The sequence below is a fragment of the Melospiza melodia genome, unplaced genomic scaffold, assembly GCF_035770615.1.
Source record: "Melospiza melodia melodia isolate bMelMel2 unplaced genomic scaffold, bMelMel2.pri scaffold_32, whole genome shotgun sequence".
Taxonomy (NCBI): domain Eukaryota; kingdom Metazoa; phylum Chordata; class Aves; order Passeriformes; family Passerellidae; genus Melospiza; species Melospiza melodia.
In genome coordinates, this window is record NW_026948638.1 from 5,291,307 (window position 1) to 5,428,419 (window position 137,113).

General features: G+C 50.5%; 3 protein-coding genes across 3 annotated transcripts; 2 read left to right on the plus strand and 1 right to left on the minus strand.

The window, feature by feature from the left end:
* Positions 1–26,749: 26,749 nt before the first annotated feature.
* Positions 26,750–90,652, minus strand: LOC134434110 (serine/threonine-protein kinase pim-1-like). The gene is made up of 7 exons (XM_063182804.1): positions 90,614–90,652; positions 29,411–29,503; positions 29,237–29,287; positions 28,666–29,032; positions 27,875–28,051; positions 27,088–27,640; positions 26,750–26,770 (listed from the first exon to the last, which is right to left on the minus strand). Exons 1-6 carry the CDS (start codon positions 90,650–90,652, stop codon positions 27,534–27,536), a joined length of 834 nt encoding a protein of 277 aa, XP_063038874.1. The 3' UTR covers positions 26,750–26,770; positions 27,088–27,533.
* Positions 90,653–101,797: 11,145 nt separating this feature from the next.
* On the plus strand, positions 101,798–102,109 carry LOC134434175 (olfactory receptor 14I1-like; the record flags this gene model as incomplete). Its single annotated transcript, XM_063182856.1, has 1 exon — positions 101,798–102,109. A coding segment is annotated over one exon (312 nt), but the record flags the coding sequence as incomplete, so codon positions are not given.
* A 27,969-nt stretch (positions 102,110–130,078) lies between these two features.
* Positions 130,079–134,756, plus strand: LOC134434112 (olfactory receptor 14J1-like; the record flags this gene model as incomplete). Its single annotated transcript, XM_063182805.1, has 2 exons — positions 130,079–130,540; positions 134,739–134,756. Coding segments are annotated over 2 exons (480 nt in total), but the record flags the coding sequence as incomplete, so codon positions are not given.
* Positions 134,757–137,113: the final 2,357 nt, after the last annotated feature.

Below are 137,113 nucleotides of genomic sequence, written 5' to 3' on the forward strand. Positions count from 1 at the left end.
ACAGGTGAGTGCTGCCCCTCAGGAGTCAAAGACCAGCCAGACTTGTCTGTTCTGGGAGCTTTTGTCTGGGAGAAATTCTTGAAAACACAGAAATTTGGAGGTGGAATACTAATTTTGGCCATGGATGCCAGGAAAAGATGGACAGTTCTTTTCCATAAGAAAGAAAGTGCAGAGCCTCAGAGTTTCAGGGGCAGATGGGGGTGACCTTCCACATTCCAAGGTCAGCCAGACCTGTCAGGTGAACCCTGGGAGGCCAAGGCAGCCACACCTATTTCATGTTGCCTTGGTTCCACAGGGCCCTGCAGTGTCACAGTGGCTCCTTGCTTCTATGAGGCCTTGCAGTGCCGCAATGATTCTCTTGCTTCCATGATGCCCTGAGGTGTCATAATAGCTCCTTGGTTACACAAGTCCTTAAGGATCCTAATGGTCTCCATGGCTCCACAAGCACAAGGTCCCACAGTGCCATAATGGACTTTGGTTTCCATGAAGCCTTACTGTGTCCAATGGCCCCTTGGTTCCATTGGGGTCCAGTAGTGCAACAATGATTCCCTTGGTTCCACAACTTCCCATAGTGTCACAATGGCCCCTTCCTTCCATAAGGCCCTGCAGGGTCACAATGGTCTCCATGATTCCACGGGGCCTTGCAATGCCACAGTGCTCTCCATGGATCCATGGTGCCCTCCAGGATCACAATGGCCCTTTGGCTCCACGAGGCCCTGAAATGCAGCAATGGCCTCTTGGTTCCACAAAGCCCTTCTGCTTCACACTGGCCCCTTGGGACCATGCAGCCCAACAGACCCACAAAGATATCCTTGGTTCCACAAGGCCCCACCGTGTCACCGTGGCCCCTGGGATCCACGCTACCCTGCAGGGTCACAATGTTCCTCTTGGTGCCTTAAGGGCCTACAGTGTAACAGGTTCCACAAGGGCCTGCAGTGTCACCATGGTCCATTGTTTCCACAATGCTCCGCAGTGTCACAATGGTCTCCATAGGAAGGAAACAAGTGAGCCCCAGTGGTGCAGGGGCAGTCACCAGAGAAGCAGTCACCAGAGGTCAAGCCTAGCCAGACTTGTGTCATCCTGATTTTTTAAGATTTTCTAAGCCTTCTGATGTTGACATTCTTGTAGTGAACTTTCGCACACACTTTCTGTAAATAACTCATTGTTATTTATGGAGGAGGAGAGAGTTAAAGAGCTGTTGGTTTGACCAGTATCATTGGAGAGGTGACACTGTCACCTTCCAATCTGCTGTCTCTTTTGGAAAACTATAAATGTTGGAGTCAGAATATAAACTTCACTTTTTTCTTTCACCTTGAGAACAGTGGTGTGCGCTTCTGTTCTTTTCTGTCCTCTAGTGACATCTGGTGACTGCCAAAGTGTACTGCAGCCTAGGCTGAGAGAGTCCGGATTGCCGGTATTGTCCCCCCTCTTTGGTGCTTTGCCTGCTGTTCTTGGGGTCATGGCAACCTCTGTGGGTTTCGAGAAGGATTCCCTCATTTTAGACCTCTGGAGGGGGTCCTGGAGTGGAAACAGGTTTCTATTTCCTGGAATGATTTTGAGTGATTGTTTCTGTGGGCCCTAGAGCGAGGGCTCTTTTCGGACTCTGCAAAGCCGTTCTCCAAGGAGGAGTGGTCTCTTGTGGGGGTCTGCCGCATGGAGGCCCTCTTTGATGATTGCACTGTAGACATGGGATTGCTGCTGGTGCAGTGGAAAAAGTGTGAGGAGCTTTGGCGGGGGTCTGGCTCTTGTACCCCTCGGAGTTCCCAGTGGAGCCCTTCTGTCTTGGACATGGACGAGGGGCAGTTTGAGTTTCTGTGCAATGTGGAGCTCTCTCCCCACCCTGGGACAGTGTGCTAGGGGATGGGTCCAACTCGGGGGATTGCGATGGTTCCCCCGGGGTGGATTTGGCTGTGCCAGGCTCCCTTGTGCCGCTCTCTGCAGTGATGCGGCTCCACGGGCTGCACCTCTCTCGGCACCCCTCCCCTCCTCCATGTCAGGGACAGGGCCCTGCTCCGGTCTCGTCCTGTTGCAGACATCTTTTCATTAAAATCCTTTCATTAGGATTTTTCCTGCTGAAGTTGAGAGCTTTCAGCAAAAAAGTGTAAACAATAGTTATCTGCTGCTGTGGAATGCAGCAGGTGGATCCATGATTGGTCTCCTGTGGATGTTTGGATTTACTGACCACTCACGGCAGAGCTGCTCTTGCTCTCTGCTGAGACACAGATCTTTGTTATTCATTCTTTTCAATTCTATTTTTAGCTTAGCCTCCTGAGAAACCTTTTCCTTTCTATTTCTTTTTAGTATAGATACAATGTAGTGTATATATAATAAAATAATAAATCAAGCCTTCTGATCATGGAGTCAACGTTCTTGTCTCTCTCTCATCCTGAAAACCCTTGTGACCACCATCACATCGTCCCAGTCCACACTGGATTTGCAGGCCGTGCTGGCACCCGTGCCCGCCAAGGCGCCCCCTGCCGGGTCTGCGGCGTGACAGGGCACTGAGGTATTTACCTTTAGTGTGAATTCCGACAGAGCCGGTGGGAGGCCGGTGGGTTCCCGGGGCCATGGCGTCTCCTCGTCGAATTTGTGGACGCTTCCCTCGTGCCAGGTGACTGTGTGTCCAAGGGCCCCCATGCATTTCTGGCAAGAAGCCAGAACTAAGACTAATGAGATGTCTGAGCCTGCCTCCTCGCGGCATCTGCTAGGTCACAGAGCAGGCTCCTCTGGCTCTGCCAGTGCTGCAGGGGGCGTGGGGGTGACTGGTGTTGACCTGGCTCCCAGTCAGTCATCGTCTCTTGTCCCTGTGGGGACCAAGTACCAGGACACAGCAGGTGTTGTGGCTTTGCCAGGGGGTTCCCAGGCTTTCCCTATGCTCAGGGGTGTTACTCACAACACTTATGAACCGCTTTTGTATAAGCTGGAGAGGGAAGTCCATGATGAGGTTGCTCAGCATGGTTTGGAGTATGCTGAGGTTATGCAGAGTCTCAGGAGGGTTGCTACGGACGTGCTGACGCCTCATGACCTCAATCGTGTGGCATATTCTCTTTTTGACTTTGTGCAGTTTGGTGTTTTTGAGACCAAGTGGGCTCGTTTGGTGGCCCATGCGGTGGTGCAGAATGCTGCATTGGCGCCACAGGACCCCAGGTGTGGGGTTGTCGCTGACATGCTGTTGGGCACAGGGCTTTATGCCAATGTTCAAGCACAGGCTGGATACGATCCCCTTGTGCTTGACCAGTGCCACATGCTGGGCACGGCAGCAATTGTTCAGACCCTGGAAATGGCTGCTCCAAGGCAGCCGTTTGCGACCATTGTCCAGGGGGTTGATTTGATGAGTCTTTCATGGCATTTGCAGCAAGGCTGACTGCGTCTGTGGAGAGGTAGGTGTCTTATCCTGTGGCAAAGAGGATTGGGATTGCAAACCTTGCGAGGTGAAATTGGAATGATGCTTGTAGGAGGGTCATAGTGGCGGTGCCTGGTTTTCCTACTGTCTCCCAGATGGTGGAGGCCTGTGCAGACATCATCAACTCGGGTTGGAAGTTGGCTGCCGTGGCTGCCGCTGTGCAGCCAATCTGGGCAGCACCGCAGGGCAGGCAGCCACAGCAGGGGACTGCGCAGGCTGGCAAGAAGCGGGGGAAGAAAGCACAGAAGGTCAAATTCCCCATGTTCTTATGAGGTTGGTGTGGTAGACTGAATCACATGTCCAATATCTGCCAGGCGACTGTTCATGTTAATGGCCAGGCTTTACTGGGCTCGGGAAACATGAAGCCGCCTCAAGTTCGCTGGACTGCTGTCCTGACAAAGGACCGTCCCGATATGCTGCGTACCCTGTCTGTTCCTGGTGCGATGCCATCAGAAATCCACCTCTGCTGGCTTCTCAACAGCAGTGCTGACATCGTGGTTCTCTCCCTTTCATTCTGGCCCCCAGAGTGGCCCCTGGATCTGGTGGGGACGTCTGTCGTGGGCCTGGGAGGGACGGCACAATGCTACATGAGCGAGCAGCCAGTGCTGGTTGCAAACCCAGAGGGACAGACAGCCTGGGTTAGGCCTCATGTTACTTCAATTCCTCCCAACCTCTGGGGGAGGGATGTTCTGTCTGTCTGGGGGGTGTGCATCGGGACGGATTTTTGATGGGGGCCACTGCGATGAAGGGCGCAGAGTGTCTTACGCCTCCTATTCGGTGTCTGGTGGACAAATCTGTCTGGGAGAAGCAGTGGCCCCTCCCTCAAGATAAACTGGACGCCCTTCGGAACCTGGTGTAGGAGCAGTTGGACCAGGGTGAAGCTGTCAGGGGGGCTTTGTACAAACCACAAACCAGGCAGGGCTGCTGTAGAACGTGCCTTGAGCTGCTTTAATTTTCAGCATCAGTCTCATTATGTGGTTATGACAATGGGAAGATGCCAGCAGCTCACATTCCAGGCAGCACACCAGGAACTTAATGTTACAACTTACTTTATAAGTTTCTTGACCAATCACACAAAGCAAAAGCACACTGACAGCAGTTCTAGCCAATCACCATAAGCACACGTACCTTTGGTTAAAACAATGCTTTCTTATTTTGAATACAATACCTGCTTGTAAGCCTTAAAACACAATGCACAGAGCTCCATTATTAAGCTTTAATCTTCCTAATATCTTGCTAGATAAACTTTCCGTAGCTTACAGAGCTATTCTAGACAAGTGTTAATACACAGACCATTGTTCTATTTGCCCTTGCTTTTCTACAGTTTAAATAATTTTTCAGCTGACCTATCTCATGGCTGCTGCATAGCTCTGCTCACAGTTCTGCTGTGTCTGAGGCCTGCATCTTGAAGCTTTCCCAAAATCCTCTAATTTTGTGGATTCCCACACAGGGTCATCTGGAGCCTTCTACCAGTCTCTGGAACACTCCTGTCTTCTGCATCAAAAAGAAATCTGGGAAGTGGAGGTTGTTGCAAGACCTCCGAAAGGTTAATGCCGTGATGGAAAGCATGGGAACATTGCAGGTGGGCACGCCATCGCCTACCATGCTTCCCCCAGACTGGTCAGTCCTCATTGAGGATCTGAAGGATTGTTTCTTTATGATTCCTTTGCATCCCGATGACAGTCCGAAGTTTGCCTTCTCAGTGCCAGCGATTATCGAGGCTGATCCCGCACAGAGATATCAATGGAGGACTTTGCCCGAGGCATGCAGAATTCTCCTGCCTTGTCTGGAGTTGGCAAGCAGTTTCCTGATGCACGTCTGTATCATTATATGGACAACATTCTGGTGGGTATGCCCACCCAGGATGAGCTGCTGAGGATTCAGCCTCAGTTGCTCGATGCTTTCCATGCTCATGGACTGCAGGTGGCTCCAGAAAAGGTTCAATAACAACCACCTTGGAAATACTTGGGGGTCAAAATTCTGGAAGGGATGATCCGTCAACAGGAGGTGCAATTTGTCCATTCCGTGAAGACACTGAAGGATGCTCAGAAATTGGTAGATGTCATCACTTGGTCATGTCTGTACTTGGCGCTAACTGATGCACAGCTGTCTCCTCTGTATGATTTGTTGAAAACACACTCTGATCTAAAGTCGCCTCTCACACTGCCCCCTGCGGCGCTTATGGCATTGGAGGTGGTTCAGCAAGCTGTTTTGGCTTGCCAAGTTTATCGCATTGATCCCTCTGTTGATGTCACTGTGTTCATCACCACTCCAGATTCGCATCCCACGGGCATTATTGGCCAATGGAGTGACAAATGATCCCATTCCTCGCACATGTTGGAATCAGTTTTCCTGCCCCATCAGCTGCAGAAGACGGCAACTGCATTGTTTGAGCTGATTGATCGCTGGATAATCAAATGCCGGCAACGGTGTTTGCAATTGATGGGTGCGGATCCTGCAAAGATCATACTCCCGGTGCAACGTGAGGATTTTGACTGGAGCTTTGCAAACAGTGTGTCCCTGCAGAGTGCTCTGGAAAATTTTTCAGGGCAGATCATTTGTCATCTGCCCAGTCATAGGCTACTGCATATAGTGAAATTCACACAAATCTCTTTGCGGCCCAAAAATAGCCAGGAACCTGTGTAAGGACCCACCGTCTTCACTGATGGTTCAGGGAGAACAGGAAACGCCATTGTTACTTGGAGAGACCAATCAGAGTGGCAGGTTCTGGAAGCTCATGAGGATGGGTCAGCCCAATTGGTTGATTTTCCCAGGAACCTTTCAATCTGGTCATGGATTCTGCCTATGTGGCCAATACTGCACAGAGTTTGGGTCATTCCGTTTTGAAGGAGGTCAGTAATCCTGCCTTGTTTCATTTACTGAAGACCTTGTGGTGTGCCATTCAGGCCCGGGTTCATCCATTCTATGTTCTGCATGTCAGGAGTCACACCAATTTTCCAGGCTTTATAGTGGAAGGTAATGCGAGGGCTGACAAGTTGGCTAACCCAGCGTGGGGAGCGCCTCAGCCTGATACACTCGCGCAGGCCAAGGCATTGCATGGGTTTTTCCACCAAAATGCACATACCCTGCAGAAGCAGTTTCAGCTGACGCCAACTGAGGCTCGTGACATTGTTGAGTCATGTGATGACTGCCATGTACTTGCTCCGCCTTTCCAGCTGGGGTAAATCCCAGAGGCCTTAGGGCCTTGGAGCTTTGGCAGACCAATGTCACCCAGATTGCCGAGTTTGGCCAGCTCAAGTATGTGCATGTCAAAGTGGACACGTTCTCCTCTGCAATGTGGGCTTCGGCTCACACTGGGGAGAAGGCCCCTGATGTCCTTGCCCACTGGAGGCAGGATGTCGTTCTGGGCAGAACTTCTGCTGTGAAAACCAACAATGCTCCTGCTTACACATCGCAAAAGTTGCGGCAGTTCCTGCAGTTGTGGGGTGTCTCGCACAAGTTTGGTATCCCTCATTCTCCAACTGGTCAAGCTATTGTAGAACACGCTCATTGTACTCTGAAGCAGGTTCTTCAAAAACAAAAACGGGGAATGCAGGTTGAAACCACGCAAAGTCGGTTGGCAAAAGCCTTGTGCACAATAAATCATCTCACTGTGCCACAGAACTCAAATAACCCTGTCATTTTGAATCACCATCTCTCGTTGCAGGCTGCGGACGAGGCACATCAGCCTTGAGTGAAGGTACAGGTGCAGAATTTAGTCACCAAACAGTCGGAAGGTCCCTATGACCTTATCGCTTCGGGGCGCGGGTATGCTTGTGTATCCACACAGACTGGGGTACGCTGGGTACCTTCGAAGTTTGTTCAACCTGACCTGCAACCGCAGAGACAGAATCCAGCTGATGAGCAAGATGGAAACCGTGACCACCCTGGAAGGCATCAAGTGGGGGAATCATTGAGTGATGATTCGGATGCAGATGATAAGAGTGATCACTCTGATGATTCCTCCGCAAGTGGACACTGAAGAGTGTTCATATTTTCTTTATCATATTGTTCATTTTCTTTTTTTTTCTTTTTTAAAGGAAAACAGTGAGATGTTGCCCTGTTTTTTTAAGATTTTCTAAGCCTTCTGATGTTGACATTCTTGTAGTGAACTTTCTCACACACTTTCTGTAAATAACTCATTGTTTTGCATTCCTTTCTGGAGGAGACAGTTGATGGACTGTTGGTTTGTCCAGTGTCATTGGAGAGGTGTCACTGTCACCCTCCAATCCACTGTCACTTTTGGAAAGCTGTAAATGTTGGAGTCAGAAAATAAACTTCCCCTTTTTTCTTCACCTTGAGAACAACGATGTGAGCTTGTGTTCTTTTGTGTCTTATAGTGACACTCCTGGGCCAGCGACTCCCTCTGAGTGGGGCCACTCCCAGCCGGGAACTCTCCCGTTTGCTGCACTCGGGGATCCTGAACAACAACACAGAGTCTGGGCTGATCCCCCCACTCCTCCAGGCTCAACCCCTCACCCCCTGGGGAGATGCCAAAGGATCCTCAGTGAGCATTCCCTGTCCTCAGGGGAATTTCTCACAGGTGCCTTGCACTGACTCTTTGTGTCTGTGTGCACACAGGAGTGCCTGTGCTGGGGAAATGTGGCAGAAATGCTGCTCTCTGAGGGGTTGGAGTGCCTTGGATAGCTGAGTCAGTCAGGTGTGTAGGTAAGGTAAGTCACAAGGTCTAAGTAAAGTTAAATGCTGCTAAACAGTATTTAACTTAAATTATAACCTATGACTTAGCAATTTAAAAGAGGACTAACACTTAACAATATTTAACTTAGCTTATAACTTATATTAAACTTAAAAACTTAGCAAGAAAACAACTCTTAGCAGCATTTAACTTCACTTAGACACTTGACAGCCTCGTGGAACCAAGGGGCCATTGTGACACTGAGGGGACTCATGAAATCATGGAGATCATTATGACACTATGAGGCCCCATGGAATAGGCAAAGCATTGTGACGCTGTGAGGCCTCATGGAAGCAGTGAGACCATTGTGACCCTGGGGGTCCCCATAAACCAAGAGCACCATTGTGATACTGTGGGGCCTTTTGAAACCAAACGTCCTTTGTGACACTGCAGGGCTGCATGGAACCAAAGGTCCATTGTGACATTGCAGGGCCTCGTGTCATCAGTGGTCCATTGTGACACTGGGCCACCAAAGGAGACCTTGTGACACTGCAGGGCTTCATGGAACCTCGAGGCCATGGTGACATTGTGGAACTCCATTGAACCAAGGGTTCATTGTGACACTGCAGGCCTGCATGGAACCAAAGCTCCAGGGTGACACAGAGTGGCCTCCTGTCATCAATGGTCCATTGTGACACAGTGGAACCAAAGAGACCATTGTGACACTGCGAACCCCCAGGGTCAATGGTCCATTGTGACATTGCAGAGCTCATGGAAAAGAGGAGTCACATGACATTGTGGGACCTGGGGAACCACGGAGATCATTGTGACACTGCAAGGGCTGATGGAATCAGTGGGACCATTGTGACACTGTGGGGCCTTCTGGAACCTAGGAGCCATTGTGACACTTTGGACTCCATTGAACCAAGGGTCTATTGTGACACTGCAGGTCTTCTTGTAATTAAGGGACCATTGTGACACTGCTGGACCCCATAGAAACAGGTCACCATTATGGCACTGTGGGGCCTCATAGATCCAAGGCACCATTGTGACAGTGTGGGGCCCCATAAAACCAAAGGAACAAAGAACAGATCTGGTTGGTTTGGCCTCCCAGGGGCCACCTGACTGGTCCAGCTGACCCTGGCATTTTGAGGATCTCTTCTCATCTGCTGCTGAAGCACGGGGACTCCATGCTTTCCTTCCTATGGAAAAGAACTCTCCTTCTCCTACAGGAACCCATGGTCAGATTTGGGATTTCTCCTCCGAATTTCCTTATATCCAGAGATTGTTCCCGTAGGAATATTGCAATACAAATCTGGCTGCAGTGGTTTCACAAGGGTCACTTCCCATCTGTCCCCAAAACATTGGGGAAATCTCTGCGCTTTCCTTGCTCTGGGAAAGGAATGTCCTGCTTCTCCAGGTGTCCATGGCCAAGATTGTTTTGTCACCTCCAAAATTCCCTAAATCCAAAGACTGCTCCCAGACAAAATCTGCCTTTCCTTTCAAGTCTGGCTGGCCTTGGCCTTGTGAGGCTCTCACTTGCCTTCCAAACACTGGGGCTCTGTGCTTTCCTTCCTATGGAAAAGAACTGCCGTTCTCTTTCAGGCGCCCATGGCCAGAATTGGGGTTCCACCTCCAACATTGCCTTTTGTGCCAGACTGGAGGAGATTTTTGGCTCAAAACATTTCATGTGTGAGGGAGGAAGGGGCAGATCCAGCCTTGCCCAGCCCTGTAAGCCCAGCCCAGCCCTGCCCTGGAACCCCAATCCCCCCAGAGCCTCTATCCCAGCCCAGCAGTGGCTGCCAGTCCCTGGCACAGCACAGGCAATGCTCCACAGCCACCTCTGCAGCCCCAGCCCAGCTCCTGAGGGACCAAATGAGCCCAAGGCCCACCTGGGGGAAGGGCCCAGCAAGACCAAGGGGTATTGGTGGCTGACCACAAGGCAAGCACACATCTTGACCCTACCTCCTCTTGGAATTTCCACCTGAACAGTGCTGGAATCCAGGAGTTGGTAGCTCTGTGTGTGCTCCCCTGGATCTTTTTTGTCTTTCTCTCTTTCTGTGTCTTCTTCTGTTTCTGTGCTCCTGCAAATTTTGATTAATATTAAATGGAAGTGGCTTAGAATTTGTGTAGTTGAATGGCTCAAGTCAATGCTTTGAGAAGATTTTTATGTTGACTGAATGTCTGTTGTGATTTGAGATGAGAAGAATTTTAAAAAGTAAAACTTTTCGTGTAAGTGACAATCTGTTAAACCACTAAGATACTGAACATGTCTCTGTGAAACACAAATGTTAAAGATGAAAAAGTCCAGGAACCTCCTCTTTCTTTTCCAGTCAACAAAGAAGCAGCAAGCCCTGGCCCTGGCCCCCATCTCAACCAAACCAAACCAAACCAAACCAAACCAAACCAAACCAAACCAAACCAAACCAAACCAAACCAAACCAAACCAAACCAAACCAAACCAAACCAAACTAAACCCAACCCAACCCAACCAAACCAAGCAACCCTGCCGTGGGCTGAGCCCCTTATCCCCTCCCCAGGCTGCCCCTCTCCACATTGGCACCATTCTAACCAAACCCAACCCCAACAACTCCCAAACAGGAAAACAAGAGGCTACAAAACCCCAACCAGAACAAAGCAAGACACAGCTATTGAAATCTTACCAAGTACCCTCCCCCCAACACAACTAAAACAAAAAACCCCTACAACCTACAACCCATACAAAATAACCTTACAACTAAAAACTTAAACATAAAAAAAGTCAAAACCAACCATAAAACCAATCCTAACACAACCCAACCACAACTTCCACCACAAGTTACCGGCAGGTCAGGTGTTAGTCCTTTCAGTGCTTCAATCCTCCTTCAAGTAAAAGAAAAAAAACCCAACAAAATACATGCATATTTAAAAAAAAAACAATAAAAAACCATCCAAGTCAGTAATGAAGAAATTAAATCCCAAATAAAAAAGGGGAAAAAATACCTTAATCATAAAACTAAAATCCTTTTATAAACTATAAAGAAAAACAACTTTTTTTTATAGTACAAAAAAACCATTAAAAAAATTAATATCAAACAGAAACCTGCATGCTAAAATTAAACAAATGTTGAAATAGCAGTATTTTCATAGTACATTTAAACAGGGGGAAAAAAAAAAAAGTAATCCAGTATCCCCAAGAGAAGATCTCTATTTGCAGAGATAAAAATAATTTAAAAATAAAAAATAAAAACTTTTACACTTAAAGAACTCATCTTTAAAAAAATACCCCATAAGTCAACATGGCTCATCTATAAGCTGTAAAAAGGCTTGTAGCAACAAAAACTTCACAATAAAAGAGTTCCTCAGACAAATGTTATCCATGTCAGAATTAAGAATCAAAAAAAAAAAAATTTCTTCTTGTAAAAAAATCTTTATAACATTTACAAGAAAAACTTCTCTCCCAAAGTAAATTTAAAAAAGACTATTCTAGAAATAGTAAATACCTAGAAATTTTAAGTTTACTTTACATTGGCAGTAAAAAGAAAACTTTAAAAAGAAAAAACAGTGTTCTAAAGAATTTATTTTAATTTTTACTACTTTTTTCTTTTTGAATTTACTTTTAATAAAAATTTCTTGATAGCCTTTTAAAATGTTAGGCCTACATTGCCTTTCTCCTAATCCTATCTCACAACAAAATTAATACATAAATAACAAACTGACACTAAAACCCATTACACTCTTCAATGCATTAATTAAGAAATCTCAAGATTAGAAAAATGTTAAATTAACCAAACCAAAACCACTACAATGTCATAATAAACCATTTGCCAATTTTTATCTCATTGTCTAAAGTTCTCAGTAAAGACTGTTTTTTTGTTTTGAGCCCCTGAGAACCCTGTTGGTATTTCTCCAGTGAGTTTAACTCAGAGGAGACAAACAATTGTAATTCCTCTAAAATGTCTCTTTGAGTGAGCTTTTTGGGGGGAGTCAGGGCTTGTCTGTCCTGCTTGGCACAGCCCAGGCAGGGCTTTCCCAGCCGCATTCCACACTCCATTTCCCAGCTGGAGCCGCTGCTGCCTCTGAGTTGTGCTGCCCCAGCCCCAGGGACGCTCTCCTTGTCTGCCCATTCCCCCACAGTCTCTGGGCAGGGATGGCCTCATTGGGGGCTGCTGACATCCTCAGCACCTTGGAGGCTGCTGCTGAATTTTCCTGCTGCAGAGGCTTGTTCAGCCTTCAGCTCTTGAGTGCAGGAATTCAGTGTCCCAGGGCTCATTAACATTCAGAACACCTTAACAAGCCAAGCCTCTGGGAATAATCTGATCTCAGTTTTCAAACCATTTGTGGTTAATTCAACAGATCTCAGTAGTATATCCAAACTAAATGCAATATATTTTAAAATGAGTGACAAAACATATTTTATGGTCTTGTAATTTTTTTTCCTGTTCATTCATTAAAATGTGCAATCTCCAATTGACACTGACTCCAAGTACTGCTCCAGAGGCTTGTTCACCCTTCAGCTCTTTAGTGTAGGAATTCAGTGTCCCAGGGCTCATTAACATTCAGAACACCTTAACAAGCCAAGCCTCTGGGGACAATTTTATTTCAGTTTCCAAATCTTGTGTGGTTAACAAAGAAAGATTTCATAAGTGCATTCAACTGAATATATTCTATTTAAAAAGACAGCGAGAAAACATTTTTTAGGTCCTATTTAGGTTTTTTTTTTTCCCTGTTAATAGCAATCTCCAATTGACTTTGAATCCAAGTACCTCCTCATGTAGTTGAAACAGATATGAAAATCAAGACTGTGACGTTTTTCACAGGGGTTCTTGGATGAGGGAAGAGATGAGGATCTGACTCTATGTTTCAGAAGGCTTGATTTATTATATTATGATATATAATTCATTAAAACTATATAAAATAATAGCAGAAAATGTTTCATCAGAAGGCTTAGGTAAGAAGAGAAAAGAAAGAAATTATAACAAAGGTTTCTGGCTCGAGCTCCGTGTCCAAGCCAGCAGGGCTGTGATTGGCCATTAATTACACACAACTACATGAGACTAATCACAGATCTACATGTTGCCTTCCACAGCAGCAGATAATCATTGTTTACATTTGGTTCCTGAGGTCTCTCAGCTTCTGAGGAGGAAAAATCCGAAAGAAAGGATTTTTTCATAACAGTTCTCTGCGACATAAGACACTTCATGGCCGACAATCAATCAGACTCTGTCCCTACCCCCACCCCACCATTTCCCCCATCCAAGGCCTGGCCCTCAGAGCAGCCTTGTGCCAATCTGAGCTCCCTCCAGCCCAGGCTGCACCTGCAGCTTTCAGCTCCTTGGCTCCAGCTCCCACCTGCTTTCCTTGGAGAAGGAGCTGCCCGAGACACAGAGGGATGTTTATTTCTTGTCAGCCAACAAAGCCAAGGGAAGGCACAGCTCCATCACATGCCAAAATCATTCCTCTGCAAGGTATTAAATCCACTTTGCACAGCAGACATCTCAGAGCAATGGAAAACACCTTCTGTGCCCAGCACAGATCCCAACAGATCCTCCCGTGCAAATCCTCCCTGCCCCAATTCTGCCCAGATTCGCTGTTTGCACACACGGAGTCACACACTGAAGTCAGGAGCTCCCTCAATACCCAGAGGGTGGAAAAGTGAGAAAAGAGATGAAGAGCTCTCCTGCACAGAGCCAAGGTCCAAGTGCCCCTGCACTGGGAGCCACAGCTCATCAGGTTCGTGTCCTTTGGGCTCAGGGACTGGTGACTCTCAGAGGCACAGAAAGGTTTCGTGCCAACAAACACAAATTGAATATTTGAACAGTTTAATAACCATCACAGCTCTTACCTCAGCTCTCTGGAATGTCCCAGCAGCATCTGACATGTCCACCATCCCCATCAGATTTTAATGAGGAACAGTTTTAGACATAGATATAAGAAAAGGTAATTCTGTGATAGATATAAAGACAATTACGATGTCGCCTTACGTGATATTTATTTAAATTTCAGAAAGTTTGGGCAACTCCCTGAAGCTCAAAGCATGAAACCAGTCAGTTATGAGGCACTTGAATGACCACAGAGCATCAGGTGGAGGAAATCTGGGACCAGTGGCAAGAAGAAATATCCAGTTGGTCTGGTGAAGAGATGTCCTTAGACATGGCCATTTAACCAAGAGAGATGGAAGCACTTGATGAAAAAGAGATGGATTAAATAATAGACTAATTATTGGTGACACAAGTAGATGGGAAGATCAGTATTTCTTCTCCTGCCATCAGTACGCTTCCAGGAAATCCCCGTTTCTGGTGGGAAAAGGTTGCCATTCCTTAAGAGTATTCAAATTGCACAGATAATCAATATTTGTTTGTATATTATGGAACTAACAGGTATTAAAACCTGAGCCCCTTTCCAGGCAGACATCAGTTGTGTGCCCGTGAAAAGGCAGGGCCACTTGTGCCCTGAGGTGCCCAGCTTCGATAGGATCACTCCGAGAGCACCTGAGGGAGAGCAGAGCACCTTGCAAGCTACAGGTCCCTGACAGCCCCGCAGGGCTCCTATCCCATCAACATCTGCTCTGCTCCAGTCTGAAACAGGGCCCAGCATGGTGCCGGGATCATCAGAGAGCTGAGGTGTGTGCTGGAAATCAATGTCCTCTCCATCCCGCAGCAGCCCTGCATTTCCCTCCTGCAGCCTTGGTCTCCAGCACAGCCATGGAGACTCTTTGAGCTCTGGACGGTTGCTGCAGCCCCCAGGGCAGCTGAGCTCTGCCTTTGGCACAGTCAGGCCTGGCCAGCACAGGCCATGCTCAGCAATTGCTTGTGTGTGCCTGGCCTTGCTGTCACCCCGGCAGCGGCTGCGTGGCTCCTTTGTGGCCCTGTGATGGCCCAGCAATGGTGGCCCAGCCCCTGTGCAGGCCCAGCCCAGGCCAGGAGCATTGCGGCTGGGAACAGCCCCTGTGCCGTGGTGCCCACAGCAGCCTTGGGGCTCTGTGCCCCATGGCCTCCCTGCTGGGCAGCCTCTGCCAGCTCCTGTAGAGCCCCTGGCACCTGTGGGGCTGCACAGACAGCCCTGCCCCGGGCTCTGCCGGCCTCTGGGCCAGCTGAGAGGCAGCCAGGGCTGGCCATGGCTGGGAACAGGCCCTGAGCCCCGCAGAAGGATGGAGCTGGGCCACAGCCAAACTCAGCCCAGGCCAAAGCTGGGCTCAGCAGCCAAGGCTGCCAATGCATGGGCACAGAGGCTGGTGCTGGCAAATGTCCTGCGCCCCCTCCCTGCTCTGTTCATGCCACCAAGAGCACAGAGCAGCCTCCTCTCTGGGCCACTTGCCTGTTTGCAATGCCTTGCACAGGCGCTGGTCCGGCCCCACAAGGCCTGGCCTGAGTCCTGCCCCTGCACGCTCAGCCAGGCTGAGATGGACACTGATGGTTTCTGGGCCAGGCTCTCTGAGCCCAGCCCAGCTCCCTGCAAGCTCTGCCAGCTGCCCTGAGCTCTGGGCAGCACCAAGGGCCTCTCCCCAGCCCAGCCCAGGCGGCTCTGGTCCCACAGCTCTGCTCAGGCCAGGCTGCTCTGGGCACTGCCCCATGGCCTCAGCCCCTGGCAAGGGCACAGCAGCAGCTGCAGCTGCCACAGGACTCAGCCCCAGCCATGGGGAAGGTGCTTGGCCAAGGCCAAAGGAGGCTCCCTGGCTGCCCTGCTCCCCTCGGGCTGAGGTGCTGAGGGCTCTGCAGCCCCTGCTGCCATCCCATCTGCCCATGGCAGAACACGAGCCACTGCCTTGGGGCCCTCAAGAGCTGCTCCTGCCGCAGGCCCAGGGCCCATGCCAAAGCTGGGCCTGCCAAAAAGCTGTTCCCATTTCTGTTCATTTCTGCCCTGATGGGGATGGATTCTCAGCCACTTGGAGGTTGATGATGAATTTTATTTCTCCAGAGGCCTCTTTTTTCTTGAGGTCTTCCGTTCAGAAATTCAATGTAAAAGGCTAATAAATATTTGTTCCTAACACACCTGAACAAGAAAAGCCCTTGGGAATAATCTAAGTTTTCATGTGTTCTTTGGTTAATTAGACAGATTTCAGAAGTCTATTTAATGTGAATATACTGTATTTAAAGCAATGCAGAGAGAATTGTTTTTTCCTGTTTTCTTATTTTGTTCATAGATTGATATCAGCAATGTCCAATTGATATTAATCCCCAGCACCTCTTCATGCAGTCTGAACAGATATGAAAATCCAGACCCTTCATGGCTGACAATCAGTCACACTTTGTCTCTATCTCCTCCTCACCATTTCCCTCATCCAACCCCTGGCATTCAGAGCAGCTGAGGAAAGGAGTCACATCCAGGGGTGTCCCCAGGGCTCAGAACTGGGGCTAGGTCAGTTCAATCTCTTTATTGCTGATCTGGATGAGGCCATCGAGAGTATCCTCAGTCAGTTCCAAGGTGAGCCCAAGCTGGGTGGGAGTGTGGCTGCGCTGGAGGGCAGGAAGCTCTGCAGAGGGATCTGGACAGGATGGAGCCATGGGCCCAGGACAATTGGATGAGGTTCACCACAGCCAAGGGCCGGGTCCTACCCTGGGCTTACAACCACCCCAAATCCCAGGCCCTACCCTGCCCCTGATCCCCACAGCCTGTCCTGTTTCCTTCATCCCTGCATTGCCAGGGACTTTGTGGGATAAGGGAGCTCTGCTCTGGCTATGGAGGGAGGTCCAAGTGCTACCACTAGAGTGGGAACCACAACTCATCATGTTTGTGTCTTTTGGGGGCTGTGGAACTGGTGACACTCAGAGGCACAGAAAATTTCTCTTCATGGCAAACAGGCCCCAGTTGAACAGGACACCATTTCAAACCAATCACAATCCTCCCTGAGATATGTGCAATGTCCCAGCAGCATCTGATGAGTCCACCATTCACAGGTGATTTCCATACTAAAATTAATTTCTGACAAAAGAACAATTAAGTTTTTGTATCAGCATGCTCATCCTGGAGTGGGTGCAAAACAGCTCCAAAAATTCCTGATTTGCCAAGCTGTCAGTGGTGGATGGAGATGGGAGGTAAGGCTGCTTTTGGTGTTGAGGAAATGCTGAAAAAAGCTGACTCATTTCATCTCCTCATGCCCTGGCTCATCTCTCCTCTTTCCCCTTCCACCCATTGGCTTTTGTCTCCCACCAGGCTCCCCAGTGAAGAGCCTGGCTCTGTGTTCTCCATCCCCTCCTCGCTGGCACTGCCAGGCTGGGATGAGGAGCCCCTCAGCCTTCCCTGCTCTGGGCTGGACAAGCCCATCTCCCACAGCCTCTGCTCACAGCCCAAGGGCTCCAGCCCCACCTTGGAGGCCCTTCCCAGACCCTGCTCCAGCTGCCAGACATCTTTCCTAGCTTGGGGAACCCAACCCAGGCCACAGTGACCTGGATAATCCCTGTCCTTGATGTCCTGGTCACACCGCCCTGGCCCCTTGTCCCCATGTCAGACTCTGGGGTGGATCCTGTGGAACATCCTTTGGTGGAGGCTGTGGCTCCAGGTGGGCCGGGGGGATCCCGGGGGACAGGGACCCTGCTGGGCATGAACAGCATTGGACTTGTTGGGAGAAACTGTGAGGGGGAGCTGGGGCAGAGTGACCAACCCAGTGACCTGACACAGCCCTGCTGGGATGTCACACAGCCCCTCTGGGATGTCACAGCCTGCTCTGTGATGTCACAGCCCATTCTCCAATGTCACACAGCTGATCTCTGATGGCTGGTCACAGCTGGTCACAGCCAACTCTGTGATGTCACAGTCTGCTCTGTGATGTCAGACCTCTGCCCTCTGATGTGACAGATGGCTCTGTGATGTCACAGAGGCAGTATATGATGTCATAGCTGCTCAAACACCTCAAATAACCCGCTCTGTGATGTCAAAGCCCACTCTGTGACCTCATGTTACCAGATGATAAATTGTCTCCACCAGGTGAGCTGACACCTGGAGCTTGTTCTCCAAAACCCCAGGCCTGTGGAAACCACACAATGCCCATTGTGTGAGAAGGGGAACTGGAAGTTTAGCAGCCTCAGTGTCCTGCCAGCTCAGCCAGGCCCGCTGGAACATCGGGGTCCATGACCACCAGGGACCACCAGGGAGACCCCCAGGACAGAAGAACACATGGGGAAGGGGAGGGGAAATATGTGAATGAATTTGGGGAAACCATTATCATATTTATGTTTAGTCTGGGAAAATCAATGAATATGTGTGCAATATACAGACTGTAAACAGAAACTTTCCTTTACTCAGCCTGAAGGGCTTTGGGAGGAGCTGTCCCCCGTGCATCCCCCTGAATAAATAATGCTGCTTTTTAATGCTGCATTGGTGTTAAGGAGTTTTCTATTTTACTAAGTTTTTGGTAACACTCCCACTGCCAAGGAAAGTTCTGTCTGCTGCTGTTCACAAACAGAGAAGGGCTGGTGGCAGATGTGGTGCTCAGAGGTTGCCTGGGGCACAGTGACCATGAAATAATTAAGTTTTCAATGTCTTGGAAAAGAAGGAGGGGCAGCAACAAAATTTCTACAGGGGAATTAGGAAGGGAAGACTTTGGCCTGTTTAGGATGCTGATTTTGGGAGTACCAAATTAGGTCCTGATTTTTTGAAGGAAAACATCCCTTAAAAACAAAGGGGTCCAGGAAGGATGGACACATTTCAAGGAAGTAATCTTAAGGGGAAGGAGCAGCCTGTCCCAGTGTGGCAAAAGACGAGCTAGTGAGGAAAATGACTGGCCTGGCTGGCCATGGAGATTTTGTGGGAGCTCAAGGGTAAGAAGAGGTGCATCAACTTTGGACAGAAGGTCAAGCAGCTTAGGAAATGTTTAAGGATGTTGTGAAGTCGTGCAGAAAAAAAGTCAAGAGGTGAAAGCTCAAATAGAGTTTAACCTGACCACTTCTGTGAAAAAAAAATAGACAATGTTTCCACAATTAAATTAAGAGCAAAACATGGGGTAAGGAAAACCTCTACTCTTTATTGGATTCAGTAGGGTATATAGACACTAAAGATAAGGAGAAGGCAGAGCTACTTAACATCTTGTTTCTCTCAATTTTCGATATTAGGGCAGGCTGTCATCAGGACAAGTGCTCTGATGAGCTGGTAGATGGGCACAGGGAGCAGAACAGCCCCTGTAATCCAGGAGGAAGCAGTTGATGACCTGCTGAGCCACTCAGATGCTCACAGGTGTCTCTGGGTGCAGATGGGATCCATCCCAGGGAGATGAGGGAGCTGTGGATTAGCTCCCCAAGCTGCTCTCCATCATTTACCATCAGTCCTGGCTCAGCAGGGAGGGCCCAGAGGACTGGAGGTGCCAATGTGAGCCTATCGCCAAGAAGGGCTGGAAGGAGGATCTGGGGAACTCCAGGCCTGTCAGCCTGACCTGGGTGCCTGGCAAGGTTATGGAACAGATCACCCTGAGTGCCGTCACAGGGCACCCACAGGATGGCCGAGGGGTCAGAGCCAGCCAGCGTGGATTTCAATGTCTGCACTGATGATCTGCATGTGGGGACTGAGTCCAGCATCAGCAAATTTGCAGATGACACCAAGCTGGGTGTGAGTGTGGATCTGCTGGAGGGTAGGAGGGCTCTGCACAGGGCCCTGGGCAGGCTGGATCCAGGAACCAAATCCAACAAGGTGAGGTTTAACAAGTCCAAGTGCTGGGTCCTGCACTTTGGCCACAACAACCCCTGCAGCTCTACAGGCTGGGGACAGAGTGGCTGGACAGCAGCCAGGCAGAAAGGGACCTGCAGGGACTGATGGACAGCAGGCTGGACATGAGGCAGCAGTGTGCCCAGGTGGGCAAGAAGGCCAAAGGCTCCTGGCCTGGATAAGGAATGGTGTGGCCAGCAGGAGCAGGGCAGTGATTGTTCCCCTGTGCTCAGCACTGCTTGGGCAGCACCTCGAGTGCTGTGTCCAGTCGTGGGCCACCCAATTTAGGAAGGACATGGAGGGGCTGGAGCGTGTCCAGAGAAGGGCAACAAGGCTGGGGAGGGGTCTGGAACACAAGCTACCAACCCCTGTGAAGAGCAGCTGAGGGACCTGCAGTTGTTTATCCTGGAGAAGAGGAGGCTCAGGGGAGACAAGGCGGTGTCAGGGCACAGGTTGGACTTGATGATTTCCAAGGTCTTTCCCAACCTTTGCTGATTCTAGGATTCTCTGAAACCACCCTTGGAGCAGTTGCAGGAGGAGCCCTGGGCCTCCTCTTCAGAAGCTCCAGCAGCCCAGGTCCCTCAGCTTCTCCTGCCAGCCCCAAAGCCCATCCTGTCAGTCCTGCAGAGCGTCTGCAGCTCCTCCTCACTGCCCAGAACAGGGAGCCCCAGAGCCAGACACAGCAGCCCAGATGTGCCCCCCTGGCTTGGGGTGCTGCTGGCAAGGGAGCAGCACCAGACACTGCAGGAGCCTGCAGACAATTCCTGCAGCACTTGTAGGATGATCCTGCTGCCCAAGGGACGTTCCCATGGTGCCAAGTCAGGAACTTCAATAGGGAGTGGGGCCAGAGAGGAAAGGGCAAACAGGGATGGGCTGTTTGCAGGGCAGGGAACAGGGGCGGAAAATAAGAAGAAATGTGTAGCAGGAAGCGTAAAGAAAGCAAAGAGTAAAGAAAGTAAAGGAAAGTGAAGCCAAGGAAATGCTCAGGGCAGTTTGGAGGTGGCTGCCAGGCAGCCCTGGCTCTGAGCAACAGCGTCTGCAGTGGGACAGGAAACTCCCAGCTGATGGGAACAAACTTTCTGGCTGAGTGCAGAGGCCAGGACAAAGCTGAGTGGTTTCCCTAGTGTCCCCCAGCCCTTGCTGGCCCCAGGGGCTGATGGCATTTGTGCTCCCTCAGCTTCATGTCCCCACACCAACAGCATGGGGGTGCTCCCGCCTGCTCTGTGCAACGCAAACAGGGGCTGCTGAGCCAGTGCTGCCGTGTCTGTGCCTGCAAGGATGGGGCACCTGTGTGAGCTGGGGGAGAGGCCAGGGCTGCAGAGGGGGGATGTTGTTGTCAGCTCCATCAGGACGCTCTGGGACACTGCCCTGGGCTGTGCAGCACACTGGGGATGGATCAGCCCCTGCTCTGCTGCTCCTTCCTGACTGCCCCAGGGCCCTTGCAGAGCCCCAGCTGTTGCTGTCCTCAGCTGCCACGGCAACCCTCAGGAAAATGCGGTGCCAGGGCTGTTCCAGGTACAGTTGCAGTGACACTCGTTGGTGCCACCAGGTGCCATGGCAACGTCCACGGGGACCCATTCCTTGGTTTGGTGCCATGGCAACCAATGCCTGGAGCCATTGTGATGGTTGGTGGCCATGGAAAGCTGCCCTGGGCCCTTGCTCAGGGCTGGTGTCAGTGCCCAGAGGCAGAGGGGATCCCTTGCTGGGGGCTGTGCCATGGCCACCTGCCCTGTGCCGCACTGGCCGCTCTGGCACCAGGAACCAGCAGCCACCGGCACTGCCAGGGCCAAAGGCCAGGTCAGCCAGACAGAAAGGGGCAGGGCTGGGCACTGTTTCCATGGCAACCGGCACTGGGGGGACACCTGGGTCACCTGGCCTGGCAGTTGCCATGGAAACCCCTGGCAGGGACTGAGGGCACAGCCCCTGGCACTGAGACACTGCTGGGCCGGGTGCTGGGCACAGGGCTGAGCACGCAGAGATGGTTTTGTTCTTGCTGAGCTGCAGCACAGCCAAGGCCTGTCCTGCCCCTCGTCCAGCCACGCTGGGGAGGGGCTGGGGCTGCGGGAGAGCTGGGCAGGGGACACAGCCAGGACAGGGGACCCCAACTGAGCCCGGGCATAGCCCAGACCAGAGCACATCATGCTCAGGGTGTGAAGGGGGGAACAGGGAGGAAGGGGGGAATTTTGGAGGGAGGGCTTTTGCCTTCTCAGGTAACACATAGGCAAGAGGGGGCCCTGTTTCACCAGTGGGCAGGGTCACTACCAAAGACACGGACACCAACTTAAGGAATTGTGTCATTTATATCATGCATAGCTGCAGAGATTTACAAAAGGATAAGCTCAGCAAAGCACATCATCATTAGCAAAGAATTACAAAAGAAGCTCAGCAATCCATCATAATCCATTATTACATTTTCATGACCAATTCCTTGGTGAAACACTAGAGGTGTTTGTGGAGACAAAGATTGTGGCTGACAATCAAGGTACACCTTACAGATACCAGTAGTACTTTAGTGACACTGTTCTTCATTCTTTTTTTTCAATCTCATTCCAGTTAGGAACAAGAATTCTGTTGTGCATGGAGCTGGCACCTTTTTAATTCCAGAATAATGCCCCCAGGCCCTTTGCTGTTCAGCTTTCCCATGCTGTCTGTGGCTAACAAGGCCTGGGGGGCCCTTTCCCCTCTGGCTGGAAGGGGCCAGGTCCCAGTCCCTGAGGGGCACCCAGGCTCCTGGATGGAATTCCTGTGCAAGTCCCTCAGTGTCACAGCAGCCTTCACATGGAGCCCCGTGGATCAGAGCATGTTCCACAGGGGCCCTTGGGGCAAACAGGGAGATCTGGTCTGGCAGGATGTGTAAAACCATATCCTGGCAGATCTACTTGTTCTCACACAGAATCCTTGGCTGCAGGGACACATTCCCATTGTTCCTGCCCAGGGTTAAGGACTCAGTGTTGTCTTTCCCAGGAGCTGCTCCTTCAGCTGCCTTGGGAGGGCAATTTGGCCTCCGGACCCACACTCCGGCTCCATTATTGGGACTGCTGCATCCAAACCCTTTATCTCCACAAACGGTGGTGACTGGAGGTGGATCTCCTGTTTTCACAATTGTTCTTAAAATTGCAAAATCAATAATTGTGCTACCCTGTCATGGGGTTGAACAATCCAATCTTGTTTATTATTGTTTACAGAATTACTGTAATTTCTCCTGCATATTCTGCATCATTTCCTCCTGCCAAGTCAGGAACACTTTGCAAGGCCAAGCTCCAAGGGAGCAGTTATCAAAGCAAAGTGTCCTGGAGGAATCTGAATTCCTGTTTCAGTACTGATAGCTCTCATTTGCTTTGAATTTCTCCTCATTAATTCCAATGCATGAAGGCCCAGCCCTGCAGCCTCTGGGCTGGCCCTGTCAGGGGCCATCACAGCCAGAACAATTTCCCAGGCAGCCCAAGTCTCACTGCCCATGGCTGGATTTGCAAACTGGGGGCAGCCGTGCACAGCCAGGGGGTTCCATTTCCCCAGTGGGCCATTGTGAAGGACATGGAGCACATCTGGGAGATGAGTTCTCCATGGACAAAGGTTCTCATCTCTTCATTTTTCCAACTGCTCTTTTAACAACCCCTTCACCCTTTCAACCAATCCTGCAGCTTGTGCATAATCTGGTACATTAAAAACCCTGCAGGCTTAATCACTGTATTTTTCACAGGAACAGACAAAGCACTCTGCATCACAGTATCAGCACACCCTGTAAAAATAGCCAATTTCATCTCTTTCTCCTTTTTCCGTTGTATACAGTCTCAGAAAGTTGACCACTGACATTAGGTTCCTGGCCAATTCTGTTCTGTAGGGTATTTAGTGTTACATCCCTGAACAGCCAAAGATACCAAATTAGTATTGTCAGCATTTCACATTATTATTGTCAATATTTCACATTATTCTTATTTTACATGTACATATTGATATAGAAATGTAGATATAGATATCTAGATATAGAAATATATATCTATAAAAATCTATAAATATAAACATGAAGGTCTTATTATCCTATAAATACGTATATACTTATTTATTATATTGATATTTCACTTGCACAAGTGCATCTCAGCTCAAGATTAAAACTTTCTTCTGTTGCTCCATGTGGGAGCATTCCAACAATAATTGCTCCTCCTGAAGGTGCTGTTTCCTATGTGCTCTCAGCAAATTCAGCTTTGTCTGCCCAAACCCACAAGGTCTTTTCCTTTTCCATGTGCAATTTTTGGATGCATTTGAAGACATCCAGGGGTGCAGCTTCTTTTACCCAACTGCCCCACTGCTCCCACAGGGCTCCGACCTCAGCCCACTCCAGAGCCAGGGAACTCCAGGGAAGGGCTTCCCAGCTGGGAATTTCTGATGGCACTGATTCCTCACATTGACACTGAACAAGTGACATTTTGTTGGCATCTGGCCAGACTGGGCCAGTTTTGTTTTACCAGTGGGCAGGGTCAGCACCAAAGACACAGACTCCAACTGAAGGAATCAGTGTCATTTCCTGCAGCTCAGAGCAGCAAAGAATCACAAAAGGAGCAGCTCAGCAATGCACCCAACCATCCCCACCACAGATTGCAGCAGTGATTAAGAAAGATCCAGCAGCATTTACCCTCAGCCTTTACCATTCCCCAGACCCACACAGCAGCTGGGGAAGCTGTCACAGCCAAGGGCTGCAGAGCCACTCCTGGGCACTGGCAATTCCTGCAGGTGCCTCCAGCCCCAGGTGAGGCTCCAACCCGGCTGGGAGAGGGCCCAGCTCTGACAGTGCTGAATGAACAAACTGACAGCACTGCTAGGGTGGCAGCATCTGCTTTCATCCTCCTCTTGGGTCCCTCCCAAAGCCTGGCCAGGGCTCAAGGAGGAACCAAGGGAGCTGACTTAGACCATACAGCCTCAAATAAGGCCAGATGTCAGATTTCATGGCCTTGTCTGGCTTCTAAATACACAAAGGTCAATACATGTTTCACTAATGAGTGGCTACATCTATCACAGTGCTAATAACCATGCATATTTCATCAGGGAGCAGATACAAAGATAACCTTGGTTGGAAGGTTCATCCAGAGGCCACCTTTGGCTCAGGGCCTGCTGTCCAGGCCTCACTCAGGGCTGGTGTCCAGGCCTTGGCACTTCAGGGACGCGGTTTAGTGCTGGGCTTGGCACTGCTGGGTGAGTGTTTGCACTGGCTGAGCTCAGAGGGCTTTTCCAACAGAAAGGATTCTGTGATTCCATTATTTTATCCACTGCATTCAGCAGGGGCTATTTTAGCAACATTACTTTGCTCCAAAAGCTCCCTCTTGCCCAGCTCCTGTGGCCTGAGGCTTCAGCTCCTTCAGCTCCTGGTGCTGAGCTGCTCATTCTGAACGAGTTGACTCGGAGAGAAGAACACAGTCCATGCAATTCCTTCTGGAACATGAAGAGGGGAGGCTGTGCAAACAGGAGCATTGTTTGCTGCGGCCTCCTCTCTGCCCTTCACGCCTTTCAGCACTTTGAACCAGCCAAGAGCTTTCTTCAAGAGTGCAATGGAGCAGCTGCTCCTGCTCCCAGGCCAGGCTCTCTCCAGTCTCTGCCCTTGCCTGGTTCTGTCCCTCGTGCTGTGCCCTCTGTTCCCCCACGGCTCGGTGGCTGCTGCCCAGGACTGTGGCACTGGCACAGATCCAGTGCTCCAGAGCCTCCTTTCTGTGCCCTTGCAGCTGCCTGGGCACAGCAGCCTTTTCCATCTGGAAGCTCCCCATGGACAGGGAGTGCCCAGCTCCGTTCCTTGCACAGCCTCCAGGAGCCCAGGGCTGCCATCTCCAGTCCCTGCTGCCACTGGGGGCTCCCAGGTGCCTCAGGCTGCTGTGACACCGCTGCACACGGGAGGCAAGAGGGGCAGGGGCTGTGCTCAAAGTCAGCTCCATCTGCTGCTGCTGCTGCAGTGGGGTCATTTGTGCAGCCCTGGCCCAGAGTCAGGGATCAGATCCTGCCAGTCTCTTCCAGCCCTGGCTGCTCAGAGTTTTGGCCTTGGAGCCTCAGGTGGCCAAAGGCAGCTGCTGCTGGTGCCTCTGTGTGCCCGTGTTCAACAGTGCTGCTCCATCAGTCTGTGCCCAGCAACGGGGAAAAGCCTCAGCCCTGCAGGTGCAGGAGCTGCCGGGCTCTGCCTGAGCAGCTCAGCCAGCAGGAAGGGAGCTGCTGCTCCACACGGGAACCAGGAGCAAAGGACATTCCTTTGATAGGACATGTTTTCTATTGAAAGGAAGAAAAGGAAAAAGTAAGAAAAAACTGTATAAAATGTGAAAGATAAAAACAAAACCCAAGTGTGCAGTGAAAAATCTTCTCTAACTCTGAATTAAGAGGCAACTGATCTTTTGAAAGAGAACTCAGTTATTTACTTTGTAAATGTGCTGATGGCATGGATCCATCTTAGTGACTTCAGCAGTCTTTTCAAAAAGTTTTTGGGGATTGTTTCCAATATTGTTACTTTAAATTGTGGTCGAGGCAACAGGAAATTGCTTTGTGCCCTTCCAGCTCCAAGCAGGACTAGGAATGGAAACTCTGTCAAAGCCCAAATCCTTTAGAAGATGACCTTCCTTCTCACCCTGAGAATGAGCTGCACATTCCTTTTGAAACTGTCAGGGATTTCTTAGAGTCACTAAGTCCCACTGACAGCTTTTTGCTCTGGTGTGGAAGTGCAGAAGGGCAATTCTCCATCCACCAGCTCCAGACTGCACTGCCTCAGGAGCACGGCCCACTCGCCAGCCTTGGCCCACTCGTGGCACTTCTAGAGGAGGAAGAAAGTGCAGTTGCACAATTCCAACCAAAAAGGAATGAAGAGTGGGACAGACAAAACATCCTGTACAGATCCAGGCATTCAGCTGGGACTGTGGAGAGTTTGGGTCCTTGCCAATTGGATGTCTGTCCCCAGCTGCAATCTCTGGGCCTGCAGCAGAGTCTCACTCACCGACCAAAGCACAAAGCTCAGGCGCTGTGCTCACAATGGGCTCGTCTGATGCAGAGCTGTGAGAGCAATGTGAGAGCAGAGCCAGCCCAGCTGGGCCCAGGACTGAGCCCAGCAGAGCCCTGGCAGAGCCCAGAGCAGCCTCAGCACCCGCAGAGCCCGGCTGCAAGGAAAGCAGAAAGTGCCCATCAGCTGAGGGCTCCTGTGCCCTTGTGCCAAGGCCTGCGGTGCCCAGGCCCTGCTGGCTGTGCCCAGAGCTGCCCATCCCTGCTGCCTTTGGCAGCAGAGCAGGAGGGCAGCACATGTGCCCAGCCTGCAGCCAGCCATGGCACATCCAGCCCTCGGCAGCTGCCCAGAGCCAAAAAGCAGCTGGTCAGCTGACTGAAGAATTCATTGCGTCTGCCCCAGCAAAGGGGGAACCTTTGGTGCCCAGCTGTGCCATGCCCAGATCTGGGAGCAAGCCCCTGCCTGTAGACTCACCTGCAAATTGGACCTGGAGCCTGGCTTTGAAGAAGGTGCCAGAATCCAAGTCCATCATCTTCAGCTGGCCAGGCCAAGAAGAGATTGTCATCCTTGAGGTTGTCCTTGGTGTCTCCAGCAGCAGCCCTGCTTGGAACAGCTTCTCCAGGGGCTCCTTTCCCTTCCCTGGGGTCAGACCAGGCTGTCAGGGCTCTGCCCAGGGCCCCAGCCATCCATGAACCATACAAACAAAACCAGGGGATGGTGGCCACCAGTGCTTGTCACACCGGGTCTCCAGCTCAGCTCCAGCCCAAGCGCTGCATGTTCCCTTCTGCTGACCCCTGCTCGGAGCTACAGGCAGGACAAAACCAGCCTGGTTTGCTTTGCCACTGATTGCCAAGAGATGCATGGAGCTGGTACCTGCTAGGCCCCTGGATCCAACTGTGCACGTGGATTTCTTCAGTCTTCTAGGGCAGGGAAACACCCTTCACCCAAGGATGACAGAAAAGTTCTTCTAAGGATGGCCTGTCCGAGGGTTGCATGGACAAACACCTCTTAATAACATCTTGGCACACTGGGGAGAGAAACCAGAAATCGCCAGTCAGTTGGAGAAGTTGCCCCCCTGTTTCCATGCCCAGGTCATGCTGGTTGTGCCCAGAGCTGGGCCTAAACTTCCCCATGGATGCTCTGTTTGGAGGAGAGCAGGACATGTGCCACCTCCTCAGCAGCTGCCAGAGTGGGATGCCCATGAGCCCACTGCTGTCTCCCAGCACTGGTATTTCCCCCGTGCCCAGAGATGAGGATCCACCTTGAGAGAGCCGTTGTGGGAACAAGATTCGCCCCCGGATGATCTCCTGGCCCCTCCTGAACGGGTGCTTCCCCATGACCAGGTGGCACAGCAGGAGGCCCAGGGACCAGATCGTGGCTGCCTCGCCGTGGTAGCGTTGGTGCTGGATCCACTCTGGTGGGCTGTAGGACAGGGTTCCTGTGGAACACAGACACAGCTCAGCAGGGGGATGCTGCTGCTCCCAGAGCCCAGCCCCAGCATCCCTGGGCATGTGGGAGCTGCCCCAGAGGCACACGGGGTGAGCGCTGCCCTCTCGCCAGCACCTGGGACTTGTGCACAAACTCGCGGCTGGAAAAGAAGCCACTGGTGCTGGAAGAGGGCAGCAGAAACCCTGGGAAAGCCCAACCATGACACACAAAGGAAAAACCCACTCAGTAGTGGAGAAAACCCACTCTCCTCCCCACCTGCATGGCCCCCAAAAATGTTAATAAGCCAAGGCGAACAAGGAGAGCGGAGCAGTCCAGCCCTTCCTTGCCTGCACACCAAACCATCCGGGGCACATGGTCAGGCCTCCCTCTCTGCTGGCCCCATGGGGGTTTGTGTTGGGCTGGCTGCCCCAGCTCCAGCCCCAGCCCAGGGCACAGTGGGTGCTGAAGGCTGTCAGCAGGGCTGGGAGCTGGCCGCCCTCACACCCCACCCAGATCAACTCGGCTCCAGCATCAATCCCATCCCGGCTGCAATAGGCGGAAGCCCCAGTGCTGCACCCAGGCTGGGCCACGAGATGCCCAGGAGCACCCCCTGCGAGGCCTCACCTGCAAACTGGGTGTAGGCTGTGTCTTGGAGGAAGGCGCCACAGCCAAAGTCAATCAGTTTCAGCTGCCCGCTGGCCAGGTCGACCAGGACATTTTCGGGCTTGATGTCCCGGTGCAGGACCCCGCAGCTGGTGCAGTGCCGCACGGCCTCCAGCACCTGGCGGAACAGCCCCCGCGCCTCCTCCTCCGGCAGGAACCCCCGCTCTGCCAGGAAACCCGAGAGCTCCTGGCACCGCTCCGGACGCTCCAGCACCAGCAGGAAGCTGTCGGGGAGCTCAAGCCACTCCAGGAGCTGAATGATACCGCCACAGCCACAGGACACCTTGGCCAGCAGCACGATCTCCAGGGGTGCGCTGGTGCCGTCGGGCTGCGGGAGGAGCACGACGCCGTCAGTGGGGCCGAGGCCGTGCCGGGGCTCTGGGAGCCCTCAGCCAGGCCGGGATGCTCTGCATGCCCCGCTCAACCCACGCCCACTCTCCCCGCAGGGCTCACGGCGTCTCCCACCCTGCCGGGCCCCGGCTCCTCGCCGCCCGGCACGGCCCGGCTGCTGCCGCTGGCTCCGCTCACTCACCAGCTCGCCCCAGTGCCGGATGCGATCCCTCGGCACGCGTTTGATGGCCACCTGCGAGCGAGGGAGAGCAGCGGGCTGAGCTCGCCGCCCGTCCCGCCGCGCCCCGACCTTCTCCTCCTCCTCCCTCCTCCTCCGCCCCCTCCGCCTGCGCCCGCCGCCGGCCCCGCCGCTCACCGGGGCGCCGTCCGAGAGCCGCGTGGCTGCGAAGACGCTGCCGAAGCCGCCGCGCCCCAGCAGCGATCCCAGCCGGTACCGCTCCTGCAGGGCCTCCTGCGCCGTCCCTGCGGGCGGGACGCGGCTGTCAGCGCTCGGCCCGGGGCCAGCAACGGCCCCCGAGCGCCCCTCACCCGCCCCGGGCCCGGCATCCCCACCCGCCCCGGGCCCCGGCGGCTCGAGGCCGGAGGCCGCGCTGCCGAGCGCCGGAGCTCGGGCCGGGGAAGCCGCAGCGGAAGCGGCGGGAGCGGCCGCGCCGCGGGTGTGCTCCGCGGGCCCCGGGAGAAGCCGGGGCCGGGGCCGGGACTGGACCCTGCGTCGGGTCCGGGGCCGGGCTCGGGCCAGGCGGAGCCGAAGGGCGGCGATGCCGCCCCCGCACCAGGCACTGATGCCCGCCCAGCAGCGCCACCGCCAGTACGGCCAGAGCCGGGCGGAGGCGAGACCGCGGCGGGACGGCCGGGACCGGGCTCGGGGCAGCCCCGCCCGGGGCCGGGGGCGGGCCGGGGGCATGGCCCGGCCCGGCAGGGGAGAGGGAGGCGGGGAGAGGAGAGGGACGCCGGGCAAGGGACCCCGAGAGAATGGTGCCCGACAGCGGGAAAGGGAGAGAAAGAGAAATAATAGGACAAAGAGAAAGAGAAAGAAAAATAGGGGAAAGCGTGTTTTAAATTATCTGTTTTGCTGCTCTCGCCGCTGCTGCTGCCGCTGCTGCTGCCGCTGCTGCAACTGAAGCACCGGGGCCGTTCGTCCCCGTGTCCGTTCCCCGCTCGCCCCACGAGCCCCACGTTCGAGCCCCGCGCGCCCGGGGACAGCCCCTCCGTCTGCCCAAACACGGGAACTTTGCAGTGCTGAGCCCACATGCAGAGCCCTGACTCCTGCACTCCTCGATCCCCTCGCTCGCTGCTGTGCATTGTCCTTGCTGAGGGTCAAACACTGTCGGGGCACCTTCCCTTGGGGTAGGATTCCTACCCGACCCGAGCACTGCACTTACATCTCCAGTGTTGCTTTCCAGTAAAAACAGGGGAAGGAAAATTGTGTGTGGCTCATGGTATTTTAGTGTGTCTAAAAATCACTAAGTCATCGATCCTAGAGGTGAGGTGCATCTGTAATTACTGGGATGCAACATAGAAAAGGGGAGCATAGAAATAAATAGAGGAAAACACCTTGGATTGTTTCTTTTATTTCACATCTGGAAAGCTTTTTCAGTTTTCCAGGAGTCTTCTCCTGTCTGCTCTTCCCAAAAATCTCTCATGGAGAACAAGGTCAAGCTTCTGTCACAAGATTTGCCACCAGGAAATTATGCCACTGGTGAAATTTTCATTGTGACTGTTTGTGCTGGCTTAGGGCAAATTTGGGGAGGAAACCTCCTGAAGGGGTCTGTCTAGAAAGCAAGTTCAAGCGGCCCCTCCCCCTACTAGTTCAGGAAAAGACTTCCCTTGAGAAAAGTGAAAAAAACCCCAGTTTTTTTAACGAGTAAAGTATTCACAAGCATGAAAAATGAATAATATTAAATAAAACCTTGGACAGTGCTGAAGAGATGGCAAATTCAGAAAGTCCTTTTTGTGGGTTCTAGTTGGCTCACTCGGTCTCTTCTAAGTCCCTCTGGTTCTGGAATGCAGCATCCCAGAGCTCGGGGGGCCACAGGTGTGAGCTGCTGCCAGTGTTTGTCTGGGTTTTCAGTCCAGAGCAGGTTTAAACAGTTCCAAGAAAAAGGAAAGTCACAGTCCGAGGAACTTCTCTTCCTAAGGTGGCTAAAATCAAATTGCTGGACCTTGGCTGTGAAGGCATCGGGAAATTTCCAATTCTGGGCACTGGCGGTCCCAGCAAACACCAGAGCTGGATGGTGCTGGAGCCAGAACCTGAAGATTTCCAAACTTTGGCTTTCTGTGCCAGCAAATCACTGGGCTTGGGCTGTGCCAGCACCCGGAAGTTTTCAGATCTGGGCGCTGGCAATGCCAGCAAACACCTGATCTGGGTGGTGTCATTGCCAGTGACAGAAATCTGCCAGATTTGGGCTCTGCTGGCATCGGGAAATTTCCAAATCTGGGTTCCTGTGCAGGAAACACAACATGTGGGCAGTGCCAGGCCCAGTAGCAGAAAGGTGAAAGGTTTTAGATTTCTGTGCCAGCAAATTGCTGCACTTGGGCTGTGTCAGAATAGGGAAATTTCCAGATCTGGGCACTGGCAGTGCCAGCAAACACCAGTGAAACCTTCTGGTCCTCGTCTGCACTGTTGAGCAGTGGTTTCCCTGAGAACCAGCTCTGGCAACTTTACAGACAGCGACTCCTTTCATCTCGTTGTCTGGAAACAGAACTTTACTGAAGGCAAACACAACAAACAGGACAGCGTACACAGTACAGAGAGAGAAGCAGAAAAAGGCCTGGGTCCAGGGTCTAGCAGGAATATTTATACATTTATTTATGGGGAGGGGTTAAGGTGGGATCTGAGGGAAGGATCCAAGAGGAAGGAAGGATTAAGAATATTACAGTTTTTGCAGTATAAAGTAACAAATGGTAGCAAAGAGAACTCAGAACTTTCTAGTAACAATTGCATATGAGTAAGAGGATCATGGGCGGGTGCTCCTGCTGACCCCAACTAAAGAGGGTTTTCCCAGGGCCTTAAGCCGAGGTCTCCCTCTTCTTTTAAACCAACCCCAACACACCAGATCTGGGCAGTGCCGGGTTTTGGCTTTCTTTGCCAGAAAATTGCTGCATTTGGGTTGTGCCAGCACCAGGAAATTGCCAGATCTGGACACTGGCGGTGCCAGCTAACCGCAGGTCTGGGTGCTTCCAGTGCTATCACCAGAAAATTGCAAGGTTTTGTCTTTCTGTGCCAGCAAACTGCTGGACTTGGGCTGTGCTGCCACTGGGAAACTGCTGGATCTGAGCACTGGCAGTGCCAGCAAACACCAGATCTGGGTGGGGCCAGCACCAGGTATTTGCAAGGTTTTGGCTTTCTTTGCCAAAAAATTGCTGGACTTGGCTCTGCCAGAACAGGGAAATATCCAGATCTGAGCACTGGCAGTGGCAGCTAACACCAGGTCTGGGCACCTGTATTGGCATCAGGAAATTGCCAGATTCTGGCTTTCTGTGCCAGCAAATTGCTGGACTTGGGCTGTGCCAGCCCTGGGAAAGTTCCAGATCTGGGCGCTTGGGCAGCAAACACCAGATCTGGGTGGTGTCTCGTAGTGTGTTTTTATACTTTGTAATACTTTGCAATAGTTTTGTTTTTGAATCCCCGTCTTTTTCCCAAATGGTTCATCCCAGATGGTACCCCCCTCCCTTTACCTGTGTAATCCCTTTCCCTTGCTGAGGGAATCCCCAAATCCCCAGCCTGGCTCTCTGTCAATCACTCAGCATCCCATCCTCTCCATCTAGAAGCTTTGCTCCAGGATGTCGAGTGATTAGCCAGCAGCCGGGGGTCAGCACCCCAAGCCTTGCCCCATATGCTGTCCTAAATGTCTGTCCCCCAGTCCCCATGCCTTAGGGTCACTTATTGGTTAGTATTGGCAGGGACAGTGTGTGTGCCAGGGACCAGCAGGGAGTGGAGCTCAATGGGCACAGGCCTGGCCAGGGTGGGGTCACCCTGACATCAGGGACTGAATGTCTGCTGTGAGCCAGGAGAGCTCTGCAGCCCAGGGACACAGCAGGCACAGGGAAAGGGGTCTGGGCACTGACTCCTCTGACCCTCAGGGAGCTCCCCCAGGAGGATGCAGGGCAGCCCCGAGCCCCTCTGGCAGCCCTGGAACAAGGCAGGCACCTCTGAGCCCCTCCATGGCCGTGCAGAGCCTGTGTGGGAGGGGGTCAGTGCAGGGAGCACCATCAGCTGCCTCTGTGTGCCAGGCTGAGCAGCAGAGCCCAGCAGAGGCACCCAGGGCCCCAGGCAGCACAGCCCCCGTGCTCTGCAGAGCAGCAGCCCCAGCTCAGGCTCTGGGGAGCAGGGCAGGGGCTGCAGCAGTGGCTGCTCGGGCCAGCGCAGACGTGTTCCCCTGGGAAGGGCTCTGGGGGCAGCTGGCATGGGCCAGGAGCAGAGCAGGATCCCGTGGGGGTGCAGAGGAGCCCTGGCAAGAGGCTGCCCTGTCCCTGGGCCAGCAGGAGCTGCCTGAGGAGCCCTGGGGCCAACTCTGCGCTGTGCTGGGCAGCAGGGCTGGCCCTGGAGCTGCAGGAGCTGCCCGAGCTGAGCATCTGCTGAGCACTCCAGACACAGAGTGGCTGTCCCTGACCTCCAGGGCCTCCAGTTCCTGCTGCCGGGCCAGACCTGACTCTGCTGCTCTGTTGGGCTGGGGCTGGGGCAGGGAAAGGCTGAACTGGGCAGTGCCAGGGAGAGGAAAACAATGGAGCCTGTCCCCACAAGTCCCCACAGTGTCAGAATGGTCTCCATGGATCCATGAGGGCTCACAGTGTCACAATGGCCCCTTGGTTCTATGGAGTCCCACAGGGTCACCATGGTCCCCTGGTTACACAAGGCACAGCCGTGTCACAAGGGCCCCTTGGTTCTGTGGAGCCCCACAGGGTCAGTTTTGCCAGTGGGCAGAGTCAGCACCAAAGACACAGACTCCAGCTGAAGAAATTGTGTAATTTATATGATGTATGTCTGCAAAAAATTACAAAAGCAGAAGCTCAGCAATGCACCCAACCATCCCCACCAAAGACTGCCTGCAGTGATTAAGAAAGATCCAGCAGCATTTACCCTCAGCCTTTACCATCCCCCAGACCCACACAGCAGCTGGGGAAGCTGTCACAGCCAAGGGCTGCAGAGCCACTCCTGGGCACTGGGAATTCCTGCAGGTGCCTCCAGCCCCAGGAGAGGCTCCAACCCCACTGGGAGAGGGCCCAGCTCTGACAGTGCTGAAGGAACAAACTGACAGCACTGCTAGTGTGGCAACATCTGCTTTCATCCTCCTCTTGGGTCCCTCCCAAAGCCTGGCCAGAGCCCAGGAGGAACCAAGGGAGGTGACTTTGATCCTTCAGCCCCAAACAAAGCCAGATGGGGCCTTGTCTGATTTTTAAATACGGAAAGATAAATCCACATTTCACCCATGAACACATACTGAGATCACATTGCTAATATTATTAGCAATATAAATATAAATTCATTAAGATAAATTCATTAATGAGCAGATACAAATATAACCTTTGCATGGAAGGTTCATCTGGAGCTCAGCTTTGCCTCAGGGCCCGTTGTTCAGGCCCCGGTCAGGGCCTGGTGAGGCCTCAGTGCTTCAATCAGCGCTTTGACCTACAGATGAAGTGCAACCTTCAGAACAATTTCAATAACACACTTTAGATTTAGGTATTAGGTATAAAGGCATTGCCTCTTGTTCTTCAATTAAGTGCTGTTCAAGTTCATTACTCAGAGCTATAATTTGCATTCCTTTTAAAACATGCCTAATTCGTTGCTATTCTCTGTTGTTTATCAAATGCCTCTGTTTTTTTTCTTGAGACTGTATCTCTCTTTAGACAAGTCTCAGTACTCCATTTCCAGCACAAGGTGTCACAACAACTCTAACTTTAAATCATAACACACCAAGTGCTCACACTGCATTGACCACAGTGACTGCCGCAAATTTATTTCACAGCAGCCTCTAATTTGGGAGCCAATCCCACCAGGAAGAATTTTCTTCCTTCTGCCACTGTTCTCCTGATCTTTCTGTCGAGGTGATTCCTGGTTGTTGGACCTCAAACCGAGCACTGATAGACATTCCTGCCACATTCCTGTCCTGGAATAGCCCAGGTTCCTCCCTGGCCAGCAAGCAGATAATCCAAGGCCCTGAGGTTCTGCAGAGCCCCATTTGTGTTTGTTGGAGCTCACAGCATGTGCTACTTGATATCTTAACAGCATCACTTATTATTTATTCTAATAATTGATTTAGCTCATTAATGTAAATTGGGTGCAGCCATGCAGGGGGTTTCCATTTCCCCATGGGCCATTGTTAAGGGCATGGAGCAAATCTGGGACAGGTTCCCATCTCCTCATTTTTTCAACTGCTTTTTTAACAACCCCTTCCTTCACCTGTTCAACCAGTCCTGCAGCTTGTGGATTGTCTGGGATATGAAAAACCCAGCAGTCTTAATCACTGCATTTTTCACAGTAACAGACAAAGCATTCCACATCACAGCATCAGCAAATCCTATAAAAATAGCCAATTTCATCCCTTCCTCCTTTATTCCTTGCATACAATCTCACAAAGCTTACCACTGCCATTTGGGTCTTGGCCAGACCTTTTCTGTGGGGTATTCAGTGTCACAGTGAGCAGCTAAAGCTGACATATTATAATTGTCAGCCATATTTCACTGGGTCAATTTTAATTACATAGATAAAAATATAAATTACTGTCTTATATATAACTATTAAAATCAATCATTGTTATTATTATTATTATTATTATTACTATTATTACTATTATTATTATTACTATTATATTATTGCTATTATTATTTAACTTGCACAAATGAACCTGAGCTCAAGATTTGAACCTTTTGTCACTCTGTGTGCGAGTATTTCAACAACAGTTTTTCCTTCTGTTGGTGCTGTTAATAAAATTCACCCTCGTCTGCCCAAACCCACAAGGTCTTTTCCTTTTCCATGTGCAATTTTTGGATGCATTTGAAGACATCCAGGGGTGCAGCTTCTTTTACCCGACTGCCCCACTGCTCACGCGGGGCTCCGACCTCAGCCCACTCCAGAGCCAGGGAACTCCAGGGAAGGGCTTCCCAGCCGGGAATTTCTGATGGCACTGATTCCTCACATTTACACTGAACAAGTGACATTTTGTTGGCATCTGGCCAGACTGGGCCAGTTTTGTTTTACCAGTGGGCAGGGTCAGCACCAAAGACACAGACTCCAACTGAAGGAATCAGTGTCATTTCCTGCAGTTCAGAGCAGCAAAGAATCACAACAGGAGCAGCTCAGCAATGCACCCAACCATCCCCACCACAGATTGCCTGCAGTGATTAAGAAAGATCCAGCAGCATTTACCCTCAGCCTTTACCATCCCCCAGACCCACACAGCAGCTGGGGAAGCTGTCACAGCCAAGGGCTGCAGAGCCACTCCTGGGCACTGGGAATTCCTGCAGGTGCCTCCAGCCCCAGGAGAGGCTCCAACCCCACTGGGAGAGGGCCCAGCTCTGACAGTGCTGAAGGAACAAACTGACAGCACTGCTAGTGTGGCAACATCTGCTTTCATCCTCCTCTTGGGTCCCTCCCAAAGCCTGGCCAGGGCTCAAGGGGGATCCAAGGGAGCTGACTTAGACCATACAGCCCCAAACAAGGCCAGATGACAGATTTTATGGCCTTGTCTGGCTTCTAAATACAAAAAGGTCAAGACATGTTTCACTAATGAGTGGGTACATCTATCACAGGGCTAATGACCATGCATATTTCATTAGGGAGCAGATACAAAGATAACCTTTGCTTGGAAGGTTCATCCAGAGGCCATCTTTGGTTCTCGCCCCCGCCTCTCTGTTATCCTCACCCACGGGGGTTTTGGTTGGGCTGGCTGCTCCAGTCCTGGGCAGAGTGGCTGGCAAAGGCTGCCAGCAGGGCTGGAAGATCGCTGCCCACCCAGCCCCGCTGTAAAGCAACTCAGCTGAAGACTCAGTCCCCTGACTGGCAGCAAAAGGGAGAATCCCCGCTGCCACAGCCAGCTTGGGCTGGGAGATGTTGGGCCATGAGATGTCAGCAGCGGGAGCACAGCCCTGCGTGGGCTCACCTGCAAAGTGAGTGTAAACTGTGTCTTGCAGGTAGGTGCCACAGCCAAAGTCATGAGTTTGCCTGGCTGGTGTCCAGGTCAACCAGGATATTCCCTGGTTTGATGTCGCGGTGCAGGACCCCGCAGCTGGTGCAGTGCCGCCCGGCCTCCAGCACCTGGCGGAACAGCTCCCGCGCCTCCTCCTCGGGCAGGAACCGCCATGCCCGAATGAAACGCTGCAGGTCCTGACACTGCTCTGGCCGCTCCATGACGATGTAGTTGGGGAGCTTGAGCCACTCCAGCAGCTGGACCACACCGGGGAAGCCAGTGGACACCTTGGCCAGCAGCACTATCTACAGGGGTGCGCTGGTGCCGTCGGGCTGCGGGAGGAGCACGATGCCGTCAGTGGGGCCGATGCCGTGCCAGGCCTGGGGAAGCCCTCAGCCAGCCCGGGATGCTCTGCGCCCTGCGCTGGCCCCACACCCGCTCTCCCTCGGGGCGTCCTGGCGGCTCCCACCGTGCCGGGCCCCGGCTCATCCCCGGCCGGCAGCCTCGGCTGCTGGCCCCGCTCACTCACCAGCTCGCCCCTGTGCCGGACGCGGTTCCGTGGCACCCTTTTGATAGCCACCTGCAAGCCAAGGGCAGCAGCGGGGTGAGCTCGCCGCCCGCACTGCGAGCCCCATCCTCCGCCCTCCGCCCTCCTCCTCCGCCTGCATCCCCTCCTCCTGCGTCCGCCGCCGGCCCCGCCGCTCACCGGGGCGCCGTCCGAGAGCCGCGTGGCCGCGAAGACGCTGCCGAAGCCGCCGCGCCCCTGCAGCGATCCCAGCCGGTACCGCTCCTGCAGGGCCTCCTGCGCCGTCCCTGCGGGCGGGACGCGGCTGTCAGCGCTCGGCCCGGGGCCAGCAACGGCCCCCGAGCGCCCCTCACCCGCCCCGGGCCGGCCATGCCCCGGCGTTCGCTCCCGGGAACGCGGCACGGGAGGCTCGGGGCCGGCGGCCGCGCTGCCGAGCGGCGGAGCTCGGGCCAGGGAAGCCGCAGCGGAGGCGGCGGGAGCGGCCGCGCCGCGTGTCCTCCGCGGGCCCCGGGAGGAGCCCGGCACCGGGCCGGGGCCGGGGCCGGGGCCGGGGTCGGGACTGGACCCTGCGTCGGGTCCGGGGCCGGGCTGGGGCCAGGCGGAGCCGAAAGGCGGCGATGCCGCCCCCGCACCAGGCACTGGTGCCCGCCCAGCAGCGCCACCGCCAGTACGGCCAGAGCCGGGCGGAGGCGAGACCGCGGTGGGACGGCCGGGGCTGGGCACGGGGCAGCCCCGCCCGGGGCCGGGGGCGGGCCGGGGGCATGGCCCCGCCCTGCAGGGGGGAGGGAGGCGGGGAGAGGGGAGGGACGCCGGGAAACGGACGCCGCGAGAATGGTGCGCGACAGTGGCAAAGGGAGAGAAAAATAAAGAAAAAGAGAAAGAGGAAGAAAGAGAGAAGGAGTATTCAAAACTATCTGTTTGCTGCTCTCGCCGCTGCTGCTGGTGATGACGCCGCTGCCGCCGCTGTCGCCGCTGCAACTGAAGCACCGGGGCCGTTCGTCCCCGTGTCCGTTTCCCGCTTGCCCCACGAGCCCCACGTTCGAGCCCCGCGCGCCCCGGGGACAGCCCCTCCGTCTGCCCAAACACGGGAACTCTGCAGCGCTGAGCCCGGATGCAGAGCCTTGACTCCTGCACTCTGGCACAGCGATCCCCTCGCTTGCTGCTGGGCATTGTCCTTGCTGAGGGTCAGAAACTGCCGGCCCACCTTCCCTTGGGGAAGGATTCCTACCTGACCCAAGCATTGCACTTACATCTCCAGTGTTGCTTTCCTGTAAAAACAGGGGAAGGAAAACCGTGTGTGGCTCATGGTATTTTAGAGTGTCTAAAAATCCCTAAGTCAGCGATCTTAGAGGTGAGGTACATCTGGAATTACTGGGTTGCAACATGGAAAAGGGAAGTACAGAAATAAATAAAGAGAAACATCTTGGATTGTTTCTTTCATTTTCATTTTGCTTCTGGAAAGCTTTTTCAGTTTTCCAGGAATCTTCTCCTGTCTGCTCTTCCCAAGAACCTCTCATTGAGAACAAGGTCAAGCTTCTGTCACAAGATTTTCCATCAGGAAATTATGCCACTGGTGAAATTTTCATTGTGACTGTTTGTGCTGGTTTAGGGCAAATTTTGGGAGGAAATCTCCAAAAGGGGTCCATCTAGAAAAAGTTCAAGCGGCCCCTCCTCCTACTAGTTCAGGAAAAGACTTGAGAAAAGTGGAAAAAAACCAGTTTATTTAACAAGTAAAGTATTCACAAGCACGAAAAATGAATAATATTAAATAAAACCTCTGACAGTGCTGAAGAGATGGCAAATTCAGAAAGTTCTTTTTGTGGGTTGTAGTTGACTCACTTCATCTCTTCTAAGTCCCTCTGCCGCTGGAATGCAGCGTCCCAGACCTCGGGGGGGCCACAGGTGTGAGCTGCTGCCGGTGTTTGTCTGGGTTTTCAGTCCAGAGCAGGTTTAAACAGTTCCAAGAAAAAGGAAAGTCACAGTCCAAAGAAACTTCTCTGCCTAAGCTAGCTAAAACCAAATTGCTAGACCTAGGCTGTGAAGGCACCGGGAAATTTCCAAATCTGGGCACTAGTGGTCCCAGCAAACTCTAGATCTGAATGGTGCTAGAGTCAGAACCTGGAAATTTCCAAAATTTTAGATTTCTGTGCCAGTAAATCACTGAACTTGGGCTGTGCAGGCACCAGGAAATTTCCAAATCTGGGTACTAGGGCAGCAAACACAAGATGTGGGAGGTGCCAGACCCAGTAGCAGGAAGTTTGCCAGGTTTTGGATTTCTGTGCCAGCAAATTGCTGCACTTGGGCTGTGCCAGAATAGGGAAATTTTTGGATCAAGGCACTGGCAGTGCCAGCAAACCCCACATTTCAGGAAGGATTGGATCTGGACCCTTCCCTTCCCTTCCCTTCCCTTCCCTTCCCTTCCCTTCCCTTCCCTTCCCTTCCCTTCCCTTCCCTTCCCTTCCCTTCCCTTCCCTTCCCTTCCCTTCCCTTCCCTTCCCTTCCCTTCCCTTCCCTTCCCTTCCCTTCCCTCCCTCAACAAGGTGCCAGAGTGTCTGGAGAGCAGCCAGGCAGAAAGGGACCTGCAGGGACTGATGGACAGCAGGCTGGGCATGAGCCAGCAGTGTGCCCAGGTGGGCAAGCAGGCCAATGGCTCCTGGCCTGGATCAGGAATGGTGTGGCCAGCAGGAGCAGGGCAGGGATTGTTCCCCTGTGATCTGCACTGCTTGGGCAACACCTCAAGTGCTGTTTGCAGTTCTGGTGCCCCCAATTTAGGACATGGACGAGCTGGAGCGTGTCCAGAGAAGGGCAACAAGGCTGGGGATGGGTCTGGAGCACAAGTCCTGTGAGCAGTGGCTGAGCGAGCTGAGGTTGTTTATCCTGGAGAAGAGGAGGTTCAGGGGAGACAAGGCAGTGTCAGGACATAGGGTGGACTTGATGATCTCCATGGCCTGTTCCACCCTTGCTGATTCTGGGATTCTTTGAAAGAACCCTTGGAGCAGTTGCAGGAGGAGCCCTGGGCCTCCTCTTCAGCAGCTCCAGCAGCCCAGGTTCTCCTGCCAGCCCCAAAGCCCATCCTGTCAGTCCTGCAGAGCCTCTGCAGCTTCTCCTCACTGCCCAGAGCAGGGAGCCCCAGAGCCAGACACAGCAGCCCAGATGTGCCCTCATGGCCTGGGGTGTCTCTGGCAAGGGAGCAGCAGGAGGCACTGCAGGAGCCTGCAGACAATTCCTGCAGCACTTGTAGGATGATCCTGCTGCCCAAGGGACGTTCCCATGGTGCCAAGTCAGGAACTGCAATGGGGAGTGGGGCTAGAGAGGAAAGGGCAAGATGGAATTGGCTGTTTGCAGGGGAGGGAACAGGGGTGGGCAATGGGAAGACATTTGTATCAGGAAGAGGAAAGAAAGCAAAGGTGAAGCAAAGGAAATGCTGAGGGCAGTTTGGGGGTGGCTGCCAGGCAGCCCTGGCTCTGAGCAACAGCATCTGCAGTGGGACAGGAAACTCCCAGCTGATGGGAACAAACTTTCTGGCTGACTGCAGAGGCCAGGACAAAGCTGAGTGGCTTCCCTCGTGTCCCCAAGCCCTTGCTGGCCCCAGGGGCTGATGGCATTTGTGCTCCCTCAGGTTCATGTCCCCACACCAACAGCATGGGGGTGCTCCCCCTGCTCTGTGCAATGCAAACAGGGGCTGCTGAGCCAGTGCTGCCGTGTCTGTGCCTGCAAGGATGGGGCACCTGTGTGAGCTGGGGGAGAGGCCAGGGCTGCAGAGGAGGGATGTTGTTGGCAGCTCCATGAGGACGCTCTGAGACGCTGCCCTGGGCTGTGCAGCTCACTGGGGATGGATCAGCCCCTGCTCTGCTGTTCCTTCCCATCTCCCCCAGGGCCCTTGCAGAGCCCCAGCCATGCTGTTTGCCCCCAGCCTGCCCACGGCCAGCCTGGGGCTGCTCACGGGGGTTTTCTGTGCTGAGCATTGGCCTGGGTGTGTTCTTGGGAGAGCCTGGGCAAGGAGCCTGGAGCCCCCAGGGCCTGGCCTGAGGTGTCAGTGCTGCCCCAGCAGTGCCCATGGCCTGTTCCTGCTGCAGCCCCGGCACTGCCACCCCCAGGGCTGTGCCCAGCCCCGAGAGCACTCAGGCCCTACAGCAACACCAGGGCCAACAGGGTAGCCAAGGGAATCTAGATAGCCCTGGCAGCTTTTGTCTGGGAGGTACCATTGGAAAACCATATAAAGAATTTTGGAGGCGAATTCTCAATTTTTGCCATGGATGGCTGGAGTTGAAAGTGTTTTTTTCAATGGGAAGAAAAGAACGGGCCCCCAGTGTTTTGAAGGCACATGAGGGGTGGCCCCCAAGAGGCCAAGGCCAGCCAGAGCTGTCTGTCCTGGCAGGTTTCATATGGGAATAATCCTCGGATATAATCAGATTTGGGGGAGGAATCCCAATTTCAGCCTTGAACCCCTGAAGGAGAAGGACAGTTCTTTCCCACAGGAAGGAATGCACAGAACTCCAGGGTTTCAGGGGATGATAAGAAGCAACTCTCAACATGACAAGGCCAGCGGGACCAGTCAAGCAGCCCCCAGGAGGCCCAGCCACCCAGACCTGTTCCATGTTCCTGGATCCTTGGGGCCCTGCAGCATCAAAAATGCCCCTTGGTTCCATGAGGCCCTGTAGGATCACCACAGATCTTTGTTTCCATGAGGCCTAGTGATATAACAATGGTCTCCTTGGCTCTGCAGTGGCACAATGGCCCCTTGCTTTCCATGAGGCCTTGCAGTGTCCAAATGGTTTCCTTCTTGCCATGGGACTGTACAAGGCCACAATGGCCCCTTGCTTCCATGAGGTCACAGTGTCTCCAAATGGCCCCTTGGTTCTATTGGGTTCCCTGGGATCACAGTGGCCCCTTGGCTCCGGCAGGCTTGGATGTGTTACACTGGCCCCTTGCTTCCATGGGGACCCACAGTGTCCCAATGGCCCCCTGCTCCCATGAGGCCCTGGGATGTCACAATGGTCTCATTGCTTCCACGAGGCTCTGCTGTTCCACAATGCCCTTGAAGTGTCACAATAGTCCCAGTGGATTCCCCCGCTGGTTCACAATGGCCTCCTTTGTTCTGTAGTGTAACAATGGTATCCTTGGTTCCACCGTCAGAATGGCCCCGTGTTCTCATGGAGCCCCCACAGCCCCTTATGGAGCTCCACAGCCCTTTACGGAGCCCCACAGTGTCAGTTTAATCCCCTTGAGTCCATGAGGCCCTGCTGTGCTACAAGGACCCCTTGGTTATACAAGGCCCTGCAGTGTCACAATGGCCCCTTGGTTCCAGTGGTCCTGAAGTGTCCTAATGGTCTCCATGGTTCAATGAGGCCCCACAATGTCACAATGGACTTTTGGTTCCATGAGCTTTCGTACTGCCAACAACAGTCTCCTTGGTTCCACAGTGTCACAATGGACCCTTTGCTCCATGAGGTTCATTGGTGTAACATGGACGCCTTGATTCCATGAGGTTGTGTAGTGTCACAATGATCTCCTTGGTTCTGGGGCCCTGCTGTGGCTGCTGTGTAACAATGGACCTGTGGTACCATGAGGCTCCATAGTGTCACCATGGTCCCTTTGGTTCCACAAGGCCTTGCTATGCCACAATGGCCCCTTGGTTCCATGAGGTTCTGTACTGTCAACAATGATGTCCTTGGTTCCGCAGTGTCACAATGGACCCTTGGTTCCATGAGGAGCCTGGCCTCCCACAGCCCCTCACAGCTCCCCATGGCCCCTCATGGCCCCTCACAGCCCCTCATGGCTCCCTCACAGCTCCCCATGGCCCCTCATGGCCCCTCATGGCTCACTCACAGTTCCCCATGGCCCCTCACAGACTCTTACAGACCCTCTCAGCTCCTTGCAGCCCCTCATGGCCCTTCACAGCCCCTCATGATTCCCTCACAGTTCCCCATGGCCCCTCAAAGCTCCCCATGGCCCCTCATGGCCCCTCACAGCCTCCCACAGCTCATGGCTCCCTCACAGTTCCTCAAGACCTCTCACAGCCCCTCACTGTGGATGCTCTGGAAGAGAGAGAGAGAAACAGCGTTTCTCACAGCAGCATGTGAGAATTTTTAGGGTGTTGTAGGGATGTGATAACTTGTTAAATATAAACAATCTGCAGGTGGTATTCTTCTACTTTGTCTTTCTGTTCTTCTCAAGGACAGTGTACTGTATTTTTGTTAACCAGCCAATCAAATAGAATAAATCATCTCACGCTACAAAAACCACAAGGTTCTCTTGAATAAAACCTTCTTTCACTCTCTCTACAAACTGCCTCCCGCCTGTTCCTGTGTCATTCTCGACTCAAGAGTGACACCTCACAGCCCCTCACGGCCCCTCACGCCCCCTCACAGCCCCAGACGCGGGGCGCCTCCCAGAGAAGGAGGAGTCGGGCCCTGCTTGTTTTCCTTTCATTTCAGTCCCTTCATTACAGCGACAAGTAAAAAAAGGCTGAAATGGAGCCTTTCCCCAGCGTTTCTCTCGGGGTTAACTGTGGCCTGAAGCTCTGTGCTGGCGCTGGCCCCAGCACCACCATCCCTGCAGCCGCCAGGCCTTTGCTGTCCCCCGTGTCTGTTCCCTGTCCCCGAGTCCCGCCCGGCTCTGGCAGCAGCAGCAGCCGCAGCGCAGGGGGCGCCGGCCCGGCCCAGCCGGGGCTCCCGGCCAGGAGCCGCAGCAGCACCGGCCCCTTCCCGCCTGCTCCTGCCTCGGCTCCCAAGGGCTTTTTCCAGCTCAATTCTGGAGCAGAGCAGACAGCACCCACACACAGCCCTGACTGCTCAGGGCCCGCCTGTGCTGCCCTGAGCCAGCCCTCAGAGGAAGAAAGGATCGGATTCCAGAGCTGTTTACAGCACTGTTTTACTCACCCTGAGGTGGCAGCAGGAGGCTGCTGGTGCCTTTGCCTTGGGAATTTGGGATCATGGCTGCTCTTGGCCCTCTTCTGCTTGCCACCTGAATTTTATCCATGAAACTGCAAGTGCTGCTTTCAGTTGGTGCTACCCACGGTGCTTTCATGACAGTGAAGTCAGTATTTTTGTCGCAGGCATAAAGATCAACAGATACTGGAATGCTCACCAACCTCAAGCTCTAAGGTGAGGGGAATTAAAGCCTCACAGGCCACATTTGCAGTGCTCATACACAGCCCTGTTGCTGGTACTGATGAAATAGAATAAGCTGACAGAGGCCATCACAAAAATTGCCTCTGCAGTGTGGAATTAAACTAAAAAATCCACCAGGAGAAACAGAAACCAGAACTTCTCGACTCGCTTCATGGCTCCTTCCCAGCAGCAGGAAAGAGAGATGCCCAGAGGTGTTTTGCAGTGCTGCTGCCCCCAATTTACAGCCAGGCTTGTATTCCCTAACAATTCCTGGTACCACCTCCTGTTTTCTTAGCCTGGAACAGTAACAATGAAAACCTCACCAATGGCACAACTCCCCAGTCCACCAGCAAAAGAAAGGACAAGTTGTCAAGTTCTCCAAACCTTTGTCCTGCTTTGCTGCAAGAGTCCTGCTGCAGGCACAGCGTGGAAAGCCAAGAGAAGCCGCAGTTGGTGGCACATCTTGTGACACGAGCTCGACCTCATTCTCCAGGAAATGTTTTTGCAAAGAGCAGACAGGATTACAGAGAAGATTCCTGGGAAACTGAATCAGCTTTCTAGAAGTGAAATGAAAATGGAAAGAAATAATGTGAAATGTTTTCCTCAAGGAACAGAGCCCCAGGGTTTCAGGGGCAGATGAGAGGTGAATGCCAGAGGCCAAGCCATCCAGAGCTGGCAGGTTTTGTTCTGAGAGGTACCCTTGCATTCAGGAATTGTTTTAGGGGGAGTATGAATTTTGGCAATGGCATCTGAAAAGAGGGATTGTTCTTCTCATAGCAAGGAAAGCACAGAACCGCAGTGCTCCAGGAGCTGATAAGAGGCAGCCCTTGACATCCCCGCATCGTCCAGACCTGTCAGGTGGCCCCTGGGAGGCCAAGCCAACCAGACCTGTTCCATGTTCCCTGGGTTCCATGGGGCCCCACAGTGTCCCAATGGTCCCTTGCTTCCATGAGGCTCTGAGGTGTCATAATGGTGACACCAGGCCCTGAAGGGTCCTAATGGTCTCTATGGTTCCATCAGGCCCCACAGAGCCATAATGGTCTCTGGATTCCATGAAGCCCTGCTGTGTCACCACGGCCCCTCGGTTCCAGGGCTCCAGTGGTGCCACAATGATCCCCTTGGTTCCATGAGGTTCCATAGTGTCACCACGGTGTCCTTGGACCTGCTGAGACTCTCAGTGTGTTCCCAGACACCCCCAGCATGGTTACAGACACTCCCAGTATGTCCCAGTTGCCTTCAGCATACTCACAGTCATTCCCAGTCACATCCGCTTGGCCCAGTAAGGTTCCACTTTCCACCAGTATGATCCCAGTCACTCCCAGTGAAGGGAGGGGACCGGGATGGACTGGGACAGGCTGGGATGGACTGGGACACCGGGATACACCAGGCAGGATACACTGGGATACACCAGGATAAACTGGGATACACTGGGATACACCGGGACACACTGGGATACACTGGGACACACTGGGATATACTGGGATACACCGGGACATACCAAGACACACCAGGATACTCCAGGATACACCAGGACACCCTGGGATTCGCCGTGCCCAGCACTGGGACCCACTGGGAGCAGGATCAGAGCACACTGGGACTCAGCAGGGCCAGAACTGGGGCAAAAGGGATCACAGTGGGACCCACTGGGATATACTGGGAGTGACTGCAACCATACGGAGGATGACTGGGAACACACTGAGAGCGACTGGAGTAACTGAGTCTACACTGGGGGCAACTGGGAAGACTGGGATCACAGTGGATTCCTACCGGGGTCATACTGGGAGTGACTGGGTCTGTGCTAGGGTGTCGTGGTTTTGGTTTGCTAACATCTCTTTAATTTTGAGATTTTTTTTGGCTAATGCACTAAAGAATGTGGTGGGCTTGGTGTTGGTTAATTACTAATACACTTATTTTTGGTTGTGAGATAGGATTAGGAGAAAGGTAAAGCAGGCTCAAAACTTTAAAAGGGTAGAAAGAAAAATTTTAATAATAGTAAGTAAAAAGAAAAAAAAAAGGTAGTAAGAATCAAAGCAAACTTTTTAGAATACTTCTCCCCACAACTTTTTCTTTCTCACTGACAATGTAAAGAAACTAAACTTAAGATTTCTAGTCAGTTTACTACCTCTCAAAGAGTCTTTTTTTAGTTCACTTAGGGAGAGAAGTCCCTCTTGATAAAGTTATGGAGACTTTTCTACAAAAGGAAAAAACCAGTTCTCAATTTTGTCATGAATAACAACTGCCAGGGGAACCTTGCTATCGTAAAATCTTTCTTATTTCTACAAACCTTCCCACAGCTTGGAGATGGGCTATGTTGATTGATGGGGTATTGTTTTAAAGATGAGCTGTTCAAAGGCAAAAGTTCTCATTATCTATCTCTAAAATCATCTTCATCTCTGGGAGCACAGATCTTCATTTTTAGAAGCACAAGACTGTGCTCTTTCTTTGTGCAAACTTCTCATGAGATTACAGCTATTTCAACATCTGCTTACTTTAACATAGAAGCCTTTACCTAATATCAATTCAAACACTTTCATTTCCTTATAGTTTTATGTGTTATAAGGGAAAAGAGTCTTTTCTTTATAGCTTACAAGAGGATTTCAGCTCTAAAAACAAAGCATCTTCTCCCCCTCCCATCTGGGACTTACTTACCTTCTTCTTTATTACCTTTAATATCTTCATCTTGTTTTTAATATACTTGCATGTTGTTCTTTTCTCTCACTCAGAAGAAGACTGAAGCACTGAAAAAGTTAACATCACGCCTGAAGCCTACCTAACCCACCAATAACTACTAACAGAAAGCTGTGGCTCAGTTGTGTTCAGATCAGCTTTATAGTTAGTGTTTAGTTTTCTACACCAGCCACAGAAGTCTCTGGTCTCAGCCATGCTCAGAAGAAGAAGCAGCAGCCTGACAGCGAGATCTTCACAGCCACAGCCAGCCCTGCTCTGGCTAAAGCTCCGCAGCCTCCCCTGTCTCCTTGCCTGGCAGCTGCTGAAGCCCAGCCTGGCCAAACCAGAGCCCATGGAGAGAGAAGCCAGCAAGCAGCCCAGAAAATAGAAAAGAAGCCCAGCCTGCAGCAAGACTGCCAGCCCAGCCCAGACACAGAGCAGAAGCCAAAACCAAAACCCAGCACCTCCCTGCCGACCAACAAAGAAAAGAAAAGTTTCTGAATTTTTTGGTCTTTACCATGTGTGTTTCACAAAAGCGTGTCTAGCTTTTCAGCAGCTCAACAGACTGTCAGATACACAAAAAACTTTGCATTACTTCCCTACATTTCCTCCCATTCCCAAACATAACACAGGGGCCACTGGGAACAACTGGGATCAGACTGGGAGCAACTGGGAGCAGCTAGGACCAAGCTGGGAGCAACTGGGATCATCATGGCATCAGAGTAGGATCATACTGGGAGGGACTGGGTCTGTGCTAGAGGCAACTGGGATCACACTGGGAGGAAATGGAAACATGCTGGGGACCAATGGGATCATACTGGGAGCAACTGGCACCACACTGAGGGTGACTGGGATCCTTCTGGAATCATACTGGAAGTGACTGGGAGCAGGCTAAGGGCAATTGGGACCATGTTGGGGCAACTGGGATATACAGGAAATGACAGGAATCATGCTGGAGGTGACTGGGAGTGGCTGTGAGCAAATGGAATCATACCGGAAGCTACTGGGAGCAACTGGGAGTGAGTGGAAACACATTAGGGACAACTGGGATGTACTGGGAGAGACCAGGAGTGACTGGAATCACAAAAGAACCATAAAGGAAGTCACTGGAATAATACTGAGAGTATCTGGGATTGACTGGAATCCTACTGGGCGTGACTGGAATCCTACTGGGTGACTTGGAGTGACTGGGACCATACAGGGGGCAAATGGCACCGTACTGAGAGTGACTGGGTTCATCCTGGAATCATACTGGGAAGGACTGGAACCATACTGGGAGTGTCTGGAACTATAGTAGGGGTGAATGGGAACACCTGGGATCATACTGGGAGTGACTAGGATGATACTGGGATCACACTGAGTGTAACTGGAAGTGACTGGGACCATCCTGGGGGTGACTGGGAGCCACAGAGCCCATGCTGGGAGTGACTTGGGGGAAACTGGGGGAACTGGCCCGGCTGGGGCTCAGGGTTGTTCTCCCCCAGGGCTGCCCTGGCTCCTGCTGCCACCCTGGGCCCCACAGAACCAAGGGACAGGGGACAGCTGAGGGACAGGAGACAGGGGCAGGGACGTGGAGAGGTAGAAGGGAGTTCCAGGGGGTCCTTGAGCCCAGGAAAGGGGAGTCCAGGGTTTCCCAAAAAGGGGGGACAAGGGTGGGGACACCAGGGATGTTCGAGAACGAGGAGTTCAGGGGGTCTCTGGTTTTGCACACAGCTGGGGCTGGGGACTGGGAAAGGCAGGAATGGGGGACCAAGGCATTCCAGGGCATCCCAGGGTCAAGCCAATGGCCAGTCTGGAGGCTGGGAGCCATGGGATGGCCGGGAAAAGGGGAGCAGAGAGCCCTGATGTCCAGGAATGGGGTGTGAAAAATGCATGTATTTTATGATTGGCTTTTCACAAATATTAAAATGAATATTATATGTGTTGTATTAGAAAGCAATGCTGTATTAATTTTCTTAAGTACTGTGTTAAATATAGTTTTAGGTTATAAAAATTGTTAAAATAGAACTATGCTATGTAAGATGCTTTGTTTAAAAGAAAGGACTTGCAGCAAGATAACTTGCAGCCACAGGACACCTAGATCTTTCAGAGAAAAAGAATTTATGGCCTTCTTATCAGAAGAAACAAACTTCTTCCCACCTTGGAGGTGCTATTAGGATTAGAGGGAAGAAGTTGACACTGGTCAGACAGAATCCTGTGTTTGAATGGAATTTATGCATCATGTATGAAGTGTATGAATATGCAACAGGCTGTTGTTTTTAAGGGCTAATCCTTTGTTACCAGGGGTCCTTTTTTGGGCCCGTGATGCCCAGAAAAAGGTACCTGGACGTCCATAACTCTTTGTTTTTATTGTCTCATATTGTCTTAATTCAATTTGTCCAAGTTGTTATTACTCTAATTGTGTTACTATATAACCATCTTATTACTATTAAACTTTAAAAATTTTAAAAACAAGTGATTGGCGTTTTTCACAATTTGGTAGCAGAGGATGGTTACTAACTCCTCGCTGCAGGTGCTTTGGGAGAGTCAGAGTGGGGAAGGCGCGCCCTGCCCTCTTTGGCAGCCTCGCTCTGTTTCCCCCGAAGTGACCAACAGACGCAGGTTACGATCTGTGGACAAAAGGAGACAATAAAACAAAGAGAACGGGAAAAGGGTCCCTACAACTGCTGTAATTTGCCCCCTAAGAGTAGTAGTGCGCACGAAGAACCCGGGAAGGAAAAAGGATTGGTAAGTATTTCTCGGGGGGCAGGTACGGGGGGATGAATGTGTGTGAATGAGAGGCGGGCTGGTTGTCCCAGACCTAACAAGTGAGTGCGGAGTCTCCCACGCTGCGTTTCCGACTTTTCGCTGGAAAAGCGGACAGTAAAGAGACAAAGCGACTCATAAGAGAGTGAAAGAATCCCCGGGGGTGACTGGGACTGGGTCTCAGGGAGGGGTTGGACCCCTCGGTGGTGGGGAGCAAGGTTTCCTAGCCCAATCCACTAGGAAACAGGACAGGAGGGGCTCCTAAAACCTGCTGGGTTGAGGGATTTATATTCCAAGAGCATCCAAGAGCAGGGTTGAGCAGAATTCTGTCCGAGTGAGGATATGCCCGAGAACACTCAGGGTGGGACAACACAGCTAGATTGGGGGATAAAAAAATGCCCAAGAACATCCAGGGTTGGACAACACAGCAGAACAAATTAAATGCCAAAGAGCATCTGTAGTTGTACCACACCGCTGGGTTGAGGGACAGAAAATGCCCAAGAGCATCTGAGGTTGAACAACACAGCTGGATTGAAGGAAAATTACCCGAGAGCATCTGGGGTTGGACAACACGACAGGATTGAGGGAAAAATTGCCCAAGAGCATTTGGGGTTGGATAACACAGCTGGGTTGAGGGATATCCAATAGCACCGGGACTGGCCAGTAACACCTAAATTTGTAATAGGTGATGTGAAAGTAAAAGGTACCTTATTGTTGTTTTGTGGTGTGTGAGAGTGACACACACACAGAGCCAGCCTCAACTTCCTGGGCAGGTGGGAAGGGGGAGGTGTGGAAAGAGCGAGTGACCTGCACACCAGGCTGCAGCTCCCGGGTGGGTGGGGGCTTCTGGGCCGAAGAGGAGTGAGTGACCTGCGAACCAAGCTAGCGTTCCCTGGGTGTGTGAGGGGCCGTAGCTGAAGAGTGTGAAAGACACGCAGACAGCCTCACAGGGGAACGGACACCAGAGGCAGCCAGAGTCAGGGCCCTTCTAGGGGGCCTGGTGACACTGAGACCTGGAGGTAAACCCCAAAGCCAAAGAGGGGGCCACAAGGACCTGTGATTTTCTAGCAATAAGGATCCACTTTGTGTCTTGAGAGTGTGAAGGAATGTGTGAAAGTGAATGAGAAATAAAAGTGAGTGAATGTAGATGAATGAAAGTATAGGTAATGTCGATTGTGCATTTTAAGCCTTACCATATCTCCTTGGAGGGAGTTGGATTGTATTGAAAAGCAGTGTGAGAAAAAGGGGTTTTTTTGGGTGTAAGTAGTTGAAAGAAAAGTGGTATTTAAGTTGTTAGTAAAAAGTGAAAAACAGAAGCAGGGGACGAATAGATAGAAAACTGAAAAATGAGACAGAAATTCAGTAAGGTGGATACAGGAAAAGAAAAGCAGAAAAAAAATACCAACAGAAATACCCCAAGATAGCACTTTGGGAGTTATGTTAACAAACAGAAATACAACTCATCGCAAAATACAGGGTATGCAGAAGTTGATGAGAAAAACATGCAAACTTGTGAATTATATACTTTAAAACAGCATTAGAAAATTTAACACAAAAGAGTTATATATTGATTCAAGGTGTGCCTTTAGAGTAGCACATACCTTAAGAAAAATTTTAAAAGGGAGATTGCTTAATTAAAGAAGAAAAAGATTAGTACATGAGAAACTTATTTTCGAGGTTTTAGAGGCATTACAATTACCTAAGAGAGATAGCAATAGTACATATTAAAGGACACCAAAAGGTAAAGACCTAGAAATAAGAAGAAATAAAATAAATAATTGGCAGATCAAGAAGCTAAAGATGCAGCAGAAAAAGCAGAAAATAGAGCTGAAAGAGTTAATATTAACTCCAAATGAAGAAAAAAAAAAGGGGGGGGGAATTAAAACAAGATTGTGGCGAACAAGATAAATCGGGGAAATAGAAACATCTTGATATGGAAGACAATTAGATAATAAAACGCTTACGAGGGAATAGCAGAGGACGTGTACCAAAAAGCCCGGTGGGATACACAGGCTAGGTGTGATCATTTTTTTAAAAGAACTATGGGTGCATTGAGACTTTTAGAGTAAAAAAACAAGTACCTGAAACATGTATAATTTGCCAAAAGATAAATAAAAGGGTGATGAGAAAAACAATATGAGAAGGTCGTCAGTTAGCTCGTCGACCATTTCAAAGCATCCAAAAAGCAAAACGGGGAAAGTATAGAGCTGAGAACAAATTACCTCATCCATTCCCGTTCGTTCCCCCACTCGTTCGCACCAGCCCTCCCAGGCCCTGTGCCGGCTCCGGCACAGTCCGTCTGTCCCGGTCCGTCTGTCCCGGTCCGTCTGTCCCGGTCCGGCCGCCTGGCCCGCGTTCTTGCCGGGGGTGGGGGTCTGTCCTGCCGTGTGCACCGTGGTCACCGCGCTGATCGCACCGAGGGGGGGTCCCGTCTGTCCCATCCCCGGCTGCCCTGACTCTGTCGGCTCCCGCCGCTGCAGCCGGGGTCAGTCCCGGCTTTGTCTCTGCCGGATCAGCCACCGTGAGCCGAGTGAGGGCGATCCCCGCTCCAGCTCGGTCTGCACAGGAACAGCCCCTCGGGCAATCCCAGCCACAGACCCCGCCTTTGGAGCCCCCAGACCCTGAGCTGTGCCGATCCCCTCGGGCGATCCCAGCCACAGACCCCGCCTCTGGAGCCCCCAGACCCTGAGCTGTGCCGATCCCCTCGGGCCATCCTGGCTGCAGACCCCGCCTTTGGAGCCCCCAGACCCTGAGCTGTGCCGATCCCCTCGGGCCATCCCGGCTGCAGACCCCGCCTTTGGAGCACCCAGACCCTGAGCTGTGCCGAGCCTCCCCGTCCTGCCCTGAGCTCCATTTCCTTGGTAACCACAGCTCCGGCTGCTTAAGGAAACTCTCTAAAGGAATCGCTTTATTGAAACACTAAAAAATCAGTTAGAAGAAAGCCCTCTCCTGATTCTTCCTAAAAATACGTGAGAAAGGCTGTAGAAGATAAAAATCCAAAAAGAATGGGATAAAGAGATTGGTCTATTTCCATTAAGAGAGGTTCTCAAAGGGGGGTGATGGATCAGAGTTTGTAAATGCTTCTTTGACTTTGTCTGAGGTCTGAAATTTTAAGAAATAAATAAAAGAGATATTTGGAGAATCCCATAGGCATAGCTGAACAATTAGACCAACTTTTAGGTCCAAACATGTATACTTGAGAACAGATGTGGTTGGTAATGAAAATAATATTTTTCTCAGGAAGAAAAGCAATTAATCAGAGCAACTGAAATAAAAGCTTAAGAAAAAGATAATCTGCAGGGACCCCCAGAGAAGACAAAATGCCAACTGTACCTCCTGAATGGGGTTAAAATAATGAGGAGGGGAGTAAACACATGAACAGTTATTGTAATTACATAACCAAGAGAATAAATGAGACAGCATATCAAAGGCGAAATGTGAAAACAAAAGATTTTTGAGAGACAGCTTTTAGAGGGGAAAGAAAAAAACTCCAACTAAATAGATAAACAAACTTTAGAGAAAAAGGAAAATGGTCCTAAGTAAGCAGAAGATCTGAAAATCTTTAAAGAAATGGGCCCATAAAAAAAAAAAAAGTCATAGGCTTTAATTTTTTTGGGGGGGAACAAATACCATCAGGAGCCTGTGATAACTTTAAAAGTGGGTCCCCAAGAAGAAGAATTGGAATTTGTTATAGACACAGGGGCAGAGAAAACCTGCCTGTTAAACGTTCCAAAAGGTTATAGTGTGAGCAAACATATAGTGAAAATAACAGGGGTAAAAAGAGGAAGTTTTACATTTCTGGTCATTAAAGATGTGGTAATTGAGGGAAGAAACTAAAGTTTAGATGGGAGATGTGTTATTGGTCCCAGGGGCAGGTAGCAATTTATTGGGAAGAGTCTTACAAGTGCAATTAAGAGTAAGAGTTATATCAGAAAATAAGAAAATGACAGCTAGAGTTTTGAAATTAAGCCAAGAGGATGAAGAAAAAAAAATCAACAAAGAAGTTTGGGCTGGAGAAAGAAATAGGGGAAGAATAAATATCGACCCCATAAGGGTTACAACTGAGAGAGGAGAAAGAGAGAAGTTGAAGTAGAGAAGTAGTTAGGAAACTCTGACATGTTAGAATGTGAAGTGATGACATCTTGGTGCTAGAAGAGAGCAGAAGTGTGAATGAAGGTTCTTGCATGAAAGGCAGAGAAGTATCTTAACACATGGTTGTTAAGAGGTTATTCAATGCCACACTGGGGTCCAGAAAAGCCTTAGCAGAACAGGCCCTCCTTGAAGAGAAAAGAGGATAAGTTGACGAGAGAAAGAGAAAGAATGTCAGGAGCACCTGAGCACGCCAGGTTTGGGGTTGTCAAGGTGGGAGGTGTCTGAGCGCTCCCTATGAGCGGCGGGGTCTCGGGGGCTGCGGCAGGGACAGATCCATGGAGGTGCCCCGGGTGGTGCTGGCAGCAGAGGACACAGGTTTGCGGCCAGGAGCGGGCTGGCTCCGGGGCAGAGCTGCCGGGGGGCTCCCAGACTGTCGGGGTGCCGAGCCCAGGATGGCAGCGTCGGCCCGGGAAGTGGGCAGAGAGAGAGAAGGAAAGAGAGAAAGAGAGAAGAAGAGAGAGAGAGAAGGAAAGAGAAAGAGAGAGAAGAAGAGAGAGGAAAAGCAAAAGGAACCCAAGGCAGCCCCCAGGGTCCCCATGCCCGTGGCTGCTCTCCCCGGCTCCGGCCCTGCAGCCAAGGGGCAGCACCGAGAGAAGGGCGAAGAACAGCATTGACAGCAGGGCTGTGAAGAGAGGGAGAGGGGGGCCGCACTGAAAGATAAAATCAAAGCAGAGATTGCTGACTCTCCAAACCTCACATAGCGGTTTGTTTTTCTCAAGTAAGTTCTTTGTTTTTTTTTCTTTTGTGTGTTTTGCTTGCTGTTAAAGAGAAGATTTGTTTTTTTTTTCCTGAAGAATGCGTTTGTAAAGCTAAAACGATTAAATGTGCTGAAAAAGTAAAAACCAATAGATGTGATACATTTCGTGTTAAAATTGGTCTGGCTTTTCTTATTTAACTAACTGTAACTCACAGAAAGAAGAATTTGCCTCTGCAGGTATTAGCACAGCTAGATAGAAGAAGAAGCTGCTGTGGAGAAAGCTTATAGCTAAACCCAGAAAGTTTGGAAGAAAAGCAAATAGTAAAAGTTAATGCAGTATTATCTTTCTTTTATTACTATGCTGTTAAGAAGTCCTTTCCAGGTACTACTGAAGCAACAATCAGAATCACTGAAAGAGGGTGGATTCATGCCAGCAGAATCAAAGGACTTGTGAAGAAACCTGAGGAATGGACTATCACTTTTAAACCGTGTGATACCGAACTCACTTTCCAATGGAGACTGAGTGGTAATAGTTTGGAAAATCCCAAATTATCCAAGAAATGTACAAAGAATAACACTGAATTAAGAAATAAGATAACGCCTATATCACTGGTTTTGAGCACTGCCTGAATAGAACATCTCCTTGGGGGAGGAGTACTTCAGATAGAAGGATCAAGAATGTTTTTGTATTCTGACCTTAGCCTGAGAATTGTACAGGGAAGAAGGGGAATTACCATTTCCATGAGTAAACTTTATTTGATTCATTCCAATACTGGACATGCTAGCTGGGTTATAAGTAAATGCTTAAATTGTCAGAGAAATTAGTATTGTAATTCACAAAATTTATGCTCTGTTTGCAAAAAGGTGTTAAAGTAATAACTTGGCTTTGTGGATGGGAATTATTAGTGCCTGTTGAATGAGAGATACCTGAGGAACAGTAAGAGACCACAGTTAAAGAGTGTCAAAAACAATTTGCCTAGCAATTAGTTAAGAGAAAGTGACAAGAAAATAGAGGGCAAGACCAGATTGGCCTCTGTATTTCGGCACCGAGAAGATCAAATACACCTGCTGTGGGTTGCAACCTCACAGGCATGGGAGGTGGGAGTATAAGCCATACTGGACCTCTGTTATTCCTGTTTCTGGCACTCACTTGTTGTCTTTTCCCTTTCGGGATACCAGCAGGATTGTGTCACAAATGGTACAGAAAGCATCACATAGAAAGAAACCAAAGTTCCTCCTTTATTACACACACCTATGTCAACAGCCACTGTTATAACCCATCCAAATTAAGAACCTGTAGGCAAAACTGAGTAAATTATTGGATTACAAGAAACTTAAGAAAAAGTGGCAATAGATTTAGAACTGAATGTCCAAAAGGAGAGAGATGGATTTGTTTTAAATTTAATCTTGAAGATGCGGTTCAAGATTTGGAAAAAAAACCCCAAATAATAAAGGAAAAGGTAAAACCAGCACAGCAATCTAACTCTGTATTGACTCCAAATTATCTGTTGAATTGTATTACAAGACTCCAAGCACTTATAGAAATGATAGCAAATAAGGCTGCCCAGGCATTAGAGTTAATATTAAGTCAGCTAAGCCAAACAAAAACTGTAGGGTATCAGAAAGGTTCGCTTTAGACTATTTATTGGCCAAAGAAGGGGGTGTTTGTGGAAAGTTCAATATATCAGATCGTTGAAAATTGATGACCACAGAAAAGTCATTCTAGCAAAAGCAAAACAAATCAAAAAGAAAAATATATACGCATATAACAACCCAGGTACCAGTCCAACAATTAGAAAACAATGTTAAAATCTAGCTGGTGGGGTAATGTATTAGAAGAAATTAAGATCTTTCATTTGCGTTACAACTGTTTTTATATTTCTTTCTTGTGTAATCCCGTGTTTTATTTTACCAGCATAGTCCAGAAGATATAAGCAGAAAAAAAATATTGCTCAAGCCAAATGATTTACAAAGAATAAGAGTGGGGATTGTGAAAAATGTATGTATTTTATGATTGGCTTTTCGCAAATATTAAAATGAATATTATATGTGTTGTGTTAGAAAGCAATGCTGTATTTATTTTCTTAAGCACTGTGTTAAATATAGTTTTAGGTTATAAAAATAGAAACTATGCTATGTAAGATGCTTTGTTTAACAGAAAGGGCTTGCAGCGAGATAGCAGCCACAGGACATCTAAATCTTTCAGAGAAAGGGAATTTATTGCCTTCTTATCAGAAAAAATGAACTTCTTCTCACCTTGGAGGCACTGTTAGGATTAGAAGGAAAGAAGTTGACAATGACCAGACAGAATCCTGTATTTGAATGGAATTTATGCATCATGTATGAAGTATATGAATATGCAACAGGCTATTGTTCTTAAGGGTTAATCCTTTGTTAATGGGTGTCCTTTTTCAGGCTCCTGATGCCCAGAAAAGGTACCCGGACATCCGTAACTCTTTGTTTTTATTGTCTCATATTGTCTTAATTCAATTTATCCAAATTGTTATTACTCTAATTGTGTTACTATTTTTATAAATATTTTATTACTATGAAACTTTTTAAAATTTTAAAAACAAGTGATTGGCGTTTTTCACACTGACTGTTCACCGCTGCCAATGCTCACAGTATTCTCCTAACACACTTGAGCTTCCTGTCTTTCAGTGAGAGAAAGATTCAGCTAAAGTCAAGGAAAGAGGGCAGGGGAGATGGAAACCTTCCCGTGAGATGCTTTTAGGAAGGCCTGAAGGGACCCTGCCTTTCCTTGGAACAGAGGTGGTCACCATGCATGGTGTTGCCTGACCTGCCCTAGGTGCTCCTCTATTCCAGAAGGACTTTTGCCCACTTTATCACTTGTCTGTCCCTCCAATTCCAGGGCCTCAAACCTGCTCTGTGAGATACTAAACCTGTAAGTCAGCTGTAAGTTTTCAGAATATGGCACTGACCATGGCTCTAAGTAAGTTTTTTAATCAGGCTTACAATATATTTTGAGAAGAAGAAGGAACAGAAGGGGTAGATACCACACAAGAATCCAGCAGAGTCTTCCCAGCTTTTTTGTCTGGGTTCTATGAAGCACAATGCCCAGTGCTTGCATTATGCTGTCTTTTCATGTGTTCTGGTGACCAGAACCATCCCATGGCCAGGCCCAGGATAATTTGGGTGCCAAAGTCCCATTGCCTGCAAACATCACACTCTTTTTTACCCAGCTGGTGCTCAGCTCAGCATATTTGCTGAGACGACTTTAGGACTGTTTTCCTTAACTTGGCAGTTCTAGCAGATGTCCTTATGGCCCCTAAATTCTGCATCCTTTGTGTCCACTATCAATGGGCATCCTTCTTCCCAAGCTTTGTCAACCTCCCTCTGGGTCTGAGATCAGTGAAACGGGCCCAGCCCTGAGTCTTAAAGACAATTCTAGCAACAACTACTTTGCTTTTCTAATACCTGGCCATCACTTCGAGCTTGTAGGCTGCTATGTGTGTCACAGGTTAAATGTCTCTTCCTGTTGATCAGGCTTGGAAGCGTGGACAGCCCAGGCATGACAGGATATGTTTTCTTCAGGAAATGGGACGTAGGGCCCAGCTTGCAACAGGTCCAGGCCCGCGCCTTCCAGAGCGCCAGAAGGTTCGCGGCGCCATTGCAGGGCTCAGGGCGCCTCCTTGTGGGCAAGAGTCGCCTCGACAGCGCGGGCGCCGCGCGGCGGGGCCAGAGGGCGGGAAAGGGCGGGCGGGTGTGAGGGGCGGGGCGGTTCGTGCCTAGAGCCGAGCCCGCGCTGTACCTCGGCGCCTTCCCGGCTCGGTGTTGGGAGCGAGCCGCCGCTGCTCGGGCTCTGGGAGAAGCGTGCGGCCGCTGCGGAGTCCCAGCCCGCAGATCTGGCTGCTGGCCGAGGCTGCAGTGCAGAGCTGCCATGCCAGAGCTGCCGTGCGCCGTGGCACTGCCAGAGCCCCTGGCAGAGCCGGGCTGGAAGTGCCGACAGCTGAGGGAAGCCCTGCCATGGCAGCGCCCCAAGCTCTTGTTTATCCCACAGAAAGAGAGGATCAGCAGCTGGAGGTGACTGCGTCATTCCTGGAAAGGGACTATCTGCTTACAGTTGCGATGTCTGGCAGCAAGCAGGACGGCGCTGGTGCCAGGGAGCCAAGTGAGGGCAAAGCAGCCCTGTGACAGCCTGGCCCAGGGGCTCTTGTGGCAGCAGGCAGCGTGGGGATCAGAACAGAGGCAGGGGGAGGCAGGAGCTGCTCGGCCATGCCAGGGCTGGGAGCCTCCTTCCTGCCCAAGTGGGGCCCAGCTGGGCCAGGGGGCAGCTCCTGGGACAGCCGTGCCCGCAATGGCCCCTGCTCTGCAAGGCCTCCAGCCCTGCCCATCAGCCAGGCAGGGACAGAGCAGCCTTGGGGCCGATGCTGCTGCAGGCTCAGAGCCCCGCACAGCTGCTCATGCCCGGTGCAATTGGCTCTGCCCCCTGCAGCCTGCATGCTGTGTCACCGTGCAGAGGCTGAGCCCTGTGCCTCCCCTGGCCCTGGCAACTGTTCCTGTGCTGCTCCTGCACTGCCCAGGGCACCCACGGGCCCTGCTTGGGCCGCACGCAGACCAGAACCAGCTGGGGCTGTGACAGCTCTGCTGCTCTGGGCCCAGCCCTTGGGCAAAGCACCCGCCTGTCCCTGGGCTGGGGGCAGTGCCCAGGCTGGGCTTGGCAGAGCCAATCCGCTCCTGGAGGGCTGGGGGCACTGCTCTGGCCTGGCCTGGCCCGGCCCTGGGGTCCCGTGGCATTCCTGCTTGCCCTTGCATCCACCAGGGATGGGCTGCAGCTCAATGGCCCCGGCCTGGCCGCACACTCAGGCCTGGAGCCTTCCCATGGCTCCCCAGGGCACGAGAGCCTCAGCCCCAGCTCCCAAACACGACCTAACAGGGTTTGCTGATATTGATCCCTGTTAGACCTTTGAAAGCATTTTGAAAGTAACCTTGTTTGGCAACTCCTTCAAGGAACAAAATGTGATTCGCTTCTAATCAGTAAAAACTTTATTGGTTTGCTTGCACTTCCTATAGGGTATCCTAATGCTTCCTTTGGCATTCCAGAAAATAATGAAAATCTAACAAATTCTAAAGAGAAGTTCTTGAATCCACTATGAGGAGAAGTCTCTACATTCACTATCCTTACATACACTTAAGTAGCTGCTCCTGTAACACACAAAGATGTAGTGGTTTACCTGACTGGACCACACAACAGGATGTTATACACACCGCTACACTAAAAAACTTCTCTTCCCTGTTCATCACAAATTTAAAGCTCTTCTCGAGGTCCTGACTTAATTTTACATGCACATTCATACCTGCAATCCCTCCCCATGCTCAGTTTTCACCTAGACTTACCAGGGAACAGATGTTCCGTACTCACCTCAAGCAATAATCTACGTCTGTCTTCCTAACCCTCTTTTTCTTCACTGACTTCTACTAATCTACAAAATAACTGTGGACCCTCTGCACAAAAGAAACATCCAATTAATAGCCTTAAACACTTGTGATTGTGCTGCTACTTCTAACAATCTTGACCACCACAGCACTAAAATCAGAAATCAATTCTTCACATCCTTCCTGTTCTCCTGCCCCCACCACGCCTTGGCTCCAGCAGAAATGTTCCCTACTGCAGCCTGGTGTGCTAAGAACAATCAAAGGCAGCAGCACTTTTCCTCAACATGCTGCAATTTGAATTGCAGTGAAATTGCAGCTGTTGCATTAGAAGCTCAGCACCAGCACCCCACATCTTCCCCCAGAACTGAGGCCTGCTGAGGCCTGAGCTCTCCATTTCAACACACCCTGTAAATCAGGCTGCCTGGAAGATTGCAGGCTGGTAACTGTGTGAACACAGCAGTGCATTTCAGCAGAGTTATGGAATCAGTCTCATGGAAGGCACATCCTTTAAGCTTAAGACTCTATTCTACAAAATCTAGCCAGCAATTGTTTTGGTGGCCTGTGCAGGTTTTGGGGACTGTGCATGTTTCCTTTGGATGTTGTTTTCTTTGTTTCTAAATACAAAATTCACTGGATTCAGAAGCGAAACCCCAGATTCATTAGAACAAAGAACCACAGGGACATATGTGGCTGACAAGAACACTCCTCATTTCTAATAGTAACACCAGAAAGAGAGGAAAAAGATAAAGATGATTTAAATACCCGAAAGGATCCGAAATGTCTACATAAGCTGTCAAGTGACTAAGTTTTTGGTAAACTCTAAAAGTCCAGATTCCTATTCGGTAATTGTCTGAAAGAAAAGAAAGCCAGAAAATCTGGTTGACCTTTATTTTGCCAGGACTTTCTCACGGGATTCTACCACAACTTGGATCACAAGTGAGGGTGGCAAATTTTGACTAGAAAACTTTGATAACTAGGCAGCATTTTTTCCTCCTCACTGAATTACAGGAAGGGTTTAAAAGGAAAAAAAAATATAAAAGAGCGTAAAGAAATTCTATCATACCTCTTAGGCATTCATCATCTTTGGAGAACAAAAAAAAAAAACTCTAGCACTTCCTGTGCATGGTAAAGAAAGAAACCTAGAAAAGGACAAAGGGATTTGAGCATCCTAAATTGTACTATCAAATTTCATGAACACAAGTTAATCCTGTAGTGCTTCAGAGAAATGCCATACATTGAAAAGCTTTATTCCCTAGAAACCAAATAAATCTTTTTATTTTCCAAATCCTCTTTTAAAGAGAAAACTGACTGTGTCTTTGGCTTTTGGCCAAACTCAGTTTGGAGTTGGTCAAACCAAAATGACCCAGTTAATTTCCTGTGCTCTGCTCTTTCTTTCCATATTCACATTCACATCCAATGGGTTGCTGGGAGTTTTGACTCTGTGCAGCACAAACGGTTTTCTAAGATGACTTTCATTGCTCAGAGGTGTGCAATGTCAGTTTCCCATTCCCTGAGTGCTGCTATTAATATTCCCACAGCATCCAACTACTACAGCCAAGTAGACAACAAAGAGAAATGGAACTTGCATTTCTTGGTCCTGTTCAATTTCTGACATCTCAGGCTCATCGTCACCCTCAGAACTGCTGTCCTGGAAACTTGGATCCTCTTGCCATGTGGCTTTTACTGGCTTTATTGTCCCAAGCGCGTGAGGCTCTGCAATGACAGCACCAATAGAGAAAAAAAGCCAAAACCAGATTATTCCTCTAATCATCAGGAAGAATTTCTCCTTTCACATGAAATACTTACAGTGGAGAAGAGAGATTTAGGAAGGACAGAATCTGACCCTGCCAGATTTTCTAAGCTACATTTCTGCTCCACTTTGTATTTTCCACTTTGTTCCAGGGATCCCTTATGTATTCTTAAACATTTCTCATTGCATTCAGAAGACACTGAATACCTTTTCAGTTCAGCACAAGTCTGGGGGGCTCATTGCTTTGTGCTGTTGCGTTGGGTTTTTTAATATTTTGGGTAACTTCACGGGGTTTCTTTTCTCTCCTACATGACTGGGACTTGAGTTAATGTTGTTTCATCTTCATTTCAGACGGCCTCATTTTATCTAAGGTTAGGACACCCCAATGATCATGTGTCATTCCATTTCCTTTTTCTAAAGGTCCAAGAGTAGAATTCAGTAACAAACAGAATGTTCATGGATCTTGGGGCCAGCTCTCGGACTTTGCTCCTCCCTCTACATTAATGCACATTTCCTTAAAAGCCTTGTGAGTTCCTATGAAACTTGATATGACTGGTGTGTCACCTTTTTCCCTGTTTGAGGAATTCAGGGCATGAGAACAAGCTTTTTCACCACTCAGCAAAAACCCCCAATGCCTTCTCAAAGCATGCCTTTCAGAATTCCTGAGATGCAAGCATGAGGCACCTCAATAATCTACCACAACCCTAGCAAGCAGAAATGAAGATCAAAATGCTTCTGCCTAATTACTGACTTCTGTTGCTGAAAATCCCCTGCATCCTGACCTTTTTTACACCATATTGCCCTACAGTGCCTGCCAGAAGCTCTTCCTTAGCAATGGCACTGTTAGAAGGGTTCTGCTGTTACCTTCTTTGATGCCCAACTCCTCTGTGCCTCCAAAGAAAGAAAACTTGAAGTAACTCGTCTCCTGAGCTGCATCATCCTCAGGCAAAGGTCCCAAATGGTCATCTGGGGCAGAGTCCTGTGCATCCTCTTTGTCCCAGGGTATTTCCTCAGTCTATTCTGGTTTGCTCTTTGAAGGTCTTTCAAAGAATAAACCAGAATAGACGGAGGAAATACCGTCTATTCTGGTTTGTTCTTTGAAAGGCCTCTTTCAAATCCGCAGCAATGGTGTAGGAGTTGTCTTCAGACAGTGAGGCAGTGTCTCACTCTCTTTCTCCTTTTTTTGGCTTTACTGAAATGAGATTGTTCAAGGATAGCAACACAGCACACGTCCTTTTCGGACACAGCTTCCCTAAGAGCCACCTTGCTCTGAATGTCTCCCTAAGCATATCCAAGCCCATTAAGGAGTGGTTCATTATCAAGGGTAAGCAGTGGGGAAACATCTGAGGTTGAAGTCTAAAGGCAGGAACAAGAGTCCTTTTTAATTAGCCACATCCTTAAGTGACTTTTCACTGAATACACAGTTACACAGAAATCAAGGTATTTAGCCCAGACTTCTTCCTGCCAGTAGAAACATCAAGAGCTAATAGGGTTTGCCCACAGAGCTGCACATCTCAGGGTCCCTGCACTGACCGTTCTCACCTTCACTTCTGGCAAGGAACACACGGCCTAGAAAGAAAGTTGACGGTGCTACGTGCTGCTGTTGGAGGTCCGAGTTGAGGTCCGACGTCGCTGGTGGGAGCGGCTGCTCCTGCGGGATGTCCCCGACCATGTCCCCCTACGCCTGGGCCTCTCAGCACTCGCTGCTGTCGTCCTGCTCCTGTCCTGGCGACTCCTGGACCGCACAGTTTGAGTCGAGGCCCGGCGCTGCTGGCGGGAGCACCTGCGTCTGGGGAATGGCCCTGACCATGTCTCCCTTCGCCTGGGCCTCTCAGACCTTGTCCCTGTCCCACTGCTGCTGCGGCGTCTCCTGGAGCGGACAGGTGGACTCTGGGCCCAGCCTTGCTGGCGGGAGCGCCTGCGTCTGGGGGATGGCCCTGACCATGTCTCCCTTCGCCTGGGCCTCTCAGCTCTTGTCCCTGTCCCACTGCTCCTGTCACAGCAGCTCCTGGAGCGGACAGGTGGACTCTGGGCCCACCCTTGCTGGCGGGAGCGCCTGCGTCTGGGGGATGGCCCTGACCATGTCTCCCTTCGCCTGGGCCTCTCAGCCCTTGTCCCTGTCCCACTGCTCCTGTCACAGCAGCTCCTGGAGCGGACAGGTGGACTCTGGGCCCACCCTTGCTGGCGGGAGCGCCTGCGTCTGGGGGATGGCCCTGACCATGTCTCCCTTCGCCTGGGCCTCTCAGCTCTTGTCCCTGTCCCACTGCTCCTGTCACAGCAGCTCCTGGAGCGGACAGGTGGACTCTGGGCACGACCTTGCTGGCAGGAGCACCTGCGTCTGGGGGATGTCTGTGATGGTGTCTCCCTTTGCTTGGGCCTCTCAGCCCTTGGCCCTGTCCTACTGTTCCTGTCACGGCGACTCCTGGACCAGACAGGTGGACTCTGGGCGCGACCTTGCCGGCGAGAGTAGCTTCGCCTGCGGCTGGGCCCAGCACGTCTGGAATGGACCCTGTCCTCAGGGTCAGGGGATGTGCTGCGTGTTGCCCTTGATCTGCTGAAGCTGCTGGTGTCCAGTGAGGAAGATGGCAGCGCCTGCTGCCATGCTGCGTGTTGGGGCCTGCTGTGGCTGCCCGTCTCTGGAGATGGAGGTGGGGAAACCAGCACCAATGGCACAGGGCTGTGGGAGCTGGGGCTGATGGCCTCAGATTCTGACCAGCCACGAGCAGATTGTCGTCCTGACTGTCTGGCTGGCCTGGGACCATTGAGCTCTGTCTCATCCCTGGAGGCTGTAAGGGCAAGCAGGAATGTCAAAGATCACCCAGGCCCCGGCCAGGCCACGCCAGAGCAGTGCCTCCAGCCCTCCAGCAGTGGATGCTGCACTCTGCCAAGCCCGGCCTGGGCACTGCCCCCAGCCCAGGGACACCGGGGACTTTGACTCATACATGTTCCGAGCCCAGCACAGCTGTCACACTCCCATCTCTGTGTGCTGTTCCTCAGGCCAGAGCAGCGCCTGTGGGTGCCCTCAGCAGCACAGGAGGAGCACAGGAGCAATTGCCAGGGCCTGCGGAGGCAAACAAGCTCATAGCACTGAGAACAAAAAGTGTACCAGCACGTGGTTGTCTAGCCAAGTGCTTCTGCTTCTTCCTGCTTTGAGCCCTTGTCGAGACACAGGTTCCCTGCAGAGCCCCAGGTGCAGCTTCCCAACTTACCCTTGTTCCTCTGCCTCCTCCCTGCCCCCAGGGTAAAGGCAATCCCTGGCATTGCATTGGCCATGCCTCACTCCTAGATCTGTGAAGGCATCGTTGTCCTCCCACGTTGGCTGTCTGATGGAGAAAGGAAGAGATGATGAATTTCTGCTGCTCTCCCTCACGGAGGTCCAGGGTGTCCCAGCTCTTTCTCCAGCGCTTTTCCAAGTTGGGGGTGAAGCTGAAGCCCAGACTCACAGGACAGGGCAGGGCCAGGGCTCCTGGGGCAGGGCCTGGCACAGCACAGCACTTGCACCCTCCTGGCTGGTGGGCCAGGCAGAAGGACACCAACCTGAAGGGGACTCGGATCCCCAAGATGAACATTTCAACAGGGAATTCCCCACTGTCTCTGCACAGGGGGCACTGGAAATAGAAAGCACCAGTGCGCAAGGCCTGTCCCTGCAGGGCAAACACAGGCAGGGTGAGCGAGGCCCTGCTGCTGCTGCTGAGCACCTGCTGTGCCCCGGGGCTCAGGGGAGGGCTCCTACCTGGATGCAGTCCCTGTGGAACCAGGCCTTTTTGCACGTTGGGCACACCAATGTTGTGAAGGTCTTTCTGTCCTCCACAGGTTCCATGCAGATGGGGCAAACGGTGTCCGGCTCAGGAGTCGCCTCCACCTCCTGCTCTGGACGGTGCTCAGGGCAGAAAGAGCTGGGGGCAAAGGGATGGGGAAAGTGAGAAATGCTGGATCATTCCCCAGGGGTGGCCATAAAGAGAGAACGGAGTAACATATAGATTGACACAGCCGCCCTCCTTGGAACAGGGCAAGTGGAACCATCTGTCACAGTTCTCCATGCAGCACATGATGGTTGCCCCGCTCTGGCCGCAGACGCAGCAGCGCTGGAAAGAGCCAAGCAGCTGCATCAGCAGCAGCAGCAGCAGCAGCAGCCTTGAGGCCGCCTCAGGCAGCCCCAGGGCTCCAGGCAGGGCGCAGGACGTGGCCGCTGCCGGCTCCCAGCCCACAGAGCCGCCAGCTGGAGGAGGGAGGCTGCTGTGCCAGGGCCTCTGTGCCAGAGCTGCTGGGAGCCAGACTTTGTCCCAACTGTTGGGCCGGCTTTTCTTTCCTGCAGTCTGGGCTAAGCTCTGGCAAACCTCGCCAGGCACAAATCTCCCTGCTCTTGTCAGGCTCTCACCTTCTGTGCCGCCCGCCGCACTGCAATTAGGAGATCTCGAGGGAGAAAGTCCATGAGTCCCCCGCGGTCCGTCTCTTGCTGAAATAGTAGACTGGCGAAGAACTGCAGCCAAGGGGAGAAGCTGATGAGGAGGGGGCGGGAGGAGCTGCCCATTGCAAAGGTGGAAGGAGAGCCCGGAGCCACTCACCATGCAGAACACGTGGGCACAGAGCCCACCCTTCTGCAGTTTGTCACCGCATATGTCAGGGTCAGCCTTGGCACAGCGACACAGCATGCAGGCTGCAGGGGACAGAGCCAATGGCACCGGGCATGAGCAGCTCTGCGGGGCTCTGAGCCTGCAGCAGCATCGGCCCCAAGGCTGCTCTGTCCCTGCCTGGCTGATGGGCAGCGCTGGAGGCCTTGCAGAGCAGGGGCCATTGCGGGCACGGCTGTCCCAGGAGCTGCCCCCAGGCCCAGCTGGGCCCCACTTGGGCAGGAAGGAGGCTCCCAGCCCTGGCATGGCCGAGAAGCTCCTCCTTCCCCCTGCCTCTGTTCTGATCCCCACGCTGCCTGCTGCCACAAGAGCCCCTGGGCCAAGCTATCAGAGAGCTGCTTTGCCTTCACCTGGCTCCCTGGCACCAGGACCCTCCTGCTTTCTGTCAGACATGGCGGCTGTCTACGCTGAGTCTATCTCCTCGAGGGACGTGGTCACTTCGAGGTGCTGTTCCTCTCTGTCTATGGGAGAAAGAAGGGGGGGGGGGAGTTTGCAGAACAGGCCCAGAACCACGAGGCTCTACTCCCTGCTCAGCCCTGCGTGAGCCCTGCTCCTGTCTGTTTCTCCTCCCGTCGTCGCCTTGAGTAACACTGCAGTGTCCTCCGGCTGTTCCTCTGCTGATTCTGTGATTTTGGGAAGGGAGAGGCAGGTGAGCCTGCAGCACAGGCCCAGAGCCCCGAGGTGTGGGGCCCCTCTGGTCCCTGGGCAGCCACATCCCTGCCCTACCTTCTCCTCCCGTTGTCAGGTCGCACTGACACTCGGCTTGAGCCCCGCGTTCCCTTTTGTGGCCTTGGTGGCACAGGTCACAATGGCCACTCTGACATCAGCACCGTGTACCCAAAATCGGGGCAGCCATGGCCCCAGGTCCCTGGCAACCACTTGTGGCGGCCCCCTTGGGCACCGAGCTTCTAAAATGGTCCGAGCGTTTGCTCAGGGTGGAAGCAGGGCCAGGACTCCTGCAGCAAGTGCAGGGTCAAATGCCAGGCCCTGGGGCAGCCATCCAGGGTGGCACTGTAGGCAGGGAGGTGCTGTTCAGGCACTGCCACACTAGGGCTCCGGCCCCGGCCAAGGGAAATTTCTGCTCCTGCCCCTGGCAGGCGGTGGCCCAGAGAGCCCGTGCGGAGTCAACTGCACTACAGGGATTCAAACCCTGCTCTAGGTGAACTGATGTTTTCATCAAGACCTGTCTGCAGAAAACTAAGATGAAACTGATTTAAAGCTGCTGCTGATCACCATTGGGTACAGGAGATAAACCTGGACACCACCACAGCTGCCTCCGTTATCCTGCCATCATATGAACTAACAACTTTGACTTTCCATATAAATGGAAAAATTAGTAATAAGCTTCTGAGAAACGTCATCTTTTATACTGACTCAGCAGAAAGACAGAAAATTCACTGAGAATTTTCTGTGTACATTTCACAGGAGAGCTTGCAACTGTCCTCAACTCAAGTCAAATACAGGAGGATGCTTTTCCTACATTATAGGAACTTTGCCAGTTTGGTCCATGCTTTCCTACTAGAAAATACATTGGAAAAAATTAGGAAGAGAAGCACAAACAATTCTTGTCAATTTTTCTCTTTCATGTCTTTGCAAACATGCTCCTGGAAATGCAGATCCATGACTTCTGGAACAATCAGTGGCATCTCTGGGAAGCAGGGCAGAGACTGACAGGCAAGGACACACTGCACCTGCCTGATGCTGGGGCAGCAGGAGTTTGCCCATTTTCCTGTCTCCATGGGAGAGCCACCTTGGCTGGGAAACGATCCCTTCACTGGTCTAGGAGGGAGGCACAGCCAGTGCAATGCCAGGGAGTGCCTTTACCCTGGAGGCAGGGAGGAGGCAGAGGAAGAGGGGGGAAGTTAGGAAGCTGCACCCAGGGCTCTGCAGGGCTCCCGGCTAGGTCTCGAAGCACAAGGAGCCAGAAGAGCTTGGCCGGACAATCCCGAGCTCTGGACACCTTGTCCTCAGCACCGGGAATCCGTTTGCTTCTCCAGGCCCTGGGCACTGCTCCTGTGCTGCTCATGCAAGTTACACACAGACACAGAGCTACTTGCTCTGTCTCAACCCTCTTCAGCACTGAACAGCACAACACAGTAACATGTTCTCTTCAGTACATGGTCTAATTATTAATAGTCCTGCAAAGACTCACATTCAAAGCACACACAAAAACCCCAAACCCTGGTACAAACCTTGCATCAACACAAAATGCATGTTGCTGTTCAGAAACACAGGGCAGCACTTTTGGCCAATGCTTTTTCCTATAAGATCTTTCAAAGGATTGCAAAAGTGACATTGTTTGGCAACTTCTTCAAGGAACAGACAGGAGAGGCTTCTGAGTTTTTAAAGATTTATTGGTTTGCTTTCACTTTCCTTTTGGCATCCTTACACTTCACCCAGCATTCCAGAAAATCGTGAAAATCCAAAATAATATCAGGGGAAGTTTCTGAATTCATTCATGTTTCTTCCAAAGACTTTCTTGACATACATACAAGTGACTGGTCCTATGACATACAGAGACGCAGTGGTTTCCCTGACTGGACATTACAAGACAACGTTATAGACTCCACTATACTAAAACACTTCTGTTGCCTGGTAATTACAAAGCCTGAAGCTCTTCTAGAGGCTTTTCCCAGTGCAACTTCATTAGGTTCCTCTCTGCCCAACTCTCGAGCCTCTCCAGGTCTCACTGAAGGGCAGCAGAGCCTTGTGGTGCCTCAGGCCCTGCTCCCAATTCTGTCCCATCAGCAAACACTGAGGGAACACTCTGTCCCTTCTGCCAGGTCACTGGGGAATAAGGCAAACAAGGCTGGGCCCAGCACGGCGCCCTGAGCTCGCAGCTACTTGAGTTTGGAGCTCCCCTGTCCACTTCTCTGCCCCACTGTCCCTGAGCTGCCTCAGGGGCCTGTTATGGGAGGCAGGGACAAAGCCTTGCTGAAGTCCCAGCTGGCAACAACCACTGCTCTCCCCTCACAAGCCCAGCCAGTCACTGCAGCACAGGTGGCTATGGGATTGGTCAAGCATGGTTTCCATTCCTGTTATTCCACAGGCTTAGAGATGGCATCCAAGAGGAGCTGTTCTGTCACCTTTCTGGGGATGGAGCTGAGGCTGATGGCCCTGCAGTTTCCTGGCTCTTTCTTGGTGCCCTTTTGCAAGACTGCAGTGATGTTGGCTTTCCTCCACTGCTCATGCCTCTCTCCAGGGCTGTCTCCTTCCCTGACCTGCTGGCAGAGCACCCTGTGCCAGAGGCAGGAGCAGAGATTTCCCTTGACCCCAAAAGGGAACACTGGGCTCAGGCCGAGTGTCAGTGTGACCTGACAACGGGAGGAGAAGGCATGAAGGAGCAGAGCTCACACAGGGCTGAGCAGGCGGTAGAGCCCTCGTGGCTCTGGGCTTGCTCTGCAAGCTCCTTGGCCTCTACTTTCTCCACAGAGAGAGAGGAACAGCACCTCAAAGCGACCAGGAAACCCGGCCATGGAGCGAGGCTGGGGCTGTGACACCTCAGGGAAACCGGACACGGAGCGGGACTGGGGCTGTCAGCCCTCAGGGAAACTGGCAATGGAGCGGGGCTGGGGCTGTGACACCTCAGGGAAACAGGCCATGGAGTGGGGCTGGGGCTGAGACACCTCAGGGAAAGCGGCCATGGAGCGGGACTGGGACTGTGACACCTCAGGGAAACTGGCAATGGAGTGGGGCTGGGCCTGAGACATCTCAGGGAAACCGGCCATGGAGTGGGGCTGGGGCTGTGACACCTCAGGGAAAGCGGCCATGGAGCGGGGCTGGGGCTGTGACACCTCAGGAAACCGGCCATGGAGTGGGACTGGGACTGTGACACCTCAGGGAAACTGGCCATGGAGCGGGACTGGGGCTGTCAGCCCTCAGGGAAACCGGCCATGGAGTGGGACTGGGGCTGTGACACCTCAGGAAACCGGCCATGGAGCGAGAGTGGGACTGCCAGCCCTCAGGAAACCCGGCCATGGGGCTGGGGCTGCGGCTGTGACACCTCAGGGAAAGCAGCCATGGGTGTGGCTTGGCCTTTGACACCTCAGGGAACTCACCATGGCAGCCACCTCCAGGGGTTTTGAAGTACTTGTTTCTTGGTTTAATGCCCTTCCAAGATCAATTTTCCTGATCCTTATCCATGTTTTGGACAAGTATTGCCTCCTGAAGAGGCCACCTCCTGGATGTGCAATGATTCCATCTGATCCAGCTGTGCCTCTTCCTTTCTCAAGGGATGGACAGAGGGGCTCTATGGAAGGTGGCATTTCCTGCAGGAAGGGAGGCGATGCCAGACACAGCCACAGGAGGTAATTGCTGTGCCTCTGGGCCTGAGCCCTGCTGAGGCTTGAGCTGCCCTCTCTGCTGCTTGGCACTGCGGGCACAGCCCAGACAAGATCAGCACAGCCCAGAGGAATTGTCCCGAGCAGGCTCAGGGCACTCGGGTACTGAGCTGTCCTGCTGGGCTCCCTCCGTGGGAGACACGTCCCGAAACCTGGGAGCGGCTGCCAGTGGTGCCCGTGGTGGGGAAAGGGCAGAGGGGGAGAGCAAGGCTCCAGTGTGTCCTGAGAGGGCCTGGCTATGTGCCCGTGGGCTGTGGGAGCTGTTCCATGGGCAGGTGGGCAAGCAGGAGGGAGGGACGGAGGTTGGGAGTGACAGCTGTGGCACTGCAGATTTCCCCAAGCATTTAGTGAGGGTTTCCTGTGTGGGAGGGAGAGAGCCCCAGGGCCCTGGGTTGCTCCAGCTGCCCCTCCAGGCATGTTGCACAGGACCTGCAAAGAGCATGCAGAGTGACCAGGAGCCACAGGCTTCCACAGCCTTACCCCACCCCCTTGCAGTCCCCAATTCCCCAAGGGAGAAGGGGATCCCAACACACCATGGAAATGGTTCTGTAGCATCTGTGATCCCTCCTCGACTGGGATCATGACTTGGATTACTTGGAAATGCTGGTGAATGGTACTTTGAAGACCTTGTCAGATGTTGGAGGCATGTTCTGAATGCACCTTTCCTGACAGAATAATCTGTGTCAGTATGCCAAGAGCTTACCATGAGCCAGTTCCCTTAAATTTCACTGAAGGTAGATCAGTTCTGGAAACCTTACCCTGCTCCCTTCTGGAGCCTTGAGGGATCCCAAAGGATCACTGTCAGTGGGAGGAAGGAGCGTTTAGCTGTCCATCCTCCTCCCGTGTGCAATGCCACTGTGTCCTTCCGTGTGCTCTGTGCAGCCACAGAGAAGAGCAGAGAGGGAAGGGGCTGGGCCCAGGGCTGTGCCCCGGGGCTGAGCCTTTCTCAGCTCCTTTGCAGCCCCCAGGGAGCCCGAGCTGCTTCTGCTGCCACTGCTAAGCCCTGACCCTGCCTGGGGCTGGGTTTCAAGCTGCTGGCAGCTCCAGGGAGTCCTTTCTGCCCCGCAAGGGGCTCCTTCCATCCCAGTGTGGGGCCACTTCAGGCAGGAGGTCCCCCTGGCCCTGCTCCTGAGTGGAAGGCAGAGACAAGGGAATGCCTTGGAGGGCACCAATCACCCAGGTGCCCTCACTGACACTCGGGCCTGAAGGAGAATCTTCAACAGTGCCATCGGAGCTGTTCTGTCCTGCCTTTCTTTGCAGCTGAGCCTGTTTCTAAAGGTGATCTGGCTTCCCAGCCCACATTCAGGATTGAGCCTCTGGGAGATGGTGAGGGTAGGTCAAGGCCTTTCCCCTGGGAGAGCTGCCAGCTGAGAGCCCAAAGCTCGGCCAGTGGGGCATCACGGCAGGTGCCAGGAGAGAGCCATGGCCATGTGTGCCCTCGCCCTGCACGATCCACGCACAACTTCTGCTCAGCACTGGCAGCTGTTTGGAGGAAGGTGTGCCCTGGCCCAGCGGAAAAAGCCTAGATGAGTTGTTGATTTTACCAGATTTTGCATAAGCATGACGTCCTGAACATGCCATCAAAGTAATGGAGAACACTTCCATCTTTTAAGGTGTACTTTTTGTTTCTCAAGTGATGGGCCAAAAGGCAGGACAGAAGGAGGTGATTGCCCAGCGAAGCAGAGGCTGATTGGCAGCCCCTTCTGCAGGACAGAAGGCCAAGCCAAACACAGACATGGGCATGGGCACAGGCTCAGAAGGTAATTGCTGTGCAGGGCTCAGCAGGGCTCAGCCCTTGGCGGGGCTGTGTGACAGCAGCTCTTCCCCCAGGGCCTGCCCTTGCACAGCCCGGCAGCAGCCAAAGCTATGGGCACCTCTGGAGGTGTTCACAGCCCTGGGGAAAGGGGACTCGTGCACCAACGTCCCTCCCACTGCAGCTGCTCTGGAGCTGGCCCTGAGTGCCCAGAGGCCCAAGGCACAGGAGCAGCCCCGAGCAGGAGCCCTGCTGCTAGCCCAGGGCCCGAGCCAGCCTTGGCTCCCGACTGGGCAGGGGCTGCACTGGGTCCTGACAGGGCCTGACTCTGTGCCCTGGGGCTGGGGGAGCTGTCACGGGGCAGGGAGGGCCAGGGCTGGCAGTGGCTGCTCAGGGATGGCTTTGGCCCGTGTCCCTCCAAGCAGCGACTGCCCAAGAAGCTGCACTGCCCCCGGGCTCTCCTCCCAGGCTGCGGGGCTTTGTTGGGTGGCACAGCCTGTGCCAAGGGGCGGCAAGGTGCCTGCAGGTCCCAGCTCTGGGGGAAACGGAGAACGTCCTGCCCACATCCACTGTTCTGCCAGCTCAGCAGTGCAGCACAGCACGGGCTGACATTCCCCATTGCTCCCACAGGTGCAGCTGGAACCACAGCACACGTTCCTGATGCCCAGAAGGGCCTTGGAAGGGGTTTCTGTAAGGGAACAGGCGTCTGGTTAGGGTTACTGGCAGGCATGCTTCTCTTGGAGCTGATCTTCATCTTATGCTCTGTCTGAATTTGGACTTGCTGGAAGATAAATGGGTGAGTGTTTAGTTCACCTTTCCCTCAAACAGCTACTTTTGAAAGTCTACTGTACATAGGAAACATTCCCAGTGAGGCTGCAGTGTAGGGGTGGCCAGTCCATGATTGTCCAAAGAACTCTGCTGAGGGTTCTGCTGCTGCCCAGAGCTTTCATTGGCCTCCTAATTGCTGGGCCTTGTTCTGGGGGGCCTGCTGGGGCTGCAGCCAGTGCTGGCTCCCACTGAGGCTGCCTGGCCAAGAGCAGCCCCAGGGGCACAGGGCAGAGGCAAAGCACAGTGGGGAGGAGAAAGAGCAGGGACGAGATTGCCCTTGAAAGGCAGAGGCGCTCTGGGGCCCGCTCCTGGCCAGGGAGCCTGCCCAGAGCCGTGCCCTGCTGGCCGGGGCCTTGAGGGGCAGCTGTGCAGCTGGGCCAAGCTGTGCCAGCAGCTCCAGCCGTGCTGGGGAGCCTTGCCAGCTCTGGGCCCTGCTGTGCAGGAGGGTCCCTGTGTGCCCCTGGCAGCTGGGGCCTCAGCCACCCCCTCTTTCCACAGTTCCACCACTGCACAAGGGTTGTAAGGTGGTGGCTGCACCTCACACCCAAACAGCAGGAGCAGCTCCTCCAGCAGTTAGAAGAGCCTGGGTAGCCCTGTCAAGAGTTCTGAGAAGAAGACTCCAGAACAGCCATCGACAAGGAAATCTCCTATTCTCCTGGAGATCCCACTGACACCTCCTCTCTCCGTGTATATCCCCAAGCTACTTCCACCTCTTTTTTGATCCTCTTCTGTCCCGTCCCGACTTCTTCTATAGACCCCAGGAGCAGCCCAGCACCCTACAGCCCCTTCTGAGACTAACATGTTGTTTCCTCTGCCCCTGAACCCCCTGTCCATGACCTCTAAACAACACTGAAGTTGGCCCTGCTCTCTGCCAGGCCAGGTGATGGCCCTTTCTTTAGTTGCAGTACAGGGAAGGTGCCGTCACCCCAGTGTTTGGGTGGCAGCAGCAGCAAAGCCCAGCTGGCAGCAGCACTGGCTGAGCTCCATGGCCAGGAGCAGCCGTGGATGCCCACGGTGTGGGCAGGCAGGAGCCAGGCAGGAGCTGCTGTGACCAGCGGCGGGGTCCCGAGGGCTGGGGGAGCCCAGGGGTCAGGCAGCAGTATGGGGCTGAAGAGAAAAAGAAGCCCCTTTGCTTAGTTTTTCCATTTTAGATTTTAGAAATTTTTAGAAATATTTCAAAACATTTTTTCTGTACTGAGACACCCCCAAATATATCTTCCCAATTGCTATAGTGTTTAAAGATTTTTGTAAGTAGTTTTAGAATCCAGAGAACGAGTGACCCCATTTTTTCATTCTTAGAAATATTTAGAAATATCTTTTGTAGAGAGCAATCCCCAAATGTTTCACTCCTGTTTACACAACACATCTGTATTTTTGAAACTAGTATTATTGTTCTGGAAAATATTTTCCCCTTATAAAATTGTTGAGATGAAGGGAGAACGACCATCCTTTAATGCATCGAACTCAAGTTTATTGATCGATCAGTCACTTTAAATAACAGTGTTAACGAACTTCATGTATATTCCAAAATCCAGGTTCATGATAGGCTAACAGAGAAAACTCTAACCACTCCTTTTGTTTTACAATACTGTTAATTGTTTACACAAAACAAAACCAGTGTTCCCACTGTGATATGAAAGGTTCCCAAAATTTCCACATCTGTTCTCAGGATGCCATCTTTTCCCAGAGAGGGTGTTTGCTTGTTATGGGAAGACTGCCTGAGAACCTTATTGTTTATAAAGTGATGCCTGAGAAAGTCTAATTGTTTATAGAAATCAGGCTGGGAACTGCTTTTGGAACTGCTTTGCAACTACCTTATACTTTTCTCTCAATTATATGCCTTCATGGCCTTTTTCTTTAAGCCATGCTTGAACTAAACTCTCCACATACAATAAAAATTAAAATTGCATTTCAGTGGTAAACTTTATTCTAGGAAGAAGTAAGACCCCTTCAGCCAGCCAGCCTGCTGCAGAGGCTCTTTTCCCGCAGGAGCTTTGTACCTAGTCACAACCAACATACATAAAACCTTTTCCCTGTTACTTAAGATTTTTGACAAACTCACGTCTTAGTGTTCTCAGACAAACTATGAGCACAGTGGGCATCTCTTCAACTTACCATCTTTGTTTGCTTCTGGTGGAACTCCCTCAGTTCTAGAGCAGGGCCTTCTCTCAGCTTGCTGCTGGCCCCAGGCTCTCCTCCCAGCCTGCTGGGCTTTGTTGGGTGGCACAGCCTGTGCCAAGGGGTGGCAAGGTGCCTGCAGGTCCCAGCTCTGGGGGAAACGGAGAACGTCCTGCCCGCATCCACCGTGCTGCCAGCTCAGCAGTGCAGCACAGCATGGGCTGACGCTCCCCATTGCTCCCACAGGTGCAGCTGGAACCACAGCACATGTTCCTGATGCCCAGAAGGGCCTTGGAAGGGGTTTCTGTCAGTGAACAGGCTGCTGGCTGGGCTTCCTGGCAGACCTGCTTGTTTTGGAGCTGATTTTCATCTTATGCTCTGTCCAAATTTGGACTTACGAGAAGACAGTGAGTGTTTAGTTCACCTTTCCCTCAAACAGCTTTTTTTGAAAGTCTACTCTACAGAGGAAACATTCCCAGTGAGGCTGCAGTGTAGGTGTGGCCAGTCCTGTTTAAAGAACTCTGCTGAGGGTTCTGCTGCTGCCCAGAGCTTTCATTGGCCTCCTAATTGCTGGGCCTTGTCCGGGGTGGCCCGCTGGGGCTGCAGCCAGTGCTGGCTCCCACTGAGGCTGCCTGGCCAAGAGCAGCCCCAGGGGCACAGGGCAGAGGCAAAGCACAGTGGGCAAGAGAAAGAGCAGGGACGAGATTGCCCTTGAAAGGCAGGGGAAGGGAGAATGTCGCTTATCTGAGAGAGCCCCAAAGAGCAGCTGGAAGGGATGCCAGCTGATCCAGGACCCCCAAGGAGCGGAGGGAGGGCGTATCGGCTGACGGAGTGTCCCGAGGAGCGGCTGGGAAGAGTGGGGGTGTGCGTTGGCGGGGAGGAGCGGCCGGAGCGCTTGCACGGTCCGGTGGTGGGGAGGCCGGCGGGGCTGTTGGTGTAGGCTCAGCCCGGCCGGTGGGCACGGCCAACGCCGCCCGCCCGCAGGACCACGGCGCAGTTCCTGTTCAAGGCAGACCTGCACGGGCTGCTGAAGCTGGACACGCTGATCCCGAACGCGCCGCCTGCGCGATGGCAGCGCAAGGCCAAGGAGAGCGGCCCCGGGCCCAGCCCCGTTGGCGTGTCGCCCGTGAAGCCAATCGCTCCCACAGCTCCAGCAAGACGCCGTCCAAGATACCCAGTGAGCGCCGGCCACCGGTGGCAGAGTTTGAGTGCGGGAGCCTGGCCCAGGCTGCTTGTCCGTAGCCATGGGGCTCTGGGCTCCCTGCCACGCTGCCCTACCGGCTGCTGTTCAGGCAGGAGGAGGTGGGCTGTGCTCCTGACAGCCACCCACCTCCGTGCCAGCATGAGGGGCAGATCTCTGAGCACTGGGGCTGGCGAGCTGCTGTTCGCCCAGCTGAGCCTTGCTGGCACACAGCTGTATGCTAGGACGAGTGTGGGCGGGACTGTCAGCTGACAGCTTTACATCCTGTGAGCGTTTTTGTATCTTCCCCTTATCTCTGGACTCTGGAATTGTTGCACTAGACCCAAGGAGTTGCACCGCACTGTCCCTAACCAACTTGGTGGCAGGGAGGAAAATATAAGTTAGTTGGGACTGGGTGGCATGAGACCTCAGAGTCCTACTTGTCTGGTGGGTGTGATGTGGAAGAGTGTTGGGTTTACTCCCATGAAAGCTCTAATACAGCCTGTTAAATAGCTGTAAGACAATATTTTCATATGTGAATGCAGGTAAATCTGGATCCAAAATTCAAAGCACCCCCACAAAGGCTGGGGGGGATCGCTACATTCCCAAACGCAGCACCTTGCAGATGGAGATGGCAAATTTCCTCCTAAGCAAAAAGAATGACGCTGCTGAGGATTCCCCTACCAAGAAGGTGAGCATGGTGCTAAGTTACAATTGCTTCAACAACCGCTACTCCTTCCTGCCCCTTTACAGAGCAGTAAACTATAAGTTCTATCAAGTGGGCACACGGGACTGACAAGTCCCAGCCATCACTACTTGCAGCTCTGGGCTTCAGGAGCCCAGGATGAGACTGAAGCTGTAGAGACTGCCATGCACTCTAAGCCTATGCTGCTTCTGGAAGCAAAATTTAGCTTTTGACTAATGAGGTGTTAAAATGTAGCAGGCAACACAAACACAAAGTTGTAAGCCTATGCAAAGTGAAACTACTGGTGGTAGCTATTCTAGGACAATGTCTCCACCGGGAACACTTCTGGAATGTTTTACACTGTCTTCTGAAATCTGTTTATGAAACATTTGGTCGCTTTGTGGCTGTGGCTTTTCCCACTGGCAATAACACTGAATTTGCCATTGTGTGAAAATGTGAGCAGGACAATATATGAAAGTCAGAGGAAAAATTGCTTTGACATGCCTCTGTGTGACTGACCCTTGCAGCACAGGCAAACATCTTCAGATTCTAAGAGAAGGGGACTTAGGTGTCTGTTTAAATTGCAGTGTGGGAATTGTTTTCAACGCATTGCACTGAGGGTGATTTGTCTCTGTAGGAGCAACAGAAAGCCTGGGCAGTGCATCTGAATGGTTTTGATGTAGAAGAGGCAAAGATCCTCCACCTCAGTGGAAAACTAGAGAATGCTCCAGAAGGTGTGATACAGAGTCTGTGTGAGCTGAATCAGCAGCAGACATCAGGTCAGGGGAACAGCAACACAGAGGCTCTGTGTGTGGTCACAGGAGAAATCAACTGGTTTCTGAGAGCTGTACAGGCTGGAGTCTCCTTTCTTATGGTTCCTGAGGTCAAGGGAGGGCATAACAGTTACAGTGAATTTATTTAGGAGAGGTGCTATGACTGCCAGTTGGTCACCTGTTACAGGGCTTGCAAGGGTCTTCAGGGTGAAGAGAGAGATGAGAATCTTGACCTCATGTTCAGAAGGCTGGATTTATTATTTTATGATATATATTACATTATTACTATACTAAAAGAAATGGAAGGAAAGTTCTCAGAAGCTAGCTAAGCTAAGAATAGAAAAAGAATGAATAAACAAAGGGCTGTGTCTCAGCAGAGGGTGAGACCCTGCTCTGCTGTGAGTGGTCAGTAAATCCAAACATCCACCCGAGACCAATCACACATCCACCTGTTGCATTCCACAGCAGCAGATAACCATTGTTTACATTTTGTTGCTGAGGCCACAGCTTCTCAGAAGGGAGAAAAATCCTAAAGAAAGGATTTTTATGAAAAAATGTCGGTGACAGTCACCTGTACTGCAGGTTCCAAACCTTCATGAAGTCTGTAAGAGCACCAAACTCTCTGCACTTTCTAGCTTAAACTGCAACTAAATATAATGGGATTCAAAAACCCAAGTGTTTGTTAAATTTGTTTCCATGAATGACGAAATTGTAGCTCACCCCTGTTCAGCAGTTCATACTGCCAGTGATTTTAGTGCACTGCAGGCTTGTGAGTGTTTCTCTTAGGACTTCATTTTCACTCCAAGGGATTCCTAGGTGGGTGAGCAGCACTCAGCTGGGAGGAAACTAACTCAGGTTAACAAACCTGTTCCCCTGCACACAGGCTATCAGAATAACCTGAAAGTGCTCTACAGTCAGAAAATGGCACCTTGATCCAGCAGGAAGAATAGCAGAAATATTCCCTCAAAGCCAGAATGGGTCTTGGATGCACCAGAGATGTTCAACGACTACTGTAAGTAGGCTACAGGGTTGAGTGCTGGGCATCCAGAACATTCTGCACTGGATTGCTGTTCCTAGGACAGTGTAACTGGGCTGTCTGTATTATTTTGTGTACCCAGGCTAGCACAGACCACTTCTGGAGTGTCCCTGTGTGGCCTTATAAGGACAGTGGTCTAGGGCACTGTGTAGGTGCCTTGGAGCAGGGTACCTGGCCCCAGCAGCTGGGCATAGTGACACTCAGAAGGCTGCCCCTCACCTGCACGTGTGTGTGCACATGTGCACCCACACCTGCTGCAGCAGCACGGGTGAAGGGCAGGGCTCTCTAGCCAAGCATGGTGTGAGCTGCATTTCTCTTTCAAATTGTAGAACTGAATCTCATAGACTGGAGCTCCCAGAACTTCCTGGCAGTGGTTCTGGATGACACTGTTTATCTGTGGAATCACACTACTAGGGAGATTATCCCCCTGCTGCAGACAGAGCATCCAGATGTTTACATTTCCTCTGTGTCATGGATTAAAGAAGGAGACTACCTTGCTGTTGGCACAAGTAGTGCTGAGGTTCAGGTGAATGCAAGAGTAAAACTAGAGGTGTTTTCTAGGGATTGACAGAACTGGGGACAAAACCTTGGCTGGCAGAGGAAGGATGCCATGCACCTGACTTGTCTTCCCTGGTGTGGGGTGGAACTGCCCAGTGTGCAAGGCAGGGTTTGGTTTGGGGGTTTTCTGATAAGTAGTGTTACCTTCTGTGCTATAGTCATGAGATACACACTTTCTCTGTTCCCTTACTGAGAAAGCTGAATGCCAGAGCCTGTGCAGTGAGGTTCCTAGGGCATAGAAACAGGATTGAGTTTCTTCTGAAGAACTTTTTGCTTTGCCTCTCCAGCTATGGGACGTTGAGCAGCAGAAACATCTCCGAACCATGACCAGCCATTGTGCCTGTGTGGGAACCCGCAGCTGGAACACTTACATTCTCTCCAGATAAAGCAGTGGGTCAAGGGCAGTTTCCAGTTGTTGCAAACTCCTATCCATCAATCTATGTGTGGCATGGGTTACGGATGGCAGAGAGAAGTTTGTCCTGTCTTGGGATTCTTACTCAGCCTTATCTGTTGGGGCTGTGAGGAGAAGGCCTCTTTCCTGTATTGCAATTTGTGCTGAAGTTGTAAAGAGCTTGTGTGGGTGTTTCACTCACACCAACAGACCTGTGTTGCTGGTAATACTGGTTGAAACCCAGTGGCAGGTATAGCAGTCTTGCAACAACAAAAATGGATTTGGATGAAAATGTGCAGCCTGACCCTGCAAGCCTTCTCTCTGCAGTGGTGCACGGACTGGGCACATCCATCACCACGATGTCCGAGTGGCTGAGCATCACGTGGCCGCCCTTGCTGGCCACACACACGAGGTGTGCGGACTCAAATGGTCTCTGGATGGCTGCTACCTGGCCAGTGGTGGCAATGACAGTCTGGCGAATGTCTGGCCATGCACCCAAGGTGGGGATGGAGACTTTGCTCCTGTACAGACCTTCACTCAGCACCAGGGTGCTGTCAAGGTGAGCACAGAGCTGCCACGGGCGGATATGTGTGTGCAAGGCAGGCAGGCAGCACTGGCTGGGTGCAGGTTGTCTCTTGTATGTTTTAAAATGAGCTCTCCTCTCTCAGGCTGTGGCGTGGTGCCCATGGCAGATGAATGTTCTATCCACTGGAGGTGGCACTAGTGACAGACATATCCGCATCTGGAACGTGTGTTCTGGCGCCCGCCTCAGTGCTGTTGATACCCGTTCCCAGGTGAGAGCTGAACATCAGCTTGGAGACAAACACCTTCTGGCAGCCCACCTACACAGAGCTGCTGGCTCCTCAGGCCCAGAGGCATGGGGAAGGAGGGGGACCATGCTCACCTCCGAGTGGTGAGCATCAGCACATGCACCTCGCCTCACCTGTGTCACTGCCTCTTTGCAGGTGACTTCTATCCTATGGTCCACAAACTATAAGCAGCTCATTTCAGCCCATGGCTTTGCACAGAATCAGCTGGGTTTATGGAAGTATCCAATAATGACCAAGGTTGCAGAGCTGCAAGGTAGGTGGATGTTGTTATCTTGTTGTTGCATTTCTAAAGTCCCATACTGTCGCAATCATATGTCTAAAGTCTCGTACCTTCTCGGTGATACTTCTTGGGGGCAGTTCTTCACAGCTCTGACTTCTCCTGCTTGTTGCTCCTTCTTCGTCAGGGCTCCTTGTCAGCTCAGCTTGACTGGCCAAGCCCAGCCCCTTTTATCCCAGTTATCTTCACAAGCTACAGATGCAGCCCAATTAAGGACATTGCAGCTGCAGCCCATCAAAAACAACCAGGGCTTATCAGGGCAAGGCCTATATACAGATATTCAATGTACAATACAGATATTTTACTAAGACTCCTACTATATTTCCCCCTTTTCATTTACTTACAGATACTAAGACTCCTACTATAGGTGGACAGGGCCTGGGTGGGGGGGCTGTTAGAGGTTGAAGGTAGCTGCACTCCTTGGTTGGAGCCTGCAGCATCACTGATACAGGACAGTATCCGGGGCCATGCTGCTAGGAGTGAAGCATGCCCACAGGGCTGTGGAAGAGATACCATTGATCCAAGTGTATGCTTGGGGTCTGAAATCATGCTGCCACAGCCAGTGGGGAGACAGCTATGCAAGCTGGCAGGGCTCATGGGAGCATACAGGAGTAAATGTGCATGTGCTGATCAGCTCAGCCCTGATTGCACATTCCTTCTCCTCCTCAGGTCATACTGATAGAATCTTGACCCTGACCATGAGCCCTAATGGTACAGCAGTGGCCTCAGCAGCTGCTGATGAAACACTGCGGCTCTGGCGCTGTTTTGAGATGGACCCCTCAAAGAAGAAGAAGGAGAAAGAGAAGGCAAACAGTACCAAAAGCACACCCACCAAAGCACCTCCACACACACAAACACATAAAGCTGATATGGGAGGCGCAGTCTCAAAAAACAGCCACTGAGCCAGCACCTTCCCAGCAGTGCTGCTGGTGCATCCCCATTTGGCCACTTGGAAAAGATCAGGAGGTCCAAGGATGGAGCTCTCCCTCAGACACAAATCCTAGGGCCACAGCTGTCTCCAAAGGGGAAGCAGGCAGGAACCCAGATGCAAGGCTGGGCTCTTCCACAGAGCTGTGCTGTTGTTGTAGGAGCCCTGCCCCACAGCCCTGCACTTGGTGCTGGGAGTTAGCACAGACTTGCCCTGTGGGGCCACAGCTGATTAGGCCTTCCCTGGTCCCTGGCCTGGAAGGAAAGCTTTATATGCCAAAACGTTCCTGTCATTTTTTCAGTCCCATGTACGAGCAGCTCAGTTTTCTCACAGACTCTTTCTTTCTCCTTAGCACAGGCCCCACACCCAGATGCTGTGCATTACACAGCCCTTAGAGGACCTCTGAGCATTACCAGAGGGTAATGATACTGCAGGGTCTTTGATCCCATGCTGGTCTCTTACAGTCCTGGAGCGAGGAGGAGCAGAGGAAGGAAGTGGGCACTGATCCAGCAGGCCCAGTAAACACAGCCCTATAAGGTGTGAATTCAGTTCACAGCATGACAGCATATTAATTACCAAGTGCCATGGCCAGCCCATAGAAGAGCCCAGCTAACAGTGTTATGAATAAGAAGCTTGACTAGGCCAATATTCAAGCAGCAATCAATTTATTATTTAATATGGTAAAGAATGAGCATTACAGCGCTGGGTACAGTGGGGGAAGTTTTCCCTCAAACTGCACACAGATAGTTGAGGGTTACAAGTATTTATAGGGGTACTCATCAATTTTTTTCAGCAGTTTCTATTTCCAATCTTTTACTCATCAGCAATTTTTATTCCAAATTATTACATCACAATTCTATACACTATTGTGATTTTAATTTCTCAGGATGTATCTCAAAGGAGTATCCCCAGATGGTGACGGTCCAGTTTCCGAAAGAAGAAAGACTAATCCCATCTGGTGGGGTCCACTCCCCAGATGTGTGTCCACCTTTTAATTGCACAGACTCTAAATCTCATAACAGTGATGTCTAGCTTCCCTTTGGTCGAAACCATAAACCCTTGAGGTGATGTTCATCTTCCTTTCTCAAGCTGTTTTTGTCTGCTTCAACAAGGCATGAGATAAGCATATTTCCTTTATATATATTCCAAAGCTACAGTTTCAAGGATACAAGTAATATTCTAAAATTACACTCCAGAAGGTTATTATTGCAGAGCTTTTTATGGATTAAAAGCAAAAATCAACATCTTTAACACTTTAATTCCAATACTCCTAAATCAACTAGGGCTAAATTTGCAAACAAAAGATAGGTTCAAAGGCCTTTTTCCATGCTTTATTCTCCTCAGTTATTATTAGAATTCACAGCTCTCCCATTGTTGGGGTCCACACATTTTGCATTCACAAATACACACGTCGCCTCTTTGTATCTGACACGAAACACAGCTTTGTATCTCACAAACAAGAAAATGCACTCCTTGCTCTTCTGACACAGCTCTCTGTTCGTGATGTTGGGCAGTGAGTGCTGATGATGTGCAGGAGCTGATGCAAGGGACAGGGACGAGGATGCAGCAGGCACAGTGCCAAGCTGAGAGAGGGATGATCTCTGGCAGTGGCACTGAAGGAGAAGAGTTTGTAGGCAGGACAGAAAATGGCTCTGTGTTTCACCTCTTCTTTCAGTGCTGCTAAGAATGTAGCCTGGAGCAAGCTGGGAACACCAGAGCCTGGAGCCCTTTCCAGGCAGGGCTGCATCAGACACAAACCAGCAGGGGACTGAGGAGCCCCTGGGGTGGCAGTGAGAAACCTGGGGCTCTGCTCACTGCTGCTGGCCTTTTCTATTGAACCATCTCCAAGGACTTCTGTTGTGCTCTGTATTTCTAAGGGTTTTCCCCCTTGTTTTTTTTTGGTTGTCTCCTGCACCTTTTATTCTCCATATTTTCCTACCCTGTCAGCAGCACCCCCTGTCCAGAACTGGCTCTTAAAATATCAGCAAAGTAGCTAGGAACAACAATGGGTGGAATCCTGTGGCTCAGGAATTCGTATGCCAGAGCCCTGCCTGTGCTGTGCCTTATGTCAGGACCTCCTTCTCTGTGCATAAACTAGGGATTAGTGGAGTTTTTTTGCCAAAGAGCTCCTGAGAAGCAAATGTTGTGCTAGGTTTCTCAGGAGTGTATCTGTTAAGTTCATTGCTGGCAAAGAGAAAGTAAGGCCAGGGTAGCAGAGCAGCTGGGAGCTGGTCACTCCCTGCAAAGGGCTGGTGCATGATGTGAGAACACCACGTTCCAGGAGGGGCGAGCAGGGTCAATGTGCTCAAGGTGCTGCCAATGAGGTTTGGGTTCACTCAGAGAGTAGTCAGGGCTGGTGAGCACTGGAAGATCCAGCTGCAGTCCCCATCCATGTCCCTTTCAGTGCTGGCTTTAGGGTGTCTGCAGCCTGGATCCAGAGCGCCCTGGGAGGCTCCTGTGGCTGCCTTTGCACTCAGGGTGAGGATGCCCAGGAGCCCCTGAGGCCGCAGTGGGGACGAGGGCTGGGGCTTGTGGCCTGGCAGGTGTGGCTCTGGGGGCTGTGACATGCCAGGGCATGGGTCACTGTCACTGCCCTCCACAGCCCTGGCTACCTCTGTGATGCTCCAGGGACAATGGCAAGAGTGGGGAACTGGCTAGGTTGGGGTTTTGCCTGAGCCAGAACCTCTAGGCCAAATGCTGAGCAATAGAGACCCCTGGAGGACTGGGTGAAGGAAGCAGAGGAGGCTCTTCTGCGGTGTAAAGTGCAGCAAATTCATCAGGACAGGCAGGACTAAGGTTCTGCAGGCAAAAATTCCCAAAGGGAACAGATGTTCAAAGAACCCCCAGCACCCCTGTGCACCGGTTTTTAAAATCTTTCAAAACAGGTGGTGGACACCATATGGTGACCAATAAACGACTCTCGGGGTGTAGTTTTGAGGGCTACAACAAATCAGAACAAGGGAAAGAGAGAGCGTTGGGATAGGGATTGGATCTTAGGGTGAGGGACAGGGAACTTTCTGGAACAAAGGGAAGGGTTTGGGCTGAGGGATGGGGCAAAGCGGCCTGGTTGTCTTGACAGGCAGGGAAAAATCTGATGAGGAGGGAGGGGATTCCTTGAGGGACGCTTGGGTAGGAGGGCACAACATAGGGGAGAAGCTGACTGTAATAACTCGGGGAACACTTGAACATACCACTATATAACAGAACATTTGGCTCAATAAACTAACACACTGCAACACAGAAATTCAGGCTTTCGGCAGCTGAGAGGTGGCACTATTAGAACCCGCAGCAGCTGGTGAAAGCCATCTTTCTCCTTCAGGTTCTTGCTGTGTGGGAAGGTGCTGCGAGTTGTGGTGGCTGCACTCCCCCTGTGCTGGGAGGATGATCTGTACCAGGGGAGAGCAGAAAGCTGCCATGGTGAGCAGAACATGCTCGGAGCATTACAGTTCAGAGAATGGCACTGCCCTTGAAGGGCAAAAAGCTTGAAAGCATAGCATTATGTGCAGAACCGTTGCACGTTATTTTTGTATACTGTAGATGAATACTCTGGGTTTTATATAAGAAAAAAAACATGGGTTTTTTTCTTAAGGGTTTTTGGGAGAACTCTCAAGTTTATTTCTGTTTGTATTTTACATCCAGCATGCATACAGTTTTTTTAATTATTATTATTTTTTTTAGTAAATACTTAGGGAAAAATACCTAAGCATTTTTTAATCTTTTGGGATATGGTGATAAATATTCTTAGAAAGAAAACCTTGTTGAACACATGTGAAAACAGAGAGAGAGGGAAAACAGTATAAAAGTCTTTTAGAAAAGGGTGTGTAATAAGGACTGCAGAACTGAGTAATTCCTCCAAGGGCAGAATTAGCAAGATATAATGTCGCAGACATTTCTTCACGGAAATCGTTTCTTTCGGATTTCTGTGCCTTCTGGAAGGCAGAGGCCTCAGAAGACAAGGTAAACAATTATTATCAGCTGCTGAGGAATGCAACAGGGGTTTCTTGATTGGCTCATGCTTCTTGTTTATAATTAAGGGCCAATCACAAAGTGCAAGCCGGGGACTGAGTCCTTGGGCACAACTTTGTTGTAGATTCTTTCTTGCTATTCTTAGTTAGCTTAGCAACTCTGCAAACTGCTCTCTTTATTCCTATTTAGTATAGTCATAATGTATTATATATGATATATCAATAAATCCAGCCTTCTGATCTAGAAACAAGATTCACTGTCTCTCTCTCACCCTCAGCAACCCACTCAGGTCGCTGTAATAATATAACACCAAGAATACCTGCCAAGATACTTCCTTAAATCAGGAGGAATGTGACCTGCAGCCATACGAAGTACAGCCAAAGCAAATGAAAACCTTTGGAAAAGAGGGAATTTTGCCAGTGAGATCAGTCTGTCTGCATAACTGAGGGATGCCCATCAATATTGCACTACATTCCTCAATATTTGCAATGTCTTTTCTCCCTATTTCTGTGAAATGAATAAGCTGCAGTTGTTTACCATTACCTTAAGCTCTTAAGGGAATTACCAAGCACCATGTATGTTTTTCTGTAGCTGAGCAGGACTTGAATTTCCCAAATCTTCTACAAAGCAGAAGGGAATCACACAGTTACTTGTGCTAATGTTAATGAAGGGTTTCATGAAAGCAGGTGAATGAGAGCATTGCATTGTAAAACTTCCACATGCAAGAAAACAGGAGTCCACTTAGAATAAAACATATAAGGCTAGCATAACATCAGAACAGGATAAAATGAAATTGCCAGACAGGAACTGATGCATCAGAAATTAGATGTAGAATTTCTGATATATCTGCATGCATTTGCATGCTAAAACAGAAAAGGAAGGGCAGAGATAATAAGGAACGAAGATTTTAAAATTGCACTGTGCAGAAGAGCCACACGAACCACCAGTGTGAACACAGCCGGGAGATTCAGCTTGGAGATGGATTAGAGTGGAATCCATTCACTGAAGGTCTCTGGTGCACATGAGTGCAAAGACTGAGGAAAAAAGGAGAAAAGTTTAATTTCTGAAAGCTGTTTAGATTGCTGGAAGCATTGTCTAGAGACCTAAAAATCTAAAGCCTCAGAGAATCTGAACCTAAAACATCCCCAAATGGATTGATCAGGTATGATGTGCACATCTCTGCTGTTTTCAGAGTCAATGAAATTGACAATGAGTGGCTGGAAATTAGGAATGCCCACCCAGATTTTATCTCCATTACTTTAAGAACACCTTAATAGGGCACTTCAGGAGCTGAACACTGACATTCTCACCCTGCTCTATTTACTTTACATTTGAATACAGGCTGGTAGAAGGAGAAATCAGGCTTTAATTTCTCCCCAAATTACCTGTTGCACTTTCAGGTTAGGAGTAGATTTAAAATTCAGCTAATCACTCTCTCTATCCATGAATATTCCACTAGCGAACTGACATACAGAACATCCTTTTTCTCTTTTGTACCTTCCTAAATGGTGCCCATGGAACAGGACACTTGCATAAATCTCACAGAAAATCACCAAAATTGCTGAAATTAACACTCAATTCCATGATAAAAGCTTCTGAGGAAAGGCATGACAGGATCACTGAACAAACTGTAACTTGGAAGAGAAACATGCATTTCAGCACTGATCAAGGGGAAAGAAAAAGAAATGCTGTAAAAATTCCAAGTGGAAGGTAAGGAGAAACACAAGAAGCACAGAAAGAACAAGGCCCTGTCAGGTGACCTGTGCAAGGTAACTTTGTGCCCCAGCACTGTTAGAGGACATTCCCTGTCATTGGTGCAAGCAGCTGGAGACATAAATGCTGATTGATTTGGGGGCCACAGTCTTGATAAGTGCAGAAGTCGTTCAATAACCTGAGAGAGGGAGTTCCCTCAGAGCAACTGGGGTGCCAGAAAGAAGTGAACAGCTCACCACAGCCTGGCCCGCTTGGCCGCTTTTCCTTCTGACCCTCCTGGGGAGGCTCTGACATTTCCTCTGCCCTGATGGAAGCGCAGCTGCTGCCAAGGGAAACGTCCCCACACTCACTCAGTGTTCCCTTTGCTTGTCTGATGTTCCATCTGCTGTCCCTGTCCAGGAGAGCTGCTCTGCTCGGGAGGAGGAGACCGAGCGAGAGCCTGGGAACATCGGCGGCTGCAATCCCTCCTGATCTAGCGCTGTTTATGGATGTGTAGTTGGATTTGGATGGTTACAAGTATAGGGATATTTACATACACTGACTGATATTTGTATAGGGATATTATGTATGTGTATTGTTATACTGATGCGTGTATATTCATCTGTTTACATACTTGTACAGCTCTGTAGCTGTGCATTTCTATTGCTGGGGATGTACGGATTTTTTGATTGGTCCATTGATATTTGTGTATTTATAGACAGGTTTGTTATGTTTGTATTATATTGTCATGTTATATGTCATGAAATATGTAATGTGTGTTTACATCTATATTGTTATGTCTATATATGTATTTACTTCTATTTATTATGTATGGAGTTGTATAGTTCTAAAATTCTATTTATTTAGTTCTGGATCTGAGATTCTTTAGAGAGGGATATTGATGTTTCTGTATTTGTATATGGGCTGTACGGTTGTAGTAATATGTAATAAATTTTTTAAACTTCAATTCAGTAACTTCAATATTTGTGTACAGTGAGTTGTTGCAGAGGGTTGCAATTAAGTAACTTTTTATACTGAAGTTGATATCTGTATATCTGCCAAAGACAGGCAGACATGGTGAGATAAAACCAGCTAGTCTGCTGAAAAGGAGTCCCAATGAATGTTTTCTAACTCCTCCTTTTCATCCTTTCCCCAGCCAAGACAGAGCAATTTCCTTCCTCTCTGTCCCCGATGGTGACCCAGGCATGGGATGCAGCGTGGGAACAGAGCCTGTCACTGCTCCCAGTGCCCTGCCCTGCCCTGCCCTTCTCTGCCTGCCTTGCCCTTCCCTGTCCTGCTGGATCCTGATGCGCTGTGCCGTGCCGAGCCGAGCCCAGCCAGCGGTCACGCATTTCGGGAATAATCCCCCCTTGTGCCGGCCGCCGGCGTAATGAACATACCACTTTGTAACTTTGACTAGTTATAGAGTCTTTGTCCCTGATTTTCAGTTTTAACAATTCAGGGAGCTTTTGTTTTCCATGACAGAAGTAGAGTTCCTGCAAAGGGAAACACACCCAAAAACCAATAGTGACCCAGCCTTCCCTTTGCTTCCCTTTTCCTTCCCTCACTGCTACACCGCGCTCTCATACCAGGACCTCAGTGCTGCCTCACCTGAGCATTTAGAGATGCTTCCAGGCCTTTCCAGAGTAAGTGCAGGAGCTCAGGACTCTGAGGTTTCCTAGCTTCTTGGGAGAAGGTGTTTGCTTCATCTGGACTTCTTGGGGTTTCATCGGAGGAGCCAGGCACAGGCAAATTTAATTTCCACTGTGAGCTCTTCATTCTGCTTGTTCCCATGAAACTTAAATGCCAGCCTGAGCTCATTGTTCCTCTGGTTCCTGTAGACCCTCACAACCCTTCCATGACCTCTCCAGAGAGGAGCAGCTGCACATCTTCAGAGCAGCAGTTGCCAGCCCGCATCCCATCAGGTAGGGAAAGAGCTTCTACCCTTGCTTTTTAGAGAGTTATTTTAGACAAGAGTTAATACACAGATCAGTGTTCTATTTGTCCTTGATTTTCTATAGTTTAAATAATTTTTCTGCTGACCTATCTCATGACTTCTGCTTAGCTCTAATCACAGTTCTACTGCCTCTGGGGCCTTCCTTTTGCAGCTTTCCCCAAAACCCTCTAATTTTGTGGATTCCCACAATTCCCCCTCCTGTTCACCTAAAAAGAAACCTTCACAATTATGTCGTTTATTACTTGTGTTTTGTAGCCTTACTATAATATTTCTGCTTATTACCCATTTAAAGCATTTTCTCGCTTGCACTAAGCATTGCTATATTACAACACAGCAATTTTAATGCTGTGGAAGTCCAGTCAGTTCAAAGGGCATAAATTAGGCCTGACAATAGTTACAAGTCATTGTTCAAAAAAGTCTTGTCGATTCACAGGTCTTACTTTGAAACCTTCCTCCATGTCCATACCTTCATCAACCATCTCTGTGAGATTTTGAGAACTCTCTGTGAATCCATTTCCTACCTCTCTCTCTCTTGTGTGATAAAAACTTCTTTGATAGTTTTGTCCATCATTTGTCGCACACACCAATGTATGCAAGGTGTGACTACTAGTATCCCTACCAAAACCCCCAATACATATAGAGACCTATTCTACAAAGTTCTGTTAGCCAAGGTGGAAAGCTCCATTCTTGGAACAGATCATCTAACCATGACCCACCATCTTCTTTAATTGGAGCTGTCAAATCTTTCAGCTTTTGTATGCTTTTGTGGATAGATTCAGAATGATTTGACAAGTTTGTACAACATAGTCCTTCAAATTCCTCACAACCATGCCCATGTACCAGTAAAAGAAAATCAATTGCTGCTCTTTTGAAGGGTAGCAAGTCTGACAACACTATTAACATCAGTCAACATATCACTGATTGCAGTGGATGTGGCATTCATTTGTTTACTCAGCCAACATCCAATCCAATCTTATTGTTTCAATGCCACTGCTGAAGCCAGTTGGGGTAAAAACAAACCTGCTGAAACTCTTTTTGCAGCCCACCAAGGCATGAAATCACTCTTACGGTTTTCATTATAATGACGAGCAGATCTTGTTCCCCTTAGTTTCTTCTTAATGGTTCCGAATGAGACAAACATATGGTATCTGAGCCTGCTGCCTTAGCTAAGGTCAACCAGACATTTGGTTTTGGTGGTTCAACAGGCAAATCTGCACGACAAGAAGCAATTAAAACCCACCAACACCAGCATATAATTTGATTTTGCTCTATCTTTTTCATGACATAATTTTTGGCAAAATCCTCATATATATATATCAATTTTAAAACTTTGCTTTTAAACTTAAGATAAGATTTCACCTTTCAGATACAATAGATGGGATCTATGACATAACAAAACAAAAACAGCCCTGCAGGGCTCCGTCCCATCCCATCCTGTCCCATCCATCCTGACAGTCTCACAGGGCTGCTGTCCCATCAACATCTGCTCTGCTCCAGTGTAAAACAGGGCCCAGCATGGTGCCGGGATCATCAGAGAGCTGAGGTGTGTGCTGGAATTCAATGCCCTCCCCATCCCACAGCAGCCCTGCATTTCCCTGCTGCAGCCTTGGTCTCCAGCACAGCCATGGAGGCTCTCTGGGCTCTGGACTGTTCCTGCAGCCCCCAAGGGCAGCTGAGCTCTGCCTTTGGCACAGTCAGGCCTGGCCAGCGCGGGCCATGCTCAGCAATTCCCTGTGTGTGCCTGGCCTTGCTGTCAGCCCCGGCAGCGGCTGCATGGCCCCTTGGTGGCCCTGTGCTGGCCCAGCCATGGTGGCCCAGCCCCTGTGCAGGCCCAGCCCAGGCCAGGAGCATTGCGGCTGGGAACGGCCCCTGTGCCGTGGTGCCCACAGCAGCCTTGGGGTTCTGTGCCCCATGGCCTCTCTGCTGGGCAGCCTCTGCCAGCTCCTGCAGAGCCCGTGGCCCCTCTGGGGCTGAACAGACAGCCCTGCCCCGGGCTTTGCCTGCCTCTGGGCCAGCAGAGAGGCAGCCAGGGCCAGCCATGGCCAGGAACAGGCCCTGAGCCCTGCAGGAGAATGGAGCTGGGCCACAGCCAACCTCAGCCCAGGCCAAAGCTGGGCTCAGCAACCAGAGCTGCCAACACATCGGGACAGAGGCTGGTGCTGACAAATGTCCTGGGCCCCCTCCCTGCTCTGTCCATGCCACCAAGGGCACAGAGCAGCCTCCTCTCTGGGCCACTTGCCTGTTTGCAATGCCTTGCACAGGCGCTGGCCCTGCCCCACAAGGCCTGGCCTGAGTCCTGCCCCTGCACGCTCAGCCAGGCTGAGATGGACACTGATGGTTTCTGGACCAGGCTCTCTGAGCCCAGCCCAGCTCCCTGCAAGCTCTGCCAGCTGCCCTGAGCTCTGGGCAGCACCAAGGGCCTCTCCCCAGCCCAGCCTAGCCCAGCCCAGCTGGCTCTGGCCCCACAGCTCTGCTCAGGCCAGGCTGCTCTGAGCACTGGCCCCACGGCCTCAGCCCCTGGCAAGGGCACAGCAGCAGCTGCAGCTGCCACAGGACTCAGCCCCAGCCATGGGGGAAGGGGCTTGGCCAAGGCCAGAGGAGGCACCCTGGCTGCCCTGCTCCCCTCGGGCTGAAGTGCTGAGAGCTCTGCAGCCCCTGCTGCCATCCCATCTGCCCAGGGCAGCACAAGAGCCTCGGCCTTGGGGCCCTCAAGAGCTGCTCCTGCTCCAGGCTCAGGCTGGGGGAGCCACAAAGCTGTGCCCATTTCTGTTCATTGCTGCTCTAATGGGGATGGATCTTCAGCCACTTGGAGGACAATGATGAATTTTACTGCTCCAGAGGCCTCTTTGTTCTTGAGCTTCTCAGTTCAGGAATTCAGTTAGAAAAGCTCATAATTTTTTGTTCAAAATACCCAAACAAGACAAGTCTCTGGGAATCATTCAAGTTTTCAATTATATCATGGTTAATTAGTCACATTTCAGAAGTGTATGCAAAATGAATATACTAAATTGAAAACAATGAAGACAGAACTGTTTTGTCCTGTTTAGTTGTCTTTTCCAGTTTTGGTTGATATCAGCAATGTCCAATTTATATTGGTCCCCAACACCTAATGCATTTTGAACAGATATGAAAATCAAGAATCCTCATGGCTGACAATCAATGCTGGTGTCCATGGCAACCACCCCTGGCAAGGGGTCTCAATGGAGCTGCCAAGGGACTGACCATACCAACAGGGGGCTGGTGACAGTTGCCATGGAAACTGACCATAGCAACAGGGTCCTGGTGATGATTGCCATGGAACCTGACCATAGCAACAGGGTCCTGGTGATGGTTGCCCGCTAAGGGTTAGATTTGTCAGAGGTCCTCAGAGAGGTTCCATGGGGACTTTCCAAGAGTCTCCAGGCTGTTCCAGAGCTGGAATGTCACAGGCACAGACAGGGGCTCCATGGACACCTGCCAGGCATTTCTGGGGACTGTAAAGTGCCGTCACAGCCATTCCATGGTGACATTCCAGGGGACCTTGGGCTGCAAAGGCACCGATCTGTCACAGGCACTCACTGGGGCTCCACGGTGACATCCCAGGAGTCCCCTGGCTGCCAAAGGGCCAGGATGTCCCAGACACTCACAGGGGTTCATGTCATGGGCACAGTGAGACCTTCAGGCAAAATTTATTAGGGAAACTCCTGTTGGGTCACAAGGTGCAGAAAGGATTCCCAATAGCCCCCATAGATGCCCAAACGTCACCATTGAATCAGAGATGACACAGACTCAGATCAGAAGGCTAAGGGCTAAAAGCCACCTGTTTTTTCAATCCTCTTCTTTTATACCTTGGTTTGCTACAGGTGGACCTCACTGGTCCTTTAATCAACACATTTCACATGATTGGCCAATTAAGACAACATCCTTCAGTAAACAATTTTATGGAAAAAAGCCAACTTATTCCAAACATTGTCAGCCAAGTGTTTCCTCAAAAATCCACTCAGATAACACCATTTATTGATGTTTGTTTTATGTTGGGCCTTTCTTGGGGATCCCTGGATGGGGGAATCCCTCCTGTAGCAGTTCTATGCCAGGTAAAAAGAGATGCATGGGACTTTTTCAGTCTTCAGCTTCTTGTTTATTGTTATCTTATCTAAAGTTTTACATTGCTGTCCACAGCAGGAGCAGTGCACTGGAAAAGCACTGTAAAATGCCACAAAACGTACAGTTTCAAGCTCTTTTAACATTGTCTCATCCAATAAACACTTGAAAGGTGCATTATTTCTACTTACCTACCAATAACTCATCCCTTGATTGTCTACATAACCTCTGCACTGTGCTTTCCATGACCAATCACCCTGTGCTACCAACAGTGCAGAAAATAGAGCAGATGAAGAAGACAGGGACTACACCCCAATTCCTCCATCTTGCTTCCTATCTACATCATACTAACAACCCCAAAAACTAAATTTCTCACCCAAGGAACATACTATAGTACTCTCTATTACCTATTTCACACTTTGGTAAATTCTAATCTATCTCAAATTCCTGGAAGTCCTTTCCATGGGTGAAGTTGAAAGGCAGTGTTTCTCTGGGGGTCAGGACCCCTCAGAGCAGACAGAGAAATATTCCCTGTGCCTTGGATTCTGAAACATTTAACCTAAAATCCCTTCACCCTTAATATGTCAAGTTGCCCAAAAATGTTTGAGGTAAGTAGGATTAGAAGGAGGAGAAAGAGAGAACAACAGAAAGACAGAAGATCCATAGAACAACACGCACATAGGTACCAACTGCTGGGGTTCCAGCATCGCAAAGAGAGGAACCACAGGAGAAGGCAGGATCCAGACCCTGGACTGCCCTCGTGCCCCAGCTTTTATCCCCCTGCTCCTTCATGGGCCCGCCCCTGGGGTGAGACTGCCAGTTGCATGTCCAATCAGAGCCATGGTAGGCACCAGCGGCTGGTGTGTGATTGATTGACAGCTCAGCCAATCAGAACTACGTTAGCACTGCCCGTACTGTGTGATTGACAGCTCTGCCGAGCCAGAGCTGGGGGCGGGCCTCTGTCCCACCACAAACCAAGGCCTGACCCGGCCCTGGCCCCACATGGGCATTCTGAGCATCCCAAGGTGTCTCAGGACATCGATCTCATCCAGCCTCTGACAGCAACCACAATGACAGTACAGAACCTCATGGAATCAAGGGTCAGTTCTGACCTCATGGTGCCTCATGGAATCAAGGAGACCATTGTGGAACTCAGGGGCAGTATGGATGCAAGGGTCAAAAATCAAACACTGGGGCCCATAGAAGCAAGGAACCATTGTGACACAGTGAGGCCGCATGGAGTCAAGGGAACCCTTGTGACTCTGTTGGGGCTCATGAAACCAAGAAGCCACTGTGGCACTGCAAGACTTCATAGAATACAGGAGAATACTGTGACAGTGTGGGGACCCATGAAATCAAGGAACCATGGAACAGGTCTGCCTGCTTTGCCTCCTGGGGGCTGTTTGACAGGTGCCATGGAATTTGACATGTAAAGGGCCACTTCTCATCTGACTGTGAATCACTGGGGCTCCGTGCTTTCCTTCCTATGGAAAAGAGCTCTCTTTCTTGTCTAGGCTTCTATGCCTGAAATTAGGATTCCACCTCTAAAATTCCCTATATCCAAGGGTTTCTCCCAAACAAAATCTGCCAATATAGTCAAGTGTGGCGAGACTCGGCCTCTGGTGATTGCCTCTCATCTGCCCCGGTGCTCGGTTGTTTCCTACATATGGAGACCATTGTGACAATGTGGGGAGCTGTGGAGCCAAAGGGCATTGTTACACTGTAGGAACTCGTGGAACCAAGGGAATCATTGTGACACTGGGAATACCATGGATCCAACGGGCCATTATGACACTGTGGAGTCTTGAGGAACTATGGGGGCCATTGTGACACTTTGGGGTCTTCCGAAATGCAGGGAACATTGTGACACTGCAGAGTACTACGGATCCAAGGGACCATTGTAACACTGTGGAGCCTCATGGAACCAAGGACATCACTGTGGTTCTGTTGGGCTGCATGGTCCCAAGGGGCCAATGTGAAGCCACGGGGCTTTGTGTAACCAAGAGACAATTGTAGCATTTCAGGGCCTCATGGAGCCAATGGGTCATTGTGATCCTGCAGGGCACCGTGGATCTGTGGAGAAAATTGTGGCATTGCAAGGCCCCATGGAATCATGGAGACCATTGTGACACTGCAGGGCCTCACGGAACCAAAGGGCCATTGTGACCCTACAGGGCCTCATGGAGGGAAGGGGCAATTGTGACACTATGGGAACTTGTGGAGCCAAGGGGATCATTGTGGTACCACTGGAGCCCATGGAACCAAGGGGCCATGGTGACACAGACGAGTTTCATGGAATCAATAGATCATTATGATAGCCTGGGCTTTTGAAACCATGTAGACCATCTAGATCCTTAAAGACTTGTGTGAACCAAGGGGCCATTATGACACCAGAGGGCATCACGGAAGCAAGAGAACCATTGTGGCACTGCAGGGCCCTGTGGAACCAAGGGAACATGAAATAGGTGTGGCTGGCATGGACTCCCAGGGTTCATCTGACAGGTCTGGCCGACCTTGGAATGTGGAAGGCCACTCCCATCTGCCCCTGTAACACTGAGGCTCTGGGATTTCCTTTGTATAGAAAAGAACTGTCCATCTTTTCCAGGTATCCATGGCCAAAACTTGGATTCTACCTCCAAATTTCTGTGTATCCAAGGAATATTGCCAGACAAAAGTTGCCAGGACAGACAGGTCCTAGTCTTTGACTCCCAAGTGCCAGCACTTACCTGTTTTGCAAACACTGGAAAGGGCTCTGTGCTTTTCTTTTTATGGAAGAAAAACATCCATCTTCTCCAGGCACAAATGTCTGAAATTAAGATTCCACATCCATAATTTCAAATGTCCAAGGGTTGGCCCAAGCAAACCCGCCAGGACAGACAGGTCAGGCTTGCCTTAGCCTTTGGTGGTTGCTACTCATCAGCTTCTGAAACATGGGGCTCCGTGGTTTCCTTCCTATGGAGACCAATGTGACATTTGGGAACCTTGTGAAATGAAGGGGCCATTGTGAAACTGCAGAGCACCATGGATCCAAGGGACATTGTAACACTGTGGAGCCTCGAGGAACCAAGGACATCATTGTGGCTCTGTTGGGCTGCATGGTCCCAAGGGACCATTGCAAATCAGCAATGTGAGAGTTAGCCCAGCTGTAACTCAGAGTCAGCCAGATTTTACCCCTGAAGATCTGGGCGTGAGTTTCAAGTCCTAGGAGTCATTCTTTTAACTTAGTGTGAGCTTGAGAAGTCCCCCATAAGCCTTTAGTGTTGTTATGCTAAGTTGTCCAAGTTCTACTCCCCTATTGGTTTATTAGTTACTTATTTCTCCTATAGGCTCTTGTTCTAGTTTTCAAGCCCCAAGTATCTATGTTGTTGATTCCTCCTTGACTCAGGTTTTAGGATCCTGCCCCTTGTACTGTGCTGGACTTCTCAATGTTTATTGTTTTTCACCCTGTTATTAAAGTTCCTTTAAAACAACTGCATTTATCCTGCTCCTTTTCATTTTCACCACCCTTGCCCTGAAGTCAGGGAACCAGAGAGGTTTATTGCAGCCACCCTCATTGGGACATTTGGCGCCCGAACAGGGACATGGCATTCAGGGCTCCCTGTGTCAGTCATGTCAGCTGGGGTTAGCTGATGGATAGGTCAGAGCTCCCTGGGATTTTGGATTGTGCCTGGCCTGGCGGATTCATCGTTACTTCAAGGGACCTTGGCCAGAATCAGCAGGGACAATGACGGTTTCACCTGCATAGGATTGCAGGTGGGTTTGGGGAAATGCAAGACGTTCATTGCCCATTTTGTCACTGTGTTTTTACAGTATGCACCCATGTCCCATAATTAATTTGTAATGTTCCTGTGGCTCTTCCCCATAGGGCAGAGAAAGAGAAAAATGGGCAGCCAGATGTCCAAAGTAGAAAGCAGCATATATGGATGCTTTCATTCTCACTGATCATGACAAAATATTTTCAAAGAACAAATTAAAATCAATCATGAGGTGGATCATTAACAATTTTCCAGATGCCTCTGCTGATGAAATCCATACCACTGAATTTTGGGAGTCAGTGGGATTTAAACTGTACAATTTTTGATCAAAAGGGACCTCATTGCACCCTGCGTGCTCCCCATCTTCCACACCACACTTGACCAGCAAGCAGTGTGTTGAAAACTCAATCCGTTGGTAACTCCTAACTCGGGAATTCCCTTCAAACCTGCCTTTCTCAAACCTTTAATGATGGTCCAAGAAGGCAATGGCCATGCTGTCTTAGAGCATCATGCCCTGGAGACTCAAGACAGAACGAGCCAAAATATGGCTCAGGAGCCTGACCACGCTCCCTCCATCTTGGCTCCTACACTTCCTGCTACCACAGCTTTCACTTCTGCCCTGAAAAAAGCTCCAGACTCCAACCACACAACTGCGGGTCCTGCCCTCACTGTCAATCATTTCCTCTCCACCCTGGACCATGCCTCCAGTTAAGGAAGGAGACTGGCAAATAGCCTCAAAATTCCTCATTGCCCTGTTATGTTATGAAAAAAGGGGGGAGAATCCCAGGTATCAGCCACTGGTTTGCAGGGAAATCAAGGATCTTTGTTTCTAAAGACCATAGGAATGACATAGCTTGCTTTAATGATCTAATGAGGGCCATGTTTACAGCAAATGTCTCAACCATGTATAATTTAAAATATGTTATGTTGTTGTCACCTACAGAATACACCTGGTGGGAAGAGGGATGGAAGTGTTTATTATGCTAACAGCAATGAGTATGCTAATAATGAGGCAAGGGCAGAATTGACAATCAGCCATCTAGCTGGAGAAGGACAACACAGCCTACCAGATGATCAAGCAGTAGGTATCGCCAGAGAAGTATTGAATGATATCAAAGAGGTGGCTTTGAAAGCTTTAATCCAGGTATCAAATGGCAGCACCCTCAATTTGAAATACTTTGGATGGCTGCAGCTAAAACTTTAGGACAATCAGACCATCTTGGGTGCCTGTTAAGTAAGCAAACCAATGCTACCTCCCTCACAATGAGTGGCCTGCTCTCAGACATAAAGACCATCAGATATGCCACCTCTCCGAACAACGATACAGTTTTTACTCTGGGCACATGGGTATGGCTGTGTAGACTCTGAGGGCATGTGTTGCATGAACCTCTCCATCCACAGCGAGTCAATCCACAAGAGCATTCAGGTACTGAAGGAACGGTTCAAGAAGTTTCAAGTGGAAAAAAAAGACTGGGTCAAACAACTCTTCAAATCCAAGGGACTAAAGGATTGGATGATGTCTAGCTAAAACAGGACATTTATTTTCTTAATTGTTGTTGTATTGTTAATTCTCTCGTGTTTGTTTAGATGCTTTTAGAAAGTCTTATAAAATTCTTTCAGTTCCATCTTTGTTGTAAAACAGAAAGGGGGAAGATACCCAACACAGGCTCCTCGTGGACCACTTGGAAAAGAGAATTGGAGGCCAGGATGGCACAAAAACCTCTCAGAGACTCAATTTTGGAAGGAAATTCTTAAAAGTACCTAAAAGTATACTTAAATCCATAAAGTACCTTAAAAACCTTGAGTATCTCAAGGCATTAATGAGCCCCACTGAGTGTCAGTACAAAGCTCTCCAGGGACTCAATAAAGTAGATAACTGGGGCCATGATTGCAAAACCTCTCACACAGTGTGTATTAACGGGAAACACCAAGTACCTTAAAATAACTGAAGTACCCTGAAGTACTAATGAGCTCCAATGAGTGTTGTTACTGAGAAAGCCTCTCCAGGGACTAATTAAAGCAGATAATTGGAGGCCATGATTGTACAAACCTCTCAGAGACTCCAAGGCAAAAGCCAAACCCAAAGTCCTTTGAAAAACCTGCAGTCCCTACAGGGAGCATTAAGGAGCCCCCAGGGCCATTCCTGAGCAAGGCTCCCCAGGGACTCCTTCCAGCAGATCCTTGAGGCTACTGGGATGTGGGCTGGGGGGGGATGCTGAGGGCAGGACAAGGGGCTGACAGTGCCCAGCCTGGCTGGGGCTGTGCCAGGAGGCCCCAGGGCCTCAGGACAAGGTGTCTCCTCACAGTCCTTGGTAGCACAGATCCTGCTGTGCCCCAGGGCACCAAGACTTGGCTTCTCTTTGTCCCCACCCGTCAGCACTGCCTGCAGATCTCTGCTCTGCCTGGGATCTGGGGACACTTTCTCAGTGGTGTCCCTCAGTGGGACCCATTAAAAGTCCAAGAAAGTTTGGAGTTGGATTCTGACTGGAGTTCTGGAGAGGTTTCTTCAGCTCCCTCTCAGGGACTGATGTTCAGGGCCTGAGCACAAAGCCCCAGAGGCTCATTAACGTTCTTGTGCTGTGTCTGTGCTGCTGAGCTGGGCTGGGCTCCTGGCACAGAGGCAGCTCCTGGTAAGCAAGAAGAGCTTCAAAAGCACATTTCTCTTGATGAGCAGCTTTTCTCCAGCCCAGCAGGGCTGGGGCACTGCCTGCAGCCACCCTGGGCACAGCACAGAGGCACAGAGAGCTTCAATCAGTCGGGGCTGGGAAGGTGCTGAGAAGTGCCTAGGGCAGAATCACTGCCAGCCCTTGGCACAGGAACCTCTAGCTGCAGGACAATGCAGCTGCAGCTCCTGGAGCCATCTCCTGCAGCTGGAACATCCCAATGCCTACAGACCCTGTGAGTACATTCTCCGATTGTCTCTTGTGCAGAGCAGCCAGGGGTGCCCAGGGCTGTTCTGCAGAGCAGGGTCCTGCAGCCCAGGGTGCTGTGCTGGGGCAGGGACTCTGCTGCCTGCCAGGGACAGCTCTCAGCCAGCCCTGGCAGCTGCTCCCAGCACTGGGGGACAAGATCTGGATGGGAGGAGACAGCTGGTCAGGCTTGGAAGTTCTCTCTGTGTGTGGGGAGGATGCTGCATTGTTCAGGACTGCTTCCAGCGTGCCATTTCCCTGCAGAACATTTCCAAGTAGATTATGCAGGGGGAACAGCGAGGCATGAAAGGGAAAATCCTGGTTTTTTTAATCTGCTGTTCTGGTTGCCTGGATGTGAAATTGCACATAGATATTCCTCTCTCAGTTCAGGCAGAAAAAATAAAACAAAATTTCCCTTATATCTGACTTAATTGGGTAGTTATTGAGATCAGCACAGGGCATCTTAGAAGCAGGATCACTGTTGCTTTTCCAGCCTCTTCAGGGTTGCTCTGACGTTGTGATCAGAGCCTGCCGAGCCAGAGCTGCCCCTGGGCAGTGTCTGAGCTCGGAGGGGTTTGCAGGGGAGAGCTGAGCCCCCAGGGCTGGGCTGGGCTCTGGCAGCACTGGCAGGGCCCAGCCCTGGGCACAGGGAAGCAGCTGCTGGCAGGGACAGCTCCAGGCAGCAGAGCCCTGGGCAGGCAGTGGGGGGAAAGTGCCCCCAAGCTGTTCTGGGATATTTAAAGTTCTCTCCAAACCCAACTATTCCATGGTTAGTTTTTTTACAGATCCCGATGTCAAGGCAGCGCAAATGTCCAACAGCAGCTCCATCAGGCACTTCCTCCTGCTGGCATTGGCAGACACGCGGCAGATGCAGTTCCTGCACTTCTGCCTCTTGCTGGGCATCTCCCTGGCTGCCCTCCTGGGCAACAGCCTCATCATCAGCGCCGTAGCCTGCAGCCACCACCTGCACACGCCCATGTTCTTCTTCCTGCTCAACCTGGCCCTCAGCGACCTGGGCTCCATCTGCACCACTGTCCCCAAAGCCATGCACAATTCCCTCTGGGACACCAGGGACATCTCCTACTCAGGATGTGCTGCACAGGTCTTTTTCTTTATCTTCTTCATTGCAACAGAATTTTCCCTCCTGACCGTCATGTGCTACGACCGCTACGTGTCCATCTGCAAACCCCTGCACTACGGGACCCTCCTGGGCACCAGAGCTTGTGCCCACATGGCAGCAGCTGCCTGGGCCAGTGCCTTTCTCTATTCACTGATACACACAGCCAATACATTTTCCCTGCCCCTGTGCCATGGCAATGCCCTGGGCCAGTTCTTCTGTGAGGTGCCACAGATCCTCAAGCTCTCCTGCTCCAAATCCCACTTCAGAGAACTGGGACTCATTGCTATAAGTTCCTGTTTGGTATTTGGTTGTTTTGTGTTCATTGTTTTCTCTTATGTGCAGATTTTCAGGGCTGTGCTCAGGATTCCTTCAGAGCAGGGACGGCACAAATCCTTTTCCACCTGCCTCCCTCACCCGGCCGTGCTCTCTCTGTTCCTCAGCACTGCTGCATTTGCCTACCTGAAGCCGCCTTCCATGTCTTCCCCATCCCTGGATCTGGCCCTGTCACTTCTCTACTCGGTGGTGCCTCCAGCCCTGAACCCCCTCATCTACAGCCTGAGGAACCAGGAGCTCAAGGCTGCAGTGAGGAGACCGATGGCTGGATGCTTTCAGAAACATTAAACTGCTGGCCAATTTCTGCAAATCACCTATAATAAAATCATCTTTGATACTTCTTATTGGCTTCAGTGTGGAAGTTTGTTTTGTTTGCTTTAGTTTTTTTATATTATCCACAAAGACGTCATTCTTTCTGCCATTTCCCATTTTGTTTCTCTCAACCTTGATTTGTGGCCACAGACTGTGTCAATGAGGGGTTGTACTCTTGATAGCTTTAAAGGAACTAAAGGATCTCCCAGCAAAGTTTTCTGCAGAGATGCCCTTTTGTTGCCTTCTCTGGAGCTGCAGCAGCAATGTCTGTGTGCAGAGCTGGGGGCAGATCAGTGCTGGCCCAGCAGCTGTGCCCAGCAGCAGCAGCAGCACTTGGTGTTGCCAGTGCTGCTGCCGTGGCCCTGCCCCGCTGCCCTGGTAGCCCTGGTGTTGCTGCAGACCCTGAGTGCTCTCGGGGCCAGGCACAGCCCTGGGGGTGGCAGTGCCGGGGCTGCAGCAGGGACAGGCCATGGGCACTGCTGGGGCAGCGCTGACGCCTCAGCCCAGGGCCTGGGGGCTCCAGGCTCCTTGCCCAGGCTCTCTCAAGAACACACCCAGGCCAATGCTCAGCACAGAAAAGCCCCGTGAGCAGCCCCAGGCTGGCCGTGGGCAGGCTGGGGGCAAACAGCATGGCTGGGGCTCTGCAAGGGCCCTGGGGCAGAAGGGAAGGAGCAGCAGAGCAGGGGCTGATCCATCCCCAGTGCGCTGGACAGCCCAGGGCAGCGTCCCAGAGCGTCCTCATGCAGCTGCCAACAACATCCCCCCTCTGCAGCCCTGGCCTCTCCCCCAGCTCACACAGGTGCCCTATCCTTGCAGGCACAGACACGGCAGCACTGCCTCAGCAGCCCCTGTTTGCATTGCACACAGCAGGGGGAGCACCCCCATGCTGTTGGTGTGGGGACATGAACCTGAGGGGGCACAAATGCCATCAGCCCCTGGGGCCAGCAAGGGCTGGGGGACACCAGGGAAACCACTCAGCTTTGTCCTGGCCTCTGCAGTCAGCCAGAAAGTTTGTTCCCATCATCTGGGAGTTTCCTGTGCCACTGCAGATGCTGTTGCTCAGAGCCAGGGCTGCCTGGCAGCCACCCTAAAACTTCCCTGAGCATTTCCTCTGCTTCACCTTTGCTTTTTTTACTCTTCCCTGGTAGTAATTTCTTCCTTTTGCCCACCCCTGTTCCTGCCCTGGAAAAGGGCAAATAGCCCATCTCTGTTTGCCCCTTCCTCTCCTCTCCCCAGCCTTGTTGCCCTTTTCTGGGACACACTCCAGCCCCTCCATGTTCTTCCTAAATTGGGGGACCCAGAACTGGACACAGCACTTGAGATGCTGCCCAACCAGTGCTGAGCACAGGGGAAGAATCGCTGCCCTTCTCCGTCTGGCCACACCATTCTTGATCCATAGGAGTTCCAGGGGTATGATAAAAGAAATGGTGGAGAGGGGGTGGGAATAAAGTGCAATTGATTGTCAGCCATGAAGGGTCCTGATATTTGTATATATTCAGACTGCATTAGAAGGTGCTGGGGGTCAATATCAACTGGAGATTGTAGATATCAAACTATAAAAAGGAAAAGAAAATAGAACAAAAACTTCTCTCTGCTTTTTTTTTTTAAGATAGCAGATTGAATTTTGTTACGTTTGCTCAAGTATCTCATCATAAAAAAAACCAAACAATATTAAAAGTAGCAGCAATTTAAAATGAATAGTTAATATAAAAAAAACTATAAATTGGATACAATATAATTTGATTAAAATAAGGGGTAATTTGGTTCCAATAATAGCGCATAAGCAAAAGATAACCACAGAGTACAGAGGGCAGGGTTTTGGGACCCTTGCCACATCACGTACAAGCTTACCAAGTGAAAATCACCCCTTATATGCCATGTGTCAATGCCATCTCCTCCCATTTTCGGTTCATCATATCTCTATCTCCACCTTCATTACCACCTTTACCACTCATGCGCCACCACTCGGTTTGGTGGTCGCACAAGTCTTTGGGGGTCGTCACTGATGAAGGCCCTGTAGTCTTCTTCTGTGTCCTTTAATTCACCTTTGGGTTACACATGCACACCAAGTCAGTACAATGTAAGCCAAGACTAACATATCGCTATATCTACATATCAAGGCATTAAATCACTTATAATTAGCATTTTCTGGGACCCAATCAGGTTTTTGCTCATTTTTAGCAATGACATCTTTGCGTTCTCTCCTGTGATCCTTGAAAACATCTGCCGGGAGGAGGGGGTGGAGCCCCTCCTCTCCCTCTCTTCTTTTTCATTACAACTTCTAACTTTTTATTATTCCCAAATATTAATTAATGCATCAATATTGATTACTGTTTCAATTTTTATCAGCATGAATCATACCTATTTATCACAAATCCCCCATTTCTCTTCGTGATCATTATGATTCATGCTTTATTAAAAAGCTATGCTCTGATATGTTTTATATTTTTTCAGAATTTTGGTTTTCTTGTTGTCTCTTTTCAGCTTCAAACTTTTCTAGCATTTCTATTACTGCCTCTAGTCTTTCACACTCTCTTTCATGTTTAGTTAGCATTTTTTGGTCTATTTCAATCTTTTTAGGTCTTTGTTCTTTAACAGGGGTCGATTTAGCTTTTAATACTATTATAGATCTTGGTTTTCCTTTTTCTGCTGATTCTGAATCTAGAGACATTGTTGTAATCTGCATCCCCTGAATCACTGAGGAATTAGCTTAATAAAACACAAAATCATACAAGGCAGAAACAGAAGTCTCAGAATTGAGCTTAACAACATGAACTCTAACTTTTTCTTCCAAACACTTCTAAAGAGGTTATCCCACCAATCTGCTTTCAAGATTGAATTCCACTTTTGTACTGGCACATGAGCTACTCTTTTAATTTCTTCTGCAAGTTCTGTGATAGCTTCCCCATAATCATCAATTTCTACACAGCACTCAGATTCATTAAATCTCTCACCAACTCCCCCTTCTTCTGCTAACAAATAGTCTAGGGCAATCCTATTTTGGTACACAAATGCCCGCGTTTGTGTATGTTGCCTGGCTAACATTTTTAAATCACTGGAGGTGTGATTTGACACTACCTCTACTGCTGCTTGGAGCCTTATTAATCGATTCAATGGGTAAACTGGGGTCCTATATCCCCATGACCTATCCTGAGCTCATGTTGCTGGTTCATAATATGCTATAATTTGTTCTGCAGGCCACTCGTCCTCCCATCCTTTTTGGTTCCCTCCTGCTGTTGGAAAGTTGAAATTCAAGTCCCTTTTACTCTGCTGCAGGGTTTCATACAGAGGAGTTGTTAACACATTGCTCCTAAATCTCGGTAGAGCAAAGGAGAGTTGTATTACTCTAAATGTACAGGTTCCTCCCCATTTTTGAAGTAACTCACTGTATACTCGTTCCCCCCAAATCCAATATATCCCATCTGAGGCTTTCCATTTCTTATCAGTTTTCTCCAGTTGTTCTCAATATGACCTCAGGCTGTCGATGGATTGGTAGGGGTTAGCTCAGGACTTCTGTACTATCATAAATTAATCTGTTCATCCCATTCACAGTTATTTTTTTTTATTGGTCCTCAATATCTTATAGGGGTTTCAGGTCACCAAACTTTTGAACAATCATCCATATTGACTACTAATGTGCATTTACAAAGAGTATGCCCCACTACTTTATTAAATTTCCTTCTTTCTCGAGTTACACAAATTATTCTAATTACTTGATGGCTTAAAATCCATCCTTCAGGTCTCTTTAATGTTCCAGAAATTTGGGTGCAATTCTGCTTTAAAAATTGCTCTGGAGCTAAGTTCTCAGTTTTTCCACAGCCATCTTTCAGCCATTTTTAGACCTTTACAAATCCAACATTTGGATAATCTCAATTCTGTAGCAATCGCTTGTATCAATCCCACAATCAGATTCTTATTTGAGGCTGGCAAATCCCAATCTTTGTAGTGCTGTTTTAGTTGTTTATACAGTTCAGCCAATTCTGTTGACTCTTTTCTCCTGTTTTGTCCTCTATTCCCCTTTGTTTCTTTTTCTTCTTTTATTTTCTCTTTCCATTTTTCTTTTAGTGCCTGGTTTCCCATGCCTGTACTTGGATCCTTTCCATTATCATCTCTTTCAAAACAAAAGAATCTTCCATATTGAGGGCAAATTTGATCACCATGGGGATAAGGAGCTTGTCTATTATATCTCAAAATTTTCCTTATCCAATACATCTTTCTTTCCTTAATACAAACATCTATAAAACTGCTGTGATTGTAGCAAGCAGAACTAACATATATGTGTATCACAAACACGGATTTCATCTTGTCCTTAATCCACACAGGTTGATTGCAATAATCACAAATGTTGAAATTGCTGGGACTTGGTTTTTGCTCTGATTGCTTTTTCAGTGACAAAACTCTGTCCAGTGTGGCTCTCTGCAGGGTACTTCAGTTATTTTAAGGTACTTGGTGTTTCCCTTTTGATACACACTGTGTGAAAGGTTTGTGCCATCGTGGCCCCAATTATCTGCTTTAATGAGTCCCTGGAGAGCTTCGTACTGAAACTTAGAAGGCTTATTAACACTTTGAGATACTCAAGGTTTTTAAGGTACTTTATGGATTTAAGTATACTTGTAGGTACTTTTAAGGAATTTCCTTCCAAAATTGAGTCTCTGAGAGGTTTTTGTGCCATCCTGGCCTCCAATTCTCTTGTCCAAGGTGCCCATGAGGAGCCTGTGTTGGGTATCTTCCCCCTTTCTGTTTTATAACAAAGATGGAACTGAAAGAATTTTGTAAGACTTTCTAAAAGCATCCAAACAAACATGGGACAAATAACAATTCAGCAACAACCACTAAGAGAATTAATAGTCCTGTTTTAGATAAACATCATCCAACTTTAACTGGAAGAGTTTATTGAACCAGTCTTTTTTTTTCCACTTGAAACTTCTTGAACCCTTCCTTCAGTACCTGAATGCTCTTGTGGATTGACTCGCTGTGGATGGAGAGGTTCATGCAACGCATGCCTTCAGAGTCTACACAGCCATGCCCATGTGCCCAGAGTAAAAAGTCTATCACTGTTCTGCAAGGTGGCATGTTTGATGGTCTCTATGTCTGAGAGCAGGCCACTCAGTGTGAGGGAGTAGCATTGGTTTGCTTACTTAACAGGCACCCAAGATGGTCTGATTGTCCTAGAGCTTTAGCTGCAGCCACCCAAAGTATTCCAAATTGGGGGTGCTACCATCTAATACCTGGATTAAAGCTTTCAAAGCCATCTCTTTGATATCATTCAATACTTCTCTGGCGATACCTACTGCTTGATCATCTGGTAGGCTGTGTTGTCCTTCTCCAGCTAGATGGTTGATTTTCAATTCTGCCCTTGCTTCATTATTAGCATAGTCATTGCTATTTGCATAATAAACACTTCCACCCCTCTTCCCACCGGGTGTATTCTGTAGGTGACAACAACATAATATATTTTAAATCATATGAGGTTTAAACATGTGCTGTAAACATGGCCCTCATTAGGTCATTAAAGCAAGGTAAGTCCTTCCTATGGTCTTTAGATACAAAGATCCTTGATTTCCCTGCAAACCAGTGGCTGATACCTGGGATTCTGCCCCCTTTTTTCATAACATAACAGGGCAATGAGGAATTTCGAGGCTATGTGCCAGTCTCTTTCCTTAACTGGAGGCATGGTCCAGTGTGGAGAGGGAATGATTGACAGTGAGGGCAGGACCTGTAGTTGTGTGGTTGGAGTCTGGAGCTTTTTTCAGGGCAGAGGCGAAAGTTGTGGTAGCGGGAAGTGGAGGAGCCAAGATGGAGGGTGGGTGGTCAGGCTCCTGAGCCATATTTTGGCTCGTTCTGTCTTGAGTTTTCAGGGCATGATGCTCCAAGACAGCATGGCCATTGCCTTCTTGGACCATCATTAAAGGTTTGAGAAAGGCAGGTTTGAGGGGAGTTCCCGAGTTAGGAGTTACCAATGGATTGAGTTTTCAACATGCTGCTTGCTGGTCAAGTGTTGTGTGGAAGATGGGGAGCACGCAGGGTGCAATGGGGTCCCTTTTGATCAAAAATTATACAGATCAACTCCCACTGAGTCGCAAAATTCAGTGGTATGGATTTCATCAGCAGAGGCATCTGGAAAATTGTTAATGATCATCCTCATTATTGATTTTAATTTGTTCTTTGAATGACACCTAGGACTTGAAACTCACGCCCAGTTCTTCCGGGGTAAAATCTGGCTGACTCTGAGTTACAGCTGGGCTAATTCTCACATTGCTGATTTGCAATGGTCCCTTGTGACCATGCAGCCCAACAGAGCCACAATGATGTCCTTGGTTCCTCGAGGCTCCACAGTGTCACAATGTCCCTTGGATGCATGGCACTCTGCAGTGTCACAATGGCCCCTTCATTTCATAAGGCTCCCAAATGTCACATTGGTATCCATAAGAAGAAAGCCACGGAGCCCCCATGTTTCAGCAGCTGATGCATGGCAACCACCAGAGGCCAAGGCAAGCCTGACCTGTCTGTCCTGGCGGGTTTGCTTGGGCCAACCCTTGGATATTTGAAATTATGGATGTGGAATCCTAATTTCAGACATTTGTGCCTGGAGAAGACGGATGTTTTTCTTCCATAAAAAGAAAAGCACAGAGCCCTTTCCAGTGTTTGCAAAACAGGTAAGTGCTGGCACTTGGGAGTCAAAGACCAGCCAGACCTGTCTGTCCTGGCAACTTTTGTCTGGCAGTATTCCTTGGATACACAGAAATTTGGAGGTGGAATCCAAGTTTTGGCCATGGATACCTGGAAAAGATGGACAATTCTTTTCTATACAAAGGAAATCCCAGAGCCCCAGTGTTTCAGGGGCAGATGGGAGTGGCCTTCCACATTCCAAGGTCGGCCAGACCTGTCAGGTAAACCCTGGGAGTCCAAGGCAGCCACACCTATTTCATGTTCCCTTGGTTCCACAGGGCCCTGCAGTGTCACAATGGTTCTCTTGCTTCCATGATGCCCTCTGGTGTCATAATGGCCCCTTGGTTACACAAGTCTTTAAGGATCTAAATGGTCTCCATGGTTCCAAAAGCCCAGGCTATCATAATTATCTATTGGTTCCATGAAGCTCCTCTTTGTCACCGTGGCCCCTTGGTTCCATGGCCTCCAGTGGTACCACAATGATCCCCTTGGTTCCACAAGTTCCCATAGTGTCACAATAGCCCCTTCCCTCCATGAGGCCCTGCAGTGTCACAATGGTCTCCATGATCCCATGGGGCCTTGCAATGCCACAATTTTCTCCACGGATCCATGGTGCCCTGCAGGATCAAAATGACCCTTTGGCTCCATGAGGGCCTGAAATGCTACAATTGTCTCTTGGTTCCACAAAGCCCCATGGCTTCACATTGGCCCCTTGGGAGCATGCAGCCCAACAGAACCACAGTGATGTCCTTGGTTCCATGAGGCTCCACAGTGTTACAATGGTCCCTTGGATCCGTAGTACTCTGCAGTGTCACAATGTTCCCTGCATTTCGGAAGACCCCAAAGTGTCACAATGGCCCCCATAGTTCCTCAAGACTCCACAGTGTCATAATGGCCCGTTGGATCCATGGTACTCCCAGTGTCACAATGATTCCCTTGGTTCCACAAGTTCCTACAGTGTAACAATGCCCTTTGGCTCCACAACCCTCCACATTATCACAATGGTCTCCATAGAAAGGAAACAACTGAGCACCAGGGCAGATGAGAGGCAATCACCAGAGGCCGAGTCTTGCCACACTTGACTATATTGGCAGATTTTGTTTGGGAGAAACCCTTGGATATAGGGAATTTTAGAGGTGGAATCCTAATTTCAGGCATAGAACCTTAGACAAGAAAGAGAGCTCTTTTCCATAGGAAGGAAAGCACAGAGCCCCAGTGATTCACAGTCAGATGAGAAGTGGCCCTTGACATGTCAAATTCAGTGGGACTTGTCAAACAGCCCCCAGGAGGTCAAAGCAGGCAGACCTGTTCCATGGTTCCTTGATTTCATGGGTCCCCACACTGTCACAGTATTCTCCATGATTCCATGAAGCCTTGCAGGGTCACAGTGGCTTCTTGGTTTCATGAGCCTCAACAGAGTCACAAGGGTCCATTGGCTCCATGTGGCCCCGCTGTGTCACAATGGTTCCTTGCTTCTATGGGCCCCAGTGTTTGATATTTGACCCTTGCATCCATACTGCCCCTGAGTTGCACAATGGTCTCCTTGATTCCATGAGGCACCATGAGGTCAGAACTGACCCTTGATTCCATGAGGTTCTGTACTGTCATTGTGGTTGCTGTCAGAGGCTGGATGAGATTGATGTCCCGAGACACCTTGGGATGCTCAGAATGCCCATGTGGGGCCAGGGCCGGGTCAGGCCTTGGTTTGTGGTGGGACAAAACCCCACCCCCAGCCCTGGCCTGGCAGAGCTGTCAATCACACAATACGGGCAGTGCTAACATAGTTCTGATTGGCTGAGCTGTCAATCAATCACACACCAGCCGCTGGTGCCTACCATGGCTCTGATTGGACATGCAACTGGCAGTCTCACCCCAGGGGCGGGCCCATGAAGGAGCAGGGGGTTAAAAGCTGGGGCTTGAGGGCCGTCCAGGGTCTGGATCCTGCCTTCTCCTGTGGTTCCTCTCTTTGCGATGCTGGAACCCCAGCAGTTGGTACCTATGTACGTGTTGTTCTATGGATCTTCTGTCTTTCTGTTGTTCTCTCTTTCTCCTCCTTCTAATCCTACTTACCTGGAACATTTTTGGGCAACTTCACATATTAAGGGTTAAAGGATTTTAGGTCAAATGTGTGGGAATCCAAGGCACAGGGAATATTTCTCTGTCTGCTCTGAGGGGTCCTGACCCCCAGAGAAACACTGCCTTTCAACTTCCCCGATGGAGAGGATTTCCAAGACTTTGAGATAGATTAGAATTTACCAAAGTGTGAAATAGGTAATAGAGAGTACTATAGTATGTTCCTTGGGTGAGAAATTTAGGTTTTTGGGGTTGTTAGTATTATGTAGATAGGAAGCAAGATGGAGGAATTGGGGTGTAGTCCCTGTCTTCTTCATCTGCTCTATTTTCTGCACTGTTGGTAGCACAGGGTGATTGGTCATGGAAAGCACAGTGCAGAGGTTATGTGGACAGTCAAGGGATAAGTAATTGGTAGGTAAGTAGAAATAATGCACCTTTCAAGTGTTTATTGGATGAGACAATGTTAAAAGAGCTTGAAACTGTACGTTTTGTGGCATTTTACAGTGCTTTTCCAGTGCACTGAGCCTGGTGGGACAGCAATGCAAAACTTTAGATGAGATAACAATAAACAAGAAGCTGAAGACTGAAAAAGTCCCATGCATCTCTTTTTACCTGGCATAGAACTGCTACAGGAGGGATTCCCCCATCCAGGGATCCCCAAGAAAGGCCCAACATAAAACACATCATCAATAAATGGTGTTATCTGAGTGGATTTTTGCGGAAACACTTGGCTGACAATGTTTGGAATAAGTTGGCTTTTTTCCATAAAATTGTTTACTGAAGGGTGTTGTCTTAATTGGCCAATCGTGTGAAATGTGTTGATTAAAGGACCAGTGAGGTCCACCTGTAGCAAACCAAGGTATAAAAGAAGAGGATTGAATAAACAGGTGGCTTTTAGCCCTTAGCCTTCTGATCTGAGTCTGTGTCATCTCTGATTCAATGTTGACATTTGGGCATCTATGGGGGCTATTGGGAATCCTTTCTGCATGTTGTGACCCAACAGGAGTTTCCTTAATAAATTTTGCCTGAAGGTCTCACTGTGCCCATGACATGAACCCCTGTGAGTGTCTGGGACATCCTGGCTCTTTGGCAGCCTGGGGACTCCTGGGATGTCACCGTGGAGCCCCAGTGAGTGCCTGTGACAGATCGGTGCCTTTGCAGCCCAAGGTCCCCTGGAATGTCACCATGGAATGGCTGTTACTGCCTCTGACCACACGGCCCTTTACAGTCCCCAGAAATGCCTGGCAGGTGTCCATGGAGCCCCTGTCTGTGCCTGTGACATTCCAGCTCTGGAACAGCCTGGAGACTCTTGGAAAGCCCCCAGGGAACCCCTCTGAAGGCCTCTGACAAATCTGACCCTTAGCGGGCAACCATCACCAGGACCCTGTTGCTATGGTCAGTTTCCATGGCAATCATCACCAGGACCCTGTTGCTATGGTCAATTTCCATGGCAACCTTCACCAGCCCCCTGTTGCTATGGTCAGTCCCTTGGCAGCTCCATGGAGACCCCTTGCCAGGGGTGGTTGCCATGGACACCAGCTCAGGCCTGCAGCCAGAGCCCATTCCCATGGCAACCATTGGCAGCCCCATCCCCAGGCTCATGGGATCCCAGAACCACAGAATTGGCTGAGCTGGGAGGGACCCATCAGGATCCTCCAGTCCAACTGCTGGCCCTGCACAGGACACCCCAACAATGCCCGCCTGGGCCTGGCAGCACTGTCCAAATGCTGCTGGAGCTCAGAGAGCCCTGGAGCTGGGACCCTTCCCTGGGGAGCCTGGGCAGGGCCCCAACAGCCTCTGGGCAAAAACCTTTTCCTGACATCCAACCTGAGCCTGCCCCGACTCAGCTGCAGCCGTTCCCTCCACTCCTGTCCCTGGATATCCATGCCGAAGGAGAGGAGGATGCACCAGAAGAAAAGGGCAGCTGGGCGTCATCCTTCCACAGGGAAGAGGGGGGGCAGAAATCTCTCGCCCTGCCTCTAGATGCTCCCACAGGGACGTGAGGGCTGATCCCACAGCCCCAAGGGTCACAGTCAGGGCTGCCCTAGGGAATGCTCACCTGGTATTGAAGGGCAGCGTGGGAGCACCTGGATCTTGGAGCACCCAGCTGCCCCCCATGTTTGGAGGTGCCTGAGGAGGGCTGGGACGATGCCAGGGACATCCTGCAGTGACATCCCCCCTTTCTAGCTCTGGGTGATCTCAGTCCCAAACCTGACCCTGATCCTGGTCTCAATCTCACTCCATGTTGAGACACACTCACAGTTCTGTATTTAACCTCATCCCAGTCCCAGACTCGACTAGACCCAGACCAAATCCCAACCCCAGCCCTAAAGTTAATCCCATGTCTCGCCTTAACCTCAATCCCAGCTCGAATCCAAATCTCAGCCCCAACTCCAACCCCAGCCCTAATACCAGTCCCTTCCTAAATCCTCAGTCCCAAACCAAATCCCAGGTTCAGCCCTTCTGGGGGTTTGGGGGTGTCTCTGTCCCTCTGACCCCGATGATGTTTGGGTGGGGTCACAGCAGGGCTGAGAGGGACAGAGACCCCCCCCCAGCCTCCCCAGGTGTGAGAAGGTTGGAGAGCCCCCCCAGCCCCGAGCACCCTCAGCGGTGAGAGGGACACAGAGCCCCTGGTCCCCAGCCCTGCACAGGCATTGCCTGAGGCCAGAGGGATGGAGACCCCTCGAGCATCCTCCAGGGCAAGGGGACAGAGAGCCCTGAGCATCCCCTGAGAGGGACAGAAATTGCCCCGAGCACCCCCTGACAGGAGGGTGAGAGGGAGGGAGACCCCCCAGGCATTCCCTGGGGTGAGAATGATGGGGGACCCCTGGGGAATGGTCTGGGGTGACAGGGACAGGGACACCCCTGGGGAATGGCCTGGGGTCACAGGGACAGGGACAACCCCCCCAAACTCTTCCCAAGAATTCCCCAGTGCGAGAGGCACAGGGACCCTTGAGAATCCCCTGGGCACTGGGCAAAATAAACTTGGCAGCAATCAAACTTTACTCTGCATAAATCACTTGATGAATATTTGATTTTCCCACAAGTCACATATGATGTAAATGCAAACAAATCCCAAACATGATTACACTGAAAATAGAAGCAATTCTGTGTCAATTACAAGTCAGATCAATTCTTGCACAGCTCCAACTCAGCTGCTTGCAGGTTCCAATTAAAGAAAAGTGCAAATTTGGCCCAATACAGATTATTAAAAGGAAGAAGTTCTATGTAGCTGTCACAAAGGTGACAGGGATGAAGAGAATAATGACTCTCACATTTGGCAAAGCCCCCAAGGGCATGAACTCGGGAGTTATTTGGGAATTTAGCTATTGAGCTGGGCTTCTTGTGGGACTTCCAGCAGCCCCTTGTGTTCCTCACCTTGGGGTGAATGAACCTTGTCAGTCTCGCTCGTATCACATGATCCCTTTCCTGCAGTGATTTTAGTAAAGTTTTCAAGGAAAGACAACAAAATATTTTCTTTTTCACTGGCCACTTACAACAGCCATTTTCCTCATCAGTTCTCCCATAAGTCTCTCTGAGGAAGCTGTGTCAAAGTTTCCAAAAGTTCCTCCAGAGAGAACCACAACCTCCTCAGAGGAGGGAGCCATGTTGTTGTCAAAGGCACTTGGGGTCAGACAACAGTGCCCCGAACTCACTGTACCAAAATAATGTCGCGATTTGGTTAAGAAAATTCTTAGAAAGATGCCTCTGCCCCAATTAAGGTGCTAACAAGACCAAACCGAAAGTGGATTTTATTGAACAGTAAATGTGAGGTAGACAGAGAGATGGAAAGAGAAAAGGGGGGAAGAGCAAGGGAGTGACAGGGACAGAGACCTCTCCTGAAGCAGGCAAAGTGTGACATTGTCCCCTGTGGGCGTGGCCTTCCCAGGGTGGGGGTTTACACCTGAGCCAGTTTGGGTAAGGGGGTGGTGTTCACCCCCTGAGCAGGGATTACCCCACTGTTTCAGGTTGAAATGTAAGATGTAACCAAATGCATGTTTTCAATCCCCATCTTCATCAACTGCTATAAACAGGTGGGGCATTGTTCTTTATCTCTTCCATGACTCACCCCTGATAACGCCCTCCAGGGGAGATATCTTCTGTGGATGGGCCATTGAGTTTTACTGCAGGACTGATAAAATTCCATCATCCCATTGTGGGATGCTCCGCCCAGGGGGAGGATCCAAGCATTCCTACCTGGATATAAGCTGAGTCTTTCAACACCAGGAGCAGCTTGCCTACTGGATTCCCAGAGGACAAGAGCTCCATAACCATCATGGGACCTTCAGAGGAAGATCAGATGCTTCTACAGGATCCCTGCTTTGACAGAATTGTGTTCATCACTCCAACAGGACTGCAGCCACCATTTATTGGTACTGCTGCCACCACCCTGACTAACAGTTTGTCAGATTATATCCTGACTCTGTCAGTTTAAGGCACTGTTTCTTGTTGTAGTATGTTTGTTAAGTTTATTTGTTTGCTCCCCTATTTTCTGTATTGCCCCCCCCCATTTGATAATGGTTCTGCCCTCCCTGTTTTTCTCGCCTGTCTATTATGTTGTTCCCAAGGCAACTCCTGCCACTGGGGTTGTCAGTCCTTTTAGTTATATAATTCCTCCTCCTCCTAATACCCTTATATGTACATTTGTTTCTCCTCCCTGGGCCCAGTCAATCACCCCCACTCCTCCTATTTTGCTAGAATCTTCTTCCCTAGGGGGGTTATGATTGGCTGTGGTCCCGGGGCCCCTCCCTTACTTTGTATTGATTGGGTTTTCCCTCATGCCCGTTATGTTCAGTTCATCCCTTCACCCTTCCCTATTGGTTCTGTGTAAACCCCTCCCTGAAACACCCACTCCCTTTATAACCTTGTTCCACCCTCCATTCCTGGTCTCTCCCTGGTTGTCGTCTTGGGCTTCATATTAAACCTGACTTGACCCCATCGAGAGTCCAGCTCCTTATTTGCCATCGTGTGTGCAGCGAGACCAGTCCGCAGGTGAGCACAGCCCGAGGCCCTCAGATGCCGAGGGGTGCTCGCTTTGGATTGCAGCTGGGTGTCGGCCTACCCTCTGCTAGGCAGACACTGACCTCCCAGGCCAGATACACCTCGCCACAGTTTCTGTATCATTGCAATTCTGGTTTAGACTCTCCCCCAGGTCTGCCTTCAAACCAGTACAAAATTCAATGTGCTTATCCCTTATTTTCCTCCCACAACAGAATTTCCCATCCCCAAACATTCACCAGATGGAACACAAGGCTGCAAGGAAAATGAGAATCCCCCAGGACCCCCAGGCAGGTGAGGAGAAAGTCAGTGCCCCTTTGCCTTTCTCTCCCGCTCCATCTCCCAGCCCAGCATGGCCCCCAGCTGCAGGACAACCCCAGTGCCAGTGACGTCCTGCTGGGGATGCATTGAGGGGATCTCCTTCTCCTTCCCTCTGGCACAGAGGGAAATCACATCCTCTCCTTGTCCTTCTTCCCCCAGGCAAGGAGCTGAGGAGGGAGGACAAATCCCTATGGCAGGACATGGTAGAAAAGGCCATTTTGAGCAGCTCCACGGTCTGGAATCCAGCAGGGAGGAAAAGCCTCTGAGGTAGAACAGGAGGAAGGGGTGCAAACCCAGCCCAGGGTGCTCTGAGGATGAAAGACCCACCCTGTGCCAGGAAGGTGGACAGAGCTTAAGCCAAAGCTCAGAGACAATGGAGGAAAAATCTCCATGGCAGAACCTCATTGAAGATGTCATTTTGAGTGACTCCACAGTGCAGAATTCCAATGGGGAGGAAAATCCCCAGAGATCCTGCAGGAGGATGGGCTTCAAAGCCAGCCCAGGGTGGCTGAGGAGGAAAGACCCACTGTGAGCCAGGAAGGTGGACAGAGCTTCAGACAGAGTTTGGAGCTGGTGGTCCATGAGCAGATTCATGATGGGGAGAAGCCCTACAAGTTCTTGGAGTGTGGGAAAAACTTCAGGCAGAGCAGCACCCTGATCAGCCACCAGATGATCCACACCAGGGAATGGCCCTATGAGTATGGGGAATGTGGGAAGAGCTTCAGCTACAGATCCACCCATGACCCACCAATGCATCCACACAAGGGAGAGGCCGTATGAGTGTCCTCAGTGTCAGAAGAGTTTTCACATCAGATCCCATCTCCTCAGCCACCAGCATATTCCCACAGAGGAGAGGCCCTTCTGCTGCCCTGACTGTGGGAAGAGTATCTAGCAAAACCACCACCTCATCAGGCACCAGCGTATCCACACTGGGGAGAGGCCCTGTGAGTGTGGGGAATGTGAGATGAGCTTCAGCTGGAGCTTCAGCCTTAGCTGCCACCAGAGGATCCACACCAGGGAATGCCCTCCCTACAAGTATGGGGAATGTGAGAAGAGCTTCAGTCGTAGGTCCCAGCCGATCATCAACCAAATAATCCAAACTGGGGAGAGGCCCTATGAGTGTCCCGAGTGTCAGAAGAGGTTTCAGACCAGCTCCAATCTCCTCGGCCACCAGTGTATTCACACTGAGGAGAGGCCCTTCTGCTGCCCTGACTGTGGGAAGGGCTTCAAGGACAACTCATCCCCGTCACCCACCGGCGCATCCATGAGGTGGGGAGAGGCCCTACGAGTGTCCCCAGTGTGGGAAGAGTTTCTTTGGCAGCTCTGACTTGACCAGACACCAATGGAGGCACCGGTAAGGGAAGTCCTGCAAGTGCTCCAACTGCCGAAGAGCTTTGTGCATCACTCTAGCTTCATCCCCCATGGGAGGATCCACATTGGTCAGAGCCCTGGTGACCCACATTTCCTGTGATCCATGTTGGGAGGACACCTGGCTGGTTATCCTTTTGGTTTGGCCCTAATTTTCTTCTGATTTTTCTTTATCACTTAAAAACACCTGAAATATGACAAAAAAGAAAGTAATTGATCAAGGATATCTAAAATCCTACTATTTAACAGGTGTTTGAGGTGGAATTTATGGTTTGGTAACATATTCTGGAAGATTTGTATGTTCTTGGGGGATTTCAGGAAGTGTTCTCCATATCCTTGCACTCCAGAATTCAAGATAAATTGGTCTGTCACCTCAAAATTATTCAATCCCACTGAAAACACCTCAATTTTACCCCAAAATGGCTCAATTCATGTCAAATTGCCTTGTTCCCACCTCAGAAAAACTCAGTCCCATGCCATATCTAGTTGATTCCACAATCTCCAGGGTGAGATGGTGTTGGAAGGAGATTGGGAGAAGTGAGATCGAAATTTGAGGGTGTGGGATCGGGATTGTGTAGGTCTGGGTCTGTGTGATCTATTTTGATAGTAAATAAAACTTGCAGAACTATCGATTTCTGTCCCATTTATTTTCCATCAGTTCCAGTTCTGTTTTCAGAGTGCAATCTTCTCAGCTGATTGTATTGGTGTTCTCCTTTCTCTCCTGCCTAACTTTGCCTGCTCTGTTTCTCTCTCAGTGTCTTCCTTAACCCAGGGCTGCTCCCACCAAAGATCCTGCCCTGATTTACTTCCCAATCCATGAGCTACAACAACCATGGGTGAAGTTATGAAGGTTGGCAGTGAAATGTCATTGTAAGATCTTGCTGCACTTGGCTTTTGGCTCCTTCTTAAGAGCTTTGCCTTTGAGGGCAGGAACATCTTTTCCTGGCTGGGAACTGGAATTCCAGCCCCTGGGAGTGTGTGCCATGGATCCCAGAGGGGCATTCCCGAGTCTCCCAGGGTGCTGCTCCTGCCATGCCTCCCAAGGAGCTGTGCAGGGCCAGGGGACAAGGTCCAGCAGCTCTGTTGGTTCTGCAGTGCCACAAGGGCCCCTGGTTCCATGAGTTTCTGTACTGTCAACAGCAGTTCCTTGGTTCCCATGATGTCCTGCTGTGTCACCATGGATATTTGGTGCCAAGAAGTTCTTCAGTGTCACAATGGCCTCCCTCGCTCCATGAGCTTCTGCAGTGTCACAATGGACTCCTTGGATGGGCAGTGTCACCATGGACCATTGGCTCCATGCAGCCCCGCTGGGTCACCATGGACTCCTTGGTTCCAGGAGGTTCTGGAGGTGTCTCCATGGTCTCCTTGGATCCACAGTGTCACAATGGACCACTGGATCCACGTGGCCCTGCTGTGTCACCATGGCCCCTTGGTTCCATGGCAACCCAGTGTCACAATTGGCTCCTTGCTTCCATGTCACTTCCTCAGTGTCAAAATTGCACCTTCATTCCATGAGGAACACAAAAGTTTCATAGAAACATTGAGCAAATCCTGCCTAATACAGCTGGAAACATCTGTTTGCATTCAAGAGAGATGTTAAAGGTGAGGGTGGCACCAGCAGCTTCCATCTGCAACAGAGATCCAGGGAAAGGACAGGGACAGAGAATTCAGCTGGGAGACTCAGAGAATTCTGCTTCCAGAGATCATTTCTGCTCACACTGTCCCTTGGAGAAAGGTGACACCATTCCAGGCAGCTTGGCCTGAGCAGGTGGTTCCTGAGTGGAGTTTGTTGTTCAGGAAACCTGCTCAGGCTTTTCCATGCTTTCTCTCCCAACAGGAAAACTTCTCCTGGGCCTGTGTGCAGGCAGAGCCCTGAGGAGAGCAGGTGGGACATGGTCCAGTGGGCTGGACATGGAGCTGCAGAGCTCAGGGAACAAGGTTCTGCTGCAGGGCACAGGGATGTCAGTGCCAGGTGGGCCATGTCAGATATGGTGAGGCTGGGGTGAGGAGCAGCTTGTCCAAACAGGGTAAGCCCTCAAGGGGCTCATTCTTCTCTGGTCCCAGACCTCCTAAGGAGACATTCAGCATTAGGATCACCTGGAGAATACTTCTATCAGCTCTTCCCTGATCTGGAAAATAATAAATACTCACTTGATTAAAGAAAAAAAGTATGAGGTGCATTTTGAAATCTTTCTCCTTAACAGAACTCCAAACAGCTGCCAAAGCCCAGGAAGGAAGGAAGGAAGGAAGGAAGGAAGGAAGGAAGGAAGGAAGGAAAAGAGCTCCTGAGGGCTTTCTGTATTTTGATGATCCCCACAGTGGATTTGGGGCTGAGTCCAGGACCCTTAGGCACTGAGAGAAGGCTGAAGAAGCTGCTCAAGAATTCAGAAGCAAAACTCCAAGTGCCTTGGAGCATGGCTGGGCCCCACTGAGGGCAGGGAGTGCCAAAGGCTCCCCAAGGACTGATGAGAGCAGATCCTTGAGGCCAGGATTGCAGGCAGCCAAAGGCTCTGAGCAGGGAACTGCAATGCTGAGCAAGGCCTGGGCTGGTTGCGGGAAGCAGAAAGGCCAAGCCCTGAGCCCAGCCTGGGCCAGCAGGGCCTGTCCCTCACGAGTGGCTCGGGGCTGTTTGTGGGCCAGGGGGATGTGAGGGACAGCAAGGACAAATGTCCTAAACCTGTGTGACACTGCAGATCCCCATGGAACCAAGGGGCCAGTGGGACACTGTGAGGCCTCATGGAAGCAAGAGGTCACTTTGAGCCTGCAGGGCTGGAAAAGCCCAAAACACTGAAATGCTGGGGATAACCCAAGCTTCCTTTCCTTGAGTTTGGTGCACAGGAGAAACACCAACCAGATATTCTCAGCATGGGCAGATGCAAAGAACATTCTTGCTAGGAAGGGACCCACGAGGACCATCAAGTCCAGCTCCTAAGTGAACGGCCCACACAGGGATTGAACCCACAGCCTCAGTGATACCAGCACCATGCTCTAATCAACTGAGCTAAGAGGTCAAAATGACACCAAATTTTACTGGCAAAATATGGACAGTCAAGGAAATTTGGCAAAGGGTTTAACCTAAAAACCTTTAACCCTTAAGATGCTTAGTTACCCAAAAATGTTCCAGGTAAGTAGGATTAGAAGGAGAAGAAATAGAGAACATCAGAAAGACAGAAGATCTATAGAAAGAAACTCACATAGGTACCAACTGCTTGGGCTCGAGCGTCACCAATGGAAGAACCCCTGGAGAAGGCAGGATCCAGACCATGGGCTAGTCTTGTGCTCTGGCTTTTAACACCCTGGGCCTTCATGGGCCCGCCCCTGGGGTGGGACTGCCAGTTGCTTGTCCAATCAGAGTCAGGCTAGGCACCAGCTGTTTCTGTGTGATTGATTGACAGCTCAGCCAATCAGAGTGGGGTTGGCACAGCATCTGCTGTGTGATTGACAGCTCTGCAGGGCCAGGACAAGGGGCGGGGCTCTGTCCCACCATGAACCAAAGCCTGACCTGGCCCTGGCCACACATGGGTATTCCAAACATCCCAAGGTATCTCGGGACATCGATCTCATCCAGCCTATGACAGTGACCCAAGTGACAATATAGAACCTCATGGAGCCATGAGTCACTTGTGACAATGTGGGTCTAAGGACACTATGGAACCTTATGGAATCAAGGAGATCATTGTGCAACTCAGGGGCCCTATGGGCGCAAGGGTCAGTAATCAAATGCTGGGGTCCATAGAAACAAGGAGCTGTTGTGACACAGCAGGGCCGCATGGAGCCAAGGGAACCCTGTGACTCTGTTGGGGCTCGTGAAACCAAGAAGCCATTGTGACACTGCAAGACTCAAGGAGACCGTTGTGACAGTGTGGGGAATCATTTAAAAAAAGGGAACATGGAACAGGTTTGCCTGGTTTGGCCTCCTGGGGACTGTGTGACAGGTCCCACTGAATTTGACATGCCAAGGGCCACTTCCCATTTGACCATGAAGCACTGGGGCTCTGTGCTTTTCTTCCTGTGGAAAAGGACTCTCTTTCTTGTCTAGGCTCACATGGCCAAAATTAGGATTCTACCTCTAAAATTCCCTATATTCAAGGGTTACTCTCCAAAAAAATCTACCAATACAGTCAAGTCTTGCCAGCCTTGGCCTCTGGTGACTGCCTCTCATCTGACCCTGCACCACTGGGGCTCACTTGTTTCCTTCCTATGGAGACCATTGTGACACTGCAGCGTGTTGTGGAGCCAAAGGGCATTGTTACACTGTAGGACCCTGTGGAACCAAGAGGATCATTGTGACACTGTGAGTGCCATGGATCCAAGGGGCCACTGTGACACTGTGGGACCTTGAGGAGCCATGGAGACCATTGTGACACTCGGGAGCCTTGTGAAATGCAGGGCATCATAGTGACACTGCAAAGTACCATGGATGCAATGGACCATTGTGACACTGTGGGGCCTCATGGAACCAAGGACATCATTGTGGGTCTGGTGGGCCGCATGGTCCAAGGGGCTTTGTGGAACCAAAGGGCCGTTGTGATCTTGCAGGGCACCGTGGATTGATGGAGAGCATTGCAAGGCCCCGTGGAATCACAGAGGCCATTGTGACACTGTGGGGCCCCATGGAACCAAAGGGCCATTGCGATCCTGCAGGGGCTCATGGAAGGAAGGGGCCATTGTGACAGTATGGGAACTTGTGGAACCAAGAAGATCATTGTTGCACTACTGAGCCCCAATAGAACCAAGGGGCCATGGTGATAAAGAGGGGCTTCATGGCACCCAAAGACCATTAGGACACTGTGGGGCCTTGTGGAACCATGGAGACCATTAAGATCCTTAAGGACTTGTGTAACCAAGGGACCATTATGACACCTGAGGGCACCATGGAAGCAAGGAGCCATTGTGACACTGCAGGGCCCTCTGGAAGCAAGGGAACATGAAATAGGTATGACTGCCTTGGTCTCCCAGGGGTCATCTGACAGGTCTGGCTGACCTTGGAATATGGAAGGCCACTCCCATCGGCCCCTGAACCACCAGGGCTCTGGGCTTTCCTTTTTATGGAAAAGAACTGTCCATTTTTTCCAGGCGTCCATGGTCAAAATTTGGATTCCACCTCCAAATTTCTGTGTATGCAAGGATTGGTGCCAGACAAAAGGTGCCAGGACAGACAGGTCTGGCTGGTCTTTAACTCCTTAGTGCCAGCATTCACCTATTTTCCGAATACTGGAATGGGCTCTGTGCTTTTCTTTGTATGGAAAAAATCATCCTTCTCCAGGCACAAATGTCTGAAATTAGGATTCCACATTCGTAATTTCAAATATCCAAGGGTTGCTCCAAGCAAAACTGCCAGGACAGACAGGTCAGGCTTGCCTTGGCCTCTGGTGGTTGCCGTTCATCAGCTGCTGAAACATGGGGGCTCCATGGCTTTCTTCCTATGGAGACCAATGTGACATTTGGGAGCCTTGTGAAATGAAGGAGCCATTGGAACACTGCAAAGCACCATGGATCCAAGGGACCATTGTGACACTCTGGAGCCTCGTGGAACCAAGGACATCCTTGTGGCTCTTTTGGGCTGCATGGTCCCAAGGGGCCAGTGCAAATCAGCAATGTGGGAGTTAGCCCGGCTGTAACTCAGAGTCAGCCAGATTTTACCCCAAAAGAACTGGACGTGAGTTTCAAGTCCTAGGAATCATTCTTTTACCTTAGATTGAGCTTGAGAAATCCCCCATAAGCCTTTAGTGTTGTTATGCTAAGTTGTCCAAGTTCTACTCCCCTATTGGTTTATTGGTTACTTATTTCTTCTATATGATTATTGTTCTAGTTTTCTAGCCCCAAGTTGTTGCTGCTTCCCCTTTGTCTCAGATTTTAGGATCCTGACCATTGTAGTGTGCTGGATTTCTCCATGTTCATTATTTTTCACCCTGTTATTAAAGTTCCTTTAAACAACTCCATTGATCATGCTCCTTTTCATTTTCGCCACACTCACCCTGAACTCAGGGAGCCAGAGATGTTTGTCACAGCCACCCTCATTGGGACATTTGGTGCCCAAAAAGGGACCATGACATTCCGGGATCCCTGTGTCAGTCGTGTCAGCTGGGGTTAGCTGATGGATAGACCAGTGCTCCCTGGGATTTTAGATTGTGCCGGGCCTGGTGGATTCATCGTTGCTTCAAGGGACCTTGCCCAGGATCGGCAGGGGCAACGATGGTTTCACCTGCATAGGATTGCAGGTGGGTTTGGGGAAATGCAAGATATTTATTGCCCATTTTGCCATTGTGTTTTTACAGTATGCACCCATTGTCCCATAATTAATTTGAGGTGTTGCGGTGGCTCTTCTCCATAAGGCAAAGAAAGAAAAATGGCCAGCCATATGTCCACAGTGGAAAGGAGTGTATATGGATGCTTTACTTCTCACTGGTCATGATGAAATATTTTCAAAGAACGAATAAAAATCAATCATGAGGTGGATCATTAAAAAATTTCCAGACACCTCTGGTGTTGAAATCCACACCACTGAATTTTGAGACTAAGTGGAAGTTAAATTGTACAACCTTTTGATCAAAAGGGACTCCATTGCATCCCACATACTCCCCATCACCCACACCAGCCTTGAGACCCTTCACCAGCCAGCAGCATGTTGACAACTCAATCCATTGGTCACTCCTAACTCGGGACCTCGCCCCAAACCTGCCTTTATCAGACTTTCCACGATGGTCCAAGATGGTGATGGCCATGCCCTCTTGGAGTATCATGCCCTGGAGAGTTAAGATGGAAGGAGCCTGAACGTGGCTCGAGAGCCAAATCATCCTCCCTCCATCTTGGCTCTTCCATTTCCTGCTACCACAACCTTCTCTTCCGCCCTGAACGAACTTCCAGACTCCACCCCCACAACTGTGGGTCACACCCCCACTGTCAATCATTCCACCTCCACCCTGGGCCATGCCTCCAGAATGCCAGTCCAGTTGTTTGCCATCCTAAATCAAGGCCCTTCCTCCCCAACACCTGACAAAATGGCAGTGCCCTTTGCCTGACCCTCCGGCAACAATATGACCCCATGGTCAAAGATACTAAGGCCAACTGTCACACTATTTCTAATCCAAATGTTTCTTCTCCAAGTTATTCTTCCTCCTTAGAAAACAGTTTGGATTCTCCAGAGCCACCTCACCCCTTTAACCCCAGAAGATCCCTGGGAAATGATCTGGAAATAAGCAGTTAAGGAAGGAGACTGGCAAATCGTCTCAAAACTACTTGTTGCCCTGGTATGTTATGAAAGAAGGGGGCAGAATCCCAGGTATCAGCCATTGGTTTGAGGGGAAATCAAGGATCTGTGTAGGGCAGCTAAAGACCAGAGGAGGGACTTCCCTTGTTTTAATGGCCTAATGAGGCCCATGTTTACAGCACATGTCTTAACTCCCTATGATATAAAATATATTATGACCATGTTGTTGTCACCTTCAGAATACACCCTGTGGGAAGGGGGATGGAAGTGTTTCCTAAATCAATTAATAGCGACTATGCTAATAATGAGGCAAGAGCGGAATCAACCATCTGGCTGGAGAAGGACAACACAGCCTACCAGATGACCAAGCAGCAGGTATGCCCAGAGAAGTATTGGATGATATCAAAGAGATGGCTTTGAAAGCTTTAATCCAGATATCGGATGGTAGCACCCCCAGTTTGGACTACCTTGGGTGGCTGCAGCTAAAGCTTTAGGACAATTAGACCATCTTGGGTGCCTGTTAAGTAAGCAAACCAATGCTACCTCCCTCACATTTAGTGGCCTGCTCTCAGACATAGAGACCATCAAACATGCCACCTTGCAGAACAGTGATAGAGTTTTTACTCTGGGCACATGGGCATGGCTGTGTAGACTCTGAGGGCATGTGTTGCATGAACCTCTCCATCCACAGTGAGTCAATCGAAAAGACCATTCAGGTACTTGAAGGACTCAAGAAGCTTCAAGTGGAAAAAAAAAACTGGTTCAATAAACTCTTCCAGTCCAAGAGACTAAAGGGTTGGATGATGTCTAGCTAAAACAAGACATTTATTTTCTTAGCTGTTGTTGTATTGTTAATTGTCTCATGTTTGTTTGGATGCTTTCAGAAAGTCTTACAAAATTCTTTCAGTTCCATCTTTGTTGTAAAACAGAAAGGGGAAAGATACCCAACACAGGCTCCTCATGGACTCCTTGGAGGAGAGAATTGGAGGCCAGGATGGCACAAAAACCTCTCAGAGACTCAGTGAGGAAAGGAAAACCCTTTAAAGTACCTAAAAGTATTCTTAAATCCATAAAGTACCTTAAAAACCTTGAGTATCTAAACGCATTAATGAGCCCTGCTAAGTTTCAGTACAAAGCTCTCAAGGGACTCGTTAAAGCAGATAACTGGGGCCATGATTGCACAAACCTCTCACAGAGTCTGTATCAAAAGGGAAACACTAAGTACCTTCAAATAACTGAAGTACCTTGAAGCATAAATGAGACCACTGAGTGTTGTTACTGACAAAGACTCTCCAGGGACTAATTATAGCAGATAATTGGAGGCCATGATTGCACAAACCTCTCAGAGACTCCAAGGCAAAAGCAAAATTCGAAATCCTTTGAAAAACCTGCACAGAGGTTCCCGGCACAGAGGCAGCTCCTGGCAAGGGCAGCGCTGCAGAGAGACAGCACTGCCCAGGAGCAGCTCCTGTGCACAGCCCAGCAGGGCTGGGGCATTGCCTGCAGCCACCCCGGGCACAGCACAGGGGCACAGAGGGGTTAAACTCAGCCTGGGCTGGGAGCACAGAGCAGAGCTCACTCAGGGCTCACTAGAGCAGAAATCAGCCCAGGTTTGAAACAGTCATTCCCTGGCTGTGGGAAGAGAAGCTGCCGTTCCTGCCAGGATCTCCTGGAGCTGGCACATCCCACAGCTTTGAGGACCTTTCAGGGGGGCTTTCAGAGCTGCTCCAGGGCTGTGGCCCTAGGGCAGGGCTGGCTTTCCCTGCTGCCCCAGCCCAGGCACAGCCCAAGGCAGCTCCTGTTGCCAGGCTCTGCTGCAGGGCTGAGCAGCCGGGGCTGCAGCCAGGGGTGCCCAGGGCTGTCCTGCAGAGCAGGGTCCTGCAGCCCAGGGCGCTGTGCTGGGGCAGGGACTCTGCTGCCTGCCAGGGACAGCTCTCAGCCGGCCCGGGGAGCTGCTCCCAGCACAGGGGGGGAAGCTGTGGGGGGAAGGAGCCACCCTGAGCAGGGCAGGGGCTGCTGCTGAGAGGGGCTGGGTGGGGCAGGGCTGCTCCCAACTCCAGACCTGCCTGGGCACAGCTCTGGAGGACACTTCCCAAAGAAGGTAAGCCAGGGATTGCTGGAAAGATCAGGAGCTTTCCTGAGAGTGTTTTCAATTTCCTGCTTGGAGAAGGATGGGAAAGTTGGGGTAATGACAAAAAGATTTTTCCATTTTATAATTTTTATATATTCATAGCTCTGTAAATTACTATTATATAGTTATGATACCATAATCCTTACTTAACTCTATTAAACTCTTAATTAACTATATTAAACTACAATTATATACTTAAATAACTTTAATCCTTCTTTAACTCTAGTTTGTTTCCTTATCTTTCTCTTAGATTTTAGGACAATAAGCTGACTGTCTTAATACATTCCTGGAATACTATATAGTCTTATTATCAGGAAGAGGACCTACAAGAACATTTTGTTTTTTCACCAGAATGTGAGCAGTCATAAGCAAAAAGGGAAGGCAAAGAAACCCTTGGACCTACTCCAATGGGTTGAGCCAGGGGGGTGTAACTGGGGCACCTGAATCTCCTTTTGGATGCTCCTGTTAAATATCCTAATTAATCAACCTTAATAAATCATTGAAATCAGGCCCCATCCCCAATGGGACATCTGGAAGCTTCCAATTAATGTCTGGTTTTTACTTTACTGTTCTAACACTGTTGCAAGGGTTTTGTTTTTTTCTGTCTTGATTATAGACAACAGGGGAAGGAGAGAAGCCGAAAAGGAATTGTAATCCCAGAATCACAGAACATTCTGAGTTGAAAGGGACACAGAGGATCATCAAAGTAATGTTTGAGCATTTACGGGGACTCCAGAACTGTAACTTTGGGTGGTCAGTCTCTCTGCTGGGAGCCTCCCAAAAGGCCACCAGCCTCTCCTCAGCCCTGGACAGCAGCAGCATCACGTCTGCAGGGCCCAGCAGGGCTCTCCTGAGCTGCCCTTGCCCAGCTGCACACAGAGCCCGCCCCAGCCAGGGCCCTGCACACAGGCAGGTTTCTGTAGGCCCCCGGCCAGGGCACACAGGCTGGGCTGTGTCCCTGCTGGGCTCTGTGAGCACTGGCAGGGACAAGGCTCCTCTCAGGAGGGAATGTGCAGGCCCAGGGAGATGCTCAGGGAAGGAGAGGGGGCTGAAGAGAGCAGTTCTGGGGGCAAGAGAGCACTGTTGGTGTGTGGGAGGTGCTGGGCACAGCTGGGCACGGGAACAGTGTCCTGAGTGCCTGGCTGTCTCTGCCCTGCCCTCTCAGGCACAGCACCACAACATCTTCTCTTGGTTCTGCCCTGCCCTTATATTGACCCTGTTACCTGCTGCTCTCAGGGAGGCTCTGGCATTTGCAGCAGCTGAGTCAGGCACTGCCCTTGGCATTCCTGCCAGGCAGGGCTGTCCATGGGAATGGGGTGTCCAAGCTTCCCTGGCACCTGTGGGGCTGTGGGCAAAGCAGTCCATGGGAAAGGTGAATGAGCTGAGCCCCCTCCCTGAGATCCCATCATGCTCCAAGCTCTGAGCTGCCCTCCTGGGTGCAAATCTGTGCCAGAGCCTCTGAGAGTTCCCTGAATGTCCCACGGGGAAGGGCAGAGCTGCCACAGCTGAGAAAATGCTGCTGGGTTTGCCAAGGGGGCCGTGAGTGTCCTTGGCACAAGGGGGTGCTGAGACCTTGCCCAGAGACCTTTAGAGAGGGTGAGACATTCAGGGATCCCTCTGCTCCGGGCAGGGTCTGGTTTATCCCAGGCTGACCCAGGAGTGTGATTGTGCTCTGATTGCAGCCAAAGGTGCAAAGCCAGGGCAGCTGGGAACAAGCCCATCAGTCCCCTCACCTTCCCTAAACCACAGGGAATCCTTTGCCTCTCTCATCTCTCAATGGCAAACTCTGAGTGCAGCAGAAATGCTGGGGATTTCTGACCTCAGAGAGCCAGGAATGATGTGTGGGTAGGGAAAAAGTCCTTAAAACAGCTCCTGTAATCCATGTCCTAAAAACCTAGGAGTGCAGATGCTACCAAGCCTATCTCCATTCTGAGTGATTCCACTGAAAAATCCTGAATATCCAGGCTTATCCCTCCGCCACATGGCCACAAACTCAGGGCAGTAGGGCAGGGATGGCTCCTTGAGGGCCCCCATGCACAGGCCTGGCGTCTCCTGGCAAACTCAGCCAGCTCAACTGGCGCTCAGGCAGGGACCTGGGTGAAGGATTTCCCAGAGAAGGAATAAGAGTGGGTGAGTCCCAGTGGGAAAGGCTACAGGGAATGGCCCAGGTTTGGCTCAAAGCAGCTTCTCCTGACTTGTCACTGTCCTTTCTCCATGAACAGGTCCCCATGTTCAGCCCCAGCAAATGTCCAACAGCAGCTCTATCAGACACTTCCTCCTGCTGGCATTGGCAGACACGCGGCAGCTGCAGCTCCTGCACTTCCGCCTCTTGCTGGGCATCTCCCTGGCTGCCTTCCTGGCCAACGGCCTCATCATCAGCGCCGTAGCCTGCGGCCACCACCTGCACACACCCATGTTCTTCTTCCTGCTCAACCTGGCCCTCAGCGACCTGGGCTCCATCTGCACCACTGTCCCCAAAGCCATGCACAATTCACTCTGGGACACCAGGAACATCTCCTACTCAGGATGTGCTGCTCAGCTCTTTTTCTTTCTGTTCTTCATCTCAGCAGAGTATTTCCTCCTGACCATCATGTGCTATGACCGCTACGTGTCCATCTGCAAACCCCTGCACTACGGGACCCTCCTGGGCAGCAGAGCTTGTGCCCACATGGCAGCAGCTGCCTGGGGTAGTGCCTTTCTCTATTCGCTGCTGCACACAGCCAATACATTTTCCCTGCCCCTGTGCCATGGCAATGCCCTGGGCCAGTTCTTCTGTGAAATCCCTCAGATCCTCAAGCTCTCCTGCTCAAAATCTTATCTCAGGGAACTGGGGCTCATTGCAATTAGTGCCTGTTTGGTATTTTGTTGTTTTGTGTTCATTGTTTTCTCCTATGTGCAGATCTTCAGGGCTGTGCTGAGGATCCCCTCTGAGCAGGGACGGCACAAATCCTTTTCCACCTGCCTCCCTCACCTGGCCGTGCTCTCCCTCTTTGTCAGCACTGGCATTTTTGCCTCCCTGAAGCCCCCCTCCATGTCCTCCCCATCCCTAGATGTGGCAGTGACAGTTCTGTACTCGGTGGTGCCTCCAGCCCTGAACCCCCTCATCTACAGCCTGAGGAACGAGGAGCTGAAGGCTGCAGTCTGGAGACTGATGACTAGACAATGTAAGAAACATTAAATTGCTGGACAGTTTCTGAAAATAATTTCTAATAAAAGTTGTCTTGATACTTCTTGTTGGTTTCATTTTGGAGCTTTTTTTTGGTTGTTTACCTTTTTTAATGTTGTCCCTAAATGAAAGCAATCAATTTTGCCATATCTCATTTTGTTTCTCCACACGTCCACTGTGACCTGTAGACTGTGTCAGCGAGGAGCTGTGCTCTTGATACCTTTAAATGAAAAAAAGGATTTCTTTCATATGAAGCTATCAAGAACATAGCTCCTCACTGCCACAGTCCAGCAAAGTTTTCCCTGGAGATCCCCCTTTTGTTGCCTTCTCTGCACAGATAAGCAATGTCTGTGTGCAGAGCTGGGGGCAGATCAGTGCTGGCACAGCAGCTGTGCCCAGCAGCAGCAGCACTTGGTGTTGCCAGTGCTGCTGCCGTGGCCCTGCCCTGCTGCCCTGGTGGCCCTGGTGTTGCTGCAGGGCCTGAGTGCTCTCGGGGCCGGGCACAGCCCTGGGGGTGGCAGTGCCGGGGCTGCAGCAGGGACCGGCCATGGGCACTGCTAGGGCAGCGCTGACACCTCAGGCCAGGGCCTGGGGGCTCCAGCCTCCTTGCCCAGGCTCTCTCAAGAACACACCCAGGCCAATGCTCAGCACAGAAAAGCCCCGTGAGCAGCCCCAGGCTGGCCGTGGGCAGGCTGGGGGCAAACAGCATGGCTGGGGTTGCAAGGGCCCTGGGGGAGACAGGAAGGAGCAGCAGAGCAGGGGTTGATCTATCTCCAGTGCACTGGCCTCTGCAGTCAGCCAGAAAGTTTGTTCCCATCAGCTGGGAGTTTCCTGTCCCACTGCAGACTCTGTTACTCAGAGCCAGGGCTTCCTGGCAGCTGCCCCCAACAGCCCTGAGCATTTCCTCTGTTTCACATTTGCTTTCTTTGCACCTCCTGCTTCACATTTCTTCTAATTGCCCACCCCAGGGGGCCCACAACTGGAACACAGCACTCGAGGTGCTGCCCAACCAGTGCTGAGCACAGGGAAAGAATCACTGCCCTGCTCCTGCTGGCTACACCATTCCTGATCCAGGCAAGGAGCCATTGGCCTTCTTGGCCACCTGGGCACACTGCTGCCTCATGCCCAGCCTGCTGTCCATCAGTCTCTGCAGGTCCCTTTCTGCCTGGCTGCTCTCCAGCCGCTCTGTCCCCAGCCTCTAGCACTGCAGGGGTTGTTGTGGCCAAAGTGCAGAACCAACCACTTGGTCTTCCTAAACCCCACCTTTTTGGATTTGGGCCCTGGATCCAGCCTGTCCCAGGCTCTGTGCAGAGCCCTCCTACCCTCAAGCAGATCAACACTCACACCCAGTTTGGTGACATCTGCAAAGATGTCCTTGGTTCCTTGGGGCCCCAAATATGACAATGGTCTCCTTGGTTCCATGGGGCTACACAGTGTGACAATGTTCTCGTTGGTGATGCAGTTTCACAAGAGCCCCATGGTTCCATGGGCCCCTGAAGTGTCAGAGAGGCCCCTTCATTCCGCCGGGCCGTGGAGTGTCCCAATGGTCGCCTTGATTTTGCAGTGTCAAAATGGTGAAACCCCTTGGTTACACAAGGCCCTGCAGTGTCACAATGGCCTCTGTTGTTCCACGAGGACCCCGAGTGTCACGGCGCATTCCCTGGCTCCATTTGGCCCCAGAGCACCACACTGGACCCCTGGTTCTATGGGCCTGCACAGTGTCACCATGGTCCTCTTAGTTCCACTAGGCCCTGCAGTGTCACGATGGCACCAGCGCATCCCAATTATCACAGAATGACAGAATCAAAGAGGCTGGAAAAGACCTTTGGGATCATCAAGCCCAACCAATACCCTAATACTCCCTTGTCACCCAGATCATGGCACTAAGTGCCACTGGAGAGGGACAGTGACACCTCCCCCCTGGCCAGCCCATTCCAATGCCCACTCACCCTTTCTGTGAAGAACTTCTTCTTATTGTCCAGCTTGAGACTCGCCTGGTGCAGCTTAAGGCTGTGTCTTCTTTACCTGCCCTCCAGCAGATCCACACTCACACCCAGCTTGGTGCCATCTGCAATTTGTGAATGGTGGACTCGATCCCCTCAGCCAGATCATCAGTGAAGATATTAAACAGGACTGGGCCCAGCACAGATCCCTGGGGGACACCACCAGTGCCTGGACACCAGCTGGGTGCAGCACCATCCCCACCACTCTCTGGGCCCAGCCTCCAGCCAGCTCTTTATCCTGGGAAGGGTGAACATGTCCAAGCCATGGGCTGCAGTTTTTCCAGGCAATTCTGTGGCTCATGGTTTTAAAGGCTTTGAAGTCCAGGCACACAACATCCAGAGCATTTCCTGCATCCATATGTGAGTCACCTGGTCATAAAAGGAGACCAGGTTGGCCAGGCAGGACCTGCCACCCCTTAATCCACGCTGGCTGGCTCTGACCCCTCGGCCATCCTGTGGGCGCCCTGTGATGGCACTCAAGGTGATCTGTTCCATAACCTTGCCAGGCACCCAGGTCAGGCTGACAGGCCTGGAGTTCCCCAGCTCCTCCTTCCAGCCCTTCTTGGGGATGGGCTCACACTGGCACCTCCAGTCCTCTGGGACCTCCCCACTGAGCCAGCACTGATGGTAAATGATGGAGAGCAGCTTGGGAGCTCATGCCCCATCTCCCTCATGCCCCTAGGATGGATTCCATCTGTTCCCAGAGACACCTGTGAGCATCTGAGTGGCTCAGCAGGTCCCCAGCTGCTTCCTCCTGGATTACAGGGGGGCTGTTCTTCTCCCTGTGCCCATTTACCAGCTCAGGAGAACACTTGTCCTGAGAACAGCCTGTCCTAATATTGAAAATTGAGACAATCAAGGTGTTAAGTAGCTCGGCTTTTCTTTCTCTTTAGTTTCTATATTCTCCACTACATCCAATAAGGAGTAGACATTCCTTTATCCCTCCTTTTGCTATACACTTTTTTATACAAAGTTTTTTTTAATTTTTTTTTCCAGAATGGGCTAGGTTAAATTCTGATTGAGCTTCACGTATCTAATTTTCTTTTGGATAACATAATGACATCCTTAAACACTTCCTGAGTTGCTGGTCCTTTTTTACACCGGAGTTCCCACAAAATGTGAATGGGCAGGCAAGCCAGTCATTTTCCTCACTAGATCATCTTTTGCCACACTGGCAGAGGCTGCTCCTTCCTCTTAGGGTTACTTTCTTGAAATGTGTCCATCCTTCCTGGACCCCTTTGTTTTTAAGGGCTGTTTCCCTTTAAAGAATCAGGACCTGATTTGGTACTCCCCAAATCAGCATCCTAAACAGGCCAAAGTCTGCCCTTCCTAATTCCAGTGCAGAAGTTTTGTTGCTGCCCCTCCTTATTTCACAGAAGATTACAGAGTGGGCTATGACATCACAGAATGGGGTATATGAGGTCATAGAGCAGCTATGACATCACAGACTGCCTCTGTGATATCACAGAGCAGGCTGTGACATCACAGGTCAGAGGTATGACATCACAGAACAAACTGAGACATCACAGAGCAGGCTGTGACATCCCCGAGGGGCTGTGTGACATCCCAGCAGGGCTGTGTCAGGTCACTGGGTTGGTCACTCTGCCCCAGCTCCCCCTCACAGTTTCTCCCAACAAGTCCAATGCTGTTCATGCCCAGCAGGGTCCCTGTCCCCCGGCATCCCCCCGGCCCACCTGGAGCCACAGCCTCCACCAAAGGATGTTCCACAGGATCCACCCCAGAGCCTGACATGGGGACAAGGGGCCAGGACTGTGTGACCAGGAGCAAAAGGGGAGGCCTTTAGGGTTCCCATTATTGAAGAAGTACCAATTGAAGCAAAAGGAAAAGGGGATATTAGTGATCTATTACTAGTTTCAGAAGCAGAATACAATATTTTGGGAACAGACCTGATTCTTTCGTTAAAATTGGTATTCAACCCCAAAATGATCAACTAAAGGTACAGATGTACAAACTGACAGACCAGAATGAGAGTAAAATATGTCCTAATGTCTGGTCCACTCCTGGGGAAATAGGTAAATTGGATATAGAACCCTTAAAAATCACCATTGTAAACGCTGAGTTTCCTGTAAGAGTGAGACAATACCCTATTCCGCTAGATGGCAGTCGAGGGCTGAAGCCAGTAATTGAAGAACTCTTAAAGCAGGGCAAGTTAGAAGAATGTATGTCACCCCACAATACCCCCAATATCCCTGTGAAGAAAAGTGACGGCAGCTACCGTCTAGTCCAAGACCTAAGGGCTGTTAATCAACAAACAGCCACAAGGTTTCCTGTGGGAGCTAACCCGTATACATTACTAAGTAAGATTTCCTCTGACTATACCTGGTGTAGTGTAGTGGACTAGAAAGATGCATTTTGGTCCTGTCCTTTAGAGGAGGGATGCAGGGACTATTTTGCCTTTGAGTGGCAAGATCCAGACACAGGGAGAAAACAACAATTAAGGTGGTCCGTTCTTCCACAAGGCTTTACAGAATCCCCAAATCTTTTTGGCCAGGCTTTAGAAAGAGTTTTACAAGATTTTGAAAGACCAGAAGGAACTAAACTAGTACACTATGTAGATGATCTATTAATTGCAGGAGAGAATCAGGAGCAAGCGAGAGAAGCAACAATCAGTCTGTTGAATTTCTTGGGAAAGAAAGGCCTAAAGGTTTCAAGGGCTAAGTTACAATTTGCTGAAGAGGAAGTGAAATATCTAGGAAATATCACTGGCTGAGTAAAGGAACAAAGAAATTGGATCCTGAGAGAATATCGGGAATACTGAGTCTGGCTTCCCCTAATAACAAAAGCGAAGTACCACAACTCTTAGAGTTATTGGGATATTGTAGACAATGGATAGATAGATATAGTCAAAATGTGAAATTGTTGTTTGAAAAACTAACAGTAATACAGTGAAATGGAATCAGGAGGATGAAAAACAATTTAAGAGTTTGAAAGATGCTCTAATTCAAGCCCCAGTACTCAGCCTACCTAACTGAGGTAAACCTTTTCAATTATTTGTAGATACTGTTGAGGAAACTGCTTATGGAGTGAGTCCTTACCCAGCACTGGGGAAGAGACAAAAAGCCGGTGGGGTATTATTCAAGGTTACTGGACCCTGTTAGTCGAGGATGACCAATATGTTTAAAAGCTATAATAGCAACTGCTCTTCTGGTAGAAGAAGCAAAAAAAGTTACATTTGGAGCTCCTTTAGTAATATATACCCCCATAATGTTAGAAGCATATTGCATCAAAAAGCAGAGTAGTGGCTCACTGATAGCCGGATTTAAAAGTATGAAGCTATCTTGATACATTCCTCTGAACTGGAACTTAAAAGTCACTCCGGCTCAGAACCCTGTTCAATTTCTCTGTGGGGAGCCAGCTGAAGATCTTGCTCATAACTGTGTGGAATTAATCGAATTACAAACAAAAGTGAGACCAGATATAAGTGAGATGGAGCTATCTAATGGGGAAAAATATTTTATCGATGGCTATCAAGGGTGACAGAAGGGAAAAGAAATTCAGGATACGCTATTGTAGAAGGAGAAAATATGTCTGCAATAGAAAGAGGAAAAATAAGTTCAAGCTCTTGAATTATTTGCTTTATACTGCGCTTTAGAACTTTTAAAAGATAAGGTGGGGACTATTTACACAGACTCAAAATATGCTTTTGGAATTGTACACACATTTGGAAAAATCTGGATGGAAATAGGCTTGATAAACACTCAAAGGAAGAAACCAATCCATCAGGAGTTAATAATCATAGTGCTTGAAGCCCTGAAAGAACCTAAGAGAATAGCTGTAGTACATGTAAGAGGTCATCAACGAGGGTCAAGCTACTTAGCGAGAGGAAACAACACAGCTGACCAAGCTGCAAAAGAGGCAGCATGTAAGTTAAAAGAAACTAGCCAGCTGAACACTATAGCGGAAATTCAAGAGGAGCTGCCAAAAAGCTATAGTACTCAAGAGGAGGAAGCTATAAAAATATTAGAAGCTAAGAAAGAGCTGGGAAAATGGGTACTATCAGATGGGAGGGAGATTTTACCTAAAGCTTATGCTAGAAGGATTCTAAGCCAGTTACACCAATGTACTCATTGGGAACAAGAGCCTTATGTGATCATTTTTTAAAATATTATGGATGTATTGGAATTTTTGATCTAGCAAAACAAATAACACAGGATGTTCAACTTGTCAAAAAGTTAACAAAAAGGTAATGAGACAATCTTCAACCGGCAGTGGAAAAATAGCCTACAGACCATTTGAAAGGGTTCAGGCGGATTATACTGAATTACCAAGGGTGGGCAAAGGAAATACTTGTTAGCATTAGTAGATCAACTGACTCATTGGGTGGAGGCCTACCCAGCTGCCTGAGCCACGGTGAAGTTTGTAGTAAAAATATTGTTGGAACAAATCATTCCTCAATTTAAGGTTATCAGGGCCATTGATTCTGATCAGGGCTCCCACTTTACTTCCAGCATCATAAGAGGAGTAACACAAG

Bases quoted from the DNA above. Each gene is read 5' to 3' on its own strand.
- LOC134434110 (XM_063182804.1), bottom strand. From the start codon at position 90,652: ATGGTTGATGAAGGTATGGACATGGAGGAAGGTTTCAAA. The intron at 29,033-29,236 runs GTGAGTGAGCGG...CTCCTCCCGCAG, and splicing joins TCCGGCACTGGGGCGAGCTG to CCCGACGGCACCAGCGCACC. The intron at 28,052-28,665 runs GTGAGGCCTCGC...TGTGTTCCACAG, and splicing joins AGCCTACACCCAGTTTGCAG to GAACCCTGTCCTACAGCCCA.